The following is a 144,179-nucleotide window of genomic DNA, read 5'->3' as shown; positions in this document are numbered from 1 at the left end:
TGTTAGCTAGATGGCTAATGTTAGCTAGGTTAGGGGTTAAGGTTAGGAGTTTGGTTAAAGGGTTAAGGTTAGGGGAAGGGTTAACTAACATGCTAAGTAGTTACAAAGTAGCTGAAAAGTAATAAGTTGCTAAAGTTGTCAGTGATGAGATTTGAACATGGAAACTTTGGGTTGCTAGACGTTCGCGTTATACACCCACCCTGACCAACCACCCTCCTTTCGTTTTTGCCTTAAGTAACCTTCTGTCTTAATGTAACCATACCAAACATAACATATCATACTAATTTGAGTGTCCCGGATTTACTATGTTAAGTCTAGTCTATGAGACAAGGCTGTCAACACAACTTACTGAGGCTCATGGAATTTATAAAATGAGTGTGTCTTCTGAGTGTGTGTGTATTGTTGTTTGCCTGGCTGCTTCTTGGGTCATGCATTTTTAATGACTCCTGTCCCCCATTTCTCAAACAGGCTGGAGCACGCCAGGCATGAGTGGTGCACACCTGGGCGAGTGGCAGAGGAGGTCCTTTGACATTTCATCTGGCACCTGCGCACCTGAGCAGACGGCAGACGCCTATCGGGCGCACATCCTCGCCATTCAATATGCATGGGCGAGCTCCCAGCTCTCTCAGGCCGGCACGGCCAGCCTGCTCAGGACTTACTCGGAGCGCTATGCCGCAGTGCTGGACTCGGACGACCCTCGCACGGGGCTTAACAACTATGCAGAGAGCGCGCTGCACCTGGCCCGCAGTCAGAGGAACCACAGCGACAAATGGGAGTCGTCCCTGACAACTGCGAGTGTGCTGGAGCTGCCGTGCGTGCAGAAGATGATTCAGGCTGGGACAGGGGGTGGAAAGTCCCTGGTGGCACCTGCAGATGTTAATATCTCTGTTGGACAAGAGAGCAGAGGCAGCTCCCTGCCTGTTGTTCCCTCCACTGGACTCAGAGCTGCAGAGCCTCCATTCAAACCCTCGGGACCCACATCATGGCCCAAGGCTGCGGGCAACAGCACTTTCAGCAATTTACGGAGTGTTACTGCAGAGAGACCAAGAGTCCCTGAGGGAGTCCCCAGCCACCCCCATTCCTCTGCTGGCCTTTCAGCAAGGGCTCAGTCTCTGTTTGGCCAGCACTCCTCAGCTCCACCACAACCAAACCCAGGGCCTGAAGGTAACCAGTCTGTCTTCTTCAACTCTAACCCATCCAAGAGGAAGACATTCTACAACTCCTGTGGAGAGAATGGCAGAGTGGGGGCATCTGGAGGCCAGGCAGGGCAAGATCCACGTGGTGGTGGCACTAACTTCAAAACAGCAAGGGAGCAGTTTATTGTTGATCAGCAGAAAAAGCACTCCCACCAGCCCCAGAGAGCTCAGCAGCCCCCTGGGATGGCGGCTGCCATGGGGAGTGCCACGAAGAAGTCACTGGGGGCCAACAGGCCACGGGGGACATTTTCCAAATTTGTGTCCCCCATGCCAAGGCAGGAGGACGAGGAGGGTGGGGTCGGTAGCAACAATGCCCAGGAGACTCAGCCAGTGGACGAGCGTCTGAAAAACTTTGAGCCCAAGATCATCGAGCTGATCATGAGTGAAATTATGGACCACGGGCCGCCCGTAGCCTGGGACGACATTGCTGGCCTGGAGTTTGCCAAAGCCACCATCAAGGAGATTGTGGTGTGGCCTATGCTCCGGCCTGACATCTTCACTGGCCTCCGTGGTCCACCCAAAGGCATCCTCCTATTTGGGCCCCCGGGGACAGGAAAAACTCTGATTGGGAAGTGCATCGCTTGCCAGTCAGGCGCCACCTTCTTCAGCATCAGCGCCTCATCTCTCACCTCAAAGTGGGTGGGGGAGGGAGAGAAAATGGTGAGAGCACTCTTTGCCATCGCCCGCTGCCACCAGCCAGCAGTCATCTTCATCGACGAGATCGACTCTCTGCTGTCCCAGCGTACGGATGGGGAGCACGACTCATCCCGACGGATAAAGACGGAGTTCCTGGTTCAGTTGGACGGGGCGGCCACCTCAGCCGAAGACCGCATCCTGGTGGTGGGGGCCACCAACCGCCCTCAGGAGATAGATGAGGCAGCCAGGCGCCGCCTTGCCAAGCGCCTCTACATCCCCCTTCCCGAGGCAGCTGCACGACGGCAGATAGTCTCTAACCTCATGGCCTGCGAGAAGAGCCAGCTGGGAGAGAACGAGATGGAGAACGTGGTCACAGGGACGGAGGGCTTTTCCGGGGCCGATATGACAGGGCTGTGCCGGGAGGCAGCGCTAGGCCCCATCCGGAGCATCCAGCTCAGTGACATTGCCACCATCACCCCCGACCAGGTGCGGCCCATCCTCCACTGTGACTTCCAGGAGGCCCTGAGAATCGTGAGGCCCAGCGTCTCAGCCAAAGACCTGAAGCTCTATGAGGAGTGGAACAATACTTTTGGTTGTGGTCGTTGATCAGGGAAGCAGTATGGACTGTTGGGGATATGTTTAGTTTATGTTTAGTAAATAAACTTGCATTTTAGATTTCCCGCAACAGACTCCACCATAAAATGAGACTATTTTACTATTCTGTCTAAATGTTAACTTGATTTTTAATTTACTAATCCATGGCACAGTATATTTATTCCCAAATATAGGCTATTTGTTTTTGATTCACTAAATAAAATGTTGGTGTAAGTAATATGTTCCTAATAACATTGCTAAATGTTTTCTATTGCATTGCACTGCAATATGAAAAAAATAATATGTATGCACTCATTAACTGTAAATCTCTCTGGATAAGAGTGTCTGCTAAATGACTGAAAAATAAATAAATAAATAAACACGTTTTTATTTGTAACTGGAAATGTGGCAAAGTGTTTTTCTGAGGACGGGTTATGGAGAATATTCCCTATTCACTCCATTAGCTAGCTACCTGTTTATCCAAAGCAGATGAAAGCAGGCCTACATCAGCTTTCAGTTACTCATCATCATCATCAACTCATCAAGGTTTGTTAAATGAGGTCTAGTGTCTCCCTGTCATTTGCATATCTTCATCCCTTACAGTTTACATTCAACCTCATTCTCAAACAGAAAATCTAAACTGTTCCTGAAACATTGACTTAAGTCATTGATGTGCCAACCATGGCTGGGAAAGTTGACTAATGCTGAGAGTATCCTGTTCTCATGATAAGGCTTGCCCACAGATCTGCCTTGGATTGCCTCTGCCTGTCACAGTAACCATGCGCTATTAAGCTGGTATGTGACAAAACAGGGAAACTGTAATTTAATCTTTGTGTAAGAATCCATATTTTAATGATCCCAAAACAAGTACTTTTGGTATTCTGCTCATCTCACTAAGCTATACAAGACTGTCTGTCCTCAACTTAAAGCTGAAACTTGCACTCTCTGCCAAGTCTTAGTCCTCCAGATGCACAAGGAGTCAACAGAGATTTTGAATGTAGTTGATCTCCTTTTAAGTTGAATGCCTTTCTGTAAATAGACTGTCGCTAGTCGAGAAGGAGACAATTATAGATTGTGTACACAATTTTCATAAACCGATCTTTGAAAAACTGGAAGACCATGAAAACAGGGTTTCATGTATTTTTCATATTTTTGTCAAGTCGCTGATTAATATTTCAGTGTTCTGGGGTTGGCTGCCGTATTGAAACTTTGTAAAATCAGCCAGCAATGCAAGTAGTGAGCACATGCCAGAGGGGTGGTGGAAGCTTGTCAGAATGGCTCCCCACAGCTGGACTGGGACAGATACACAGAATTCCTCTGGTGCTGGGATGGCAGATCCAGACACTTGACACCCAGAATAATGTCATTTTCTACCATCATGTATCTTTAACAACTTATAAGTCTAGGAATGTTGGGTTGAGTTTTGTCTTTGAATTGAAGTTAAACAGTACTAGGCTGCATTACAAAGGAAAAGGACCCCTGTCAAGATTATTGAAGATTATATAAGTCAGGGGTGCTTGACTACTATTTGAGAAGGTCCGGTCACACAAATGTCCTAGGTGGAAAGGTCCGGTTGGATATTGTCATTTATCAGCGTAGTAAAGGGCCCACCTCACACCCTTCTTGTTGGCGGAGAGCATTTTGCAGTTTTAAAGCTCATTTCCTGCAATTCTACACAATTTGCCATGGGGCGGAGATAAATATTTTGCCTTTTTAAAGCTAATTTCCTGCAATTTTGCCATGTCTTATGTGTGTTCATATGATACCTGAGTGACTCAACAAAATCAGTGGGGGCACCTTTGGGGTCAAGGCCCCTGGACGTGTAATCTGGCCATGATAACTACAAGATTTAGGTAGCTGGTTAGCCTAATTTACTTATCTAGCTAGTAGTCAACTGGACAATTCTGACAGGTTATAAATAGCTCTCTAACGTCTGTCAGTGAATGACATAACTAGAGGAAAACTGCCCATGCGCTACCAAATTTTAAAATTGCACCGTGTGCATTCTACGTTTACAACCCTCAACAGCAGTAAGTTGAAAACCCGACTGAGTTCCTAAAAATAAAACGTATTGACCCCGTTCTGGATCTGGTCTGCCTGTTGAGTATGGCTGATTTAAATAAATGTTTGCTAAGTATTATTTTAGTTGCTGACTGTCAAATAAGCTCATACATCCATCTTTCACAGTATTTTGTCCTTACACTCATCCCAGTTTGCGCTATCACAGCCACCCACGGTCCATGCAGGTAATCTAAACCTGTGAACACCAGTCTAACATTTGCAGTCCATGGATGGACCCCTTTCTGTCCATTTGTAAGATTAACAGATATGACTTGTGGGCATGTTAAACTGATGCTTTTTTTCCTTGATCTTAAAGGTAAAATAGGAGGTGCTTATATTTGTCCTGTTTCACACATTTACAAGTGTGTAACCTGTATAAGTGTGTGGTGTGAAATGGAAATGTGATTTTGGCATATCCCATTCCCCTGAGACACCCTCGGCGAGTGGGGTCACGGCCAGGGATCAGCTATTATTGGCGGTGACCCTGGAGCAATTAGGGTTAAGTGCCTTGCTCAAGGGCAGATCGACAGATTTCACCTAGTCGGCTCGGGGATAGCAACTAGTAACCTTTCGGTTACAGGCCCAATCTGTTACTCTGAACATAATCTGGCATGGTCAAATAGGATCCTCCCTAATGGAATGGTTCACTCTGATTCTTAAGTGGTTGAGTAGGTCTATTTTAGCAAACTGTCCGAAAGTGGAAGTGAGATTTGGGATTCTGGCAGGGGGAGCGTTTGTTGGCCAGATTATCCCTTTTATGCAAATGTCCTCCCTCCCCTGTTAGGTCCCAGTGAAGCGTGGTGGGGGCCTCAGCGCTGGCCACAGCTGCTTCCCGTTTACGCAGAATCACATGGCAGCCATCTGGACGGACGCCGCTGTCGCTGCCTGCCGCTGCACAGCCCTGATGAGCTCCTCTGCCGGGCCTCGCCTCTCTCTCCAGGCAGCTAGGCCTGGTCCTCTGAGCCCTGTCCCCAGCCTCATGTTCCACTGCCTCATCCTCGGTGTCCTAGCTAGCTAGATGTCCACTCTCTTGTTCTGTGTTTTCCTGGCAATTCACTCTTCTAGGTTATCTCTGTGTGCGACATGAAGCATTCACCCACATCTTCTCTGTGGCCTGGCAATCCTCTCTCTGGTCTTCTGTGTGTTAGCATTCACCCACTGTTTTCTGTGTGCGACAGTGGATCTTTGCTGCCTGGTTTTCTTTGTCCTGGCAGTCTGGTTCTTTGTGTGTAAGCACTCTTTTCTCTCAGGTTATCTGTGTTCTGGGGTGTATTCACTAGGAACCAAACAGAACCAAACGGAAGCAAACGAAGTGGAACGGGGAGGGACCTACATGAATTTGCAACGGTTTGAACTAATGATTACAGCCCTGGTCTGGACCTCTGCTGTCCGGTGTTCAGTGCCCTGCGGTTCTTTACCTGAATTATTTGAGCCCTACTGCTCTATTGCTAGATCTTTTAAACTATAGTAAATTGCTTAATCAACTTCTCTGTCCTTTAAGCCATGATGTACCACTGCTTGGTGATCATGTGGTTTCATTATATCATTAATACTTTTATATTTCAATCTCTAAACTACCCTAATATTCCTTTCTGAAAATAACAGGTAGGTTGGGCACATATGCAAATGCTTAGTTGCCTGAACCTGATAGTAAGGACACTTTAGCAAACCCATATTGGAGTTAAAAACCATGAAAAGTATCTGTGTACTTTTAAATACTCTAAGTATTCATTTATTCATCATGAATTAAGTTGGCCGCAATGTTTTTACTTAAAAAATATAGATATATTTTTGTACCAGGAGTATACATGTCAATCATTCACTCTGTTGTTCCTTGACCATTAGCAGCTACATTTTGAATGACTGGAATATTGTGAACTTAACGATTTAGGAAAGCTTGAGAAAGTGCAATTACATTTCTATATTTCTATCAATTTATTTATCTCTTTGGTTATCATGGCAGCATGGTTTGGTAATGAAAGAATTGAGAGGGTTGCTCACTCAAATGTTTCGGTCATGTACTATACTTATAGCTTTGCCTAGGCTATATTCTCGATGGCTGAAATGTACAGAGCAAACACAGTTATCTATTCAATGGGATATTGTCAGTTCATTAACATTAACTTTTAAATGTATTAATGTGCCAGATGGTGCACCCTAATGATTATGAATTGCTTTAAATAACTACAATGGATTGCCATTCAAATATCCAGGGGTAGAAATGGAATAGTGTGAAAAGTTGTCAATTTCCTACGTACATACTGTAGGTCCAGTAGGAAAATACAGTGCAACCTTTGAAATATCCTTGAAAATATTTTACCTCCAACTATGTGTAAACGGATAACAGGTATATGATGTAATCCTGCAGAAGCTTACTATGAAAGAATAACAAATAACAGTATTATTTTTGTGTATGTAAAATATCCTTTATTGATATTTTGCAAGCATGATATATGAGTGAAAATACTTTGAAAGTTTAGTCCAAATTGAGAGTAACATTTTCTCTGCCACCGAGGTAAAAAGCTGGGACAAAACCGAATCCCATCCATACTTTATATCAAACAAAAATCTTTCAGTAAAAACACTCTAGTTCAGTCATTTATTAAACTCAAATTAATGTATCACATTTGATTAATGGTAGGGAATGTGTGAACTAAACAAATCAAACAGGAAACACCAACTGTAATAAATTACCAAAAGAAACACATGCATGTGTACACGGCATAAATAATATATAAAAAGTTCATATAAAAAAAACAAGAAGTTTAAAACAAACTGTTACATTTAAGTACAATAAGGAGCTAAATCTCCTTGGGGGAGATTCAAATAGATTATTATAGTGAAGAATGAAATTGTCATGTTATGACAACTTAAATGTCAAGCAATACCTTGCCATTTAAAAGACAACTTTTTTTTGCATGATTGTATTCTTTAGAATAAAATATACAGATATTCCTGTCCAGGTAGGCTATCAGAAAACAGACATTTATTTAATGTACACAGACATCAAAGGGTAGATCAATGACTTAAAACTATACAGTATGTGACACATGATACTTAGTGCTGAGGCACAATAATTTTTTAAGTTGTTTGTTTTGTTCACTGAACAGTTATTTGAACACCTTTTGTTTTCTAAAAAAGCAGATGGAGGAATAGTTAATTTTTCCTCCTGAACATGTGAAATCAACATAAATTAGACTTGTTCTTCAACATGCAATTTCTTGACAATGTATAAAAATTGTGTGTGTGTGTGTGTGTTAGTACATGTACATGTGTATGTTCTTGAGTAAGTGTGTGTTCAGTTGGCAACTCTGTAGCGATGCTCCCCTCGGGTCATGTGTGACGAAAACTCGTAGCGGTCCTGACTGCGGTGGCCACAGAGATTGCACTCAAAGGGGTCTCTGAAGCCGTGGCAGCCCATGTGGATGGTGTACATCACGTGGTCTAGGAAGAGGATGCGGCAGTGTTCACAGCGATATGCCCTCACCTGCTCCCCCTCTCCACTCAGCACCTTGAACCCCTCCGAGGCAATCTCGATGCTGGCACGCATGGCCTCGTACTGCCGCTGCTGCTCCTCCTTCACCAGGGGCAGCACGCCATTACGTACCCCAGACGTGATGTGGTTGGTCAGGTAGATGAGGCCCGAGGCCCCGACACCTGCCCTCTCTTCATTGTTGCTCTCCGTGTCGGTGGAATCCTGGCCACTGTGGCTGGGGGAGCCGTCCTTCTCGCTGGAGGCTGACTTGGACTTTGCGAGCAGCAACAGATTTTCGGCTGCGCTGTCCTTGGCTGACAGGCCGTGGCCCTCTGGAGGGGGCTTGTGGAGGGGGAACATGGAGCTCATGACCCCCATGTCAGAAGAGGTTGGGGAGGTCTGGATGAGCGGTCGGAGAGACTCTGCACCCAGGTAGCTGATGGCACTGTTGATGGCCTGGTCGATGACATGAGGCTGCATCAGTTCCCCCGGGCCACCCTCGAAGGAGATGTCGGAGAGGCGTTTCTCACCTGAGGGTTAGAAAGGGAAAACAGATGAACACCAATGTTAGCCTACAATTCAAATTTTTTAAAAACTCTGATTCCTGATATCAAACATTACAAGCACTTATGTTTACCTGTAGTTCTAGTGATCAATTTATTGGTCACGTTTGACTTATATTGAAAGGTGATTCTCCTTATTTAGAATATTCCGTTCTTTGCATTTTTCTCATGGCTGATTACTTAGTTTTATTTGTTGTTATTTCTAACATATTTTGTAAATATATTCTTATTGTTAATTTAAGAAAGAGTCATCTTCAAATAAATGTATAATACACCAAGCGTAAGAATCAAGTTGAAATCAATGAAAATATTCTGTTTGCTCAACTTAAATAAAGCTCAAACATTGTTATAAAGATATGCAGATTCCAGGCACAAGGGTGATCATGCTGAATATGTGCTGTTTTATTAAATAGCATATTCTGCTGCGCAAAGGTAGCAAATAAGAATGCATCAAACTGAAATACACAATTCTGACAATTGGAACCTAAGTCCTGTGCTTTACAATTACAGAAATGTTTGTTGGTATACGAAGGAAGAAGACTTTATCCCTTACCTACAAACTTCTGTGGCATAGTGCTCTTACGTTTGGCTACATTATTAGCTAGTCTGTCTAGCACCAAGGCTCTGTTAGATCCCATCTGGCTTAAGTCTTCCCTCTGCTCATTCTGGTTGCTTTCTTCCTTTACTACTGGAAAGCAAGACAGAAAAGTAGGTTTCAGAATCAAAGTAGTAAAATCTGACCTGATAAAATGTATAATTACTGTATAACAGGATCTTGCTACAATTTGCTAAAGCATCCCTCCCTGACAGTAGATACAGGGCACAATGATGATGAGGCCTTTATTGACAGACATGCAGCAGTTGGTATACATTGGCCTTACTGACTAAGCAAAGCAGAGTGGTCAACCTTTCTCGTAATTTCCTCTTCTAATTTCCTCTTCTTAACCTCTGCACTCTCGCCCCACTTCCTAATGTTGTCAGTTCAGTAGGCTACATGTACATCCACCCTCAATGGATCCTTTGTATAAGAGATAGTTTTACGTGAGCAAAAGCCACATTATCTTACTATATTTATTTAACTTTAAGCCATGTTCCACATTCAGTAAATTATTATAAGATTTTAGCAGAACTGTCAATTTATTTTTAACAAAACATGAACTGAAAAGATTGCAGAAAAAGTACGTCATGCTCCTATTTATGGTTCTTTGATTCACAGAATGAAGTAGTAAAACTTGAAGACCTTTTTTACCACATTTCTTTACTGAATAAAGTGTTTTCCCCTTTAGAATAACTGGGTATGAGTCAACAGTAACAGCAAAGAGCACTCCAATACATTATGGAAGCCTTGCATCTGATAGAGAAACAACATTTATTCTGCAGATAAATGTTATAAAATCTAGTCTGACCTGTTGGAGTATTGTTGCAATTTCAACATTGTTGGTGCATTAATGTTGCTACCAGAGAGAGTCCTGAGTGGTGACGAGTAGCCAAGTTCAAAGTAGGTCAACAGTGTGGGTGGAGGTGAGAGACCGACACTAACTAACCTGTATAGATGCTGTTCTGCAGCCCCATGCACTGGAGATAGTTGTGACACCGCTCCTTGTGTTCCTCCAGAGAGCTACGCTGCTTGTAGCTCCGCCCACAGTAGGCGCATTTGTGGGGTTTTCCAACTGCAAGAAGTGACAGCAGTGAGTATTGACAGCAATTAATTGAGAGCAATTTTCAAGCATGTGAGATGTCCATTGTACTGTCCATATTGTGATTGGTGTACATGTATATGTTGTATTTTGAGTTATAATAATGGCATTCTTTTTCATTCTCCAATAGATCCAGTCCCATGTTTCATTGACATGATACATTTATAATGATATATTTGCAGATGACAGATATCCCACTGGGCAAAGAAGTCAATTCAACGTCTATTCCTCGTTGGTTCAACATAATTTCATTGAAATGACGTGGAAACAACGTTGATTCAACCAGTGTGTGCCCAGTGGGATGGTTCCCACTCCACACTAAGACCACAGAGTACAGGGAAGGTGTTCCCTCACAATTCCACTGGGTAAGTACCACCACCTGGAAAGTTAATTAGGCCCTAAACGGGAGACATCGGAATGAAACAGGGAGGGACTACATGGTAAAAAATAAATAAAAATCTGTTGCAAACCCTTTTAAAATGTTGCATGCCCTAATGTCCACAACACACTGACCACTACTCCTATCCTCCTAACTCACCAGAGTGGGTACGTAGGTGACCGCTGAGGGCGTCTCTCCTGCGACAGGCATAGTTGCACAGGTGACACTTGAAGGGCTTCTCTCCTGAGTGGAGCTTGATATGACGCAGCAGGTTGCCTTTCTGGGTGAAAGAAGCGCCACACTGGGTACACTGGAATGGACGTTCTCCTGAGGACCAGAAACACCACACAGCAGGCTGTTAGGGCCATCACACAGGAGCAGCTGCCACTCATCTACAGTATGTATCAACACTTTCAATGTAAGTGGCACATTGCAAATGAGTGTTTGCATATTTTTCACTAACAAGCACACTTTTGTAATCTCTCAAATACATAACTGGAGTATAGGTGTCTTTGAGTTATGTAAATATTATCATGTAGAAAAGAGGAATATTTTCAGCAAAATCTTGTTTTATGAGCTGACACAAAATGACAATAATATACATTACTGTAGATTAGTACTTTATTTGTAAGAGTAGGCCTATATGAATGGAATTATATATGTTTTATATAAACAAGGATTAATGCAAAGTGTTGACAGTGTGTGGTGAATGTATGAACATGCTTTCTCTTTTGTCATCTTACAGTATAAGATGGACCTATTTGTGATTTGTATCAGTTTATCAACCATTCGGAGTTTGTATTTTGCTTTGAGCCACACCAATGTCAGCTCGGCTCAACGAGAACAGCCTCTCTTCAGAGAATAATGAGCCAGGTATAAAACCATTGTCTGAATTTTGCTATGTGGATGCAAGAACTAAACCATCTCCAGCAATAGCGCCACTGTGGATGTGAATGTGGGGTCACAGTACTACAAGACTCCCAAGCACTAGAACACAGTGAATGATGGAGGAACTCTGTGCACAGGCCAATCAACCAGCCTAGGAGGGTTTGAGAACGGAGTGACACTTCATTTCTCCATGCACTCCCTGGCCCTGAACCTCGTAGCCGAATGGCACTTTGATCGAACAAGAGCCTTTCAGACTCATGCTGCCAGTTCTGTAATGCACCAGTGCCTGGGTCAATTTGATCAGAAAATCTCATTTTTTTTTCTCTTCTTCGTCTCTAAAATAAGAGCAGCCCATCACAATGCAAATTCAAGCTCATTTGAATAAAGTGAAGGAAACACTTTGTGTTGAGAGCCAGTCTTCCTGATCAGTGGTTCTGGAATAAACCAATATCTAGCCTCTCTGAGTGTTGTGGCATTCTGTGAGAAGGTTTTAATATGGCTTTTTTTTTTCAAAAGGCCCCATAAAATAAGAGTTACCAGTGAAGCAGCAAAATTATAGAAAAAAAGGAAACTCATTAAAAATGCATTTCAGGAGCAGAGACACCACAGAATATTTTCTATTTAAATAGGAGGCACTTCATTATATATTTTATTATATGTTATTTTGCATTTACATTAGTCTAGTGTTCCTTTCTTCCATTTTGGGTTTCATTAGTTTCTAAAGCTTGACAGTTAAGTGCCTTTTTGAAAAATGTTCCCCGCCACTGGTTTGGGTTCATTACAATAGAATATCAATTCTGAATTTTGAAAAACGTGTAATACTCGGATAATTGCCATTTTGTGGAGATTCCATTTAATTGCTGCAGATATCCTGTTTTTCAACTGTGATATAAGGGCATGTTTAGGGATTATATTGATCATACTTTTTCAATCTTATCACACAACAAATAGATCACGAGCCACTTCTCTCATGTGATAATTTAAAAGAACACTCAGAGAATGAAAATTGTATAGTGGCTTCCTCAGTCACCCATACAGAATATACTGTAGATACTACAAATGACACATGACATACTTGACTAATACGTCAATATTTCAGTCTAAAACATCCCTTTACAGTATTATAGACCAATATATAGACTATAGCACAGCAACTATGGGAAAAGATGCCTCTGAAACTCATTTGACTAATACAAACCAATGAAAGCTCTATATTATCCACATCAAAAACTCAATAGAGTGTTTAATAACACATAATCTACTCCTGTTAAGCTCTGCCGTCATCAATTAACTCCAGTTGTTTAAGTAATAACTTTTGCGAAACAAGTATTCAACTGCTTCATTGCACTTCACTTAATGAGAAATTACATAGTAACAGTTAGCAGCTCCTGGTGCTTATCTCTTAGAATTCAACACAATCGGTGGATGCCTAGCACTGTCGCATGGTAGCCTACTTAGTGGTTAAATATACAAAAACATATTTATTAGGTGATAAGCATGTAATTATCATTTTAGATTTCCAAGTAAATACCATGTAAATGGCCAACTCTAAATATATAGTGTGAAACCCCAATTACTTGTGTTGAAGCCTATAACTCATGCTCTGTAGACAACTTTGGAATAAGACATAAGAACACAGACTAACCCTAACAGTGTTCTGTCTACTGCTCTCAGTGTCTCAAGTGAAGATAAAGACAGAATCAATCTCATCTTCTCCACTCCACATACACATAATCTCTCTGTAAGGCTACCAGTGAGCGTGGGTGCAAAGTAAGGGCGATGAGTATCGCGGATGGCTTACCAGTGTGGCTTCGCTTGTGCACCATCAGCACATTGGGGCCAATGCAAACTATCCCACAGATATCACACTTGAGCTTCCCGTTGGGCAGGCGGATACCCCCAGCCGAGGAGAAGGGGCCCTTGCTGTCGGGGCCGCCTGCATGGGAGCCGTTCACTTTGGCCCCCGAGGCATCGAGCACGCGCAAGTCTTCCGCACACTCCTCCTCCTCCTCGCCATTCATCATCATGTCAATGGCGAGCCCATTCTCCTCGTCACTGCGAGCCTCAACTTTAATGTTACAGGCTGGAAAAGAGGGCAGTGGGCCACTGTTTAGAATAGGAACATGTTTCTGGGGGACTATAGCCTACCTGTGTAGAAATATGAGTACATTACTATATTACTATCTTTGACTTTTTATGGGACAATATGTGACTGTTAGTTTAAAGGCATGTGTTTGTGTCTCCCTCTACATGACTGGTTGTTTTAGTCTATGAAGTCTATGAACATCTGTGAGACCATGCCTCACCTCCAATTAACTTACTTATAGCAATAGTTCATTACGGAGTGAGAGCATTTAAATCAGCACTTTCTGTGCAACAATCCTCAATTCAACTTTATTGGCTGAGTACACTAGGATAAACTTTGAAACAAATTTGCTGAACTCATGCAGTGGGTTCTTGTGATCAGTGTTCCAGATCAAACATAACAGATGGATAATATATACAGTGGGGAAAAAAAGTATTTAGTCAGCCACCAATTGTGCAAGTTCTCCCACTTAAAAAGATGAGAGAGGCCTGTAATTTTCTTCATAGGTACACGTCAACTATGACAGACAAAATGAGAAAATAAAATCCAGAAAATCACATTGTAGGATTTTTTATGAATTTATTTGCAAATTATGGTGGAAAATAAGTATTTGGTCAATAACAAAAGTTTCTCAATACTTTGTTATATACCCTTTGTTGGCAATGACACAGGTCAAACGTTTTCTGTAAGTCTTCACAAGGTTTTCGAACACTGTTGCTGGTATTTTGGCCCGTTCCTCCATGCAGATCTCCTCTAGAGCAGTGTTGTTTTGGGGCTGTCGCTGGGCAACACGGACTTTCAACTCCCTCCAAAGATTTTCTATGGGGTTGAGATCTGGAGACTGGCTAGGCCACTCCAGGACCTTGAAATGCTTCTTACGAAGCCACTCCTTCGTTGCCCGGGCGGTGTGTTTGGGATCATTGTCATGCTGAAAGACCCAGCCACGTTTCATCTTCAATGCCCTTGCTGATGGAAGGAGGTTTTCACTCAAAATCTCACGATACATGGCCCCATTCATTCTTTCCTTTACACGGATCAGTCGTCCTGGTCCCTTTGGAGAAAAACAGCCCCAAAGCATGATGTTTCCACCCCCATGCTTCACAGTAGGAATGGTGTTATTTGGATGCAACTCAGCATTCTTTGTCCTCCAAACACGACGAGTTGAGTTTTTACCAAAAAGTTATATTTTGGTTTCATCTGACCATATGACATTCTCCCAATCCTCTTCTGGATCATCCAAATGCACTCTAGCAAACTTCAGACGGGCCTGGACATGTACTGGCTTAAGCATGGGGACACGTCTGGCACTGCAGGATTTGAGTCCCTGGCGGCGTAGTGTGTTACTGATGGTAGGCTTTGTTAATTTGGTCTCAGCTCTCTGCAGGTCATTCACTAGGTCCCCCGTGTGGTTCTGGGATTTTTGCTCACCGTTCTTGTGATCATTTTGACCCCACGGGGTGAGATCTTGCGTGGAGCCCCAGATCGAGGGAGATTATCAGTGGTCTTGTATGTCTTCCATTTCCTAATAATTGCTCCCACAGTTGATTTATTCAAACCAAGCTGCTTACCTATTGCAGATTCAGTCTTCCCAGCCTGGTGCAGGTCTACAATTTTGTTTCTTGTGTCCTTTGACAGCTCTTTGGTCTTGGCCATAGTGGAGTTTGGAGTGTGACTGTTTGAGGTTGTGGACAGGTGTCTTTTATACTGATAACAAGTTCAAACAGGTGCCATTAATACAGGTAACGAGTGGAGGACAGAGGAGCCTCTTAAAGAAGAAGTTACAGGTCTGTGAGAGCCAGAAATCTTGCTTGTTTGTAGGTGACCAAATACTTATTTTCCACCATAATTTGCAAATAAATTCATAAAAAATCCTACAATGTGATTTTCTGATTTTTTTTCCTCAATTTGTCTGTCATATTTGACGTGTACCTATGATGAAAATTACAGGCCGCTCTCATCTTTTTAAGTGGGAGAACTTGCACAATTGGTGGCTGACTAAATACTTTTTTCCCCCACTGTATTTATTTTAAACCTTTGCTAATGGAGATGGGGAAACTCATACTGCATCTCTCATCATCACTCTTCTGTGAAAATGACAGCAAGATAAACAGGAAACAGAGACACAGGAAGCCGTGTGAAACTAAGGATGGCAACGGTGTCAACCAGACCAACAAACTATGGTAAAAACACAAACACGCATGCACGTACGCGCGCACACACACACACATGCACACACACACGCCCACCAAACAAGTAAGGGATAAAACAATAACTTAAAAACACTATCTGAACACATAGCCCATTAGGCTAAAACTGATTGAATCGACGTTGTTTCTATATCATTTCAACAACAAAAATTCAATGTGAAGATGTTGAATCAACGTGGAAAACTGATTTAATTTTTAAAAAGTCATCAAAGTAAGGGAATTTTGTATTTTTTCACCCAACTTTTAACCTAAATCCAATGACATGGTGAAATGTTTTGTTTATTTCCTGTTGAATTCACTTTAGTTGACAACTCAACCAAATGTAAATCAAAACTAGACGTTGAACTGACGTCTGTGCCCAGTGGTAGGTAGCTCTCCAAAAATTCAAACAATAATACTGATTTCAACTGCCCCCTTAGTCACTTTATCCCGGCGACGGGTCTGCAGAACTGTCATTCTTTTCAATAACTTTGTAACAATCATTTTAATCAACATTTATCATCTCAATAAGCACAATAAGCACAAGTTTTAGTGGGAATAAACACTCCTTGCAAACCCCTCAACCTCATTTGCATGTTATGGTGGCTGATTTCCTCATGTGTCTACCTTGTTTGTACACCCAAAGAGGAAGAAGTGGAAATAATGAATTATAGGAATCTATAGGGGAAAAAGGGGAAGCTTCAGAAACAGGGCCGGCCTAACCAAAATACCAAGTATTATGGAGAAGTGACAGAAAGGGAAGCACAGACAAGGAATTGTAAAACGGTGTAACTGAAACAGTCTTTTTGCAGGACGCTTGTTTTCACTGACACTTTGAGGGAACAAGCTCCCATAATGCATGATTCATCCAGTGAAAGCGGAAAGGCAACTAGTGTGAACACAATGACTTTCTGTTGCTCTCAAATATAACTTCATTATCAACCTAACACCGCCAATCTTGTGATACTGGATAAAATCAGCATTTGGTATACAGTACTATGCTAACTACTCCAATAATAATATTAAACACCACATTGGTGATAGTGGACAGACCAAAGAACAAATGATGTTAGAATTAGTACTGTAAGTCCAGGGCAGCATTGTAAAAAAAAGAAAATGCTCCTCCCTCGTCTTACAACATTTTGTCTGTTGCCCTGTTGTCACGTTGCAAGTGGACACATAACCTACGTCTTTCCACTGAGATGAAGAGAACACAAAGGAAGCTAGCTAGATGAAAGCAGAAAGGCACAAAATACAACAGACGAAGAGAGAGCACCCCGGGCATAGAGGCAATGATAACTGTGAAGAGCATATTCTCACAAACCACAGATGCTGAATTAAGGCCTGCATGTCTCCAAACATGTTAGGCCTACATGTCAGGCAGAACAATAGACGTGAAGATGACTGGGTGGTGGGCTACAATATGAATACAACCATTTTCCAACTTCTACATGATTACAGTAATGAGAGAAAAATATGTTCCTACCCTCTATGGGTTTGTTGTTTGGTTAATGTAATGCAGAAAACTTGTAACATATTTGGGGGCTCGTCCGTGATTTCACTTACAGAAAGTACACTTGTTGTAGTGGTATTACCCTTTTATTTATTTAATTATTATTTATGTATTTGCACCAAAGAAAACAAGTGATAGACAACAATACAGATTTTAAAAATATATTTTAAACAAAACTGTGTGCAGGTGAGGTTGGAAGCCCAAGGGCTTATATGAAAACCACACCACAAAAAACAATATACAATACATAAGTACAAAAATAAAAACGTTTTTTAAAACAGATAACAAAACCTACTAATTATAAATATATCAATGAATTGATCTGTAATAATAACAAAATAAATAAATATGTGTTTTGTTAAAATGTGTGTGTGCATGTAAATATATAAATGAATTGATCTGTAATAACAAAATAAATAAATATGTGTTTTGTTAAAATGTGTGTGTGCATGTGTGTATGTGAATGTGTGTGAGTTAGGCTATATGGAGGAGATTACTGAGTAGTTTGGTTCATCAGGCTGACCCCCAATCTTCGCTTTACCTTATTGAGGGATGATGATGTTTTGTCAATGTGAAGATAAGAATTCCAGAGTATGGTAAAACATACTTAACTATCAACATCTAGTAAAAATGTCAGAGGCAAGATCTTGTTTTTGTGCCCATAGTACTGTATTCTTTAATCATCTGCTAAGTAAATGCAGACATCTTGAGTTTCTCTTGAGTTTAGAATCTCACTGAGCCTTTCTGTTAACCTTTGGTTCTATAGCATTCATAGTGGAATATTTAAGCAATAAGGCTAAGGGGTGTTCTTCTGCACGATGCGAAGTGGAGTGCATGGATGCAGCCCTTAGCCGTGTTAAACTCTGAGGTGCCTTATTGTTATTATTAACTGGTTACCAATGTAAATAGAACGCTAAACAAGTATTTTGCATCATACGCGTGGTATATTGTCTGATATACACAAAGCTGAAATGCTGTTTCAGCCAATCAGCATCGAGATCCCAAACTACCCGGTTTATAATGATTGCTAATTTGACTTAAATGTCTGCCGTTGACATTGAGAGGCAGAGTTATCTCTTTGTTTGTCCTTCCCTGTGTGATTTGACACTTGCTTCCCAAAACAAGTAAATCAGGATGTGTGACCGTGTGACAACCATGATATAAACTAAAAGCCCTTCTTCCCATCCCCAATTTAGTCACAACTTCCCCATACTGGATATCTCTGAGAAGCTGCAACATAGCAGTAGTAGTTCCCTCTTCTTTTCCGGGTTCAGTGCTGTCTACCTCAGCTATGTGATAGTGGGTAAGAGAAGGGCCAGAGCGACAACATGAGGGTTGGTGTAGACCACTGAAGCTCAAGTATCTTTCCAGAGACCTTCCATGGCAAAACCATGGGCTTATTCACTTGACTTGGAAGTTAAAGAACTAAACACATACTTTTCAACACTGTAGGCTATCATATACTTAGTAAGCTTCATTGATTTGATACATTGGTACAAAAGAGACTCTACATTTCTAAGTTCACAAGTTACACTGAACAAAAATATAAATGCAAAGTGTTGGTCCCATGTTTCATAAAGAATCCCAGACATTTTCCATACGCACAAAAAGCGTATTTCTCTGAAATGTTGTGCACAAATTAGTTTACATCACTATTAGTGAGCATTTCTCCTTTGCCAAGATAATCCATCCACCTGACAGGTGGGGCATATCAATAAGCTGATTAAACAGCATGATCATTACACAGGTGCACCTTATGCTGGGGACAATAAAAGGCCTCTTTAAAATGTGCAGTTTTGTCACACAACACAATGCCACAGATGTCTGAAGTTTTGAGGGAGCATGCAATTGGCATGCTGACTGCAGGAATGTCCACCAGAGCTGTTGCCAGAGAATTGAATGTTAATTTATACCGTAAGCTGCCTCCAACGTCGTTTTAGAGAATTTGGCAGTACGTCCAACCGGCCTCACAACCGCAGACCACATGTAACCATGCCAGCCCAGGACCTCCACATCCGGCTTCTTCACCTTCGGGATTGTCTGAGAGGGGTTGGGGGGGTGCTGAGGACTATTTCTGTCTGTAATAAAGCCCTTTTGTGGGGAAAAACTAATTCTGATTGGCTGGGCCTGGCTCCCAAGTGGGTGGGCCTATGCCCTCCCAGGCCCACCCATGGCTGCACCCCTGCCCAGTCATGTGAAATACATAGATTAGGGCCTAATTTATTTATTTAAATTGACTGATTTCCTTTTATGAACTGTAACTCAGTAAAATCTATTTTTGTTCAGTATAGCAAAATAATAGGAAACCCAGGTAACTGATAACAAGCCATTGGTGTTGGTTTAGATATCTAGTGTGGAAGTAAAAATAGCCTGTTGGAGGTTCCTGTAATGGGGCTGCTTTTCTCACTGCCTGATGAAAATAGCCCAGTGTGTGCTAGCTTGACTGTGGAACCAACCACATGCGTGTAAAACCACGTACATGCCATGGAGTGTGACTCCTTTGAGTGTGTCAGTGTTGATTAGGAGCACCAAAAACAAAGTGTACTTTTCTACTAGCCTTGAATTTTCGGGAACTCAAAAGCTTAGCACTCGGGTCTGAAATAGACCCGGTTGTAGCGAAGACTTAATAACCCGAATGATTCATACCGAAAGAGAAATTGTGTCACCAGAAAGACATACTGTGACATGTCATTTTACTGTCTGCGTGACTGTAATGACCAAATATATTTTTTAACAATTGAATTCAATAAGGCAACTTGTAAAGCATACTTCTGTGATGATATGTCTTGTACTCCTCACACAAGGGGAATACTTTTTGTGCTTGTTGAATCATATGGTGAGGCTATGTAGGATGAACCTAGAGAAGCTGTGTAGGACGAACCTATGCTGGCTTTGGAAAGTAAATGGAAAACTGCAAAAAGCAACCTGGCTTTGAGGTCTTGAGCTTCCGTTATACTTTCAGCCTCCCTGTCTTAGTTACACAGTTCTGCGTGCGCTCTGCACTTCAGGCCCATAGCCTCTGTACCACATGATCCTGACAGATAATAATAACTCCCTGATGCATTTGGGGTTTATCAGCGAGCCAGCGATGCACTGCATAGATATAACAGTCACTTCCTCTCACACTGGTGATTAGATCTTCAAGGAGTGCAGAGCACCACATACACAAACACTTACACTCACTCACATTCAAAGACCAACACATACAACAAACACACACACACACACACACACACTATTGGCTATGTTTAGGCCGACCTCTCTCCTGATTCAGGACCTCTTCAAAATACTATAAGGCCAGATATAGAGATGAAGAATCATACAACCCATCCTTAAAAAACAGACTCAACAAAGAACACAATACAGTATCTAATTTTTATCACTGATGACCGTCTCTCATTGTATGTGAATTTACAAAAACATGTTGAAAGTACTGTGGAATAATGTCTGTATCAACATTCCCAAAATTATTGACAAAAATCATTAAATTCACTTAGGAAACGCGTGTAAAAATTATAAACTGTGTGACTGTGATCTCTAAATCATAGTCCCCCTTGTGCATCAGTGAAGATTTGAGTCATTTGAGCTGTTTTTCCTAATATGTAAAATACGGCAAGTGAAATGACTAATCATAGGCTCAGCCACAAAGACAGTCATATGGAGAAAGCCATGCCTGACTGGGGGTGAACCACAGCTGCATATGCCTGGGTTTCCCATGGCCTCCTCTTCCATCTCTAGCTCAACTGCACACTTGCACAGAGCCCCCCAAAAAGGAGCATTTATTACCAAAATATCTGGAAGTATAGGGTCAAGTCCATGTAACGCTTCAGAAATTTAATCAGTTGGTGGATCATGAATAAACCTTGGAATTGCAGCTGCTGGAGGTGAAAGATTCAAAATGTCTTGTGATGATTGCTCCTCAACAAATGCTGACAGACGTTTTCACATTGACCAAGTGAATCTTGATAAAGATACATGTGTACTTCATGGTAAGTATGGCAGTTACAATACATTCCTGGTGCATGACAATGGGTATCCTTCTCGTAAACTATGGCATGCTGGCGAGGGTTGGAGTTCCTTATGTGTGCTGCTGAGTTAAAAGCTTGACAGTTGAAGTGAAAGCGTGAGTGTGTTTGCAGGTGCGTTAGCAGTGCGGTGGTGCGATGCGCTGTGATGTGCAGTGCTGATCTCCGAAACTTGACTCTGCTCCTGAAGACTTTATCTCCTGGAGTGTTGAAACTGCCTGATGGCAAGTTCTTCTTAGGAAACTCTTGCACATCCTATTTCAGTTTCCTCTGCTCTGACATGTTATTTTTGACTAAGTGCCGCCTCAAAGTGCCATGGTAAACTACACCACACAGCTATCTGGAGCTAATATGGAAGGAAGGACATTCCAATTTTACACCACAATTTATAGTAACACTTACTGTGTATTGTAGTTATCACAATGGATCACCGACACATCCCACAAACATACCATAGCTATTGGTTGAATGAGCTACTGTACTTTTAGGCATAAAATATGATATGGTTTCCCTACAGGTAGTGCAGCACTAGGGGGGCTTTTCACAAATGTACTCATGAAGCAACAATTCAAATTCCAAAACTCCATCTGGTAAATGCTGCCTGGTGTCCCCTAATAACCCAGTCATGTCCCGAGTTTAAATAAACATGTACATCAACTAATGCTAATATTATGTCCATGATATTCCCTGGCTTAATTTAGTAACATCCTCATATCAAGGGCACATTAGCCATTCCTTAAGGTTTTGCACATCATGAGACAGATCAAAGAAATGTCCAACCTTTCCTGCCAATGACCTAAATGCATCAATAACTTTTAGATTACATGTTCAAAAGAACTACGTTTGATTAAGTGCCAGATTGCAAGTAATGAGTGGGTCTAAGGGATTTTTGTTACATGTGGTAACCACTTGTTGGGATGCCGTTATGAAATGTTATGTTACTAACAAAATAGTTATGTTACTAACACATTTGTTTTTATGATATGTACAGTGAGCTCCAAAAGTATTGGGACAGTGACAATTTTGTTGTTGTTTTGGCTCTGTACTCCAGCACTTTGGATTTGAAATGATACAATGACTATGAGGTTAAAGTGCAGCTCTTTTGTAGAGTCTGTCAGCTTTATTTCTTGGGTATTTTAATCCATATCAGGTGAACCATTTAGAAATTACAGCACTTTTTGTACATAGTCCCCATTTTAGGGGACCAAAAGTATTCGGACAAATTCACTTACACTGAGTGTACAAAACGTTAGGAACACATTCCTAATATTGAGTTGCACCCACTTTTGCCCTCAGAGCATCTTCAATTTGTCAGGGCATGGACTCTACAAGGTGTCAAAAGCGTTCCACAGGGATGCTGGCCCATGTTGACTCCAATGCTTCCCACAGTTGTGTCAAGTTGGCTGGATGTCCTGATACACAAGGGAAACTGTTGAGTGCAAAAAACCCAGCAGTGTTGCAGTTCTTGACACACTCAAACAGGTGCCCCTGGCACCTACTACCATACCACGTTCAAAGGCACTTAAATCTTTTGTCTTGCCCATTCACCCTCTCCTCCCCTTCATTTACACTGATGAAGTGGATTTCAATAACATTTAAGTCATTTAGCAGACACTCTTATCCAGAGCGACTTACAGGAGCAATTAGGGTTAAGTGCCTTGCTCAAGGGCACATCGACAGATGTTTCACCTAGTCGGCTCGGGGATTAGAACCAGTGACCTTTCGGTTACTGGCACAATGCTCTTAACCACTAAGCTACCTGCCGCCCCACCTGGATTTACCTGGTCAGTCTATGTCATGGAAAGAGTGAGAACGTTACAGAGGCATAAATATCATAACCCGCCCAAAAAATGCTAACCTACCCTGTTTTTGTAATGGTGAGAGGTTAGCATTTTCTGTTTTGGGGAGGGGGAAGGGGGGGTGATATTTACGACTCTGTAACTTTCTCACTTTTCATTGTTCACGATTCATTCAGGATTATCCGTAATCATGGTAGCATCCACATTAATGTAGAAGTGTTAGACACATATTATATTCTTATTTACAATAAAAATGACTCCAAAATGACAGAATACATTATTTACCATTAATTTCTATTGGGTACAAAATTATCTGAAACACAACCAAAACAAAACAGCAAATGCATCCAACAAATGTGTAGAGTCAAAGCTTGATGTAGTCATTGCGTGCTCGGAATATGGGACCAAATACTAAACTTTTGACTACTTTAATACACATATAAGTGAATTTTGTCCCAATACCTTTGGTGCCATAAAATGGGAGGACTGTGTAAAAAAAGTGCTGAAATTTCTATTAAGTGTAGGCGGGTGTAACAAACATGTGTTGTTAATTATTAATGTATTCGTCATGTATTTCACATGATTTTTAAATCATCATTATTTTCATTATTATTAGTAACAACAGTGCTACTACTTTTGTCCTTGTGAGGGTATAAATATTTCTGAAGGTGCTCTGGAAACTGCTAGGTTTTGGGGTGCACAGGTAAAGAGGTTTGATGGCCATACTGGTCTAGGTGTAACAACTTAACTGGTTATAGGCCTACTGATGTGGGAGTGGTGCAATGGGGAAGCACAGTGAAACTTATGTGGCACAGACTTGTATGATCTGTCACTCACCCATGCCTTCTTTGTCACCCCTGTTGTTGTGTTGCAGATTGGAGCTAGCAGACAGGTCCTCTGGGATGGGCATGGCCTCGTCGTTCTCCTCAGACACATCATTGGGAGTGGGGCTGTCCCTGCCTACATGGGGAAGCACCAGCAAACACCCATTAGTCACCAGAACATGGTTCATTATTGCTCATAAGTTAGAACCATAATTATCTATGTATGAAAAAAATTAAATAATTATGCACTCACTAACTGTAAGTCGCTCTGGATAAGAGCGTCTGCTAAATGACTAAAATGTAAATGTAATCTATTATCCATTACATGTGCTATGACTGTGCCACTCAGCTTGGGCTCTGTGCAACTCATGTTGTGCTTCTCTTTTCTACCTAGACATGGCCCTACCAGTTCTGAAAACAGAAGCTCTTACCTGGTATCTGAGACATCTCCTGTGCCTCCTCCGTCTCCATTCGGTGCAGGTACTCTAATGGGATAGAGAGACACAGAGATGTAGATGTGTTTAAATGTAATCAACGGCTCCACAGGGCCGAAAAAACACAACATTATAAAAAGCCACAGCTGACTAAAGGGGTGACCTCTCTCTGTACAACTCTGTCACCCCGGCAAGATCACTCTTGTCACACCGAAAGACACACCACTGTCCCCCACATTACATTACAAAGAATTACAGACATTTTCATTACAAGTCTGACAGAGAGGGCGGGCTGGGAGAGTGGCTTGGCCCCGCATGATGGGCTATGGTGATGGGGGTGCTGGGAAGGGGCTTTCAGACCACATTTGTTATTTATTGTTAATTTCCTGCCACGTAATCATCCACAAATGCAAACTGACTGCCGCAAAATTAAGCAGAAAATTAACTGGCCCTAGGTCACTGAGGATGCGGCTGTTTGCCCGTGCCAAGCTTATCGGCGCTCGTGTTCGCTTTAATTTACAGAGCATGCATCGCTGAGCGCGCCACTACCCGAGCAGAGACATGTGTGAGAGGAGCCACAATCAGAAACAAAGAGAGAGGAGAGAGAGAAAGATAAGAAAGAGAGAGAGAGGAAGAGAGAGAAAGACAGGCCGAGAGAGATGCAGAGAGGGACCCAGAGAAGGAGAGCGAGACGGAGATAGATAGAGAGGGGGAGATACAGAGATAGAGAGGGGAGGGAACCAAGACAGACAGGGAGTGTGCCAGAGAGCGAAAGTGAAGAGAGAGAACCAGGGACAGAGAGATCGATAGAGGAAGGAGAAGGCCGAGGGGCCCCGAAGTAAGTTTCTCTCGCACAAGAGGAGGCAATTTAGTGAAGAAGAGCACATCCCCTGGCCAGAGCCTGCTGCATATCTGAGGAGTCACCAGTGCGCGTGGCCCCATTAATAATGCATCCCCCTCAAGCCTGCAGCAGATGGGCACAACAGCCTCAGCCTCAGCTCCGCCACTTCAAGAAGGCCCTTGGTGGAGCCGCTTGCCCGGACCAGCCAGCCACACAGGGAGAAGTGAAGCTCCCTAAAATAGCGAAGCAAGCCCGAGGGAGAAGGGGAACCTAGGCCTTCCTGTTTTACTGACAGATGGCTCCACACATTTGGAACAAATAGTGGGAAGCCACCAAGCAGCCCCCGCTGCTGTCGCAACGCACAATGTTCAGCGGACAGGCGAGTCGAGGCAGAGGTTCCACAACCCACAGACACCCAGGACCCAAGTGGGGGAGGTGGTGGGGAGGGGATTGGGGAGGGGGTAGGAAGGGCAAGGTCATTAGTGCAGAAGATGTGCTACAGAGAGCGCAGTGAGTGTTGCGTGCTAGTGTGTGTCGATATAGGAGTAGGAGGCCCTGCCTGCGTCATCATTCTTTAGCATCTGGAGTTTGGAGGTCGAGAGGGGGTGGTAATCTCATGTGCCCTTTTTTTCTGGGCAGATGGTGTGAAGGGAAATACTGATGGTGTTGGTGGGGGACTTTGACAGAAGTGAGAAATGCATTCCCATGTTAAACCACAACCCAGTTGTGTAGGCATGTGGAGAGCAAGGTGCATGAGAACATTCAGGAAGTTGTATATTCACCTGAAGTGACACTGTTCTTACTTTTAGTATAACTACTTGAAGCTAGATTCAATAAAAATAAAATTGGGGGGAGCATTTTTCATATCATCATTTCCTGTCTAAGGTCATTTTAAACCACAGGCGTTTGTGACAAAAGACAATTAGTTGGATATCTTGCTATATCATGTTTTTTTTCTTTTCTTGTTGATGATTCTCAATATATGTTGTGTTTTGTGGATGGTTTCATTCAGACAATATTTCAGAATGACACCACCTTCTAAAGTCCAATTTGAAAAAACAAGGCACTAATGGCAATAGCTGCTTTCTGAAAGCGCCTCACAAAGGGCAGGAAGAGTCATGGCAGTGGGTCTGAGTGCGCTCAGTAAGGGGAGGAGAGACAGGAAGAGGGCTGTGGGTTCACAACACCCTCAGTCCTAACTCAAGGGATTGTGTGTGTTGTGTGTGTGTGTGTGTGTGTGTGTTGTGTGTTGTGTGTGTGAGGGGTGGATGGAAGGGTGGGGTGGAAGGGCTGTGCAGAGGAGGGTGCGAACACACGAAAGGGAGCAGGGTGGAGACTGAAACAGCCAAACCGTTAAACAGCCAAAGTGGACTACACCAGCACACTTTGGATACTGGGAGGAGTAAAAACGGACAGACGGGGTTTTATAATGTAAACTATAATCTAGCAACTCATATTAATCCTTAAATGTTGGAATATCAACAAAAAACATATGCAAATAACATGGGGGCTAACACAAATGAATAAATAGTCATATATGAAAATCAATACAATCTACGTGGTGATATAGAACGTCATGCTAAGTTTTTCATATGTTTTTTGTGTTGTTGAAAATTAAAACAAGAAATGTATCATATCAAGTATTCTTCTTGAAATGTTTTTGTTCCCAAACTATTATTAGTATATGCTGCTTCTATCAGAAGTGTGATTCAAGACTGTACTTGAAAATACTAATTTGTTTCTCCAGAAAATTCCTTTTGACATATGGCATACAAAAACCAATCACTCATTTGGAAAATAAATTAAGAAGAGTGGCTTTTGTGGCTAATTTATTCCTAAAATATAATGTTATCAGTTTGATTAATATATTTTGATACTGAGATGGAAAAAATTATATGACTTTTTGAGTACTGAGTCTCACCTCATCCATTGCAGTGTTAAACAAAACAATATTTGTGCCATAATTTGCTCATGCCTTACCAGCGACCCACCTGTGGTTCCCAACCCACCATTTGGGGAACCATGCCCTATTACACTATACCACATAATATAATGAACAGTCATCTTTTAAAATTATAGAGTGATTTCTCATTAGCAATTAAGGAAATGTGAGCTGATGTTTGGGCACCTATTGTAAGGGTTAGATGGTCTACATTATAGGGGTGAAAGGAGTTTCCTTATAGGGTCTTCAATTGAATCTGACACACTTCATTACACTGGTTTTCAGTGAGGATCATTTTAATAACTGCCTTTCATTCGGTTTCCCTATCCTCAGTCTGCTAATAATGAGGAGGTGGATGTGTCCACAAGCATGTATTTGCAGCATTCGGTGTTCCTAATGTTTTGTACACTCAGTGTAAGTGAATTGTAATACTGAATGAAGAAGTAGTCAGTTCAATACCTATTTTTGATTTACATTTGGTTGAGTTGTCAACTAACGTGAATTCAATGTGAAATCAACAAAACATTTGATTTAGGTTAGAAGATGGGTGAAAGAAAATACGAAATTGCATTATGTTGATGACTTTCTGCAAATCCAATCAGTTTTCCACATTGATTCAACATCAACACATACATTTTTGTTGTTGTTGAAATGTGTGGAAACCACGTTGATTCAACCAGTTTTTGCCCCGTGGGAGGCAATGTTAACAAAATGGAAATATTGTTAACAACAAATTAAATCAAGTTAAAACAATATCCACATTGCTTTTGATGCTTTGTGACTACAAACTGGGCAATGCAGCAATGATATACCTTATTATTTTTAACCAAATTAATTTGTAGACTTAAGTTAGATTTTTCATTGTTGAATAGAATAACCTACGAGTTAAAGTTTGTAGAATTATATGTCCCAGCGCACAAAAGTGTGAGGTAAGTTTTGTGAACTTGTTTCCCCAAGTTTTTGTTGAATGTCAGTTTCACAACATGTTAACAGTTACTTGAGTCCTGCCCACCAATACTATCAACACACATGTCAAGTTCGGCTCAGACCAACCAATGATTGCGAACGTCTTGGGCATCTTGAAACGGGATTTCGAAGTGTATTTTTCATGTAACTTTGAGAAAGCAGAGAAACACATTAAATTTTTTATGCTGTAGGCAACGTAGTTAGTTATAGCTAACTAGTTTCAGCGCTTTCATTGAGGAGTGTTAAGATAATGTTTTTGCGTTTATTTTAACTTAGGCCTATTTCGTTTGATTTGTAATAATGGAAAGTGGACTTCTGAAATAAGAACTCCAGCTTGAATGACATTAAGTAAAATAGTTATAATCAGATATTCATTCTGGATGCGCACAGTTGCAACAGGTGCCGATCTGGTACGAAAAGTGAAAGGAGTCTATGTAAAACTTTGAAACAACAAAAACGTATTTTTGTTTTTATGTTAACCATAATTCATATAGGCTTAATCGTCAATGGCAAGAAACATAGTCTAATGCTTCTATATGGTCAAGATAATGGTGAGCAATTCCTGCAATCTCCAAAAAGGAGTATGGGAAAAGAGGAACATTTTTCATTATTCCATTATTTTCCTAAGTGCGTTTGATATTAACTACAACGCGGATCAAAATTGTATAACATTCATTAAACATTACAATTTCCCTTGACTTCTTGGTCAAATCAGTTACGTGCGCCGCTATACAAATACTCGCATCACAGGATTTCAGACGCTCGCGCACCTGCACCAGACTTCAGGACAACGTTTTCCAATCCGCTACATAGTTCATTTTTAAAGAGTAAGGCCCCTTCTTACTATTTAGAAATACGAATAAACGCTTTAAATTAGTTAGAAGTTAACAAGCATCGTAAAAGTTTCTCTACCTGCTATTCCTTGAGTTTGCAATATGAAGTTCTTCCAACTCTCCCCCGCTCCATGTGCAGAAGTTCGAAGCGCCGCGGCAGCCCCATGGAACTCTGCCCTCGGTCCCTCCCCTCTCCACTGTACTTCCTCTTTCCAGCCTAACATTTCAATGTTTCTGTGCTCGACTGAGGCATTTTGCTTGCTTTTATCCAGAGGTCGAGTCTGCTCGGGGAGTGGAGGCAGCAGCCTTTGGCACTTGCTTTGTATCGTGCCAATAAAAGCTGACACCAAGTAGACCATTACTGGCAGCCATGCATGAGATGGGATGAGGCGTACAGGAGACCGGACGATTCATTGTTTATTTATTTATTTCGTAGAGAAGGATGGGGACTCCTCACTTGCATATGGGAAGCTCCCCGTCTGTCACCTGTTCTGGCATGCTATATTAGTCACAGTGCAATTATAACGACAACTGTGTTGGTTTCAGATTATGTTTAAACAAATATTGTGACAGTTATCCCATCTTTTCAGTAGGACAGACCTTTGAGGTGGCAGTGGTTTGCTTGAAAATAGAGACAAATAGATCAGGTGATGCTAACTGAGGTAAATGCTCTGGTCTAGAAGTCTCATTTGAAATAATTTATTCCAAGCAGCTCTGCGATTGGAAAATTTTTAAGAAAAGTAACATGTGAAAACACCTAATAACACTTTAAGAGACTCCTAAAGACAAGCAACCAATTGACTGATTGCTACTCTCATTGATACTGTATATGTCCTGTGTGTCTCAGTTGGTGGAGCATGGCGCTTGTAACGCCAGAGTTGTGGGTTCGATTCCCACGGGGGACAAGTACGAAAATGTATGCACTCACTACTGTAAGTCGCTCTGGATAAGAGCGTCTGCTAAATGTAAAAGTGATTAAATTATACTGATTTTGTATCAGCTGCTTCCTTGTTTAGGAGTACCTCAGCATGTCCCTCCATTGGCAGATTGGGCAGTGTGGATGGATTGCACGAAGAAGTGCTGCCTCTCTTCGCCAAACCCCCCACCTTCTTACTCATGTCACTACTATATAATTGCATTTTTAGCAACATTTCAGCCAACATATTTTAGGGCACTTAACTTTTCTTTATTTTTTTCTCCAGAAAATGCATAGTAGTTTGTAAATGCATATTTAAAAAACGAACTTGTTAAGAATATTGGTCTATTACAGCATTGCATGCACAAATGGGATATTGCCTCAAATTATTCAAAGCGATACAATTTGTGGATTAATATTTATAGAAATAGTCAATAAATAATGAGTAATATACCTCTTATTTTATTCAAACAAATGGGCTCATTTCTCTGCAATGTTTAGTCATTATATCTTAAATGAAGTTTCTGGTACAGTGAATCTTTGCTGCAATATGCTATGAGAAAAGTGACTGTCTTTCCCATTCTCCCATTATTTTCTAACCTTTCTGAGTGGTTTTATCTGTGGAGATGCTGCAAGTTCTAGATAGCTAAATCACCTACTGTACAGTGGAAGGCAGCCCTTATCTCAAAAGTAGCACAACATTCACAGGCAGTTGGTCTGGTCATGGCGCAAAAGAGGAACTTTTCACAGGAGTGTGTTTTTGGTCTGTTGTTTCCACATGCCAGTATGGATTACAACAGTCTCCAAATAGTTATTTTGATCCAGTCTCTGTGAAGGCTAGGTACCTTCAGCTACAGTACAGGTCGGGTAACGAACATACTGTGAGTGCGAGGCCAATATAAAGAGGTGTGTCATAGCGGCATTAAGGGCCCTGTAGCCCAACTCCTGACCCGAGGCCAGACAGAGGGAATCCTGGAGCAGAAGCGTGACTCAGCACAATGCACACTCCAATCATGACCAGCAGAGGAGCATGGTTTTCCCAGCTGTAGAGATACCACCCTATTCCAGTGACACAGCAGATCTTCTCACGTGTGGGGCTACACCAGGACACAGGGACACAGTCTAGTTTAAAGAGAGGTTTAATCCATCAGGCTTACAGTACTTATGTGTCTCTCAGCAGGTGGCACAGCTTTGTTTCTTGAGCACTACTTTTGAAATTTTCAGTAACATTAATAAAGCGTACAGGTATAATGGGTTATGATGAGGTTATAATGCATGGTAAGACTTGTAATGAGCTTGGGTATGTCTTATTATCATCTTATATTGATACTGACTGGATAAAAGCCCTTAGTTAAAAATGTCAGTTAAAAATGTCCTACATTGAGAGACATAATATATTATATTTATAAGCCTTATTATAAGACATGATACATACTCATATATGCTTATAACAAGTTATAAAGCATTATACTTGCAGGCTTTAAGACTTACCAAATGATCCATCGCAATGTTTTATTTCACACAGTGGCTTTCATAAACATACAGTAATTACTTATTACGGAATGATCATCATATAGACCAGACCACATACACCAAACACAATCCTATGCTGCTTTGGGTTCCTCAACATTCTGTAAAGCGTTTTACAGTATTTAAATATCATTACCTGGATTTCCTCATAATAACAGCATCACTATGTAGCCAACAGACTAATTAACAAAATATTCAGCCTGTTTCTTATTTCATGGATCTTTAAGCAGTATTCACAGCTTCAAATCTGGAAGCACGAACAGCATGTACCCCTTAATTGGTTTCAACACCTTAATAAGTCAAAGACGTTCAAGACCGGTAATCACGTTAAATTGTCAAATGTATCTAAAAAGTCAATTGGAAAGTGAAAAACACTTCTTTTGGAATGCATTATGCTGTGGAATGTCAGAGTAAATTAAATTCCCCTCTGCACACTAAAGCATCAATTTCCTTATGGTAATTATCTGCTGGAATGAATGTGTTACTAGAAGGAGTCAGGCATGCTTGACATTTAGCCTCTGTATGGAGAAACGAAGACAGAAAAATAAGATGAGGAAGAGAAATTAATCTACTGGGTAGGCAGGCATTGGAAGATCCTGAAGGATAGTGGGTGATTTAGTCATTGTGTTTGTAAACCCCTGTTTTGAAAAGGGGACCAATAATGAGATTCAGTCCATTGGCGACCTTGTGGGAAAGGGAGGGTGTTTTTAGGGGGAGGTAGCTAAAGCAAAAATATCAATACGCTCCTTGGCAATGAAGAGGCATGATGATAATAAATAAATAAATCTCAGTTTTGGGGGCTTTTATTATCTCAGTAAACAATGTGCACAGCCTCAGAAGCATGCCTGTATATCTGCAGTATGCCTGGGTACCTGAAGTCTTAGGAAAGTTGTAGAGAATCTGCTGCCAAACTACTACTCTGGCAGTTGGTACAAACTACACAGTAAAAAACAGGATGAAAACAGAGTCTAAACTGACTTTTAATTAAAACAAAAATATTGTAGGAGTGAAATTGTGATTGTCAAGCAGTTCTATCAAAGACAAGTAAGAAAGTTTCTGATAACTGTGACATTGAGCTAATAGTCAGAGACGCCTGTTTGTGACAATGACCATAGGAGGTGGCAAGACACAGATCTGGGACTAGGCTAGTCAAAGACGTCTGGTTTCCTCAGTCAGAAACAGGAACAGAGCAGAAACATGCAGATGGATGGTCGTTAGCACATGTCAATCAATGAATGTTGAGCAGAGAGGCCCACACCCACACTCTCAGAATAAAAGGGCAAGGTTAAGGTACAGTATTGTTCCCTGGGGTAAAAAAGATAAAAATACACATAATGTACCTTCAGAGGTACACATATGATCTCACATGGTACTGTTCGGTACCTTTTTGGGTACATGTGCAGATAATCTAGTATAATGGTAAATATTTGCACCAAATATTTTGAATATAAATGTATAATAATTGGCTTTGGTGTGGCTTTAAGTTAGTTATCTTTGGCCACCCGTGAGTGGAACTGTTGTACCAGTTTAAGTGATCTATGGTTATGTTAATTGAAGTTTGAACATGTCCGCTGCCAGTTCTGAAGTCTTTATGAAGGCTTACATAAGAGCATGTGACAATAAAGAGCTGTAATTAATATTGTAGTGACCTTAACCAACACTGAGCGACCTAGTCAGGAGGTACGGTGTTGACTTGATAGTCACTGGACCCAGGTTCGATTCCCAGTCGAGGTTACCCCCTGAATTTTCTACATTGGCGTCAGAAGTGGAATGGCGGAAGATACGTGTACATGTGAAGGACTTGGTGTAGAGAAGAGGTACATTTTTTCCACTTAAAAAAAACAAATGGCTTTGTCACTGTGGTGGTACCTTAAAAGGGCACAGTTTTACCTTTTGGCTATTTTAAAGTACGAACTGCAAGGGTACAATTATGTGCCTATAACTAATGGTACAATGGACGTACCTTACAGGGTACCACTACAGTGACAAGCATTTGTACTCCTTTAAAGTACAATTCATTAGGGAGTGAACGTTATTTCTGAAAAGGGTTAAATGGAGAAAATCGGACCTCTCTGAAATGAAAATGGATGGCCCTCCCTTCAGCAAAATATATTTTACCTAAACCCACCATTTACCCTCACTTCTTGGACAGACCGGAGCCTTAGATATGCAGTTTTAGAAACGGTTCTTCATCCTGCAAGCATAACATGGCAATGCAGACATTTTGATAAGGCACAGGGCTGCAGGCCAAAAGGTTGTGGGTTTGCAGAACACTGTGGACAAAAGTAGGGGTGGAAAGATGTCCTTTATAGTAAAAGTATTGCATGAATCTATCATCGTATTTGCAGATCTGAGAAAAAATATGGCATTTTATAAACATTTCATGCAATTCTACAACATTGTACATATTAGAATAATATTTTTTAATACCACACAAATTACCGAAATTACAGGCTAAGAATGGACAGAGATAAGTTCATCTTATCATATTTCTCCAATGCCAAATCAGTGTGTCTTGTTTGCAACAAAACTATCTGAGAAGTCATTAGGAATCTGAGCATGGTCCTTTCAAAAGTTAGGCCTACCTTTCCACCCCATACAGAGTAGGCCTACCTACACAGAAAAAGGTAAGCTTTAAAAACCTCTTAAATGCAACTAAATGTAATCGAACAAGTATTTTTTTATTATGAGTGAGCCATAAACAATAACTAGTAATGCTGCATACTCCAAGAAAAGGTTAAAATCTCACCCAAGGTGTAGTCACTTTTGAGGACACAAGCTCAAGTACACATTACAAATATGATACAAATATGAAATATTCAACAAAAGGCATTAAATTACTTATATGATTTCAAAATATAATGTAATCAATTTATAAAACGACTAACTATAAGATTTCACCTTTCTTACAACTGTAAAATACATATTTGTATATTTAGTGTTAGAGAACATTTGCATATTTTTGAAAGGTCTCTCTTGATCTAAACGTCTGCCCCCATCGAGAGAAGGTCACAAATGTTTCCCTAAAACCTGTCTGGGTTTAAACATCTTCTATTGTACAGAAAGTTAATAGTTTAATCAATTAACAGTGACAGAATTAGATTACTGTCCAAGCAAAGTAAACATTTTGTCTCCTCGGCTATAGAAGGTTGTAGCTCAGCCTCTGAATGTCCAAGAAACGAAACAATGATATCCCCATATGCATCGGAGTCATGTCTTTCCCGGGTATTTTACAGCTTGGTTCTAGCATAAAGCATTGTGGTCCAAAGCTCTGTTAGCAGCCTAGCCTACAGCCTTCTCATCTTCGTGTTCTCCTTCTCAAACTGAACAGAACATAGGCTATAGGCTAGATAGTGCATTTCTTAGACTAGGCCTAATAAAAAATAATTTTCGGACGAGGCCTTTGACTCTCCTCCTGAACTGCCACCATAGGCCTACACAGCATAGCCATTGGATAGGCAGAACACAAACACTTTTTTGATCAGCAAGAGCAGAGCAGGCCGGGACTCAGGGTTGGAATATCCATTGCAGTGTGTAATGCAGCCTAGTTTTATTTACACCATCCCAGCAGCTCATCCATACTGCTCAGTGCTACTCCGAGCATGCACTTCGTAGCCTATAGCCTATTGGCTATGGATCATTTGATTAGGACCACACTAAATAGCCTATAGGCGGACTTGATATTGCGCGCCCAGCAGATAATCAGAGAAGAGGTGCGGCATCGGGCACACATCGACATATAGCCTAATAAGCAACTAATTCTAAAACACTGAGAAATATTGAAATTTCATCAAGTACAAATTACTTGACCCTCCCCTGGACTAGAAAAATATATATATACTAAACCCTCCCCTTGACTGAAATTGAAAAAGCATGACCCTTCCCCATTTTCTCCAGGTATCCATTATGTACATTTCGATCCATCCCTTACCTTCTGCTTTCGCTGTCTCAGTAATCTCTCATGGACAGACTACGTTAACATTCTGGTACCTTAATTGAACATCTGACCAAATTACACAATATTTTTGTTCTAGGTTAATCAAGATTACTGTCTCAGTAACAAGCCTCCACAAGGAGAAATGGGGAATGCTGACTGAAAAGTCTGTACAGCAAAAAAAGATAAGGTGCCTGAACGGTGTTTTGAGCTGCAGCTGTCCTCGGCACAGATGTGATTCCCGGCCTGTGTGGTATCAAATCCCGTCTTCACACTGAGATAGATAGTGTGTGCATGATATAGACTATAGTTGAAGCCAAATTCATTTAAACTCAGTTTTTCACAATTCCTGACATTTAATCCTAGTAAGGTCAGTTAGGATCACCACTTTATTTTAAGAATGTGACATTTCAGAATAATAGTAGAGAGAATGATTTATTTCAACTTTTATTTTCTTCATCACATTCCCAGTGGGTCAGAAGTTTACATACACTCAATTAGTATTTGGTAGCATTGCTTTTAAATTGTTTAACTTGGGTCAAACATTTCGGGTAGCCTTCTACAAGCTTCCCACAATAAGTTGGGTGTATTTTGGCCCATTCCTCCTGACAGAGCTGGTGTAACTGAGTCAGGTTTGTAAGCCTCCTTGCTCGCACACGCTTTTTCAGTTCTGCCCACACATTTTCAATAGGATTGAGGTCAGGGCTTTGTGATGGCCACTCTAATACCTTGACTTTGTTGTCCTTAAGCCATTTTGCCACAACTTTGGAAGTATGCTTGGGGTCATTGTCCATTTGGAAGACTCATTTGCGAGCAAGCTTTAACTTCCTGACTGATGTCTTGAGATGTTGCTTCAATATATCCACATAATTTTCCTTCCTCGTGATGCCATGTATTTTGTGTAGTGCACCAGTCCCTCCTGCAGCAAAGCACCCCCACAGCATGATGCTGCCACCCCTGTGCTTCACGGTTGGGATGGTGTTCTTCGGCTTGTAAGCACCCCCTTTTTCCTCCAACCATAACGATGGTCATTATGGCCAAACAGTTCTATTTCTGTTTCATCAGACCAGAGGACATTTCTCCAAAAAGTATGATCTTTGTCCCCATGTGCAGTTCTAAACCGTAGTCTGGCTTTTTTATGGCGGTTTTGGAGCAGTGGCTTCTTCCTTGCTGAGCGGCCTTTCAGGTTATGTCGATATAGGACTCGTGTACTGTCGATATAGATACTTTTGTACCTGTTTCCTCCAGCATCTTCACAAGGTCCTTTGCTGTTGTTCTGGGATTGATTTGCACTTTTCGCACCAAAGTACGTTCAGAACGCGTCTCCTTCTTGAGCGGTATGATGGCTGCATGGTCCCATGGTGTTTATACTTGCGTACTATTGTTTGTACAGATGAACGTGGTACCTTCAGACGTTTGGAAATTGCTCCCAAGGATGAACCAGACTTGTGGAGGTCTACAATTTTTTTTCTGAGGTCTTGGCTGATTTCTTTAGATTTTCCCAATGATGTCAAGCAAAGAGGCACTGAGTTTTAAGGTAGGCCTTGAAATATATCCACAGGTACACCTCCAATTGACTCAAACGATCAAAAGCATCTAAAGCTAAATTTTCTGGAATTTTCCAAGCTGTTTAAAGGCACAGTCAACTTAGTGTATGTAAACTTCTGACCCACTGGAATTGTGATACAGTGAATTATAAGTGAAATAATCTGTTTGTAAACAATTGTTGGAAAAATTACTTGTGTCATGCACAAAGAAGATGTCCTAACCAACTTGCCAAAACTATAGTTTGTTAAAAAGACATTTGTGGAGTGGTTGAAAAACGAGTTTTAATGACTCCAACCTAAGTGTATGTAAACTTCCGACTTCAACTGTTTCTCAGTGAGCGTGAACATCTTTCCTGGTTGAGGGTTGAGGAGAAATTGACTACTTGTCTTTTCGAGAAACATTTGTGTGTTGAACATTCCTAACAACCTGTATAATCTATTTGCATACACTTCAAACAGACATACAACCTTTGTACCGGTTCTTGATTATGGTGATACTATTTACCAAAGTGCAGCTGTAACTACTCTTAAACCCCTGGATGCCGTTTATCATAGAGTACTTTGTTTTATTACTCATCACTGCGTTCTTTACCAAAATGGTGGGCTGGACCTCTTTAAAGTCACATAGATCACATCATTACACTCTTTTTGTTTATAAAGCCCTGCTCCATAAGCTTCCGACTTACCTAACATCACTGTTAAGATTTAAAATGACAAGTTAAGAAACCCGTTCACAGGGTTGGTTAACTTTGGAGGCTCCTTTGGTGTCTACAGAGTTAGGTAAATCAGTCTTTAATTTCCTTGCACCCTATGTTTGGAATAATCTCCAAAATACGTTTCGATTGGATGCTTTGAAGTCCCTAGGGCAATTCAGACAGCTGACAGAGGATTTTTATAACGAAAAATGTGTTTGTTTTCATTGACTGCATTTTGTGTCTTAATGTGTATATATTTATCTATATTTATGTTTACGTAATATGTTGTATGTGCTTGTTTTTGTATTGTGCAGGGATCATTTGTAAAATAAACTTTAGTCTCAATATGACTTCTCTGTTGAAATAAAGGTAAATAACACACCCCACCAGACACGCCACTATGGGTTTCTTCACCGTACCCAAACCAAAAACGGATTGAATGTGTTGCTCAGCTATGTTTAGGGCCATGTCATCATGGAATGTTCTGCCACCAGAGGTTCTCAGGCAGATAAAGATAAAATACATAAAAAATGTATTGTATCACAGTGCCTGTCCTCTTTCTAAACATCTAATTTACTGTATATAAGAATATTAATATGTTTATATGAATAGTGTGTAAGAAGTATTTTATTTTGTCTCTTGGTGTCTTGACAATATATGACTCTCATCTTATTTTTTATTGAATGTAAATATTTAATCTCAGTTTGTTCTTGTCTATAATGCTTCTGTACTCTGTCATGTACAGTGCATTCGGAAAGTATTCAGACCCCTTCAATTTTTCCACATTTTGTTACATTACAGCCTTATTCTAAAATGGATTAAATAAAAAAATGTTCCTTCTCAATCTACACATAATACCCCATAATGACAAAGCAAAACATATTTTTAGATTTTTTAGCAAATGTTTTAATAACAAAATAACAGAAATACCATATTTACAGTGGGGGAAAAAAGTATTTAGTCAGCCACCAATTGTGCAAGTTCTCCCACTTAAAAAGATGAGAGAGGCCTGTAATTTTCATCATAGGTACACGTCAACTATGACAGACAAATTGAGAAAAAAATATCCAGAAAATCACATTGTAGGATTTTTAATGAATTTATTTGCAAATTATGGTGGAAAATAAGTATTTGGTCACCTACAAACAAGCAAGAATTCTGGCTCTCACAGACCTGTAACTTCTTCTTTAAGAGGCTCCTCTGTCCTCCACTCGTTACCTGTATTAATGGAACCTGTTTGAACTTGTTATCAGTATAAAAGACACCTGTCCACAACCTCAAACAGTCACACTCCAAACTCCACTATGGCCAAGACCAAAGAGCTGTCAAAGGACACCAGAAACAAAATTGTAGACCTGCACCAGGCTGGGAAGACTGAATCTGCAATAGGTAAGCAGCTTGGTTTAAAGAAATCAACTGTGGGAGCAATTATTAGGAAATGGAAGACATACAAGACCACTGATAATCTCCCTCGATCTGGGGCTCCACGCAAGATCTCACCCCATGGGGTCAAAATGATCACAAGAACGGTGAGCAAAAATCCCAGAACCACACGGGGGGACCTAGTGAATGACCTGCAGAGAGCTGGGACCAAATTAACAAAGCCTACCATCAGTAACACACTACGCCGCCAGGGACTCAAATCCTGCAGTGCCAGACGTGTCCCCCCTGCTTAAGCCAGTACATGTCCAGGCCCGTCTGAAGTTTGCTAGAGTGCATTTGGATGATCCAGAAGAGGATTGGGAGAATGTCATATGGTCAGATGAAACCAAAATAGAACTTTTTGGTAAAAACTCAACTCGTCGTGTTTGGAGGACAAAGAATGCTGAGTTGCATCCAAAGAACACCATACCTACTGTGAAGCATGGGGGTGGAAACATCATGCTTTGGGGCAGTTTTTCTGCAAAGGGACCAGGACGACTGATCCGTGTAAAGGAAAGAATGAATGGGGCCATGTATCGTGAGATTTTGAGTGAAAACCTCCTTCCATCAGCAAGGGCATTGAAGATGAAACGTGGCTGGGTCTTTCAGCATGACAATGATCCCAAACACACCGCCCGGCAACGAAGGAGTGGCTTCGTAAGAAGCATTTCAAGGTCCTGGAGTGGCCTAGCCAGTCTCCAGATCTCAACCCCATAGAAAATCTTTGGAGGGAGTTGAAAGTCTGTGTTGCCCAGCGACAACCCCAAAACATCACTGCTCTAGAGGAGATCTGCATGGAGGAAAGGGCCAAAATACCAGCAACAGTGTGTGAAAACCTTGTGAAGACTTACAGAAAACGTTAGACCTGTGTCATTGCCAACAAAGGGTATATAACAAAGTATTGAGAAACTTTTGTTATTGACCAAATACTTATTTTCCACCATAATTTGCAAATAAATTCATTAAAAATCCTACAATGCGATTTTCTGGATTTCTTTTCTCATTTTGTCTGTCATAGTTGACGTGTACCTATGATGAAAATTACAGGCCTCTCTCATCTTTTTAAGTGGGAGAACTTGCACAATTGGTGGCTGACTAAATACTTTTTTCCCCACTGTACATAAGTATTCAGACCCTTTGCTATGAGACTCGAAATTTGATGTTTTGTTGATAGTGGTAGAAAACGCTGTCTCTGGCGCCGCTCCACAATCTCCCATAAGCATTTAATTGGGTTGAGATCTGGTGACTTATACGGCCATGGCATATAGTGAAACATCAGCAAGTTGAGCAGTCTTCGTCACTGAAGCTCCTGACAAATGTGCCCCAACAATCGCCCCAGTCACTGAGATCTCTTCTTCTAGCCATGGTAGCCAAAATAATGGGCAACTAGGCCTGCCCAGCATTTTTATTCATGACCCTAAGCATGCTTTCATTATACTTTGTATCCCTCATTTCCTCAAGTGTTTCCTTTATTTTGGCAGTTAGCTATAGCTACCAAGATATGTCAAATAACAGTCTAAAAACCACTTGAGGGCAAATAAATTAGATTTGACCATTCAGACACAAGTTGCATGGCCGGTATTCAGATTTGTATCTGATTTCAAACCACCTACGAAGGTGGTTTGAAATGTGGCTTGAAATATCTGATTCAATGTGCTTTTTGCCTGTTCAGACTGAAGGAAAAAGATCAGATTCTAATCGAATATAGAAAAATAGGATTTGAGTCACTTGAAACTGCTAGTGTGAACAAGACCGGTACGTATACTCACTTGGCCCCTACCAGGACCATACAATTACCCAATTGGCAATTGAAGAGTTTATTTCCAAAATGCTATATACACCAATTTTTCACATTTGTGTTTTTTCATCAGAAATGATTGCTTCTGGGTACCTTCATGTGTGTGTAAAATATGACTGTTCTCAGATTTTTTATTCATAGATGTAAGATGTGTTGCTAAATGCTATATATCCATTGTTTAGCTGGAATGGAATGCTCGTATCCTGTATATTTTACTGTGATATGTGGTTGTCTCACCTAGCTATCCTAAGAAGAATGCACTTACTGTATGTCACTCTAGATAAGAACATCTGCTAAATTACCAAAATGTCAAATGTACATGTTTTACATATACAGCGCATTCGGAAAGTATTCAGACCCCTTCACTTTTTCCACATTTTGTTACATTACAGCCTTATTCAAAAATGGATTACATTCATTTTTTCCCTCATCTATCTACACACAATACCCCAAAATGACAAAGCGAAAACAGGTTTTTAGAAATACCTTATTTACATAAGTATTCAGACCCTTTGCTATGAGACTCGATATTGAGCTCAGGTGCATCCTGTTTCCATTGATCATCCTTGATTGGAGTCCACTTGTGGTAAATTCAATTGATTGGACATGATTTGGAAAGGCACACACCTGTCTATATAAGGTCACACAGTTGACAGTGCATGTCAGAGCAAAAACCAACCCATGAGATCGAAGGAATTGTCCGTAGGGCTCCGAGACAGGATTGTGTCGAGGCACAGATCTGGGGAAGGGTACCAAAAAATGTCTGCAGCATTGAAGGTCTCCAAGAACACAGTGGCCTCCATCATTCTTAAATGGAAAAGTTTGTAGCCATCAAGACTCTTCCTAGACCTGGCCGCCGGCCAAACTGAGCAATCGGGGGAGAAAGGCCTTGGTCAGGGAGGTGACCAAGAACCCGATGGTCACTCTGACAGAACTCCAGAGTTCCTCTGTGGAGATGGGAGAACCTTCCAGAAGGACAACCATCTCTGCAGCACTCCACCAATCAGGCCTTTATGGTAGAATGACCAGACGGAAGCCACTCCTCAGTAAAAGGCACATGACAGCCCGCTTGGAGTTGGCCAAAAGGCACCTAAAGGACTCTCAGACCATGAGAAACAAGATTCTCTGATGGTCTGATGAAACCAAGATTGAACTCTTTGGCCTGAAAGCCAAGCGTCACGTTTTGGAGGAAACCTGGCACCATCCCTACGGTGAAGCATGGTGGTGGCAGCATCATGCTGTGGGGATGTTTTTCAGCGGCAGGGACTGGGAGACTAGTCAGGATCAAGGGAAAGATGATCGGAGCAAAGTAAGGAGAGATCCTTGATGAAAACCTGCTCCAGAGCGCTCAGGACCTCAGACTGGGGCGAAGGTTCACCTTCCAACAGGACAACGACCCTAAGTACACAGCCAAGACAATGCAGGAATGGCTTCAGGACAAGTCTCTGAATGTCCTTGAGTGGCTCAGCCAGAGCCCAGACTTCAACCCGATCGAACATCTCTGGAGAGACCTGAAAATAGCTGTGCAGCGACGCTCCCCATCCAACCTGACAGAGCTTGAGAGGATCTGCAGAGAAGAATGGGAGAAACTCCCCAAATACAGGTGTGCCAAGCTTGTAGCGTCATACCCAAGAAGACTCTAGGCTGTAATCGCTGCCAAAGATGCTTCAACAAAGTACTGAGTAAAGGGTCTGAATACTTAATGAAATGTATGTAATACATTTGCAAAAAATTATAAAAACCTGTTTTTCATTATGGGTTTATTGTGTGTAGATTGATGAGGGGAAAAAACAATTTAATCCATTTTAGAATTAGGCTTTAACGTAACAAAGTGTGGAAAAAGTCAAGGGGTCTGAACACTTTACGAATGCACTGTATTTTATGTTTTGTGTGGACTCCATGCTGCGGCATGTGCAGCAGCTAATGGGGATCCTAATAAACTAAACTAAACATTATATGTTCCCTCTATCTGTCTTCTTCATTCCATGTCTATACTAGTCAATAAAACTGGAAAAATACTTAAAATATAAGAAAACAACTAATGATGACCAAGCATATACAGGTAAAGTATATGATAAAAGATTCAAGTATGTAGGATTCCAGGAGCTGTATGACAGCTGCACATAAAGGAAAGCAAACAAAAACTGAAGACACTATTCATATAAGAACCTTTTCAACTACCTCTCTCTGTGGAAGGAGAGGTCCAACAGTGTTTCACACAAAGGTGGTTTGACACCAGAGGTGTCAGCCATCAGGCTGTTGAACCATCAGGGAGCAAACCCCTATTTGTATTATTTCCAGAGGCCATTAGGGCAGTGAAGTCTAATGTGAATTGAAAAGGCCTTAAACCACTAGCTAAACGATTGAGCAAAACGGTTGCTTTTTAACAGTGGACACTGGACAAAATTAATAATAAATAAATAAATGTCAACAAATATATTTTATCCTTGTGAACTGTGTTTGATTATTGAATTGAAATATATTGATTTATAATGGTGCATAACCAGGGGTGGTATTGAAGAGGAACATGTGGGAACTGAGTGTGTTGTTTTTTATGTTAAATTCTAAAGTTTTACATGAGTGAGTTCACAGTGAATTTCTTCCAACCCATTCAACAATTCCTTCCACCCCTGTGTAACATATTACTTTTGGAGAATTGTTACTACTTTGACGTTTTGACAACACATTCGAGTCAATCTCACTAAGCTAAATCCCGGCGAGACAATTTTCAACGCAGAAACATATGTTAGATGATGGAGAAGAGACAGGAAGGCAGCACATCCCAGTTTCCTGTCAACAGATGAACCTGCACCAGCACTCTGTCTTTTATTCACCTTACTGCAGATCTAAGCATGCACTTAAAAAATTACCTGTCTACTTGTAGATTTGTATCACTCAATAAGTGTTATACCTGCATGATATACATACATTAAAATAGATCACTTATGGGGATATTTACATTGACTACACACACATACACATTTCTTATTCATTGCAGCCTTCCGAAAGAACTGGGTCTTGGTTAGTGCTCTCACTGTTTTCTAATTTGGAGTGGCTGCATGGCCGGATTCTCTGGATGCCTCTTCCCGACAGCTAAACAACTGTACCTCCACACACACATGCATGCACGCACACACACACACACACACACACACACACACACACAAACACACACACGCACGCTGGAGAGGACAATGATATCAAAAAGCTCACAGCCCTGAAGTCACAAAACCACTCATCTAAATCAGGGATATTATGCTAATGAGGCCTCTCATTATTCTCCAACTCAGCCAGAATCAGTCATTGACATCACATCATTATAGATCTATTCACACACAGAAATTGGATGGCATAAAATGGACGACTACACCATCCAAAGTTTCTCATACACTTTGTTTAATATTAGTTCTTGAAGAGGCATTAGACAGGAAACACTGGTCGCTTGGAATGTAGGAATGGGTTTTGTGGAGGCACAGTGGTCACCATTCTGGACAGAGGTGCAGTGCGAGCATGAGCGGGAGGATTCCATAGACCCTGATTGGTCCTGTGAAACACATCAACACTGAAGCAGTTAGTTAGAGCATAAATAATATTAAAAGCAGAATTCTAACAAAAACGTCATTAACTGTGACTATAACTCTCTCTGACCATATAAAAAAATCATTTAAAAAAGTGCACAATTAAAGAGATCATCAGTTATGATGAATGGGGAAAAAAACGTTATATGGAGTTCACCTAAACTTACAGTCCGCACTTTACAAACAATGGCCCGGCATTTAACTTACCCACTTTAATTTTGGAAATGTTTCAATGGTAGGGTTGCAAAACTATTTATATACTGTATGTGTCCATATTGTTGTTGAGTTTCCAATGGATAGACCATATGGTTCAAAATAGCCATATTAATGAAAAGACGACAAGGCAGGAGTGGTAAAGGAATGGTAAAGAGGGGCAAAGGCGAGGGAAGGAGGGCAGGGGTCCTTAAACATCCATTAGGTTATATTCCCAGGCCACTCATTGATGGGTTCATCGTATTTGCATTCCCTGTCGCACTTCAGTTTATGTCAGAGAGCAGCCTCGTGGCGAAGACGCACTAGACATGTCTCTCCACCTGTGCGCTCTTCAAACTCCCGCCGATAGAGAGCACTTTGTTTCCACATTGAAAATATTTGATGTTTCCTTCCCAAGTTAAAATGCATATTATCCTACAATAATTGCTAGCATTTCATCATTCCATTTCCTTACCGTTTATTGCAACATTTAAACCTTTCTGTTTCATATTTGGTAGACAAAGATAGGCCCTATAGTTACATTTTCATTTAGGCCTATCATTTCCTCTCCTCTGAGTGGGCATGATGTTTATAGTGCACATGAACATTCGCAAGACTCATGACGAAGATCATTTCATTTTCCGAAAATGTGTTTGTTTGCTGTTAGTTGGGCTCGCTCCCTTCCTTTGAGGATGCTAATATTAATGAGTTTACTGTGATGTAAATTAAATTGTGTTCCATTATGAATGATGATCAAATATTAAGATTAAGTCTGATTTAGACAAATGTACAAATGTAATAAGGGATGTGGAAGTTGCCTTTACATTGTATGGTCCTCTGTAGCTCAGCTGGTAGAGCACGGCGCTTGTAACGCCAGGGTAGTGGGTTCGATCCCCGGGACCACCCATACACAAAAATGTATGCACACATGACTGTAAGTCGCTTTGGATAAAAGCGTCTGCTAAATGGCATATTATATCATATTTATTATTATTATTGTATAACAGTTTATTGGTTGTAATTGAAGAGTTTCATTACAAAATGGTATACTGTATATCCATTTTCAGAAATGTTGGTTAATTAGCTTATATTGTTTAAAGAAATTATGAAAGAGATTTATGTGTTTTTTCACTATCTAATCATGGCATGGGGTTGTTCAATGACAGACATGTATTTGTTTAAAATCTATCACTTGATGGTTTCATTTCAGAGGGACAAATAATCATGTTTTATTCTGCAAAATGGTATATATCCGCCTCATTCTCAGATAAATAAGTAGTACTGCTAGGTTTTACACAGTCAAATGTAACACATAACTACATTTTTAATAAAGAACTGTACAAATGATACATTTGATCAAATAGTTTTTTTGTTCATCAATCCATACACAATTCCCCATAATGACAAAGCAAAAACAGGGTTTTAGTATTTAAGCAAATGTATTTCAAATAAAAAATGGAAATATCACATTTAGATAAGTATTCAGACCCTTTACTCAGTAATTTGTTGAAGCACCTTTGGCAGCGATTACAGCCTCAAGTCTTCTTGGGTATGATGCTACAAGCTTGGCACACCTGTATTTGGGGAGTTTCTCCCATTCTTCTCTGCAGATCCTCTCAAGCTCTGTCAGGTTGGATAGGGAGCGTCGCTGCACAGCGATTTTCAGGTCTCTCTAGAGATGTTCGATCAGGTTCAAGTCCGGGCTCTGGCTGGGCCACTCAATGACATTCAGAGACTTGTCCCGAAGCCACTCCTGCGTTGTCTTGGCTGTGTGCTTAGGGTCGTTGTCCTGTTGGAAGGTGAACCTTCGCCCCAGTCTGAGGTCCTGAGCAGTCTGGAGCAGGTTTTCATCAAGGATCTCTCTGTACTTTGCTCCGTTCATCTTTCCCTCGAACCTGACTAGTCTCCCAGTCCCTGCCGCTGAAAAACATCCCCACAGCATGATGCTGCCACCACCATGCTTCACCGTAGGGATGGTATTGGCCAGGTGATGAGCGGTGCCTGGTTTCTTCCAGACGTGACACTTGGCATTCAGGCCAAAGAGTTCAATCTTGGTTTTTATCAGATCAGATAATCTTGTTTCTCATGGTCTGAGAGTCCTTTAGGTGCCTTTTGGCCAACTCCAATCGGGCTGTCATGTGCCTTTTACTGAGGAGTGGCTTCCGTCTGGCCACTCTACCATAAAGGCCTGATTGGTGGAGTGCTGCAGAGATGGTTGTCCTTCTGGAAGGTTCTCCCATCTCCACAGAGGAACTATGGAGTTCTGTCAGAGTGACCATCGGGTTCTTGATCACCTCCCTGACCAAGGCCCTTCTCCCCCGATTGCTCAGTTTCGCCAGGTGGCCAGCACTAGGAAGAGTCTTGGTGGTTCCAAACTTCTTCCATTTAAGAACAATGGAGGCCACTGTGTTCTTGGGGACCTTCAATGCTGCAGACTTTTTTTGGTACCCTTCCCCACATCTGTGCCTTGAAACAATCCTGTCTCGGAGCTCTACGGACAATCCCTTCGACTTCATGGCTTGGTTTTCTCTCTGACATGCACTGTCAACTGTGGGACCTTATATAGACAGGTGTCTTTCCAAATCATGTCCAATCAATTGAATTTACCACAGGTGGACTCCAATCAAGTTATAGAACCATCTCAAGGATGATCAATGGAAACAGGATGCACCTGAGCTCAATTTCGAGTCTCATATCAAAGGGTCTAAACACTTATGTAAATAAGGTATTTCTAAAAACCTGTTTTCGCTTTGTCATTATAGGGTATTGTATGTAGATTGATGAGGAAAAAAATTAATTTAATCCATTTTTGAATAAGGCTGTAACGTAACAAAATGTGGAAAAAGTGAAGGGGTCTGAATACTGTCCGAATGCACTGTATATGTAAAACATGTACATTTTACATTTGGGTAATTTAGCAGATGCTCTTATCTAGAGTGACAGTAAGTGCATTCTTCTTAAGATAGCTAGGTGAGACAACCACATATCACAGTAAAATATACAGGATACGAACATTCCATTCCAGCTAAACAATGGATATATAGCATTTAGCAACAACAACAAAAACATTTTCATACATCTATGAATAAAAAATCTGAGAACAGTAATATTTTGAACACACATGAAGGTACCCAGAAGCAATCATTTCTGATGAAAAAACACAAATGTGAAAAATTGGTGTATATAGCATTTTGGAAATAAACTCTTCAATTGCCAATTGGGTAATTGTATGGTCCTGGTAGGGGCCAAGTGAGTATACGTACCGGCCTTGTTCACACTAGCAGTTTCAAGTGACTCAAATCCTATGTTTTGTATATCCGATTTGAATCTGATCTTTTTCCTTCAGTCTGAACAGCCAAAAAGCACATGGAATCAGATATTTCAAGCCACATTTCAAACCACCTTCGATACAAATCTGAATACCGGCCATGCGACTTGTGTCTGAATGGTCAAATCTGATTTATTTGCCCTCAAGTGGTTTTTAGTGTCACGGATGCCGCCGAGGCTGCTCCTCCTCCTTGCTCAGGCAGGCTTCGGCGTTCGTCGTCCCCGGAGTACTAGCTGCTACCGCTTGATGTTTTCGATGTTTGTTTTGTCATGTCTAGTGGGTACACCTGTTGCGTATTCTGTATTGATTATGTTCCGTAAGGTTTTGTGTATAACCTAGGACTTCACGTATCGTTTCGTTTGTTGTTTTGGTTCGTGTTTAGTACTGAATAAAGAATGTATGCTTATCACGCTGCGCCTTGGTCCGCATCTGTCAGCGATCGTGACATTTAGACTGTTTTTGACATATCTTAGTAGCTACAGCTAACTGCCAAAATAAAGGAAACACTTGAGTAAATGAGGGATACAAAGTATATTGAAAGCATGCTTAGGGTCATGAATAAAAATGCTGGGCAGGCCTAGTTGCCCATTATTTTGGCTACCATGGCTAGAAGAAGAGATCTCAGTGACTGGGGCGATTGTTGGGGCACATTTGTCAGGAGCTTCAGTGACGAAGACTGCTCAACTTGCTGATGTTTCACTATATGCCATGGCCGTATAAGTCACCAGATCTCAACCCAATTAAATGCTTATGGGAGATTGTGGAGCGGCGCCTGAGACAGCGTTTTCTACCACTATCAACAAAACACCAAATTATGGAATTTCCTGGGAAGAATGGTGTTGCATTTCTCCAACAGCATTCCAGACACTAGAATCTATGCCAATACAATTTGATCACTTGTAACTTGCTGTTTGGACAGTCAGTATTCCAAAACGGATTTGAAAAAACCAAACTGATTTGAGCATTAAGGCCTACAGTGTGAACAAGGCTTTTGAGGTCCTGTTAGGCAGATTCAACTTGGTTTTTCAAGGGGTCTGAGTCAAGACTACACAATCTGCACAGTCTTACCTGCTACCTATGTCTGTGCAGATAGGACAGGTTAAGCCTGATACAGAGGGTATTTCTTTTGGGGTATTGCTTGTGTATATTTAGTAAATCTACTTGTATATTTCTACAGATGTCCTGCCCTTATGACTGCTACAAGGTCCCTATTATAAAAACCTCCTTATGTCCAACAACTTGAACTTGAACTTTAATCATAGCTGCCAATTTGGGAGAGTGAAGGAGAAAGGAGGATTAAGTGATCGTTCCATTAGGTTCCATTAGATTGCTCTTAGGGTTGCAAAGGGAGGGAATATTACCAGTAACTTTAGAAATGTACCAGTAAACTACCGGAACCTTGGAAACTTTCAAGGATTTTATGTGGGAAAGGGGGTTATTATGATTTGTATACAATGTGTCAAGCTCATGCTGTTAACCCGACCCTTTGTGTATGAGCCCAACTCTGGGGTGCATTCAGTTCGATTCAACGTTTGCTATGTTGCATGACAGTTTGTACTAAACGACATGTTTCCCCAAAACGTTGTCCACAATTCTTCAACAGCCTTTGAGGTACGCTTGCTCACGTTTGATGGGTGTGGCGAGGTCTGACCTGATCGATATGGGTGTGACCATCTGAAATCACAAAACTCATGCAGCACACTATATGGTAACTGCACAAAAATAATCCAACTTTTTTTTCAACTGGTCATTCAGTACAGTACCGTTTCCGTTGAATTCAACGTTGCACACCGTTCTGTCGTACTGAACTCAACCCCGGTTTGGTTGCCTCTGATCGCCCTAACGGATGCACCTGCCTGGGTCCCTTTATAATGAGCAATGGACGCACCTTTGTCTCTCTCTCCTCCCACACTTGCCACCAACCCGAGCTCCAGCTTTATGCGCCAACAGTGCCACATCAAAACCGAATGCCACCATGATAGCCACAGCCAGCTGGCCACCAAACACAACAGAACCAGCGACGAAGAAATTGCAAATGAGAAGTAGACGAATAGAAGCAGATGGAGAGAAGCAGACAAGCGGCCACAAACCCTCCACAAGGCGCAACACCACACCCACTGGGAGTTTGACAGGGCCTGGTCAGCTTGTTCCAAAGTTTTTGTGTGTGGTAAACTGTGGAGGTGAACGTAATTGAAGAAGACGAGGAAGTTGTAAATAGCTTATTAGCAGCATGAATTTGTGATTTGCAGGGGGGGTTATTGAGTGAACAATTCTGTGATGGTTGCAGTCTACAAAGATGAAATTGCATTGAATCAAATTAATTAGATTCATTGATTTACCGCGCGTAGGGCGGGGTGCCGCTGCTTATGTTATATTCTCAGTCATTGTAGGGTTCAGAAAGCTTTAGCATGTTAGTGGGTCGTTCCACAAATAGAGTGCATTTTATGTCCTTCAAACATTATGTCTGTACATTTTTATAAAACACTCAATTTAACAGTTGGATCGCATACATCTATGGTCTAAACCATGTTAAAAAATGCCATTAGCATTGTGTTTTATTTCAAATAAATTATTAGTTTTCTCTGTAAATCCCCATTTTGGCATGTCCCACATCATGTCTGTCCAACTTCTAGGCAGATTTTAACCCACATAACCCCAAGTTTTCACCGTCATCGTAGTCCTAGTTATTTTGTTCCTTTGGGAAAGTAATTTCTAAAGATTTTTACTTATTTAATGTGATTTCGATTTATTTACATTTGTCCCTCAGGTTTAAGGTAAACCCTGTTATGTGAACTGAACTCTTGTTTTAATATGGTAAAATAATCAAATCATACTGTAAAAGCAAGTGAGTTGGTTCTACTCTTTAGTTCTACTCTTTACGCTTCATCATATAGTTTTGATTAATGTATTTATGCTTTGAGAAGGGAAATACATTTTGAAAATGCATTTACTGTTTTGCAAATGGCCACGGAGTTCTGTATCTTAAGTACACTGTTTTGAAAATTGACAACATTGTTCCAATAAATGCTTGTACGCGATTGTAAAAATTATTGGAGGGAAAAGGTACATCAGAACGACAGTATAGGCCAGAGTCCAGAGGCCTCTGAATGTTGGCGTTGACAATCAATCAATCCGAGAACTTGTCTTTTGTTTAGTTTTTTGGAAAAAAGATGGGAGGCCAGTTTAATCAGTAGAGGAAACAGATCTCACAGGGTGTTGGGCACCAGGAAAATGGATCTGGGTTGTGAAAAACCACCATGACCACGAGCTCCTTTGGATTCAACCATCTGGAGAGAGCTGCTCCAAAAGCCAGTAAAATTTGCTCAACAGAGGCCCAACTAGGAAACAGGTTTTTACATCCTGGACAACAGACACACAAGACTGCCTGACTTTGGGGGATGGTTTTCCTCTGCTTACAGTGCATTCGAAAGTATTCAGACCCCTTGACTTTTTCCACATTTTGTTACGTTACAGCCTTATTCTAAAATTGATTAAATAGTTTTTTTTCCCCTCATCAATCTACACACAATAATCCATAATGACAAAGCAAAAACAGGTTTTTAGAAATGTTTGTAAATTTATTAAAAACAAAAAACAGAAATATCACATTTACATAAGTATTCACACCCTTTACTCAGTACTTTGTTGATGCACATTTAGCAGCGATTACAGCCTTGAGTCTTCTTGGGTATGACGCTACAAGCTTGGCACACCTGTATTTGGGGAGTTTCTCCCATTCTTCTCTGCAGATCCTCTCAAGCTCTGTCAGGTTGGATGGGGAGCGTCGCTGCACAGCTATTTTCAGGTCTCTCCAGAGATGTTCGATCAGGTTCAAGTCCGGGCCACTCAAGGACATTCAGAGACTTGTCCCGAAGCCACTCCTGCGTTGTCTTGGCTGTGTGCTTAGGGTCGTTGTCCTGTTGGAAGGTGAACTTTAGCCCCAGTCTGAGGTCCTGAGCGCTCTGGAGCAGGTTTTCATCAAGGATCTCTCTGTACTTTGCTCCGTTCATCTTTCCCTCAATCCTGACTAGTCTCCCAGTCCCTGCCGCTGAAAAACATCCACACAGCATGATGCTGCCACCACCATGCTTCACCGTAGGGATGGTGGCAGGTTTCCTCCAGACGTGATGCTTGGCATTCAGGCCAAAGAGTTCAATCTTGGTTTCATCAGACCAGAGAATCTTGTTTCTCATGGGCTGAGAGTCCTTTAGGTGCCTTTTGGCAAACTCCACTGTGTTCTTGGAGACCTTCAATCTGCAGAAATGTTTTGGTACCCTTCCCCAGATCTGTGCCTCGACACAGTCCTGTCTCGGAGCTCTACGGACAATTCCTTCGACCTCATGGCTTGGTTTTTGCTCTGACATGCACTGTCAACTGTGGGACCTTATATAGACAGTTGTGTGCCTTTCCAAATCATGTCCAATCAATTGAATTTACCACAGGTGTACTCCAATCAAGTTGTAGAAACATCTCAAGGATGATCAATGGAAACAGGATGCACCTGAGCTCAATGTTGAGTCTCATAGCAAAGGGTTTGAACAGTTATGTAAATAAGGTATTTCTGTTTTTATTTTTAATACATTTGCTAAAATGTCTAAAAACCTGCTTTTGCTTTGTCATTATGGGGTATTGTGTGTAGATTGATGAGGGAAAAAAAACAATTTAATCAATTTTAAAATAAGGCTGTAACGTAACAAAATGTGGAAAAAGTCAAGGGGTCTGAATACTTTCCGAATGCACTGTATTTGTTATTGTAGCCTATAGTATGCAATACATGTTCCATTTGATACTGCTACATAGATTCCAATCCTAATCATTATTTGTGTTCAGGTCTTCTTCTTTTGTCATTTGAGTACAGTTTAAGCTTATCTATCTGGGTTTCATATTGACTTCAACATACAAAGAAGTAGCAGTGTGTACTGTTTTTGGTCATTATGAAATAAGGATGAAAGTTTGTATAAGTAAGTATGAAAAACACTTAAATGTTTAAAAGACTAAATCGCTTTGGACAAAAGCATCTGCTAAATGGCATATATTATTATTATTATAAGATTGGCAGTATGATGAATGGTTCTTTCTTCCTGATTTTTCTCCCATACTTCCAACTTTTCATAGTGTGATTCTGTGCCAATGTCAATCATTGTTTTCCCTGTGTTACAACTTTAACTGTTAGTCTTTTAGGTGACACTGTCATGTTCTAGCCACCAACCGTTTTTTCCAAAAGCGACACAAAAGCTGACAAGCATTAGGATAATGTAGATCTAACAGAAACATGGGAAACACAACTTCACATGGAGTTCACCTGAAGTTACAGTCCTTACTTCACTAACAATGGACTATGACACACAATATCATTGATAAGCATCAGTCTGTGACGCCTTGACAAAAAGAGATGTATCACGAGTCATGACGCATTTGTCAATACATTGTATTCAATGCAAAAAGATACGTGTCAAGCATATTGATACATCGATATGCATCAAGGTAGTTGACACAAGTCAATACATTGCATTTAAGGCAAACAAGTTGGTGATAAAGTTGCAATGGGTAAATTGGTGAGACTCAGACAGGCAGAGAGAGAGAGAGTAAAGGAAGGAGGGGGGGAGACAGATGACGAGAGGGGGGAGAGAGAAATAGGTTAAAGGAGGGAGGGGGAGAGAGATGAGAGAGAGAGCGAGAGAGAGAGAGAGAGAGGTTAAAGGAGGGAGGGGGAGAGAGATGAGAGAGAGAGAGAGAGAGAGAGAGAGAGAGAGAGAGAGAGAGAGAGAGAGAGAGAGAGAGAGAGGTTAAAGGGGGGAGGGGGAGAGGGCAGTGGTGTAAAGTACTTAAGTACAAATACTTTCAAGTACTACTTAAGTAGTTGTTTTGGGGTATCTGTACTTTACTTTACTATTTTTATTTTTGACAACTTTTACTTTTACTTCACTACATTCCTAAAGAAAATAATGTACCTTTTACTCCATACATTTTCCCTGACACCCAAAAGTATTCATTACATTTTGAATGCTTAGCAGGACAGGAAAATGGTCCAATTCACGCACTTATCAAGAGAACATCCCTGGTCATCCCTACTACCTGATCTGACGGACTCACTAAACACACCTGATCTGACGGACTCACTAAACACACCTGATCTGACGGACTCACTAAACACAAATGCTTTGTTTGTAAGTTATGTGTTGGAGTGTGCCCCTGGCTATCCGTAAATTTAAAAAACAAGAAAATGGGCCGTGTGGTTACAGTTTTTCTCAATTGTTTACACACAAATACTGGTACTTGAGACACAATGACCACAACATGTAACTCATGCACCAACCCCCTGAACCAATTCTGCTAAACTACAAGCACAATTCCTGCTTTACACTCAAATTGCAGTCCTACAACACACTTTTTTCAAAACACTACACACAAATCTTTGCATTTGGCACAATTTTCATGCAGAAAATCTCTTGTTTTCACAATGAACACACTGCCATTCAAATATGCACACTGACTCATCACATGGGCAAACACCCGTCACACAGTTTTACAATTAGCAATCAGAGCTTTAGCATAAAAGGGCAACAGGTGAGCTCTTCTGTTTTGGAGCAATGGATGCCAACATTGGAAACAGAGGCAGAGCCAGAGGAGTGAGAGTAAGAGGAGGAGGACGGGGAGGACAAGGACGAGGACAAGGAAGGCCAAGGACCGTAATCTCTGATGAGATCCGAGCCACTTTGGTTGATCATGTGGTAAACCATGGTCTAACAATGAGGGAGGCTGGGCAAAGAGTACAGCCAAATTTGAGCAGGTACACTGTAGCATCCATCATCCGGACATTCCGAAATGAGAATAGGTAAGAAATCTACTCTCACTAGAAAATTGCAGTACTGCATATCAATACAGTACTCAATGAGTACAGTATTACAGTATTGCCTGTGGACTGTTCTGTAGGACTGTAAAAATAAAGTATGTTTCAAGTATTTGGGAAATGTATTTCTACTTTGTATTTACAGCATTTTACTATTTGTTTGGCAGAACTGAAAGATTACCAACACAAGGTGGTCGGGAATGTGTTCTGTCTCCTGAACAGGAAACTGAAATCATGAACATGGTCCTAGAAAATAACGCCATAACATTACGGCAAATACAAAGAAAAATAATAGAAAACAATGAGATATTTCAAAATATTGATAGGGTAAGCTTATCAACACTGGACCGTGTCTTGCGCAGAAATAATCTCAGGATGAAGCAGGTCTACAGGGTGCCATTTGAACGCAATTCAGAAAGAGTCAAAGAATTGCGATATAACTATGTGCAAGTGAGTCCTATACAATCCCACAATTGATGCATACTCTCAACACTGTATAAAGTATACATATTTCAGTATTGTAATCATAATGATTGTGCTTCACAATAGTGACCACTCCATGTCTATTTCTGATATTGTCATGTGTGTTTCAGAGAGTCCTTGAGCTAGAGGGGGCTGCAGTGGAGCACCAGTTCATCTTCATTGATGAGGTTGGATTCATCCTCACAAAAAGACGAAAGAGGGGAAGGAATATCATCGGCCAGCGTGCCATTGTTCATGTCCCTGGCCAGCGCGGAGGGAACATCACAATGTGTGCAGCGATTACCCACCACGGCGTCATCCATCACCATGCTATCCTTGGCCCCTACAACACCGCCCATCTGATCACATTCCTGGACACCCTACACAACACACTCATTCCACCAGATCAGGTAGATGGCCCAGAGCAGCTCAGGTACGTTGTCATTTGGGACAACGTAAGTTTCCACAGGGCTGCTCTGGTTCGTAACTGGTTCACTGCCCACCCACGCTTTTTAGTTGTTTATCTCCCACCATATTCTCCATTCCTCAATCCTATTGAGGAATATTTTTCTGCCTGGAGATGGAAAGTGTATGACCGAAATCCACAAACGCGTATACCTCTTCTCCAAGCTATGGAAGACGCATGTGGAGATATAGCAGCTGATGCTTTTCATGGCTAGAATCGCCATGCTAGGCAATATTTCCCCCGCTGCTTGGCCAGGGAAAACATTGGTTGTGATGTGGATGAGGTGCTGTGGCCAGACCGCAACAGAACAGAGGATGCAGCATATATATATATATATTTTTTTTTTTACTGTAACTGTATACATTCAATTCTTCTGTTTTGTATGTAGACCACTGTATATGCAACTTTGTGTTGGTTGGGAATGGGATGTACACTGTGTACATTGTTTTTGTGGGAAAAAAGAAATATATTTGTTACCGTGTATTTGTGTGTTCTGAGTATAAAAACAATATTCTCAAATATTTTACAACACACTTATGTATGTACTGTCTGTAGTAATGGCAACACTGAACCAAAAAAAGTCATTATGATGAATGGAGAATAAGTGTTTTCCATTCATCATAGTGTTTTACATTGAGCACATCAGTGTTCAACTGGTTCTTATAAATGTCTATTCATATGATGGTTTGTGTGTGTCATTTGAAAACAAAATACAATTTTGATAAGAAATAACATTGTTTTGAATGTAAAGTTTCATTTTGCTGGAGAATTGAGGGGTTTTGCCCATTGTGTGTGTGTTTTTTGATTTGTGTGTAGAGTTCTGAGAATATGAGGCATGCTTTCAGAAAATGTGTGTAAACAATCGAGAAAAACTGTAATATAAGGAATTTGAAATTATTTATACTTTTACTTTTGATACTTAAGTACATTTTATCAATTACATTTACTTTTGATACTTAAGTATATTTAAAACCAAATACTTTTAGACTTTTACTCAAGTAGGATTTTACTGGGTGACTTTCACTTTTACTTGAGTCATTTCCTATTACAGTTTTTCTCCATTGCTTAAACACAATTTCTGAAACCTTGCTCCATTTCCTGAAAACATTAAACACAAAACCTCATCTTCAAGCACTATTTACAAAACCTCTGACTCCTCTCGCAAAATGAAACATTCGCCTCAAAACAGTTTTACCTGTGTTCAAAATCAAACACTGCTCTCAAATCATAAACAAAGTGATCAAAATGATATACACTCTCAAGCAGTCAGTAAACAATACACCGACATTTTTTAAACACATTGTTCAAAACATACAGTTCTCAGGGAGAAGTACATTTTTAATCTCAAAACAAATATCATATTTTTCCGTCATTGTCTTTTGATGAACGAAAACATGTTCTATCATAGTAGCTCAAAATGGAGCAGAAATTACTACTCTGCTTTGCTCTTTGCAATTTTGTTTTTTGTTCTTCGTCCTCCTTGTACCCCTATTTTTACAGTACTGTGCCCTGCATCTCACAAACGTGTCCTTTGTCTCTGTGATACTGTAATTCTTGTTCTTTGTTGATATGAACCTGCAACCAGTCAAAATCTATTGAGCAGTCAGTACTGTTAACAAATGGAAAGCACAATGTTCAGGGCCATACAATTCGTCCATTGTACAGTATACAGCCTACAATGCACTGTACTACAGTATACAATACTAAAAGGGACAAAAATACAGTAGTATACTGTACCTGTTCTCTTCTCTGAATGTCCTTACTATGGTGGACACAGAAAATCGGCTCAAATTGGGTTGCACTCTAAGTCCTGCTTCCCTCATTGTCAGTCCATGGACAAGAACATGGTCTATGACTGTTGGTCGAATTTCATCAGATATTTCGACTCTTCGTCCTCCTCTTCCTCTTTCTTGCCCTCCTCCTCCTCTTCCTCCTCGTCGCCCACCTCGCATACGCACTCGTCCTCGTCCTCTCACATTGTTTCTTCTATCCATTCTCATACTTTCTCCTTCAACAACCCGTTTGCTCTCTGAACTGACTTATATTGGTTGTGTCGCATCATTTGAAACAGGTTAAATCAATTTTTAGTGGCTGTGTTCAATCAATGACATGTGTTCTCTATTTGTATTTGATTGTTGCCACTTGTGTTTACCAGTATGTATGACATGTGCATTAGAGTGCAGAATGTGTTTTGAGAATGAGAATGTGTTTAGAGTTTTGCTGAAAAGTCTAAGTGAGATCTGCAAATTGTGTTTTACCATGTGAAATGGTTTAAGGTATTGACAACAGACTGCATAATTACCTAGATATCTGTCTGTCTGTCTCTGAGGAACCCACTTTAATTTAGGAAATGTTTCAATCGTAGGGTTGCAAAACTCCCAGCAATTGACCAAAGTTACAGGATTTTTCAGAAACAATGGTAATTAACAGGTTATTATAGAAATCTATGGGAATTTATACTTCAATTATTCGTTTTTTTTAACAGATTCTTTATATACACTGAGTGTACAAAACATTAGGAACACCTTCCTAATATTGAGTTGCACCCCCTTTTGCTTTCAGAACAGCCTCAATTCCTTGGGGCATGGACTCTACAAGGTGTCGAAAGTGTTCCAAAGGGATACTGACCGATGTAGATTCCAATGCTTCCCACAGTTGGCTGGAAGTCCTTTGGGTGGTGGACCATTCTTGATACACACGGGAAATTGTTAGAGCGTTAAAATCCCAGCAGCGTTGCAGTTCTTGACACACTCAAACCGGTGCTCCTGGCACCTACTACCATACTCCGTTCAAAGGCACTTAAATATTTTGTCTTGCCCATTCACCCTCTGAATGGCACACATACACAATCCATGTCTCAATTGTCACAAGGCTTAAAAATCCATCTCTAACCTGTCTTCTCCCCTTCACCTACATTGATTGAAGTGGATTTAACAAGTGACATCAATAAGCGATCATAGTCCATAGTTCATAGTCATAGATCATATTCCCCGCATTTTAAATGGGTGTTGCACAGATACCATGTTTTTACATGGAATTTAGATTTCTTGGTAAAATTAAATGTAACCACATAACTACTTTTAATTTGAAACTACAAGCAGTTCTTTCTTTTCATTTTAACAATAGTTGAATATCTTATCTTCAGCTACTGTGTATAGCAGAGTAATTATATTGCGGTTAATATGGGTACTGTCATACTGCATACAATCATGTAAGAAATATGGTTCCTATGGGTATATTGGGGAGACATTAATAAAAGTCATCCTAAACACATTCTCAAAACATCCAGATTGTGTTCAGGCAACATTCCTGGGAAAGCTATAAAAACAACTTTTATAACTGAAACCCAAACTATTTTCTTGGTGCTAATTGCTATGGTATGACAGGACTTGAAAAGCTTGAGCCAATACGAATTATCCATTTGATAAACAAGTAGTCATGTGGATCAGCTTTAATTCCCGAAACTTTCAAGTGATACGATTGGCAGCTAGCTTGCTGCTTAGATTGTCATCAGAACTCCTTCAAATTTTAAATAAGACAGTATACTCTTTTTGAGCCATCATGTCACAGTTCAAAATAAATATATTTTTATTTGAAGTTTGTTGTTTCTAATTTTGGTTTTTTTTGCAGGATTATTATTGAAATAAAAACATACTTTTCTGCTACCTGCCGTGGTTCTGAACTGATATACATTACATTTCCAAAAGTATGTGCTCGTTGAACATCTCATTCCAAAATCATGGGCATTAATATGGAGTTGGTCCCCCCTTTGCAGCTATAACAGCCTCCACTCTTCTGGGAAGGATTTCCACTAGATGTTGGAACATTGCTGCGGGGACTTGCTTCCATTCAGCCACAAGAGCATTAGTGAGGTTGGGCCCTGATGTTGGGCGATAAGGCCTAGCTCGCAGCCTGCGTTCCAATTCATCCCAAAGGTTTTCGATGGGGTTGAGGTCAGGGCTCTGTGCAGGCCAGTCAAGTTCTTCCACACCGATCTCGACAAACCATTTTTGTATGGACCTCCCTTTGTGCACGGGGGCATTGTCATGCTGAAACAGGAAAGGGCCTTCCCCAAACTGTTGCCACAAAATTGGAAGCACAGAATTGTCTACAATGTCATTGTATGCTGTAGCGTTAGGATTTCCCTTCACTGGAACTAAGGGGCCTAGCCCGAACCATGAAAAACTGCCCCAGACCATTATTCCTCCTCCACCAAACTTTACAGTTGGCACTATGCATTCAGGCAGGTAGCTTTCTCCTGGCATCCGCCAAACCCAGATTCGTCCGTCGGACTGCCAGATGGTGAAGCCAGAGTCCAATGGTGGCGAGCTTTACACCACTCCAGCCGATGCTTGTCATTACGCATGGTGATCTTAGGCTTGTGTGTGGCTACTCGGCCATGGAACCCCATTTCATGAAGCTCCCGACGAACAGTTATTGTGCTGATGTTGCTTCCAGAGGCAGTTTGGAACTAGTGAGTGTTGAAACCAAAGACAGACGCTTCAGCACTCGGCGGTCCCGTTCTGTGAGCTTGTGTGGCCTACCACTTCGCGGTTGTGCCACTGTTGCTCCTAGACATTTCCACTTCACAATAACAGCACTTATAGTTGACCGGGGCAGCTCTCTAGCAGGGCAGAAACTTTACTAACTGACTTGTTGGAAAGGTGGCATCCTATGACTGTGCCCCGTTGAAAGTCACTGAGCTCTTAAGTAAGGCCATTCTACTGCCAATGTTTGTCTATGGAGATTGCATGGCTGTGTGCTCGATTTTATACACCTGTCAGCAACGGGTGTGGCTGAAATAGCCAAATCCACTAATTGGAAGGGGTGTCCACATACTTTTGTATATATAGTGTAGCTCAAGGAGAAAACAGAACATTCCTTTGTGAAATAAAGGTACCATAGGGCCCACACAAGCTGGGTGTACACTACTAAAAAGTTTAATTTTGTTATCAAGGAATTGTCAGCGCAATCACAGGCAAGCCCATGGATGCCTTGGGGTTCACAGCCATAGCAATAGCCTGAGGCAGATGTTGTTAGAGAGTTTAGGATGCCCTCTAATGGATTATAGTGGTAATCCTTGTCCAATGTGAATGGGAAAGAACGCACTTGTTTCACATACTGTATGTCCCACACAGCTGAATGAGGTTGACATATATGTAATATGGTAATGAATCATTGTGTATGACTACATATAGGGTACTAGGGACTCACCCTGGGGCAGAGCTGGGTAGAAGAGGCAGACTGAACCCAGAGGACCGAGCACCATCATAGTGAGCCTTGCCGGTATAGCCAGGGATGGTGGGGCGGCTGGGACAAAAATATTAGAGAATCAAGTTTTATACATTTGCACATTATTCATATATTGCATATAGTCCACAATGGAAAAAATGTTGATGTATATCCAATAGAATACAATTTAATGAATGAAACTATAAACAAACAGATAATACGTTTGAGTGTGATTCCAATCTTACTAGACTCTTCAATGCCACCAATAATGCTTTGTGTATTATTAGTGAAGGTATCTTGTATAAGTGAAGGTGTATGCTTTATATTGGGCAGTGTGGTGTATAATGATCAGTGAAGGTACACTACCGGTCAAAAGTTTTAGAACACCTACTCATTCAAGTGTTTTTCTTTATTTTTACTATTTACTACATTGTAGAATAATAGTGAAGACATCAAAACTATGAAATAACACATATGGAATCATGTAGTAACCAAAAAAGTGTTAAACAAATCAAATGTTATATTTGAGAATCTTCAAATATCAACCCTTTGCCTTGATGACAGCTTTGCACACTCTTGGCATTCTCTCAACCAGCTTCATGAGGTAGTGACCTGTAATGCATTTCAATTAACAGGTATGCATTGTTAAAAGTTAATTTGTGGAATTTATTTCCTTCTTAATGCGTTTGAGCCAATCAGTTGTGTTGTGACAAGGTTGGGGGGGCATACATAAGATAGCCCTTTTTGGTAAAAGACAAAGTCCATATTATGGCAAGAACATGGAGGAGGAGGTGTTATGGTGTGGGGGTGCTTTGCTGGTGACACTGTCTGTGATTTATTTAGAATTCAAGGCACACTTAACCAGCATGGCTACCACAGCATTCTGCAGCGATACGCCATCCCATCTGGTTTGGGCTTAGTGGGACTATCATTTGTTTTTCAACAGGACAATGACCCAACACACCTCCAGGCTGTGTAAGAGCTATTTTACCAAGAAAGAGAGTGATGGAGTGCTGCATCAGATGACCTGGCCTCCACAATCCCCCGACCTCAACCAAATTGAGATGGTTTGGGATGAGGTGGACCGCAGAGTGCTCAGCATATGTGGGAACTCCTTCAAGATTGTTGGAAAAGCATTCAAGGTGAAGCTGGTTGAGAGAATGCCAAGAGTGTGCAAAGCTGTCATCAAGGCAAAGGGTGGCTATTTGAAGAATCTCAAATATAAAATATATTTTGATTTGTTTAACACTTTTTTGGTTACTACATGATTCCATATGTGTTATTTCATAGTTTTGATGTCTTCACTATTATTCTACAATGTAGAAAATAGTAAAAATAAAGAAAAACCCTTGAATGAGTAGGTGTTCTAAAACTTTTGACCCGTAGTGTACATCATGAAGATACATACTGTGCCGTGGGAGTGTATGGGGGCAAAGTGGTCCGCTGCATAGTCAAGGGGTAGAAGTCATGTCCTGTCTTATCTATGTTGTCCATGTTCATGGATCCCACCACACCACTCCAATAACATAAAGAGGACACACAAAAAGCAAGTCCAGTCACACTCCGAGACAGATTTTCACTCTTCCATAGAGGCACTGCTTTAGCCTACACATGAACCTACAAACAAACAAATTGATGTGAAAAAAATAATATATATATATATATATATATTACTAAAAGTTGCCAATAGCACAAACAGAGGCTAGAACTGCTTACCCATACAATGGAATTTGACAGGTGTTTGGGCAGGGACTGGTGCTGTGAAATAAAATGAAACAATCTTAGAACAAAAAAAACAGGCTTATTTTTTCAACGAGACAATCTAGCAAAATCCGTTCTTTTTATTACATCATGAAATAAGGCTAGGCCAAAACACTCACAATGTTATAGGTTTCCGCACTTCATTCCTAGCACGAAGCTGGTGTCTGTTCCAATGGGCTCCAATCGCCTTAGAGAAGAGTTAGAAGCAGCACAATTTTTTACATTATTTGTTAGTTTAGGATGTCCCATTAAAACCAAATTCTATAATTACAATTGGGATGGACAGTATTTAAATTAACTTCAGTGTTGTGTATTTTCTAGACACATGCACTCACCTGCCACAGCTCTGGTTTGTTGTGGTAACACTTCTGGGTAAAATGCTGATTCACAGGGTCTGCCATTTTCTCAAGGGTGGTTGCTGGGGGCTTCAGGCGCCGCGGTAATTTTGTGTCCCAACCGACGTCCTCATAGCCCCTGCAAGTTAATATATTACAAGGCATGGTGACACACTTAGGCCTACACTGTTTGTGTGTTATTCAGAAAACATACACAAATTAGAATATAACTGGATGCTATGGTTGCAAGGTCTCCATCATGCAAAAGGTCAAAGAAACCATATGATACATATCAGAATGGAACACAGTGACTATACTCTGCTGCACAATGTGTTTGAGAGAAAATATGAAGGTCCTGGGTGGCACCTGACCTCTGAGCCACTGAAGTGTAGATATAACGCAGTGCTGCCTTCTCTATCCATTGACTGGAACCAGAGGGTCTGACTTCCTTCAAAATCAAACACATCAACAATCAACAAGATTTCACTTCACTGCTTTGAAACCGTTGAAAATGTATCATTATGTAAACTTATAGGGTTATAACATACCAAGTTCTCTCTTTCAGGGAAAAACCCGAAGAATTTCACTGTACATGGCATTTTGGGAGGCTCTGGTTTGACCTTCGAATGACTTGTCCAACCTTTTGATGACATATTAGGCTAGTAAAGTGTGGGAAACTGCAAGCCTATTTGGCATGGTAGGCTACAGTGAGATGTTGGATTTACTTACATACAGTCTTTATAACAAAATAAGTAAATTTGCCTAAAGAATTGGGTCGGCTTATGTGTATTATGCTATACTGTCAGCCTTATAAGTGTACTTCACATTAGGCTTTATAATTAGTCCTAGGCTACTTTAAACTCTAATTTTACCTCCAAGACTGGCCCGAAGAGCTGCGTCTGGCATTGTCCTTGAGTTCCATGCCTTGTTTTCTGACAGGTCGCATGTCCCGGCTGATGGCCTGACTAGAGGTGTCTGGGGCCTTTCTCTGGAACCGGGGGCGACCCATAATCCAGACGGAATATAAGGAATATCTATAAATTGAGGTCTTCCTTTAGTTGCCAAATCCACCTCAGCCCCCGCACTTAGATGCCCATTGCACGGATCAATCAACAAGACCTCATCTCGTAAAGGCGCCATGGGCGCATTGTCGGCAGGTGGATGGGCCAGTAGGTTGAATTTCGAGAATGCACTCCTCTGTTGTTCTAGTAAGCTGTTAAAGTAATATCTTCCCTCGGGACCTCTCTCGCAGGGCAAGTTCATTTGCCTGTGCATCCATCTTGCACCAACTCGGTTTACATTTGATTGTAGAAGTCTGACCCGGTGCAAATCCGTAGAGGATGGCTCAGATGGAACGCATACTCCAGCCATCGTTTAAAACAGACACCGAGTGACAGACCAAGAGAAAAAATGAATTAGACCCACTATTGCTTGAGTCACAGAGCCTTTGTTGGATAACTATGACGAAGTCAAGGCAGCTATGACTTTTCTGCGTCTCTTGTTGCCTGGAGACTGCAATGTTGGCTGCTGGGTCAAATTACTGATTTGGAAAGAGGAGCACCCTTTCAAGGATTTAAGCAAATCAATCAATTTAATCAGAGAGAGAAAATAAGATTACATGTTTGTAATATAGTTTAGCTATAAAACACTTTATGCGCATTTGTGGTGGTTGTTTGAGTGGTGGTGGAGCAAAAATGATCTAACTCAGGGGAGGATATTTCAAGGAGAATTTGGAGAATGGAGCTCCCCTGTAATTTGGAGGAAATTCAAAATAATAATAAATACATTTACTCACTTCAGTATGCACTGTACAGCGGGCCTTCTCTTTGGTGTTATTTAATGTGCATTATGTTCAGCAATACCTATAAATGATCACTAGATGGAGGCACAGATCCACTATCTATGACAATTCAGTATTCTAATAGTAATTGTCGGCCTACAATTTCGGCCTAGTGGATATGTGAGACTACCAAATAAGTATTCTTGGACAAAAACAGTATGGGGACAATAATATAATACGTTTGAAGTTGTTGCATGTTAACTATCCAGTGTGAAAATTAAAGTTGCACATTGAATATTCAACCAAAGATAGTGCTGACAGTCTGACATGAGACTATAAGAAATAGCTGACTTTTAATTTGAAGAAAGAAAACTACAGTATGTACATTTGATACACAATGATTGTTCATTTGTAAATTACTTGATCTGGTGATATTGTTGTTCTGGCTGCAAAGGGCTGTTTTGTTATGTGCAGTGGAGCAAAAATACATCAAATACAGTCTGCTTCAGTGCCCATATATTAGGAGACGCTTGGGTTCTTAAAATTGCAATTTGAAAAGTAAATGTTTGTGTAAATAAATTGAAACTCTTCCTTATGAAATACTATTTTACAATTATATGGTCATCTCAATCTCCATTGTTCATTGTGGCTAAATTAAGGCCTATTTATGCTCTGATCTTGAGCGATAATTCATTCTAATCTAGGCTGTCATAGTGATGATGGTGACGTCTGTTGATGGATGATCTTTACCCAGGCTGTATTTAGCTAACATAAACATGTACATGTTAAAAGTGCTGGGTTAAAAATAGCCTAATTAGTTATTCTGATAACTGTGTGCTGTGAAAAGCACACTGCTTGTCTCTCACAGTGTGCTTCACTCAAGGGTGTCTCAAATGACACTTGGCTTTTCACAAAACTGAATAGGCCTACCTTATTAATAATACAACCATTTACCAAGTCAATCTACTTATTGTAGTATGTGTCAGGTAGTATGTGTCAGGTACAGTATATTTGCCCTGGCATAGAATAATATTGAAAAGTTCAATGTCCATTACTCCCGAGGTCAAATAATTAATTTCACCCAGGGCCCTATTTATAACTTCTCATTCAAAATGTATTCTACATGATATCCCATCATTTATTTCAATTCATGTGTTTTTTTTATTCCAGTTATGTAGCAGGAAAAGCTATTAAAGAATTGAAACCCTCCCCTTGCCCCAGGATGAAAGTATTTTTGGCAGGGACATGGGTATTTCTGGAGTGAGAAATCATTTCCGTTGAAGCAGTCCTTGTTACAGTATTCTCTGTTATTAGTCAGCTTGTCTGCCTCTTTCTCCTCCTCTGCAGTATCGGAAATGATTTAAATCTCACATCTATCCCATGGTGTCGGGCCTAACACTACTGCGATGCAGCGACTAATCTGAAAAGTTTGCATTCTGTAAGAAAATGCAGCTTTGGAATTTGGAGCTGTTGTGATGCAGAGGGTCATTAAAGCAAAGTCATGATTTTAGTGTTGTTGTCGTAGGCAATGTGTGTGGGGTTGATTCTCCTCCTGGGCAGGGATTATTTTAAGCAATCAGACAACTGGCTGAAGACTGATGGTGACCCAGATCAGGCAATCTTGATGGGAGAAAGAGAGACAGATACTGTGGGGAGGGCATGGATCTGTGGGGTCTTAGGTTCAAGAGTGCATCACAAACCTAGAAATAAAACTGGTCCAGCAATAATTAATTGGATATTGTTTTAATCTTAAATGGAATTCCAAAATCTCAATGTAACACATAAATACATACTGGAGTGGTAAGTTAGCCAGAAAAGCTGATAACCAAAAGGAAAAAAGGAAATAGTGGGGCATTCCAGAAGAAGCTCTTGGGTCTCGTGATGGCCTGTGAGAAATCTGATCTATAGGGGTCCTTATGCATGAGGTATGTGCACTTAAATATAAGCTAGACATAAAGAGAATCAAACACTGTCCATTCATGTTTGTTTTTTTTGTACTGGTTGCTTGGAGTACAGTATATCCATATGTCTATCTAAACTCATTAAAATGTATGGCCATATATTTATAACCTCGTGCTGTAGGTCATGGCACTTGGGATGTACGCATCATACTGTAAAGAGGCAGTGAATTGATCACTGGCCATGCATAAGCGTTGACTCAGGGCAAAGTGGATGGAGTAGATTCTGTCTCATGTTGTACCTCCAACCACTGGAAAAAATTCTAACAGAATGCTGAGATGAAAACTCCCATGAGCACCAGGGGCAGTCATGTCCTCTGAGAGTGGCCAAGGGCTTTATTGTGTTACTGCTTCCCTGCCCTCAGTCGCTCCTGCTCTGTACTTGTCACACTCAGTTAGTTCAATGAAGTCATGAATATGCCTCTGTACATTTTTCATGAAGGAAGTGGGGGGCGAAAAATCTCCACTTTATAATGCTTCTAATGTGGAGCTTTTCACACACATTCTTTCCCCAAACCAGCCTCTAAGGCGCAATCATGACGCTGTATGAGCATGATGGTTAATGTTCACATTCCCCAAAGCTGAATATTATTGAAAATCATCATATACCAATGTCATGCTCAGTGAAGCTGTCAGAGACTAGGAAACATACAGTACATACAGATGAGGAATTAATGAGTAGTTAGAACTCATGAAAGAAAAGTAAGCAACCTACCTACGCAAACAAAGGTCTACCTTGCTGGAGAAAAGTGATGAGTCACCTCATGAAGTTTTCTCCTGTTCATTCCCATCACTAATTCAGCTGTGGAGTCTTCCACTAAACATACTGCTAATTAAAGCTTTTTATGGGTGTTCAACCTAACCTGGATTATGCAACTGAAGCATAGTGCTTCAAAGAATAATGCAAATATACATAAGCACTGTTAAAAATAAATGTATTAGCTGAAAATCCAACCATATTGGTTGATGTTGATGCATTATTTTAGTAATAGAACAGCAATGACTGAATATGTATAACTGTTTAGGTCAATGGTCTATGACTGAAATATGGAATTCAATTTTTGGCAAGCGCCTATGTTTACACCCATTTGTACTTAAATCAAATCTGTTTTTAATATGTAGACCATGACACAGCATTACAAGGCTACAGAACATACAGTATTATGCATCAATTATTCCTCAGAAACAAACTGTATTCAGATGGTTTATCATAGGAAGCAATAGGAAATTGCTCACAGGAAACAATCTACCCAAAGAAATGTCAGACCCATTCCCGGTATATATGTTCTGTGTAGTATATTCCATAGGTGAGGCAGAAGAAAGAGACAACTCTGGATGTGGCTAAGCTCTTTATCTGTGTGCAATAATACATCTCTGATTTTGAATTAAGATAGTAAGAGTTTACATTAGGCAAAGAAACCCTGAGGGTAATGGACTTTCTCTGTTGCTCAGAGAAATGGGCTTGTCTTCAGAGACCTCTGTTTCCATTATTAAACAACCCCACTATTGCCTAGCCAAGCTGTTTTCATTCCCACCGACCAAAGTGGAATTACCTGCTTTTGAAACTTAAATGCAGCAAATGCAGTGCCTCAGTCAGTCACTCTCTAACCCATAATTGCTGTCAGGTATCTGGAGGCTTGATATCCTTTAGGAAAGACTAAATAAAACATGTCAAGAGTTGTTTACGTTTCATTCTGACACAACCGTGTTGTTCACAAACTAGAAACCCGCAGGGAGAATATGGGCAATCGATTATACTGTAGGCCAAGTAATATATGCACTGTGTGCTCTGACAGCGCGTATCAATTGGTAGATGATGAATTACAATACGAGGGCCACAGCAAATGGTGGGTTGCAAATACTAAGTCGAGCAAAGAGAAAGGCTGCTTTCTTTATGATAACACAATCCTGCCTACAATCTGACTGACAGCTAGTTATGCAGATGTGCCTATCAAAACAATGCTCTCCGTTATTGAACCACCTGGAATGCATCCAGTAATCAGGTCACACCAGAGTTAGCTGCCTCTCTCTGGAGGAGATTGTGTTGCAGTGTTGTCCTAGTAGATGTGTAGTCCTTATCTTATCATTCACCCATTTGGATGGAAAACAAGCCATGATGGATAGAGCTAGATTAAATCCCCAATATCCATTAGGCAGGTACATTTGGGAGAAGGGGAGACGTAGACATGATTTTCTCTCTTCACACTGTGTTCATTAGCGATTGATGTTGATATGGAGGTAAAGCGTTGCCTGTTGCTGAGGCTGGTCTCTGATACCACACCTGGACCCTTTTCAATCAAACATGGTGACTGGGATTCTGGGATATAATGCTATGGTATGTTACAGAGATGTTGGCGTTTCACCCCTGTGACTGTGTCAACCACATCTGAATGTAACCCCATCCAGAAATGTGAAATTCCAAATGTGAACGTGTGGCTGAGAGCAACATTTTACATTTACATTTTAGTCATTTATAGTTAGTGAGTGCATACATTTTTCAACAGACGAGACATAATACTGAATCTGAAGCACAATTTCAGGCCAGTCAAGACTCTCTAGAGCTCAGCATTCAATCATGAACAGATTAACTTAAATTGATCAAGGAGTACCAGGTCACATGGGAATGTTACTGTACGTGTTCTGTGATTGTTCTGTGGAATTTCTAGAGCTGAATTTAATGGATTTAAACGGATCTGGTTGGCTATCAGTTCAGAAGGAGATAGAAGCAAATGGAATTATCAAAGCTGTTTACTAGCATTAGGCTGCTGTCTGGTGTAATTAATGTACAGTGTGCTGTACTGCAGAATTCTTAAGAAATAAAGTGAAGAATATGACTGAAAAACACAGACAGAATATTTTCTCTATCTATACATAAAGCAGGACTGACTGAATTACAGCAACTTTAGTCTTGAAGTCTGTGTTTATAAAATATCTTAATGAATCAGTGTTGATAATAACAGGTTCACATGACAGAAAACAGCACACCTCAATTCACTCACAAGCAACACACATTCCTAATATTCGGAATGAAATACACTTCTCAAAAAAATAAAGGGAACACTAAAATAACACATCCTAGATCTGAATGAATTAAATAATCTATTAAATACTTTTTTCTTTACATAGTTGAATGTGCTGACAACAAAATCACACAAAAATTATCAATGGAAATCAAATGTATCAACCCATGGAGGTCTGGATTTGGAGTCACCCTCAAAATTAAAGTGGAAAACCACACTACAGGCTGATCCAACTTTGATGTAATGTCCTTAAAACAAGTCAAAATGAGGCTCAGTAGTGTGTGTGGCCTCCACGTGCCTGTATGACCTCCCTACAACGCCTGGGCATGCTCCTGATGAGGTGGCAGATGGTCTCCTGAGGGATCTCCTCCCAGACCTGGACTAAAGCATCCACCAACTCCTGGACAGTCTGTGGTGCAACGTGGCGTTGGTGGATGGAGCGAGACATGATGTCCCAGATGTGCTCAATTGGATTCAGGTCTGGGGAACGGGCGGGCCAGTCCATAGCATCAATGCCTTCCTCTTGCAGGAACTGCTGACACACTCCAGCCACATGAGGTCTAGCATTGTCTTGCATTAGGAGGAACCCAGGGCCAACCGCACCAGCATATGTTCTCACAAGGGGTCTGAGGATCTCATCTCGGTACCTAATGGCAGTCAGGCTACCTCCGGCGAGCACATGGAGGGCTCTGCGGCCCCCCAAAGAAATGCCACCCCACACCATGACTGACCCACCGCCAAACCGGTCATGCTGGAGGATGTTGCAGGCAGCAGAACGTTCTCCACGGCGTCTCCAGACTCTGTCACGTCTGTCACGTGCTCAGTGTGAACCTGCTTTCATCTGTGAAGAGCACAGGGCGCCAGTGGCGAATTTGCCAATCTTGGTGTTCTCTGGCAAATGCCAAACGTCCTGCACGGTGTTGGGCTGTAAGCACAACCCCTACCTGTGGACATCGGGCCCTCATACCACCCTCATGGAGTCTGTTTCTGACCGTTTGAGCAGACACATGCACATTTGTGGCCTGCTGGAGGTCATTTTGCAGGGCTCTGGCAGTGCTCCCCCTGCTCCTCCTTGCACAAAGGCGGAGGTAGCAGTCCTGCTGCTGGGTTGTTGCCCTCCTACGGCCTCCTCCACGTCTCCTGATGTACTGGCCTGTCTCCTGGTAGCGCCTCCATGCTCTGGACACTACGCTGACAGACACAGCAAACCTTCTTGCCACAGCTCGCATTGATGTGCCATCCTGGATGAGCTGCACTACCTGAGCCACTTGTGTGGGTTGTAGACTCCGTCTCATGCTACTACTAGAGTGAAAGCACCGCCAGCATTCAAAAGTGAACAAAACATCAGCCAGGAAGCATAGGAACTGAGAAGTGGTCTGTGGTCACCACCTGCAAAACCAGTCCTTTATTGGGGGTGTCTTGCTAATTGCCTATAATTTCCACCTGTTGTCTATTCCATTTGCACAACAGCATGTGAAATGTATTGTCAATCAGTGTTGCTTCCTAAGTGGACAGTTTGATTTCACAGAAGTGTGATTGACTTGGAGTTAAATTGTGTTGTTTAAGTGTTCCCTTTTTTGAGCAGTGTAGATTTGTTTGTGGATGTGAACTCTGCCAGAAGCAGAAATCCTTTTAAATGGCTGGCCTCTACATAACAAAATGGAAGCATGGCCTTCAGCTCCTATTAAAGGTACAGGTCATGAGGGAATAAAGATGTAAAATGGTAAACAATATTCCTTTCAATGTCATAAGTAGATAGAATGGAGACTCAGAATTACTCACATCTCCTAAACTGAAACAGTAAAAAACGTATTTCAGCACAAGCATTTGTTACAGATATTTCCTACGGGCACATTCAGAATGCAGTAATGTTGCATCCTATATTCTGAGAACTGACAAGCTGCAAGGGATGCACTCCCAACAGATTAGTCAACAAAATGCCTAAACTCTTCTTGGCACACACAGGCAGTAGCAGAGACATGCACTAGCCTAGGTCTGGGCTGTTTCCAAACCTCCAGTACAGTACGCTTAACTCAGACTTGTGTCTATAAACAAATTATCTCTGGCTATGCCTACTTTTGATATCATACATAATTAGAATCCACCGTATTTATGACGCAGATAGACCCTTTTCATGTTCTGTCTGAGGTGTCTCTGGAACCTTTGAGGAGCTCAAATGCAGTGATCTGTAGCACTTTGAATGCTGACATATATTGATATGTACAGTATGTATAGATTAGCTACATTGGCATCTACATGTAAATGGTATTTATTACAACTTGTTTATTCCACAGCCATATGGATATTGTAAGTCATTTAGGTAGATGTTGCTAACACATTAATATCCCTTAAGAGATAGCTCAGCAATGTAATTCTAACAAAATGTAATTCCTGTCAGATTCTAGTCTCAAATACTGGTATACTGTCTCAGATACTGGTATACTGATTGTGCCTTCATAATATGAACACTTTACTACGCAAATGGTCCTTCAACTCTTGCAGGCACTTTTTTCATTTTACTGACGTCCATGGCTGGTTGCCATTAATGAATAATGAATTTCGTAATTTAATAGGAGCAAAGGCATGCAGGCTCACTGATTTGAGCATTGTCCAGAACGATAGGGATTCATTGTGAGGTGACTGTGTCGAGAGGACCAGGATAATCTCTTGTGTTTTTCCTAGACATATGTCTCCAGTTAATGCACACTCTTTGAAGGAAGACTTGGCAGTCCTGAAGCACGATACTTTGGGAATTTCATTTCAAATTAGACAACTCATTTAGTCTCTCTTGGAGTATGTAGACATTAGAGACGGTTTGAATCATGCTTTTCAATCTTAAACTTCATGTCTGACACAACTTTGAATAGATAACTGTTGAATAAATGGCTGAATCCCAAAACCAATATTTCGTTAATAATGGATCCATGATCATCAGAGATAGAAAATAAAGTCCCTGCACACATTCATTACTTTTGGAGCGGATACACAGCTGGCCTCTCTTCTGTTTTGAGAATTAGTATTTTGGGAGCGAATCTTATATTTTCTTTCATTGCTAACTTAGAGAGAGGAGAGACAGGAGAGAGAGAGAGAGAGAGAGAGAGAGAGAGAGAGAGAGAGAGAGAGAGAGAGAGAGAGAGAGAGAGAGAGAGAGAGAGAGAGAGATGAAGGGAGGGGAGAGAGAGAGGGAGGGAGACAGATGAAGGAAGGGGAAAGAGAAGCTGTAGATAGTCAGTTGAGCATCTACAGATGGACTATCCAAATAAAGTAAAGAGATCTAAATCAAATGTAGACTGGAGTATGCACAGTGCACACCAGTAAGTTTAACCTATTGTATACGGGCAAAGTGGGAAAGAAGAGCATTCATTTCACATAAGCACATTCCCAATCCATATATCTTGAGAGTGAATTGAGATTTGATTGGAAGGGAGCGGAAGCGTATGAGAATAGGGGTAGATGAGGAGAGACAGAAATGGATGTGTGGCATTGCTCCCCTGCTGCTTGAGCAGAGCTTGTAATGTAAATGCACACATTTGGGCTTATTTACCTCTATCCTGCAGGCTGGCTCACAGGCACGTCTCACTGCTGGAGGCACACTACCGTTGTCTGGCAACCCTGGATTAAAGAGCGATGCTGTGTAGCTTGTTCATTAGGGACCGGGGCACCGAGAGCCAAGCTGAAGAGTAGACAGAGACCCTCTCCAACAAAACATTACCACATCTGTACCTTTGCCTCCTTTTCATCATGCACTGTTCTGTGCGGTTACTTTGTAAAACCATAATGGGATTAGGTTACATTTCTTCATCAGTATTAAGAAGGGTATTTGTCCAAAAGTAGTCTGTAGTAGAGCCAGATATAGATATATAAACATCTGGTACTACTACAACAGATCACACTGTGAGTGAAAATGGCTCAACACAAAAATACAGCTGGACACTAAATCCACCATTACAGATTGTGTCTCCAACCCTGGAGCTGGTTTTAGTACCCCATTATAGAGTGCATTCGGGAAATTATTCAGACCCCTAGACTTTTTCCAAATTTTTTTACGTTACTTTTTTCGTTAATAATGGATCCATGATCATCAGAGATAGAAAATAAAGTCGAAGAAAACAAGATTCTGGGCGTACTGCCAAATTGCAAATACTGATAGTGAGGATTCCTCCCAGGCACGTTCAATCAGTCACTTGCATGAACACAGAAATTGGTTATTAGAAAAGCACAAACATAACATTTTCTATCACAGCACCTTTGGCAGCGATTACAGCCTTGAGTCTTCTTGGGTATGACGCTACAAGCTTTGCACACCTATATTTGGGGAGTTTCTCCTATTCTTCTCTGCAGATCCTCTCAAGCTCTATCAGGTTGGATGGGGAGCGTCGCTGCACAGCTATTTTCAGGTGTCTCCAGAGATGTTCGATGGGGTTCATGTCCGGGCTCTGGCTGGGCCACTCAAGGACATTCAGAGACTTGTCCCGAAGCCACTCCTGTGTTGTCTTGGCTGTGTGCTTAGGGTCGTTGTCCTGTTGGAAGGTGAACCTTTGCCCCAGTCTGAGGTCCTGAGCGCTCTGGAGCAGGTTTTCATCAGGGATCTCTCTGTACTTTTCTCTGTTAATCTTTCCCTCGATCCTGACTAGTCTCCCAGTCCCTGCCGCTGAAAAACATCCCCACAGCATGATGCTGCCACCACCATGCTTCACCGTAGGGATGGTGCCAGGTTTCCTCCAGACATGACGCTTGGCATTCAGCCAAATAGTTCAATCTTGTTTATAATTTTCTGAGAGTCCTTTAGGTGCCTTTTGGCAAACTCCAAGCGGGCTGTCATGTGCCTTTTACTGAGGAGTGGCTTCCGTCTGGCCACTCTACCATAAAGGCCTAATTGGTGGAGTGATGCAGAGATGGTTGTCCTTCTGGAAGGTTCTCCCATCTCCACAGAGGAACACTGGAACTCTGTCAGAGTGAGCATCGGGTTCTTGGTCACCTCCCTGACCAAGGCCCTTCTCCCCGGATTGTTCAGTTTTGCAGGGCGGCCAGCTCTAGGAAGAGTCTTGGTGGTTCCAAACTTCTTCCATTTAAAAATGATGGAGGCCACTGTGTTCTTGGGGACCTTCAATGCTGCAGAAATGTGTTGGTACCCTTCCCCAGATCTGTGCCTCGACACAATCCTGTCTTGGAGCTCTACGGACAATTCCTTCGACTTCATGGCTTGGTTTTCTCTCTGACATGCACTGTCAACTGTGGGACCTTATATCGACAGGTGTCTTTCCAAATCATGTCCAATCAATTGAATTTACCACAGGTGGGCTCCAATCAAGTTGTAGAAACATCTCAAGGATGATCAATGGAAACAGGATGCACCTGAGCTCAATTTCGTGTCTCAAAGCAAAGGGTCTGAATACTTATGTAAATAAGGTATTTCAGTTTTTAATTTTTGCAAGAAATTCAAACAATTAATTTTAGAATAAGGCTGTAATGTAACAAAATGTGGGAAAAGGGAAGGGGTCTGAATACTTTTCCGAATGCACTGTATCATGCCATTGTACTGTCTCTTCATCCTTAGCCTACCTGTATGATTAAAGACAACCTTTTCTCTTTCCTAAATATTACTTCCGACTGACATATTCCCAGTCAGCAAACCTTTTACAGCTGGGAAACGAGCAGAAAATGGGGATCAACGTAATTAGAGCCCAGTCCTCCTTATTAATTCAGAAAAGAATAACACGATTCCAGCTTTTTTCCTTAGGCAGATTTTATGGAAATTCAGGATTTTCGGTTACCATTGGACCTCTACTGTAATGCAGATAGCTGTTGCATATTAATTGGCACAATTGTTTAATAATTTAATCTATGTACTCTTGACAGTCTATGAAATATTAACTATCAGCTCTTGCATCAAGCATCTGAAAACGGTCTCATGAACCAACAGTTGCAAAAATAAAATATCTAAATCTACATTAATCAATAGGATGTGTGCTGCGACATCTAAAAACTGTATTTGGTTCAAGGAATTGATTGGTATTACCATACAAGCACCTACAGTGCACAGGTTGCTGTTTATTTCAAACATGAATACATAATAGAGAACTTCTTACAAAATGCACATAAAATCAAAACACATTGAAATAGCAAAAAAAGGGAGCTAAATCATTAAACAGTCAAGTCATTTCTTACATTTCTTCACTAAGTTATTTTCAAAATGGTGTAAAGTTGTCATATTGAAACCTTACCAATTGGTTAACTTCAGGTAATGACACCGCCTGTGTGTTTTCTACCTCTATAAAACACAGACAGCTATACAGTAAGGATTCTATACATTCCATGATGTTTATTTGACCTCTAACCCAATACATAGCAGCTTAATAAAATACAGTGCCTATAAAAAATATATATTTGGCTAGTTCCATAAATCATTCAGTACATAGATAAATAGATAGTCTGTATGTGGATTACAAATCTTCATACAAAGCTTGATTTAATAATCCATGTGATTATAAATGCAGAAATCATACGGTCTGGAGGGTGACCCTGAAGTCAGGTTTAGACTCAGTGAAGGCTGCGTTGAGTTAGCCTGGTCAAACCAGAATGAACGGTGCGCTCATCATTGTTTGTGCTCACCAGCGTTCAATCTGGTTTAGTCAGGCTAGCATTGAGTTGCGTACTTACTGGCATGGACACGGTGGGAGCACCCATGGACCCCATGCCCAATTCCAGGGCCAGTCTCTAGCTCTGCTAGCATTCATTCTTGCTGCAGGTGGCCTGGCGCTCAATCTGCCACGTGCCCTCCTCATACGTGCAGTAACAGATTGTACAGTCATCAATCTTCACCTCGCGTCCAGCTGGGATCACTTGTGTGTCTGCATAACAGTTTGGACCTGGCAAAAGAGGAATCGAATAAACTGTTAAATTGGTCTCAGTCAATCTCATGATCTTGTATACAGTCAATCCAAGACCTGAAAAATAGTTTAGTGGGATTGTGGTTGGAGTGGATGGAATGGCAAACACAGTAAGGCCATTCCACTCACTCCAACAACGATCCAACTGAGCTGTTTTTCATTTGGTTAAAGGGAAGACATGCCCTAATTCGTTGCTCTTCATTGGATTGTCTCTCTGATGAAAAATAATGTTACTGATGCACAAATGACCATTAACCAAAAATGTTTACTAATAGTTGAGGGATTATCCAAACAAAAACCAACATCATGAGTATATCATACAACATACCATACAACATACTGTACAACTTTGTAAAACACAGTTATTCAATGGATACTACAGGAAAAGGAGGGCCGAACAGGCCCCCATTAACATCGATGGGGCAGCAGTGGAGCGGGTCGAGAGTTTCAAGTTCCTTGGTGTCCACATCACCAACAAACTATCATGGTCCAAACACACCAAGACAGTCGTGAAGAGGGCACGACAACACCTATTCCCCCTCAGGAGGCTGTAAAGATTTGGCATAGTTCCCCAGATCCTCAAAAGGTTCTAAAGCTGCACCATCGAGAGCATCCTGACCGGTTGCATCACCGCCTGGTATGGCAACTGCTCGGCATCTGACCGTAAGGCGCTACAGAGGGTAGTGCGTATGGCCCAGTGCATCACTGAGGCCAAGCTTCCTGCCATCCAGGACCTATATACTAGGCAGTGTCAGAGGAAGGCCCAAACAATTGTCAAAGACTCCAGTCACGCAAGTCATAGACTGTTCTCTCTGCTACCACACGGCAAGCGGTACCGGAGCGCCAAGTCTAGGTCAAAAAGGCTCCTTAACAGCTTCTACCCCCAAGCCATAAGACTGCTGAACAATTAATCAAATGCCCAACCGGACTATTTACATTTTTTACACTGCTGCTACTCGCTGTTTATTATCTATGCATAGTCACTTTACCCCTACCTACATGTACAAATTACCTCGACAAATCTGTACCCCCGCACATTGACTCGGTTCCGGTGCCCCCTGTATATAGCCTCGTTATTGTTACTTTTTATTTTATTTTTTACTTTAGTTTATTTAGTAAATATTTTCATAACTCTATTTCTTGAATTGCATTGTTGGTTAAGGGCTTGTTAGTAAGCATTTCACGGTAAGGTCTACACCTGTTGCGTTCAGCGCATGTGACAAATAAATGTTTTATTTTATTTTATTTGATAAATGATGCAGTTGCAATGAAAAGTACAATCTCTGTTCATCAATCTTCAGTTACATGTAACCTACATTTTAACCTACTTAGCTCTGGTTCCCATTGTGAAACATTGGCCATTGTCTCAAGAAACCCCATATGTCTTCCCCAACTGGCGAAAAAGATATTCACATAAATCACCCCTTCAAGCAGCATGGACCCAAATACCCACTCCTGGAGCTGCAGCCACAACATGGCATACAGCTGCAGGGAATGGTTTCTCCTTTTAAAAAACATGGGCTTGAGCAACACTATTCTGGTATTAAGATGCTGCTGCCACTGATAAATTGCGAGTCTTTCAGCTGAAGCAAAGGAATCTTCACTGGACAGAAACACTAAGAAAAAGCATGCTGGCGCATCAATCAATAATGAACAGTTTGTTGAGGCTGTAAAAATGTCAGCACTCACACATTTATAACTCTTCAGATGAAAACTGAAGAAACCCTCCCTGAACAACAACTCACCACATGTCCCCTTCTGCTGTCGCAATTGATCCATTAATAATATTAAGCAAAATATTGCCTCAAGAATAGTCTATCAAAATTATTGAGACACACTAATGAATGAACAAACTGGCATATAATCATATGTTTGACACTATAAAGAGGTAGACTTCACCCCAATACAAATCAGGAGAAATTGTATTATGAAGCCAAGACTTGAGCGACAGCCTGTCATCAATTTGTGCACAGAATGACTAGCATGACACTAATTCCTATTAATTTATGCACCCATTCTGTGCCTCGCTGTGCGTACCCATTTCTGTCACCCTTTCTTTCTGCTTAGCACTTGAACACCCACCTTTTAGTCACAGTGGCCTCATTAACACATCTCTCTTCTCTCTGACAGTAGATAGTCTTTTTATCCGAACACATTAAATGGGCCTCAAAAGAGCATTATCCACCATTAATAACCTCCAGCATCAGACTGTATCAGAAAACACAAATGGACAGTCCAAAATGTGCTTGTGTAATATGCAGGTACTGAACACTTGTCCCAAAATGGCACTAAGCAGGTGGACTGAGTGTGAAAGAAACAGCCATTAGCACCTTTTGGCTCAACACTAGTGATGGTAGATGAGAGATCAGGGACACCTTAATGCTCCACTTTTCTTTTCTGTCTCTGAGAGCTGAGGTAAGGGAAATAGCAGAATAGAGAAAAATCACTTCCCCGTAATGCAGTTCTTTAGTACAAATGCATTATGAATGCAGCAAAATGCCTTGGCTTTGTGAAAATGGTAAGTGAAAGTGTTTGGAAAGGAGAAGCCTTTGGAGCAGTGATTTTTCTATGGTATGAATAATTTACTTCCCAACATGTTGCAATAGAATGAGTGTGTTGTCTTGAATATGTGCTGCCACACGTTAATGTCATCTTTTTATTATGGTCTAGTAAAAGGCATAAGCTGACACAACCCAAAAAAGTTTGTTTTGTAGAGGTGCTGACTAACGGAGAGTAAACTATACGCATAATTAGAGTGTGTGACTTTGTTTCTTTCTTTTGATATTTTTATTCCCGGAACAATGGTGTAAAACAGTGGCAGGTTTCACCTTGTGAAGCGACAGTGTATATTAGGTTTTAGAGTTTATCTAGAGGTAGAGCATTTTCCATTCTTGTTTATCTCACAAGCTGTCACTGGCTAGGTTTCCATCCAATTGGCTGCAGATTTTCATGTGAATATTCTAAAATCCATATGAAAACAGTGGTGGAAAAAGTACCCAAATGTCATACTTGAGTAAAAGTAAAAATACCTTAATAGAAAATGACTCAAGTAAAAGTGTCACCCAGTAAAATTCTACCTGAGTAATAGTATTTGGTTTAAAATATACTTAAGTATCAAAAGTAAAAGTACAATTATAAATCATTTCAAATTCCTTATATTAAGCAAACCAGACGGCACCATTTTCTAGTTTTTTTAATTTACGGATAGCCAGGGGCACACTCCAACATTCAGATATCATTTACAAACTAAGCATGTGTGTTTAGTGAGTCCGCCAGATCGGAGGCAGTAGGGATGACCAGGGATGTTCTGTTGATAAGTGCGTGAATTGGACAATTTTCTTGTCCTGCTAAGCATTCAAAATGTAACGAGTACTTTTGGGTGTCAAGGAAAATGTATGGAGTAAAAAGTACAATATTTCCTTAAGGAATGTACTGAAGTAAAAGTAAAAGTAGTCAAAAACATAAATAGTAAAGTAAAGTACAGATACCCCAATAAACTACTTAAGTAGTACTTTAAAGTATTTTTACTGAGGTACTTTACAACAGTACATAAAAACAATATGCGCATTTACCCACCAGAGATGTGTTTCCATCAAATTGACTGTGTGTGATGAAATAGTGCACATACATACAAATACAAATAAATCGGTTAAATTCCCATGTAAAAAAAATAAAAAAATAAAGTTCAATGGGTTTTCAACTTTACTGATGGTTTTGTCATAAAAGACAAAACCATCAATGCTGAGCGATTATTAGTGCTGAGCGATTAGTGCTTTTTGAGGTTGGTTTGGTTTCTGTTCTATTATTTTTAAAATGATCACGGTTTTCGGTTTTAATTTTTTTTATGAAATGCACTTTCTTATGTGGGTTGAATGCTGTAACCAGACAGAATAAAACAATTCATCAAAGTCTCATGATGGTAGTGACTGCGCATTACTTTTAACTTATCAACCATCATTTATTCACATGACTTTTCTTTAATAAAATATTTCAATTGTTGCATATGCTGTCTGACAAAATCACTATTTTAGTAGTTCTTCAAAGTAAATAAGGCATACTTTTATGAATGCTGAATACCAACTATCAATCACTTAGATCATGTATTTTCAGGTAGAGATACCTCGTGAAGCAACTGCTCTCTATCCCTCTTGATCGCGCATTCCTCTGTCACTTCTCTCTGTGTCTGCCCCACACTAACCTAACATAGCAGGCATAAAATGGGTGGCCGGTTAGTGGTTAAGAGCGTTGTGCCAGTAACCGAAAGGTCGCTGGTTCTAATCCCCGAGCCGACTAGGTGAAAAATCTGTCGATGTGCCCTTGAGCAAGGCACTTAATCCTAATTGCTCCTGTAAGTCGCTCTGGATAAGAGCGTCTGCTAAATGACTAAAATGTAATGTAAAAAATAAAAGAAACACACAGACCGAACAAGTAGTCGCGCAATGGATTATGGTCATTGTAGTTAATTACCATGTTTTCTGTGCTAAACTACAGTGGGGAGAACAAGTATTTGATACACTGCCGATTTTGCAGGTTTTCCTACTTACAAAGCATGTAGAGGTCTGTAATTCTTATCATAGGTACTCTTCAACTGTGAGAGACGGAATCTAAAACAAAAATCCAGAAAATCACATTGTATGATTTTTATGTATTTAATTTAGCATTTTATTGCATGACATAAGTATTTGATCACCTACCAACCAGTAAGAATTCCGGCTCTCACAGACCTGTTAGTTTTACTTTAAGAAGCCCTCCTGTTCTCCACTCATTACCTGTATTAACTGCACCTGTTTGAACTCGTTACCTGTATAAAAGACACCTGTCCACATACTCAATCAAACAGACTCCAACCTCTCCACATTGGCTATTATTAGAAAATGGAAGAAGTTCAAGATGACGGTCAATCACCCTCGGTCTGGGGCTCCATGCAAGATCTCACCTCGTGGGGCATCAATGATCATGAGGAAGGTGAGGGATCAGCCAAGAACTACACGGCAGGACCTGGTCAATGACCTGAAGAGAGCTGGGACCACAGTCTCAAAGAAAACCATTAGTAACACACTATGCCGTCATGGATTAAAATCCTGCAGCGCACGCAAGGTCCCCCTGCTAAAGCCAGCGCATGTCCAGGCCCGTCTGAAGTTTGCCAATGACCATCTGGATGATCCAGAGGAGGAATGGGAGAAGGTCATGTGGTCTGATGAGACAAAAATAGAGCTTTTGGTCTAAACTCCACTCGCCGTGTTTGGAGGAAGAAGAAGGATGAGTACAACCCCAAGAACACCATCCCAACCGTGAAGCATGGAGGTGGAAACATCATTCTTTGGGGATGCTTTTCTGCAAAGGGGACAGGACGACTGCACCGTATTGAGGGGAGGATGGATGGGGCCATGTATCGCGAGATCTTGGCCAACAACCTCCTTCCCTCAGTAAGAGCATTGAAGATGGGTCGTGGCTGGGTCTTCCAGCATGACAACAACCCGAAACACACAGCCAGGGCAACTAAGGAGTGGCTCCGTAAGAAGCATCTCAAGGTCCTGGAGTGGCCTAGCCAGTCTCCAGACCTGAACCCAATAGAAAATCTTTGGAGGGAGCTGAAAGTCCGTATTGCCCAGCGACAGCCACGAAACCTGAAGGATCTGGAGAAGGTCTGTATGGAGGAGTGGGCCAAAATCCCTTCTGCAGTGTGTGCAAACCTGGTCAAGACCTACAGGAAACGTATGATCTCTGTAATTGCAAACAAAGGTTTCTGTACCAAATATTAAGTTATGCTTTTCTGATGTATCAAATACTTATGTCATGCAATAAAATGCAAATTAAGTACTTAAAAATCATACAATGTGATTTTCTGGATTTTTGTTTTAGATTCCGTCTCTCACAGTTGAAGTGTACCTATGATAAAAATTACAGACCTCTACATGCTTTGTAAGTAGGAAAACCTGCAAAATCGGCAGTGTATCAAATACTTGTTCTCCCCATAGAATATTTGCTGTTTGGAAACTAGAACTCCATACTACATCGCACAGCTCGGGCATGATCTGATTTATCGCTAGAGAAACTGTGCAATGTGCGTATCGAGCGCACAGAAAAAAACTCAATGAAATGGAATTCAAATAATTGAACCGATATCAGTCAATTAGTTGTTAAAAAAAACAAAATCACTCAGCGCTATGTGTTATATAGCGAGTGTGCCCACTCTGGACTTAGCACATGCACTCTAGCCAACAGCTCACAGATACATTACAGGTATAGCCTACATGATGAGACTATTACAGTGGGGGAAAAAAGTATTTAGTCAGCCACCAATTGTGCAAGTTCTCCCACATAAAAAGATGAGAGAGGCCTGTAATTTTCATCATAGGTACACGTCAACTATGACAGACATATTGAGAAGAAAAAAATTCCAGAAAATCACATTGTAGGATTTTTAATGAATTTATTTGCAAATTATGGTGGAAAATAAGTATTTGGTCACCTACAAACAAGCAAGATTTCTGGCTCTCACAGACCTGTAACTTCTTCTTTAAGAGGCTCCTCTGTCCTCCACTCGTTACCTGTATTAATGGCACCTGTTTGAACTTGTTATCAGTATAAAAGACACCTGTCCACAACCTCAAACAGTCACACTCCAAACTCCACTATGGCCAAGACCAAAGAGCTGTCAAAGGACACCAGAAACAAAATTGTAGACCTGCACCAGGCTGGGAAGACTGAATCTGCAATAGGTAAGCAGCTTGGTTTGAAGAAATCAACTGTGGGAGCAATTATTAGGAAATGGTAGACATACAAGACCACTGATAATCTCCCTCAATCTGGGGCTCCACGCAAAATCTCACCCCGTGGGGTCAAAATGATCACAAGAACGGTGAGCAAAAATCCCAGAACCACACGGGGGACCTAGTGAATGACCTGCAGAGAGCTGGGACCAAAGTAACAAAGCCTACCATCAGTAACACACTACGCCGCCAGGGACTCAAATCCTGCAGTGCCAGACCTGTCCCCCTGCTTAAGACAGTACATGTCCAGGCCCGTCTGAAGTTTGCTAGAGTGCATTTGGATGATCCAGAAGAGGATTGGGAGAATGTCATATGGTCAGATGAAACCAAAATAGAACTTTTTGGTAAAAACTCAACTCGTCGCGTTTGGAGGACAAAGAATGCTGAGTTGCATCCAAAGAACACCATACCTACTGTGAAGCATGGGGGTGGAAACATCATGCTTTGGGGCTGTTTTTCTGCAAAGGGTTCAGGACGACTGATCTGTGTAAAGGAAAGAATGATTGGGGCCATGTATCGTGAGATTTTGAGTGAAAACCTCCTTCCATCAGCAAGGGCATTGAAGATGAAACGTGGCTGGATCTTTCAGCATGACAATGATCCCAAACACACCGCCCGGGCAACGAAGGAGTGGCTTCGTAAGAAGCATTTCAAGGTCCTGGAGTGGCCTAGCCAGTCTCCAGATCTCAACCCCATAGAAAATATTTGGAGGGAGTTGAAAGTCCGTGTTGCCCAGCGACAGCCCCAAAACATCACTGCTCTAGAGGAGATCTGCATGGAGGAATGGGCCAAAATACCAGCAACAGTGTGTGAAAACCTTGTGAAGACTTACAGAAAACGTTTGACCTGTGTCATTGCCAACAAAGGGTATATAACAAAGTATTGAGAAACTTTTGTTATTGACCAAATACTTATTTTCCACCATAATTTGCAAATAAATTAATTACAAATACTACAATGTGATTTTCAGGAAAAAAAAATCTAATTTTGTCTGTCATAGTTGACGTGTACCTATGATGAAAATTACAGGCCTCTCTCATCTTTTTAAGTGGGAGAACTTGCACAATTGGTGGCTGACTAAATTCTTTTTTTCCCCACTGTATGGACTCTTTTTTTTTGGGGGTTAAAATGGCAGCCAAGCATTGATCGTCATGTCACCAGATTAAGACACTCAATATTTATTGGAAAGGAGCATTAAGATTAAGAACCTCAATATTTATTGGAGAGGAGCATCAAGCTCATCACTGTGCACTTTCACCAACCTGTGAAGTTCATCATCACTTATTTCATCTGTAGCCTAATAAACTGCATACTTTCCCGAGTCATAGCAGGAGGACCAAACATGTCATTGCGTGTCTCCAAGTTTACTTCGATATGATGGTTATTATATCAATATTTGCGCATAAAGGCATTTCGCCATTTCTTGCATTATTAATTTTACAAATGTACAGACAAATTTGGAAAATGTACAGACAAATTTGCTGTTTCCATCAGGCTTGTATTGAAATTTTTCATCTGACATGTACTTTACTCGCATAAAAAGGTTGGATGGAAATCTGGTTACTAGCTAGGTTGCCATCCATTTGGCGACAGATTTACATGTGAATTTTCAAAAATCTGCATAAAAACAATATGCAAATCTTTTCACCAGAGGGGTGTTTCCATCCAACTGACTTGTTGGGGATAAAAGGCTGTGCATAATGATGTAATGCACATAAAAATTACACTACTGATGGTTTTGTCTGTAAAAAATGTTGCGTTATATAGTGAATGTGCTCACTTTGGTCTTGGCAAGTGCACGCTAGCTAAATCAAAAGTGCTTGAAATAAACATAAAAATATTTCCATCATAATAGGTCTTGCAAGTGAACTGATTTGTGCACACTGTAGACTTGCCCTAATAAAGTCTGTTTACACAGTTACACAGAAATTGTTTTGATACTTTAGGATGATTTGGACATCATTTGGAGCAAAAACGAAGAGGGACCTTACATCAAAACCTCATCATAGTGAGGATATTAATAGTGAGATGTGCAATGCCATTTTGTTTCAACAATTTATTTATTTAGTGCTGAGAGAGATGGTGCCAGAGAAGATGGCCGCCGTTTTACGGGTTCATACCATATTGTGCTATTTTGTGTGTTTTTTCGCATTGTTTGTAACTTATTTTGTACATAATGTTTCTGCTACCGTCTCTTATGACCGAAAAGAGCTTCTGGATATCAGAACAGTGATGACTCACCTCGAACTGGACGAAGATTTTTTCTTGAATGAGTCTGACGCGAAGGATAAACTGCTGCTCCCGGACCAGGACCAAATGCCCGTTATTTGCATGCTGACGGAGATACAGGGGCCGCAGCTCAGGGGGCCTTGTGAGAATTCGTCGGCGAGCGGGTAACCCTCCTCTACCATCCGATTGGCAAATGTGCAATCACTGGAGAATAAACTGGATGAGCACCGTTTGAGACTATCCTACCAACGGGACATTAAAAACTGTAATATCTTTTGTTTCACTGAGTCGTGGCTGAACGACAACATGGATAACATACAGTTGGCTGGGTTTTCCGTGCATCAGCAAGACAGAACAGCTACCTCCGGTAAGGCGGGGGTGGTGGTCTGTGTCTATTTGTCAATAACAGCTCGTGAGTGATCTCTAATATTAAGGAAGTCTCCAGGTTTTGCTCGCCTGAGGTAGAGTACCTCATGATAAGCTGTAGACCACACTATCTACCAAGAGAGTTTTCATCTATATTTTTCGTAGCTGTCTATTTACCACCACAAACCGATGCTGGCACTAAGACCACACTCAACGAGCTGTGTAAGGCCATAAGCAAACAAGAAAATGCTCATCAAGTAGAGGCGCACCAAAGCGCTCCCTCACCCTCCATTTGGCAAATCTGACCATAATTATATCCTCTTGATTCCTGTTTACAAGCAAAAACTAAAGCAGGAAGTACCAGTGACTCGCTCAATACGGAAGTGGTCAGATGACGCGGATGCTAAACTACAGCACTGTTTTGCTAGCACAGACTGGAATATGTTCCGGCATTTATCTGATGACATTGAGGAGTATACCTCCTCAGTCACCGGCTTCATCAATAAGTGCATCGACGACGTCGTCCCCACAGTGACCATACGTACATCTCCCAACGAGAAGCCATGGATTACAGGCAACATCCGCACCGAGCTAAAGGCTAGAGCTGCCGCTTTAAAGGAGCGGGACACTACTCCGCTTACAGTGCCTTGCAAGTATTCATCCCCCTTGGCGTTTTTTCTATTTTGTTGCATTACAACCTGTAATTTAAATGGATTTTCATTTGGATTTCATGTAATGGACATCCACAAAATAGTCCAAATTGGTGAAGTGAAATGAAAAAAATAACTTGTTTCAATAAATTCTAAAAAATAAATAACGGAAAAGTGGTGTGTGCATATTGTCACACCCTGGCTCGGGGACTCAATATGTTGAGCCAGGGTGTGTTCATTCTATGTTTTCTGTTTCTTTGGTGGGTGTTCTAGGTTGTCTATTTTCTATGTTTGCCGGTGTGACTCCCAATCAGAGGCAAACGAGTGTCAGCTGTCGGCTGTTTGTCTCTGATTGGGAGCCATATTTAATCTGTCTGTTTTTCTTTCGGGTTGTGGGATTTTGTTGGTGTGGTTTCGTGTTGTACCATTAGACGTCACGCATTCGTTGTTTATTGTTTTGTATTTTGAGTGTTGTGCTTTAACTATTAAAGTAAATATGTTCGCTCGCAACGCTGCGCCTTGGTCTCCCTCATTAGACGATCGTGACAGAAAATCCCACCTTAACCAGATCAAGCAGCGTGACGAGGAGAGAGGATGGACGTGGGAGGAGATGATTGCGAGTCTGGCAAGAGGCAGCAGGAGGCCGCTATGGAGCGGTCCAGCGGGGTTGCAGAGGAGGCCGCCAGGTTACGGGGGCCACTGGTAGAAGAGGGGATGGAAGGAGTAGAGGCACGGCGAGAGGTACTGGCGGGTGTTGCCAGTCCGGTCCGGCCCGTTCCAGATCCCGGTGTAGAGCCAGTGGTGTGTGTCCCCAGTACGGTCCGGTCTATTCCTGCTCCCCGCACCAAACCTACGGTGTGCGTCGACAGCCCAGCCCGGCCGGTTCCTGCTCCACGCACAAAGCCTACGGTGTGCGTCGCCAGCCCAGCCCGGCCGGTTCCTGCTCCACGCACAAAGCCTACGGTGTGCGTCGCCAGCCCGACCCGGCCTGTTCCTGCTCCACGCACAAAGCCTACGGGGTGCGTTGCCAGCCCAGCCCGGCCTGTCCCTGCTCCACGCACAAAGCCTACGGTGTGCGTCGCCAGCCCGACCCGGCCTGTTCCTGCTACTCGCACCAAGCCAGGGGTGCGAGTCGTCAGCCTGGTTCAGCCCGTTCCTGCTACTCGCACCAAGCCAGGGGTGCGAGTCGTCAGCCTGGTTCAGCCCGTTCCTGCTACTCGCACCAAGCCAGGGGTACGAGTCGTCAGCCTGGTCCAGCCCGTTCCTGCTCTCCGCACCAAGTCTGTGGTGCGCGTCGCCAGCCCATTCCGGTCCATTCCTGCTCCACGCACCAAGCCAGGGGTGTGTATCGTCAGCCCGGTCCGGTCCGTTCCTGTTCCACGCACCAGGCCAGGGGCGCGTGTCGTCAGTCCGGCTCCGGCCAGCGGGGCTAGACAGGACCAGGGGTACTTTGAGGGGTTGGAGAGGAAGTGGGGATCTAGCCCGGAGCCGGAGCCACCGCCGAGGAATGCCCACCCAGCCCTCCCCTGTTTTTGCTCGTATTTAGGCGCGGTCGCAGTCCGCGCCTTTAGGGGGGGGTACTGTCACACCCTGGCTCGGGGACTCAATATGTTGAGCCAGGGTGTGTTCATTCTATGTTTTCTGTTTCTTTGGTGGGTGTTCTAGGTTGTCTATTTTCTATGTTTGCCGGTGTGACTCCCAATCAGAGGCAAACGAGTGTCAGCTGTCGGCTGTTTGTCTCTGATTGGGAGCCATATTTAATCTGTCTGTTTTTCTTTCGGGTTGTGGGATTTTGTTGGTGTGGTTTCGTGTTGTACCATTAGACGTCACGCATTCGTTGTTTATTGTTTTGTATTTTGAGTGTTGTGCTTTAACTATTAAAGTAAATATGTTCGCTCGCAACGCTGCGCCTTGGTCTCCCTCATTAGACGATCGTGACACATATGTATTTACCCCCTTTACTATGAAGCCCCTAAATAAAATCTGGTGCAACCAATTACCTTCAGAAGTCACATAATTAGTTAAATAAAGTCCACCTGTGTGCAATCTAAGTGTCACATGATCTCAGTATATATACACCTGTTCTGAAAGGCCCCAGAGTCTGCAACACCACTAAGAAGGGGCACCACCAAGCAAGCGGCACCATGAAGACCAAGGAGCTATCCAAACAGGTCAGGGACAAAGTTGTGGAGAAGTACAGATCAGGGTTGGGTTATAAAAAAATATCAGAAACTTCGAACATCCACAGAGCACCATTAAATCCATTATTTAAAAATGAAAATAATATGGCACCACAACAAACCTGCCAAGAGAGGGCCACCCACCAAAACTCAATGACCAGGCAAGGAGGGCATTAATCAGAGAGTCAACAAAGAGACCAAAGATAACCCTGAAGGAGCTGCAAAGCTCCACAGCGGAGATTGGAGTATCTGTCCATAGGACCACTTTAAGCCGTACACTCCACAGAGCTGGGGTTTACAGAAGAGTGGCCAGAACAAAGCCATTGCTTAAAGAATAAAATAAGCAAACACGTCATGTGGGAGACTCCCCAAACATATGGAAGAAGGTACTCTGGTCAGATGAGACTAAAATTGAGCTTTTTGGCCATCAAGGAAAACGCTATGTCTGGCGCAAACCCAACACCTCTCATCACCCCGAGAACACCATCCCCACAGTGAAGCATGGTGGTGGCAGCATCATGCTGTGGGTATGTTTTTCATCGGCAGGGACTGGGAAACTGGTCAGAATTGAAGGAATGATGGATGGCGCTAAATACAGGACTACAAAGGGTAACCCAGCCGCGAGCTGCCCAGTGACACGAGCCTACCAGACGGGCTAAATGCCTTTTATGCTCGCTTCGAGGCAAGCAACACTGAAGCATGCATGAGAGCACCAGCTGTTCCGGACGACTATGTGATCACACTCTCCGTAGCCGATGTGAGTAAGACATTTAAACAGGTCAACATTCAGATGGATTACCAGGACGTGTACTCAGAGCATGCGCGGAACAACTGGCAAGTGTCTTCACTTACTTTTTCAACCTGTCCCTGACCGAGTCTGTAATACCTACATGTTTCAAGCAGACCACCATTGTCCCTGTGACCAAGAAAGACAAGGTAACCTGCCTAAATGACTATCTCCCCGTAGCACTCACGTCTGTAGCCATGAAGTGCTTTGAAAGGCTGTTCATGGGTCACATCAACACCATCGTCCCGTAAACCCTAGACCCACTCTAATTTGCATACCGCCCCAACAGATCCACATATGACACAATCTCAATTGCACTCCACACTGCCCTTTCCCACCTGGACAAAAGGAACACCTATGTGAGAATGCTGTTCATTGACTACAGATCAGCGTTCAACACCATAGTGCCCACAAAGCTCATCACTAAGCTAAGGACCCTGGGACTAAACACCTCCCTCTGCAACTGGATCCTGGACTTCCTGACGGACCGCCCCCAGGTGGTAAGGGTAGGCAACAACACATCTGCCACGCTGATCCTGGACTACAGGGAAAGGAGGGCCGAACATGCCCCCATTCACATCGACGGGACTGTAGTGGAGCAGGTTGAGAGCTTCAAGTTCCTTGGTGTCCACATCACCAACAAACTATCATCGTCCAAACACACCAAGACAGTCGTGAAGAGGGCACGACAATGCCTATTCCCCCTCAGGAGACTGAAAAGATTTGACATGGGTCCCCAGATCCTCAAAAAGTTCTACAACTGCACCACCACCTGGCATGGCAACTGCTCGGCATCCGACCGTAAGGTGCTACAGACGGTAGGGCGTACGGCCCAGTACATCACTGGGGCCAGGCTTCCTGCCATCCAGGACCTCTATACTAGGCAGTGTCAGAGGAAGGCCCAAAAAATTGTCAAAGACTCCAGCCACCCAAGTCATAGACCTTTCTCTATGCTACCGCACGGCAAGTGGTACCAGAGCACCAAGTCTAGGTCAAAAAGGTGCCTTAACAACTTCTACCCCCAAGCCATAAGACTGCTGAACAATTAATGAAATGGCTACCTGGACTATTTTCATTGACCCCCCTCGACTAACCTGTACTCCCGCACATTGACTCTGTACCGGTACCCCCTGTTTATAGCCTCGTTATTGTTATTTTATTGTGTTACTTTTTTTGAAACTTTAGTTTATTTAGTAAATATTTTCTTAACTCTTATTTTCTTAAAACTGCATTGTTGGTTAAGGGCTTGTACTGTAAGTAAGCATTTTATGGTAAGGCTACACCTGTTGTATTCGGCACATGTCACAAATCAAATCTGATTAAATAAGATAAGATACAGTACCTAGACTTTAGCTTTTAAGAGTCAATTACTCAAAAATGTCCAAATAAAATGTATGAAATCGATTTTAACACTAATCTTCGGGGGCCAAGATACCCCATGCTGCCCTTTTATAAAAACAACATTTCATTAAATAACTAAAAAGGTGTAAACTATAGCCACTTAATTCCATTCATAGTTTGTTTGTCTAAGCATGACCATCATCCACATACCACATTTTTTACCAAACTCTTTTGTGTCAGCCCTGCCGTTTTATAAATGCTCTTGAATATATTTTCGCAAAACCTATCCAATGAATATATTTACCTCATTTTAAATGAGAGAGTTCCTGTTCCCCCTGACGACCAAGCTTCTTCCTCGTGTTTCGCTGTTTGAAGTGGTTTTGGCTTTGGTTCAGTTTATTTCAGTAAAAAAAACATGAACTACTTTTTAAAAGTAACTTTAGTTAAGTAAACTATATTTTTCTTAAGGGTAGCTTAACTTCCTCCAGTGGGAAGTAATTGGTAGCTTGGTAAATATATTTTCTAAATGTAAATGTAGCTTCCCCAACACTGATTGAGAGTTAGTCAAGTCAACTACTGGATTGCCTTTTTTTGTGTCTTTTTATAAATATATTTATTTAGTTAGTTAGTTTTTATGTATTTTTTGTAGCATTTTTTTAAATGTATTATTATTTTTTATATTAAACAGTAACATGCAAAACACAAAAAACAGAACAGACAGAGGGATTACACAAAGAAATAAGGAAGAGAAAAATAAAAAGTATTATCATAATACAAATCCACATTATATCAAATACAAATACAGACATGTAGCAAGTACATTTGTTAGACATTTTGTTTTGCATACGTTTTAATGATTCCAAATAGTTTTCCAAATCAGATTTTAAAAAAATAAAAAAAGGGGCTTTATCTTCATAAATGTTGATTTGTGTATGACATTTTTTCCTAATAAAATAAAGAGATTAATGACATACTGACGTTCAATTGTGGAATCAGTGTAGTAAAATAATTTGTCAAATTTAGATATTTCAATCGTTGTATGCATTTTGTTGCGAAGATATAGTTTTACATCAGTCCAGAACACCTCACTATGTAAACAATTACAAAATAAGTGTTCAATAGATTCAGTTTCTAGTTCACAAAAACTGCATTCACTGGTAACATCAGGTATATATTTAGAAATCAAGCTATTACACAGGTAGAATCTATGGATAATCTTAGTAAACGACACACTTCTTGTACTCCCGTCTCCTGCCTGGGGATATTCTCAACAACACAAATATTACAGTGACGATGAGATGATCAAACTTCATAAACGGACATTGCTTGAAGGGAAGAATGTCGCGTGAGTAATGAAACTCAAAAATATGATGGCAATGGCAATCGTCAGTTTTTACCACCAGTAGAAGACTGCTATAAAGCTAGCTAAGCATTGCTAGCTAGCACATTGTTTGGGAGCTGCTAACAGTGAGCCTATTGGAGTCCAGAAAATCGACACTGCCCTCTGGTGGTCAAAGTAAGAACTGTCATTGAACCCATTACAAAAAGGGTGATCTCAGTGGAGAATATTTATTCTGATTAAGGGGGAAATATGTTTGACTGAAAAATAGGCATACTGAGACAAAATAAACGTAAAACACAGTATGTGCATGATTACAAATGGGTGCAGAGAATGAATTTGCAGAAACTTCTGAAAGTGAAGAAGGTGAAGAATTAGATGAAAATTCAGAAAATTAAGGAATACAAGTGAATGTAGAAACGGAACAAATAACTATGCAATTGGCAACCACTGGTCGAGTACCAGAGTGAGGCTACAAAAGAGGATTTTGATTACTATTTAGAGTGCTTTAAGCGTTGGCTGGCTGCAAATGAAATCAAAAATGAAAAGAAAGCAGATGTGCTTCTTAGTGTTTTGGAGTAAGAATTAAACGCAGACAATGTGTGAGTTTCTCCAGGTATCTCGGATTCAAGATCGATGCACAAGGATTGCACCCAACCGACAGCACCAGCAACCACGAATGTATCAGAGCTTGTAGTGTATTTGAGGTTTAAAAAGGCTTCTGAAGTTTGACATTTCCACTTTTAAATTTCAGACTAGATTTTTCCTTACGGAAAATGTGTTATCCCCTACAAAAACCTATCCACACTGTTGCATCCGCTTCACCAACTGCTGCAGGCCAACTGAAAGTGGAAATGGTTTTCACAATTCGAAGAAGCATTCAAGACTTGCAAACAGCGTCTTCTAAAGAGCAAGTGACTTGCCCATCTTCATATGGAGTAGGAGCCATCATCTCACATATTTTACCATCAGGTGAAGAACACCCCATCGCATTTGCATCACAGACTCAGTTACCAAGTGAGAAAAATTATGCTCAAATTGAGAAGGAAGCCCTGAGCATAATATTTGGAGTGAAGAACTTTCACAAATACCTCTACGGAATGAAGTTCCAACTGCTGACAGATCACAAACCTCTGTTGGCCATCCTTGGACCAAAATCAGCCATACCAACCATGGCTGCACTTCGAATGCAACGTTGGGCTCTGATACGGCTAGCCTACGACCACGAGATCGAGTACAGATATCCAATGATCACGCAAATGCCGATGCACTATCAAGACTACCATGCAAAACTGACACCGCCGTTCTCTCATCGACGAACTGTATATATCTGCTTCAGACATAGCAGAGGAAATAAGGAAAGACCCAGTGCTTTCAAAAGTCTTGGACTTAACATTGGTGGGCAGGCCAACCTTTGTAAGCGACAATAGCCTTTGTCCATTCAACAATTACAAATCCCAGTTATCTACAAATCAAGGTTGTGTTCTGTGGGGATCAAGGGTGGTGTTACCTCCCAAGTTCTGGAGGAGACTGCTATCTGACCTGCATGAGGGACTTCCAGAGGTCACTTGAATTAAAGCACTCGCCCGCAGTTATCTGTGGTTGCCTGGACACGATCAGGACATTCAGCAGCATGTAGGCCACTGCTCACCCTGTGAAGCTGTTCGCAGCAAGCCTGCTATTTCACCTATTCATCCATGGTCCTGGGCTGCTACACCATGGGAAAGCATCCATGTGGATTACGCCGAGCTCGACAAACAACACTTCTTAGTTGTCGTTGATGTCCATTCAAAGTGGATGGAAGTGTTCCCTACTCAACTGACCACAGCTGAGAAGACCGTCAATCTTCTCAGACACCTGTTCGCATCCTTCGAAATAGTTAAGGAGCTCGTCTCGGACAATGGCCCTCCTTTCACGTCGAACCACTTCTAAATGTTTCTCAAGAACAATGGCGTAAAGCACATCCTCATACCACCTTACCATCCGGCATCAAAAGGACCAGCGAAGAGAGCAGTGCAAACCTTTAAGAAAGACTCTAGGTTCAGTCTGTGCCCACCCACCAAAGGCTTGCCCACTTGCCCACTTGCTGGCACTTGCTGGGGGGGGTAGATCAACATTTTACATTTTAGTCATTTAGCAGACGCTCTTATCCAGAGCGACTTACAGTTAGTGAGTGCATACATTTTTCATACTGGCCCCCCGTGGGAAACGAACGCACAACCCTGGCGTTGCAAGCGCCATGCTCTACCAACTGAGCCTGTAACATAACAACATTTGGAAACCTGGCACCATCCCTACGGTGAAGCATGGGAGTGGCAGTGTCATGCTGTGGGGATGTTATTCAGTTGCAGGGACTGGGAGACTAGTCAGTATCGAGGGAAAGATGAACGGAGCAAAGTACAAAGAGATCCTTGATGAAACCCTGCTCCAGAGCGCTCAGGACCTCAGACTGGGGCGAAGGTTCACCTTCCAACAGGACAACGACCCTAAGCACACAGCCAAGACAACGCAGGAGTGGCTTCGGGACAAGTCTCTGAATGTCCTTGAGTGGCCCAGCCAGAGCCCGGACTTGAACCTGATCGAACATCTCTGGAGAGACCTGAAAATAGCTGTGGACCGACTGTTCACTCATTCTAGGTCCTGCAGCCTAATTACCTAAAATCACCAGTGGCCAGACATTTTCATGAGGCTAATCATGCTGTGACTGATCTTAAGTTCTGTGGCATTGACCATGTTCTCTCAAGCCGCAGATGCCGCAATATGGATGAGCGCCTTCTCCAGTGCGAAGCCCTATGGATCTACACCCCCAAGGGTTTAATGAGGAATTGGACCTTATATGTTTCCTGTAGTGTTGTCAACACACACTAGCAGTCCCCAAAAAATAGAACAAAAATAGAACTGTTTGGCCATAATGACCGTCTTTATGTTTGGAGGAAAAAGGGGGGACTTGCAAGCCGAAGAACACCATCCCAACCGTGAAGCACTGTGTAACGATCCCGGCAGTCTGAGTCGGGTCCTGTCTGTGGACTAGTTTTTCTGCTCGGGATCTCCAGTTTCCCGAGGGTTCTGGAACGCTCCGGGGAGCTCTCTTGATTTCCGCACCTGCATCCCATCAGCAATCTGCACACCTGGTCCTGATCATCACCCTTCTTAGGCTCTGGCCTAACATCCATTCCCTGCCGGATCGTTAGCCATGAACAGTAGGTTTATCAGAGTATCAGTCTTAGAGCGTCTAGCGTTAGTTTTGTTGTTTTGCACCTTGTTGGTTTGTTGTTTACTTACCTCCGTTTTGTTCCATCTGCAGTCACTCGTCCGGAACCTTCATCCAACCTCTGCCTGGTGGTCGGCGGCTGCCGAGCCATGATTGGATCAACCACTGCACCCCCCAACAACTAATCAACGCCGCCCGCTCTGTTCCCTGGATTATTCAGCATCACTCTTGAATTTGTAAATAAACACTCACCTTCGTTTCAACTTACCTTGTCCTGGTCTGCTTCTGGGTTCTGGCTTTGTAACTCGTGACAGAACGATCCGGCCAGTAATGAACCCAGCGGACCTGGACTCTGTTCGCCATGCCATTTCCCATCAGGAGAAGATGTTGGGACAACATAGCACGGCACTACAGGAGATAGCGTTGTCAGTTCGGAACCTTTCTACCGGGTCTGACGGAGGTCCAGAACCAGCGCAAGTTTCCGGTGGAGGATCCACTACCGGTTTCACCCATCTCGCCTGCCGCGTCTGAAGCTGTGTCCTTCCGTGAGCCCAAGGTTCCGACGCCGGATAAATATGAGGGGGAGCTGGGAAGATGCCGTTCTTTCCTTATGCAGTGTGGGTTAGTGTTCGATCTACAGCCCTACTCTTATGCCACAGACAAGGCTAGGATAGCCTTTGTGATTGAGTTGCTGCGTGGTCGAGCGCTGGAGTGGGCTTCAGCCATTTGGGAACGACAAGACCCCTGCATGGCTTCATACCAGGGGTTCACGGCCGAGATGAGGAAGCTCTTCGACCATTCCGTCCGAGGGAGGGACGCAGCTAGGCGCCTGTTTTCGCTTCACCAAGGAACTCGCAGCGTGGCCGACTTCGTGATCGAGTTCAAGACGTTGGCTGTGGAGAGTGGGTGGAATGAGGAGTCTCTGCAAGCGGCCTTTACCAGGGTCTGTCGGAGCAGCTCAAGGATGAGTTGATCTCCTATCCGGAGCCTAGTGACCTGGACAGCTTGGTAGCCTTGTCTATTCGGGTGGATAATCGAGTCCGAGAGCGAAGGAGGGAGAAGCAATGGGGTCCGTCCAATCGATCAGCTTCTCAGTTCCCAGTCGGGTCGGGTGGTGGACCAGAACACGTCGATCATTCTCCACCACAAAGGATTAGTGGAGAGGTCCTCTCTCCCGATTCTGAACCCATGCAAGTGGGGCGGCATGGGTTAACCAAGGAGGAGCGTCAACATAGACGTAAGACCAACTGCTGCCTCTACTGTGGTAGCTCGGGACATTACATCTCCACTTGTTCCCGGCGGTCGTCAAACTGCCCGGCTCGCTAAAGTTGGGAGGACTTTTAGCGAGCCAGTTTCAACCTCTCAGTACCTCTGTCAGACCCCGTTTCCCGGCTACCCTTGTGAACAGGAATCAGAGCTTAGCGATTAACGCTTTTATCGATTCAGGTGCCGATGGAAGCTTTCTTGATGCCGAGTTGGTGGAACAGCTGGGGCTTTCCAAGGAGCAATTGCCGGAAGCCATTGAAGCGACCACTCTGAACGGCAGTAGTCTGGCACGTATCACGATGAGGACTGAACCGGTTAAGATGCTGTTGTCGGGGAATCATTCGGAGATGATTTCATTCTTCATTCTGCCGTCTTCCCATGTTCCTCTGGTCCTTGGATACCCCTGGCTGAAGGAACACAATCCCACGTTCGATTGGGTGACGGGCAAGGTAACGAGTTGGAGCCTTGATTGTCATGCTAACTGTCTCAGGACTGCCTGTCCCCATTCGGTTCCCAGCCAGGTGATTGAGGCTAAACCCCCAGATTTGTCCCTGGTTCCCGAGACATATCACGATTTGGGGGAAGTGTTCAGTAAGCAGAAGGCTCTGTCACTCCCTCCCCACCGACCATATGATTGTGCCATCAACCTGTTCCCTGGAGCGGTCTACCCCAAGGGAAGGTTATACAGTATCTCCCGCCCCTGAACGTGAGGCTTTGGAGACCTACATCAAGGAGTCCCTAGCTGCTGGTCTCGTTCGTCCCTCGTCATCACCCCTGGGGGCAGGATTCTTCTTTGTGGGTAAGAAGGATGGCTCTCTTCGACCGTGTATTGATTATCGGGGGTTGAATGACATCACGGTCAAGAACAAGTATCCCCTGCCCTTGATGAGTTCTGCCTTCGACTCCTTACAGGGTGCTACGGTGTTCACCAAGCTAGACCCTACGCAATGCGTATCACATGGTCCGGATCAGAGAGGGAGACGAGTGGTTGACGGGTTTCAATACACCGATGGGTCACTTGAGTATCAGGTGATGCCGTTTGGACTGACCAATGCTCCAGCGGTATTCCAGAGTATGGTGAACGACGTCCTGAGAGATATGATCGGTCTCTTTGTGTTTGTTTACCTGGATGACATTCTGATCTTCTCGAAGGAACCTTCCGACCACGTCCAGCATGTCCGGCAGGTTCTGCAGCGGTTGTTGGAGAATCGCCTGTTCGTGAAGGCCGAGAAGTGCGAGTTTCACGCCCACACGACATCCTTTCTCGGGTACATCATCTCCAGGGGAGAGATTAGGATGGACCAGGAGAAGGTTAGAGCGGTTCTGGAATGGGCCCAGCCCGGTACGAGATTGCAGCTCCAGAGATTTTTGGGGTTTGCGAATTTCTACCGCAGATTCATCCGGGATTACAGCCGTGTGGCCGCTCCGTTAACGGCCTTGACTTCCAGTATCAGGAGCTTCAAGTGGAATCCGGAGGCGGATCGAGCGTTTCTGGATTTGAAGAGGCGATTCACCAACGCACCGATTCTCTCTCAACCGGACACGGCCCGTCAGTTCGCCGTTGAAGTGGACGCGCGTCTGATGTGGGAGTTGGCGCCATCCTGTCGCAGCGATGCTCCACGGACAGTAAACTCCATCCCTGCGCCTACTACTCGTCGCCTTTCGCCTGCGGAGAGGAATTACGATGTGGGTAACCGGGAGCTTCTCGCGGTGAAACTTGCCTTGGAGGAGTGGCGCCACTGGTTGGAGGGGGCGGAGCAGCCGTTTATTGTCTGGACTGACCACAAGAATCTTGCTTACGTGCAATCGGCTAGACGTCTCAACTCCCGTCAGGCCAGGTGGTCGTTGTTTTTTCGGACGATTCAATTTTTTCCCTGACGTTCCGACCTGGATCTAAGAACGGCAAGGCGGACGCCTTGTCTCGGATGTTCTCCAAGACGGAGGAGAGTGGGTCCAAGACCGAGACAATTCTCCCCCGGAACTGCGTCGTGGGAGCTGTTAGGTGGAAGATTGAGGAGGAGGTGATGGCGGCTCTTCGGACGCAGCCCGGTCCCGGTAACGGTCCACCCGGTCGGTTGTTTGTGCCTGAGTCGGTTCGTCCGCGGTCCTCAAATGGTCCCACGCCAGCAAGATGGCTTGTCACCCTGGCGTGGCTCGGACGATGGCGTTTCTTCGCAGACGCTTTTTGGTGGCCTGCCATGGCCGAGGATACTCGGGTTATGTTGCTGCCTGTCCAGTGTGTGCGCAGAATAAGAGTACCAATCGCCCCAGCTCTGGACTACTTCACCCCCCTTCCTATTCCCCGGCGACCATGGTCGCATCTGGCCCTGGACTTTGTCACTGGGTTGCCCGCTTCTGAGGGGAACACGGGCGTTCTGACTATCGTGGACAGATTCAGCAAGTTCGCCCACTTTGTGCCAATTGCCAAGCTTCCCTCTGCCTCGGAGACGTCCGAGATCCTGGTTAGGGAGGTTTTCAGGGTCCACGGGTTGCCCAGTGATATCGTTTCCGACCGTGGCCCTCAGTTTACCTCTGCTGTCTGGAAGTCCTTCTGTTTGGCCATTGGAGCTACAGTCAGTCTCACATCTGGTTTTCACCCCCAATCTAATGGTCAGGCGGAGAGAGCCAACCAGAAGATGGAATCCACGCTACGCTGCCTGGCCTCTTCCAACCCCACCTCCTGGGTCTCTCAGTTGCCTTGGGTTGAGTATGCCCACAATACTCTCCCCTACATCTGCCACTGGGATGTCTCCCTTCCAGTGCCTGTATGGCTACCAACCTCCCTTGTTCCCTTCTCAGGAGAAGGAGCTCTCAGTGCCTTCTGTTCAGGCCCATATTCGTCGTTGCCACCGGACCTGGCATCGGGCCAGAAAGGCACTCCTTAGAGTTTCGGACCGGTATCAGCTCCAGGCGAATCGTCGCCGGATCCCCGCTCCCACCTACACCATCGGAGATAGGGTCTGGTTGGCCACACGGGATCTTCCTTTACGGACTGAGTCTAGGAAGTTGTTACCAAGTTCATTGGTCCGTTTGTGGTGGAGAAGGTGATCAATCCGGTGGCAGTTCGACTCAAACTCCCGAGGACGCTCAGAGTCCATCCCACCTTTCATGTCTCCTGCCTCAAGCCTGTTCTCCTCAGTCCTCTGTTGCCTCCTCCGCCTCCTCCTCCTCCTCCTCGGATGATCGGAGGTGGTCCTGCCTACACGGTGCGACGCATCATGGATTCCAGACGGCGGGGCCGGGGTTTCCAGTATCTCGTGGACTGGGAGGGGTATGGTCCTGAAGAGAGGAGTTGGATTCCGCGGCGACAGATCCTAGATGCTGACCTCATCCGTGACTTCTACCGCCTCCATCCTGGCGCTCCGGGGAGTCCGCCCGGTGGCGTTCGTCGGAGGGGGGTACTGTAACGATCCCGGCAGTCTGAGTCGGGTCCTGTCTGTGGACTAGTTTTTCTGCTCGGGATCTCCAGTTTCCCGAGGGTTCTGGAACGCTCCGGGGAGCTCTCTTGATTTCCGCACCTGCATCCCATCAGCAATCTGCACACCTGGTCCTGATCATCACCCTTCTTAGGCTCTGGCCTAACATCCATTCCCTGCCGGATCGTTAGCCATGAACAGTAGGTTTATCAGAGTATCAGTCTTAGAGCGTCTAGCGTTAGTTTTGTTGTTTTGCACCTTGTTGGTTTGTTGTTTACTTACCTCCGTTTTGTTCCATCTGCAGTCACTCGTCCGGAACCTTCATCCAACCTCTGCCTGGTGGTCGGCGGCTGCCGAGCCATGATTGGATCAACCACTGCACCCCCAACAACTAATCAACGCCGCCCGCTCTGTTCCCTGGATTATTCAGCATCACTCTTGAATTTGTAAATAAACACTCACCTTCGTTTCAACTTACCTTGTCCTGGTCTGCTTCTGGGTTCTGGCTTTGTAACTCGTGACACACTGGGGTGGCAGCATCATGCTGTGGGGGTGCTTTGCTGCAGGAGGGACTGGTGCACTTCACAAAATAGATGGCATCATGAGGAAGGAAAATTATGTGGATATATTGAAGCAACATCTCAAGACATCAGTCAGGAAGTTAAAGCTTGGTCGCAAATGGGTCTTCCAAATGGACAATGACCCCAAGCATACTTGCAAAATGGCTTAAGGACAACAAAGTCAAGGTATTGGAGTGGCCATCACAAAGCCCTGACCTCAATCCTATAGAAAATGTGTGGGCAGAACTGAAAAAGTGTGTGCGAGCAAGGAGGCCTACAAACCTGACTCAGTTACACCAGCTCTGTCAGGAGGAATGGGCTAAACTTCACCCAACTTATTGTGGGAAAGCTTGTGGAAGGCTACCCGAAACGTTTGACCCAAGTTAAACAATTTAAGGGCAATGCTACCAAATACTAATTGAGTGTATGTAAACTTCTGACCCACTGGGAATGTGATGAAAGAAATAAAAGCTGAAATAAATCATTATTCTGACATTTCACATTCTTAAAATAAAGTGGTGATCCTAAATTTGTACTAGGATTAAATGACAGGAATTGTGAAAAACAGAGATTAAATGTATTTGGCTAAGGTGTATGTAAACTTCAGACTTCAACTGTAACTTCACTGATTTGAATAATTTTAGGTTTGTATGACGTAGTGAATGGGTGTGACTGGACGCACCACATTGTTCAGCATAGTCCTTTAAAGAAGCTGGAGGCGCAACATTAAAGAGACGAATGAGAAAAAGGTTAACTTCTCAGCTTGATTCAGATACAAGTGGCCTTTATTACAGCTCAAAGTCGTCCTCTTACAGACTCTAGAAGATGAGGAAAATGTTTCATTGTTACAAGACAGTAAAAATGTAGCCTTAACCTATGAAACACAATGAAACAATGAAGACACCCAGACCCATGTGGATACCCATGTAATTATCTACTGGCCCAAGTACTTCTCAATAGAGCCACGACAAAATTTGCATTAAATGTAGAGTCAAGTACCACTTGACAATTTTACCGTGCTATTCTGAAACGGGGGAAATGGTAATCTTATGGTAATAGAGGGACTGACACTGGCCTTGATTCGTCTTAAAACCATAAAATCACAAAGCTCTTATTGCTTGAATGAGCACATGGATTTGTTTAGATCTTTGAATATACATGGAATTCAGTATGACATATTTCTCCTAGTGCAGGCCCTTGTGCCTCTTCTTAACTCTGAAAATGGAACCCACTAAATCCTGACTGGGGCAAACATTGAGTACTGTCTAAATCTCTGCATCAGGGAACTTGCAGTAACTATAGTACCCCCAAAAAATCTTTAGAGAGACAGTACTACTGCTGAAGAGACCAAATGCACATGTATGCAAAAATAGCTATTGCAAAAATTGCAATTTAAAACAATACAGTCCTTAGAAATATATCAAATAATAAAAAAATATTAAACGATTGTATTTCTCAAGTGAAGTTGACAAAGGTCAGGTGAAGTTGACAAGGTTCATAGTGACCTTTTAACTTCACTTGAAATGCCACACCAACACTGGTTATTTGATGTGTATCAATAAATACACAAAAATATATCATATTTGTTTTTACCACTTTTCTTTGAATGTTTGCTGCAATAGGGTAAATAATATCAAGATACAGTGCATTCGTAAAGTATTCAGACCCCTTGACTTTTTCCACATTTTGTTACGTTGCAGCCTTATTCTAAAATTGATTAAATAGTTTTTTTCCCGTATCAATCTATACACAATACCCCATAATGACAAAGCAGGTTTTTAGAAATGTTTGCAAATGTATAAAATAAAATACATGGAAAAATCATTTTTACATAAGTATTTAGACTCAGTACTTTGTTGAAGCACCTTTGGCAGCGATTACAGCCTCGAGTCTTCTTGGGTATGACGCTACAAGCTTGGCACACCTGTATTTGAGGAGTTTCTCCCATTCTTCTCTGCAGATCCTCTCAAGCTCTGTCAGGTTGGATGGGGAGCGTCGCTGCACAGCTATTTTCAGGTCCCTCCAGAGATTTTCGATCGGGTTCAAGTCCGGGCTCTGGCTGGGCCACTCAAGGACATTCAGAGACTTGTCCCGAAGCCACTCCTGCGTTGTCTTGGGGTTGTTGTGTGCTTAGGGTTGTTGTCCTGTTGGAAGGTGAACCTTCGCCCCAGTCTGAGGTCCTGAGCGCTCTGGAGCAGGTTCTCATCAAGGATCTTTCTGTACTTTGCTTCATTCATCTTTCGCTCGATCCTGACTAGTCTCCCAGTCCCTGCCGCTGAAAAACATGGGATGGTAACAGATTTCCTCAAGACGTGACGCTTGGCATTCATGCCAAAGAGTCTAATCTTGGTTTCATCAGACCAGATAATCTTGTTTCTCATGGTCTGAGAGTCCTTTAGGTGCCTTTTGGCAAACTCCAAGTGGGCTGTCATGTGCTTTTTACTGAGGAGTGGCTTCTGCCTGGCCACTACCATAAAGGCCTGATTGGTGGAGTGCTGCAGAGATGGTTGTCCTTCTGGAAGGTTATCCCATCTCCACAGAGGAACTCTGGAGCTCTGTCAGAGTGACCATTGGTTTCTTGGACAAGGACATTCAGAGACTTGTCCCGAAGCCACTCCTGCATTGTCTTGGCTGTGTGCTTAGAGTCATTGTCTTGTTGGAAGGTGAACCTTCACCCCAGTCTGAGGTCCTGGGCGCTCTGGAGCAGGTTTTCATCAAGGAACTCTCTGTACTTTGCTCCGTTCATCTTTCCCTTGATCCTGACTAGTCTCCCAGTCCCTGCCGCTGAAAAACATCCCCACAGCATTATGCTACCACCACCATGCTTCACCGTAGGGATGGTGCCAGGTTTCCTCCAGACGTGACGCTTGGCATTCAGGCCAAAGAGTTCAATCTTGGTTTCATCAGACCAGAGAATCTTGTTTCTCATGGTGTGAGAGTCCTTTAGGTTCCTTTTGGCTGTCATGTGCCTTTTACTGAGGAGTGGCTTCCGTCTGGCCACTCTACCATAAAGGCCTAATTGGTGGAGTGCTGCAGAGATGGTTGTCCTTCTGGAAGGTTCTCCCATCTCCACAAAGGAACTCTGGAGCTCTGTCAGAGTGAGCATCGGGTTCTTGGTGATCTCCCTGACCAAGGCCCTTCTCCCCCGATTGCTCAGTTTGGCCGGGTGGCTAGCTCTAGGAAGAGTCTTGGTGGTTCCAAACCTCTTCCATTTAAGAATGATGGAGGCGACTGTGTTCTTGGGGACCTTCAATGCTGCAGACATTTTTTGGTACCCTTTCCCAGATCTGTGCCTCAACAAATTCCTGTCTTGGAGCTCTACGGACAATTCCTTCAACCTCATGGCTTGGTTTTTGCTCTGACATGCACTGTCAACTGTGGGACCTTATATAGACAGGTGTGTGCCTTTCCAAATCATGTCGAATCACTTGAATTTATCACAGGTGGACTCCAATCAAGTTGTAGAAACATCTCAAGGATGATCAATGGAAACAGGATGCACCTGAGCTCAATTTCGAGTCTCATATCAACGGTACTGAATACTTATGTAAATAAGGCATTTCTGTTTTAGTTTTTTTAAATATGCAAACATTTCTAAAAAACAGTTTTCTCTTTGTCATTATGGGGTATTGTGTGTAGATTGATGAGGGAATTTTTTTAATTTAATCAATTTTTGAATATGGCTGTAATGTAACAAAATGTGGAAAAAGTCAAGGGTTCGGAATACTTTCTGAATGCACTGTATTTAATTTCATGTTGATAGCGTTTCCCTTGTTTGTGGTTAACAGCATCACTTTAAGAGGCCACGTCCGAGATACATATCGCCAGTCATCATTCATTTTGCTGAAGGAAGCAACGTTGCTGACATTGCCATGTTGCATTAGAGTCACGCCAAGAAAAACAAGGGAACACAATCTAGGACATGCTGTCTAAAATCATCTGAAACAATTTCAGAAAATCCAGTGAGCCAGAGAAGCGCTCCTATAAGACAGTGTAATGCTTTCAAATCAGAGCGCTCTCACACACTAACCCAGGATGCTCAAACCCTGACTCGCCTTTTATTCACACCAGCATATTGTGGCACCGAACCAGGAATATCTGTTCACGTTGGAAACGAACATGGCTGGCTAATAGAGAGTCATACATTATCACACAATCATATTCATAAATCTAGCACTGAAACCAACTATTGGCAATAATGTTTCTGGCCAATCATGTATGTTTTCTCAAAGACATACAATCAAATCCAAATGGTAAATGAAATGGCTCAATGCTGCATGGGTGCATGTGTTCCGTATTAAGGTACCATACATGTTGAGACAATTAGGATCTCTCACCGTTCTTACAGATGGGGCAGCACTGATCAGGCTCATACTCTGGGTCCACACACTCTGTTTTAGGGCAAGCTGACACAGAGCACAACACCTCTCCACTCCCCTCACAGCGACACTTCTCACACGGAGACACCTGGGGGCAGAGGGAAAAAGACTACTTGTTTAAAAATCTCTCTCTCTCATGCAAGCACTCACTCACTCGCACACACACACAGACACACACCTGTCTGGTCCACTAGCCAATATAAGGACATTGAACATCAAACATTCAGCCACAGAGCTTAGAAAACAGGGAGGTCCCATCTTACAGGACTTCATTGGAAATAAATACTTCACTTGAAGGAGACACGAGCCGAGAAATGAACTTCAGTGCACAATCAACCGAAAATAGGGAAATCAATGTGCTGATTGTGTGCTCAGTTGGAAACAGAAGATAGAAGCTTCAAATGTGTTGCTTTGTGAACAAGAGAGAACAGTTTGATTAATGGAGCATTCCATGTCTGAAAGTATTGGAGAAAAACAAGGGCCCAAGACCGTATCGTGTCGACAATATGTCTTCAACCAAGTCACCCCCCTTGACTGGAGATGTAGGCTTTAGTCTGAAGCCACTCGTGGCCATGTGAGCATTTCCTTTTAATCAGAGAACATAGGTTAATCCTAACAGCATGGATCAAGTCGATTGCAGAGCGGCTCGAGCTTCTGCCCGGCACTCCAATGTGAAAAACGGCAAGAGAGAGATGCCACTTACTGTACCGCCGCAGAACACAGCAATCAAATCAAATCACATGCGCAGAATACAACAGGTGTAGGTGGACCTTACCGTGAAATGCTTACTTACAAGCCCTTAACCAACAATGCAGTTAAAGAAATAGAGGGGGCGGGGGACGACAATGAAAATAGTCCGGGTGGCCATTTATTAATTGTTCAGCAGTCTTATAGCTTGGGGGTAGAAGCTGGCGCTCCGGTACCGCTTGCCGTGCAGTAGTAGAGAGAATAGTCTATGACTTGGGTGACTGGAGTCTTTGACAATTGTTTGGGCCTTCCTCTGACACCGCCTATACAGTGGGGAAAAAAAAGTAGCCACCAATTGTGCAAGTTCTCCCACTTAAAAAGATGAGAGAGGCCTGTAATTTTCATCATAGGTACACGTCAACTATGACAGACAAAATGAGGAAAAAAAATCCTGAAAATCACATTGTAGGATTTTTAATGAATTTATTTGCAAATTATGGTGGAAAATAAGTATTTGGTCACTAACAAAAGTTTCTCAATACTTTGTTATATACACTTTGTTGGCAATGACACAGGTCAAACGTTTTCTGTAAGTCTTCACAAGGTTTTCACACACTGTTGCTGGTATTTTGGCCCATTCCTCCATGCAGATCTCCTCTAGAGCAGTGATGTTTTGGGGCTGTCGCTGGGCAACACGGACTTTCAACTCCCTTCAAAGATTTTCTATGGGGTTGAGATCTGGAGACTGGCTAGGCCACTCCAGGACCTTGAAATGCTTCTAACGAAGCCACTCCTTCGTTGCCCGGGCGGTGTGTTTGGGATCATTGTCATGCTGAAAGACCCAGCCACGTTTCATCTTCAATGCCCTTGCTGATGGAAGGAGGTTTTCACTCAAAATCTCACGATACATGGCCCCATTCATTCTTTCCTTTACACGGATCAGTCGTCCTGGTCCCTTTGCAGAAAAACAGCCCCAAAGCATGATGTTTCCACCCCCATGCTTCACAGTAGGTATGGTGTTCTTTGGATGCAACTCAGCATTATTTGTCCTCCAAACACGACGAGTTGAGTTTTTACCAAAAAGTCATCTGACCATATAACATTCTCCCAATCCTCTTCTGGATCATCCAAATGCACTCTAGCAAACTTCAGACGGGCCTGGACATGTACTGGCTTAAGCAGGGGGACACGTCTGGCACTGCATGATTTGAGTCCCTGGCGGCGTAGTGTGTTACTGATGGTAGGCTTTGTTACTTTGGTCCCAGCTCTCTGCAGGTCATTCACTAGGTCCCCCCGTGTGTTTCTGGGATTTTTGCTCACCGTTCTTGTGATCATTTTGACCCCACGGGGTGAGATCTTGTATGGAGCCCCAGATCGAGGGAGATTATCAGTGGTCTTGTATGTCTTCCATTTCCTAATAATTGCTCCCACAGTTGATTTCTTCAAACCAAGCTGCTTACCTATTGCAGATTCAGTCTTCCCAGCCTGGTGCAGGTCTACAATTTTGTTTCTTGTGTCCTTTGACAGCTCTTTGGTCTTGGCCATAGTGGAGTTTGGAGTGTGACTGTTTGAGGTTGTGGACAGGTGTCTTTTATACTGATAACAAGTTCAAACAGGTGCCATTAATACAGGTAACGAGTGGATGACAGAGGAGCCTCTTAAAGAAGAAGTTACAGGTCTGTGAGAGTTAGAAATCTTGCTTGTTTGTAGGTGACCAAATACTTATTTTCCACCATAATTTGCAAATAAATTCATTAAAAATCCTACAATGTGATTTTCTGGAGAAAAAAAATCTCAAATTGTCTGTCATAGTTGACGTGTACCTATGATGAAAATTACAGGCCTCTCTCATCTTTTTAAGTGGGAGAACTTGCACAATTGGTGGCTGACTAAATACTTTTTTTCCCCACTGTATACAGCTCTGGAAAAAATTAAGAGACCACTGCAAATGTTTCTTAAATCAGCATCTCTACATAATAATAATAATAATAATAATAAATAATAATAATATGCCATTTAGCAGACGCTTTTATCCAAAGCGACTTACAGTCGTGCGTGCATACATTTTTGTGTATACATATATGACAGCCATTCCATTCCAGTGTCTGTTGAATTCCAGCACAGGCACACCTCATTCTACTGAATTAGCTACTGATTAGGTGATCACATGAACCAAATCTTATTTAACGAGGAAAAGTATAAAAACCACTGCTGTGGTCATCACTATCCTCTTGCAATAGGACCAGCTGGATGGCAAAAACAGTGCTAATAGTACCTCTAAAGTAATATTAATCAAAAAATTACTATTGACCATGTCAAAAGAGTTGAAAAGGAAAGTTTTGAGTGAGGAAAAGAAAGGTTCAATTCTGGCTTTACTGGCAGAGGGATACAGTGAGCGTCAGGTTGCTTCCATCCTTAACATTTCAAAGACGGCGGTTCATAAGAACAAGGTCAAGCAGCAGACATTGGGGACAACAAAGCTACTGACCGGGATGACCGCCAACTCATTCGAATGTCACTCAACAACCGTAGGATGACATCAAGTGACCTACAAAAAGATTGGCAAACGGCAGCTGGGGTGAAGTGCACTGCGAGGACGGTTCGAAACAGGCTCCTAGGGGCAGGGCTAAAGTCGTGCAAAGCTAGAAAAAAGCCCTTCATCAATGAGAAGCAAAGAAGAGCCAGGCTGAGGTTTGCAAAATACCATAAGGATTGGACTGTAGAGGACTGGAGTAAGGTCATCTTCTCTGATGAGTCCAATTTTCAGCTTTGCCCAACACCTGGTCATCTAATGGTTAGACGGAGACCTGGAGAGGCCTACAAGCCACAGTGTCTCGCACCCACTGTGAAATTTGGTGGAGGATCGGTGATGATCTGGGGGTGCTTCAGCAAGACTGGAATCGGGCAGATTTGTCTTTGTGAAGGACGCATGAATCAAGCCACGTACAAGGTTGTCCTGGAAGAAAACTTGCTTCCTTTTGCTCTGACATTGTTCCCCAACTCTGAGGATTGTTTTTTTCAGCAGGACAATGCGCCATGCCACACAGCTAGGCCAATCAAGGTGTGGTTGGAGGACCACCAGATCAAGACCCTGTCATGGCCAGCCCAATCTCCAGACCTGAACCCCATTGAAATTTCTGGAATGTGATCAAGAGGAAGATGGATGGTCACAAACCATCAAACAAAGCCGAGCTGCTTGAATTTTTGCACCAGGAGTGGCATAAAGTCACCCAACATCAATGTGAAAGACTGGTGGAGAGCATGCCAAGACGCATGAAAGCTGTGATTGAAAATCAGGGTTATTCCACCAAATATTGATTTCTGAACTCTTCCTAAGTTAAAACATTACTATTGTGTTGTTTAAAAATGAACATGAACTTATTGTCTTTGCATTATTCGAGGTCTGACAACACTGCATATTTTTTGTTATTTTGACCAGTTGTCATTTTCTGCAAATACATGCTCTAAATGACAATATTTGTATTTGGAATTTGGGAGAAATGTTGTCAGTAGTTTATAGAATAAAACAAAAATGTAATTTTTACCCAAACACATACCTATAAATAGTAAAACCAGAGAAACTGATAATTTTGCAGTGGTCTCTTAATTTTTCCCGCAGCTGTATATGGGTCCTGGATGGCAGGAAGCTTAGCCCCAGTGATGTATTGGGCCATACGTACTACCCTCTGTAGCGCCGTACGGTCAGATGCTGAGTATTTGCTATACCAGGCGGTGATGCAACCGGTCAGGATGCTCTCGGTGGTGCAGCTGTATAACTTTTTGAGGATGTGGGGACCCATGCAAAATCTTTTCAGTCTCCTGAGGGAGAAAAGGTGTTGTCGTGCCCTATTCACGACTGTCTTGGTGTGTTTGGACCATGATAGTTTGTTGGTGATGTGGACACCAAGGAACTTGAAACTCTCGACACACTCCACTACAGCCCCGTCGATGTTAATGGGGGCTTGTTCGGCCCTCCTTTTCCTGTAGTCCATGATCATCTCCTTTGTCTTGCTCACATTGAGGGAGAGGTTGTTGTCCTGGCACCACACTGCCAGGTCTCTGACCTCCTCCCTATAGGCTGTCTCATCGTTGTCAGTGATCAGGCCTACCACTGTTGTGTCATCAGCAAACTTAATGATGGTGTTGGAGTTGTGCAATGCCACGCAGTCATGGGTGAACAGGGAGTACAGGAAGGGACTAAGCATGCACCCCTGAGGGGCCCCCGTGTTGAGGATCAGCGTGGCAGATGTGTTGTTGCCTACCCTTACCACCTGGGGGCGACCTGTCAAGAAGTCCAGAATCCAATTGCAGAGGGAAGTGTTTAGTCCCAGGGTCCTTAGCTTAGTGATGAGCTTTGTGGGCACTATGGTGTTGAACGCTGAGCTGTAGTCAACGAACACCATTCTCACATAGGTGTTCCTTTTGTCCAGGTGGGAAAGGGCAGTGTGGAGTTCGATTGAGATTGCATCATCTGTGGATCTGTTGGGGCGGTATACAAATTGTAGTGGGTCTAGGGTTTCCAGGATGATGGTGTTGATGTGTGCCATGACCAGCTTTTCAAAGCACTTCATGGCTACCGACGTGAGTGCTACGGGGCGGTAGTCATTTAGGCAGGTTATCGTCACATTCTTGGGCACAGGGACTATGGTGGTCTGCTTGAAACATGTGGGTATTATAGACTCGGTCAGGGAGAGGTTGAAAATGTCAGTGAAGACACTTGCCAGTTGGTCCACGCATGCTCTGAGTACACGCCCTGGTAATCCATCTGGCCCCGCGGCCTTGTGAATGTTGACCTGTTTAAAGGTCTTGCTCACATTGGCTACAGAGAGCGTGATCACACAGTCGTCCGGAACAGCTGGTGCTCTCATGCATGCTTCAGTGTTGCTTGCCTTGAAGCGTGCATAAAATGCATTTAGCTCATCTGGTAGGCTCGCGTCACTGGGAAGCTCGCGACTGGGTTTCCCTTTGTAGTCCATAATCGTTTGCCAGCCCTGCCACATCCGATGAGCGTCAGAGCCGGTGTAGTAGGATTCAATCTTAGTCCTGTATTTACGCTTTGCCTGTTTGATAGTTCGTCTGAGGGCATAGCGGGACTTCTTATCCAGTGGGGGAAAAAAGTATTTAGTCAGCCACCAATTGTGCAAGTTCTCCCACTTAAAAAGATGAGAGAGGCCTGTAATTTTCATCATAGGTACACGTCAACTATGACAGACAAATTGAGATTTTTTTTCTCCAGAAAATCACATTGTAGGATTTTTAATGAATTTATTTGCAAATTATGGTGGAAAATAAGTATTTGGTCACCTAAAACAAGCAAGAATTCTGGCTCTCACAGACCTGTAACTTCTTCTTTAAGTGGCTCCTCTGTCCTCCACTCGTTACCTGTATTAATGGCACCTGTTTGAACTTGTTATCAGTATAAAAGACACCTGTCCACAACCTCAAACAGTCACACTCCAAACTCCACTATGGCCAAGACCAAAGAGCTGTCAAAGGACACCAGAAACAAAATTGTAGACCTGCACCAGGCTGGGAAGACTGAATCTGCAATAGGTAAGCAGCTTGGTTTGAAGAAATCAACTGTGGGAGCAATTATTAGGAAATGGAAGACATACAAGACCACTGATAATCTCCCTCGATCTGGAGCTCCACGCAAGATCTCACCCCGTGGGGTCAAAATGATCACAAGAACGGTGAGCAAAAATCCCAGAACTACACGGGGGGACCTAGTGAATGACCTGCAGAGAGCTGGGACCAAAGTAACAAAGCCTACCATCAGTAACACACTAAGCCGCCAGGGACTCAAATCCTGCAGTGCAGACATGTCCCCCTGCTTAAGCCAGTACATGTCCAGGCCCATCTGAAGTTTGCTAGAGTGCATTTGGATGATCCAGAAGAGGATTGGGAGAATGTCATATGGTCAGATGAAACCAAAATAGAACTTTTTGGTAAAAACTCAACTCGTCGTGTTTGGAGGGCAAAGAATGCTGAGTTGCATCCAAAGAACACCATACCTACTGTGAAGCATGGGGGTGGAAACATCATGCTTTGGGGCTGTTTTTCTGCAAAGGGACCAGGACGACTGATCCGTGTAAAGGAAAGAATGAATGGGGCCATGTATCGTGAGATTTTGAGTGAAAACCTCCTTCCATCAGCAAGGGCATTGAAGATGAAACGTGGCTGGGTCTTTCAGCATGACAATGATCCCAAACACACCGCCCGGCCAACAAAGGAGTGGCTTCGTAAAAAGCATTTCAAGGTCCTGGAGTGGCCTAGCCAGTCTCCAGATCTCAACCCCATAGAAAATCTTTGGAGGGAGTTGAAAGTCCGTGTTGCCCAGCGACAGCCCCAAAACATCACTGCTCTAGAGGAGATCTGCATGGAGGAATGGGCCAAAATACCAGCAACAGTGTGTGAAAACCTTGTGAAGACTTACAGAAAACGTGTGACCTGTGTCATTGCCAACAAAGGGTATATAACAAAGTATTGAGAAACTTTTGTTATTGACCAAATACTTATTTTCCACCATAATTTGCAAATAAATTCATTAAAAATCCTACAATGTGATTTTCTGGATTTTTTTTTCCTCATTTTGTCTGTCATAGTTGACGTGTACCTATGATGAAAATTACATGCCTCTCTCATCTTTTTAAGTGGGAGAACTTGCACAATTGGTGGCTGACTAAATACTTTTTTCCCCCACTGTAAGCGTCCGGATTAGTGTCCTGCTCCTTGAAAGCAGCAGCTCTAGCCTTTAGCTCGGTGCTGATGTTGCCTGTAATCCATGGCTTCTGGTTGGGATATGTACGTACGGTCACTGTGGGGACGACGTCGTCAATGCACTTATTGATGAAGCCGGTGAGTGAGGTGGTATACTCCTCAATGCCATTAGTTAAATCACAGAACATATTCCAATATATACTAGCAAAATAGTCCTGTAGCATAGCATCTGCGTCATCTGACCACTTCAGTATTGAGCGAGTCACTGGTACAACCACAAGGCTCTGCCTGTTGCTTTGTTTCTAATCCCCTAGGCAGGCATCCACAGAGGATAGGAGCCATTTACTTTAGTGGAAGTGGGTTTCTCTCTCTTTCCATTCTCTCTTGCTGATCTCTCTCTCTCTCTCTCTCTCTCTCTCTCTCTCGCTCTCTTCACAGAGCTCCTTGTATCACCCTGCATTAACGGAAATAAGTCCCATATTAGACCTAACCTCCTGGTGTGACCGTCCAGTGCTAGCACAAAGGGACGCATTAAACAGTCACATATAATACCATTTTTTAAATCAAAGATAGAATAGAAGGCTGATGGAATAGTTGTGGAGGGAGCTTCTAAGAGAAATCAAGGAATAAGCCCTTTTGAGGTCTCCTGGGCTTGGCTTAAAATAGATAACTCCACCAAGACTACAATATATCAAGATAAGAATATTAACAAAATGACTCTTAAGCTTAAACATACTATTCAATTTAGCAGCCCCAAGTAATATCCAAACTTTGTGTGAATAAAATAAATGCTGGCTTTTGCCATTATAAATGTGCTTCGCTGCTTGTTTGCTTGATGCACTGAAAAGTATATTGGTATAGTATTCACGGTAAACACAATATACAACTGGCAATCTATCAACAGTTTCCCCGATGGAAGGTCTACTGAGACCGAAACGTTGGTAACAAGATCCATTAAAACTGTGGAGCATCTAGATTACCAGCCGACTAAAGTCCACGATTTACGATGGAGTTGAGCGGCGACTTATATGGGTGGACTGGAGCTCCGACGTCATTTCAGCATTCAAAGAATAGCTCGCAATTACACAGAACAATGTTGTGTGCAGAGGTGTAAAGTACTTAAGTAAAAATACTTTATAGTAGTTTTTTGGGTTATCTGTACTCTACTTTACTATTTATAATATTTTTGACAGCTTTAACTTTTACTCATACACCCTGACATCCAAAAGTAATTGTTACATTTTGAATGCTTAGCAGGAAAGAAAAATGGTCCAATTCACACACTTATCAAGGGAACATCCCTGGTCATCCCTACTGCCTCTGATCTGGCAGACTCACTGAACACACATGCTTCATTTGTAAATGATGTCTGAGTGTTGGCGTGTGCCCCTTGCTATCCGTAAAAAAAAGAAAAGAAAAAGAAAAAGGTGCCGTCTGGGTTGCTTAATATGAGGAATTTGAAATGATTTATACTTTTACTTTTGATACTTAAGTATATTTAGCAATTACATGTACTTTTTATACTTAAGTATATTTAAAACCAAATACTGTTAGACTTTTACTAAACTAGTATTTTACTGGATGACTTTCACTTTTACTTGAGTCATTTTCTATTAAGGTATCTTTACTTTTACTCAAGTATGATAATTGGGTACTTTTTCAACCACTGGTCGTGTGTAATTCATTTTATGTGACGTCGGAGCTCCAGTCTGCCCACACAAGTTGCCGCTCAACTCCATCCTAAATCCTACAGTTTAATCGGCTACTAGATCATCAGTGTGCTGGAGTTTCTTTTCAATTCAGAGGTCGATCTCTTGAAGCACAGACTGTCACAAGAACACTGTCACAAGAAAACATATTTAAATTAAATAGCACTATGAAAGAGGCTGCCTAAGGATGTCATCATCACCTGGGTTGTATTCATGTAGAAAAACGTTTTGCAACGGATGACAAACACAAGCGTTTCTTATTGGACACGTTCAGGTAATCCATTCTCGTTTTGGCTCGTTTGCTTATGTTTGGTTCCTAGAGAATAAGACCCTGTGAACCTTTAAAGATATCATTTCCAGACTCACCTTAAACTCTTGTAGCATTGTGTAGACCTTTCCCCTGAACTCACAGTAGTTCTTCTTCTCCTTGCACTCTGGACAGCACTGGCTGGTGTCCACCCGGATGCAGCGAGGGTGAACTTTGGGACATTCAGGCTTGGCACACAGGGGTCCCTCGTCCGTGCAGAGGCAAGGGCATGTGGAGGGCCCTGGGGTAAACGTCTCCCCAATGGCAAACACAAAGCCACTCTCATCCATGCAGCCCTTCCCCCTGTAATCTGGATATGCGTACTCATCGTTAGCGTCAAGAGAGAGATTTGTTTCACTCGTGGGACCCTCGTCTACTCGGCTCAGGCCCCCCTCTTGCTCTTCCCACAACTCCTGTGATGCCTTCCCACCCTTGGATCCAGCAAGTTTCTGGGAGATGGAGTTTGGCCTGGATCTGTTGACAGAGGTTATATTGCTTGCCCCTCTGTTGGCCTCCAGGCCCATGAAGCTGATCTCCTCCAGCCGCTGTTGGGTGCTGTAGCTGAGCGCCCCCACTGAGGCCTGCTGCTTGTCCTGCTTGTCCTCTCTGGCCTGGGTCAGGACACGCTCCAAGCGTTCCCGGCTCACTGACAAGTCTGCCACGGGATTACACTGAGTACAGGTCAGAAACAACATAACAAAGAGGACTTCCACTGTCATGGCAACAGAATGCAGCATCTCTCCCCACCACCTGCAAGGTGGGATGACACCTTGGCTTCACATAACACACTTCATATCTCTGGTGTGAGCCAGTCCATCTGGAAAAAGAGAATGAAACTGGAATTAAGTATTTGACAGTATGTAGTCTAGACATTGATATTGTCTCTTAGCCTGGTCCAAACTCTGTGCTTTATAGCAAACTCCTCTTGTCGTTATCATGGCCAAACAATGACCAAGGCAATGACCATAGAAGTTGGCTATACAGCATAAACATATCTGACTAATTATAATATAATAATATGCCATTTAGCAGACGCTTTTATCCAAAGCGACTTACAGTCATGTGTGCATACATTTTTACGTATGGGTGGTCCCGGGGATCGAACCCACTACCCTGGCGTTACAAGCGCCATGCTCTACCAACTGAGCTACAGAGGACCACTAATTGTCTTCATGTTAGCCCCAATAATGGTAAGGATTCTGTTTTTTCATTGCAATGTCTGATCCTATCAAAGAAACACCTCACATGACCTGAAGAAAAGCTCAGCGACTTGGGCTGTCAGAACGGAGTGTATTCATATGGCCTGTGTCAGGAAATCAATAGGCTTTCTTACACTAACACTTCCTTGCATCAAATGCTTCCAGCAGGGATAGACTGTGGAGAAAATTGCCAAAAAAGAACCTGAATCTAGCACTCTCACTCCCAACTCGGAACAAAGGAAAAATAATAAATGGATTCCGGTTCAAATAAATCAGACAACTGCACAGGGAGAAATTGACTAGAAAAGAGATCATGATTCTCTTCAGGAATAATGAATTTACTGTAGCTAGACGACATTTCCAGACCAACTTAGATCAGCGAACAGTGTAAAAAGTGTATATTTTTCATAATTTATTTCTTTACATTTTGGGGGGATTTGTGTGCATTGTTTTGTGTTTGTTAGGTATTACTGCACTGTTGGCGCTAGAAACATAAGCATTTCGCTGCACCTGTGATAACATCTGCTAAATATGTGTATGCGACCAAAATAAATTGATTTGAAAAAAAGAACAATAAAATTAATGGTTCCATTAAATGTTCTATATCTATGGCTCTGGTTTTGTACATTTGTGGTGGTCTCACACTCCAGGCCTGGGACCACCAAACTGCAGCGTATGGAGCTGACGTGGCACGCAGGCCAGGAGTTTGAGACCACTAATGTAACGGGAATCAATATTTGTTTCATTATTTACAGTGCTTTTGGAAAGTATTCAGACCCCTTAACTTTTTCCACAGTGTTATTCTAAAATGGATTAAATAAATAAAAATCCTCAGCAAGCTACACACAATAACCCCATAATGACAAAGTGAAAACAGGTTTTAATACATTTTTGCAAATTTATTAAAAATACAAAACAGAAATACCATATTTACATAGGTATTCAGCCCCTTTGCTATGAGACTCGAAATTGAGCTCAGGTGCATCCTGTTTCCATTGATCATCCTTGAGATGTTTCTACAACTTGATTGGAGTCAACCTGTGGTAAATTCAATTGATTGGACATGATTTGGAAAGGCACACACCTGTCTATATAAGGTCCCACAGTTTACAGTGCATGTCAGAGCAAAAACAAAGCCATGAGGTCGAAGGAATTGTCCGTAGAGCTCAGAGACAGGATTGTGTCGAGGCACAGATCTGGGGAAGGGTACCAAAACATTTCTGCAGCATTGAAGGTCCCTAAGAACACAGTGGCCTCCATCATTCTTAAATGAAAGAAGTTTGGAACCACCAAGACTCTTCCTAGAGCTGGCCACTCGGTCAAACTGAGCAATCGGGGGAGAAGGGCCTTGGTCAGGGAGGTGACCAAGAACCTGATGGTCACTCTGACAGAGCTCTAGAGTTCCTCTGTGGAGATGGAAGAAACTTCCAGAAGGACAATCATCTCTGCAGCACTCCACCAATCAGGCCTTTATGGTAGAGTGGCCAGATGGAAGCCACTCCTCAGTAAAAATGCACATGACAGCCCGCTTGTAGTTTGCCAAAAGTCACCTAAAGACTCTCAGACCATGAGAAACAAGATTTTCTGGTCTGATGAAACCAAGATTGAACTCTTTGGCCTGAATGCCAAGCGTCACGTCTGGAGGAAACCTGGCACCATCCCTACGGTGAAGCATGGTGGTGGCAGCATCATGCTTTGGGGATGTTTTTCAGCGGCAGGGACTGGGAGACTAGTCAGGATCGAGGGAAAAATGTACGGAGCAAAGTACAGAGAGATCCTTGATGAAAACCTGCTCTAGAACGCTCAGGACCTCAACAGGACAACGACCCTAAGCACACAGCCAAGACAACGCAGGAGTGGCTTCGGGACAAGTCTCTGAATGTCCTTGAGTGGCCCAGCCAGAGCTCGGACTTGAACCCGATCTAACATCTCTGGAGAGACCTAAAAGTAGCTGTGCAACCAACCTGACAGAGCTTGAGAGGATCTGCAGAGATAAATGGGAGAAACTCCCCAAATACAGGTTTGCCAAGCTTGTAGCATCATACCCAAGAAGACTCGATGCTGTATTCACTACCAAAGGTGCTTCAACAAAGTACTGAGTAAAGGGTCTGAATATTTATGTAAATGTGATTGTAGTGTCTGAAGGTCTATGATTTTGCTGACATTTGCAAATGGTGTAATAGATGAACTCTACTCTGCTTTGCTGAAACATCTGGAAAGCATTACTACATAGGCTTCTTGGAATAGAGGACACTTGGACATATATGGAGGCCAGGGATTGGTCTGTCAAAAAACCACCCATCTTATGTTACATAGGATAAATACCATGTTTTGAACAAAGGACGGAGAGAAATAACATATTAGGGATTGGGTCCGGTTATTCTCCAGATATCTGCAGATGTCTGTAAATTGACGCTGGAATCCTTTGATACAATAAACCTTTATAATCAAAGTACAGCGTCAGCGGAATTCTTATCATCACAGCATAATCAGCATCGTTGTCCTGGACACCACAGAATGGCGACAAGGATTTGGGACGTATTGCGTCTTTTCTCAGCATTCCATTCATGGGCTGCGAAGTGACTCCCGCTCAAGACTCCGGCAGGAAAGGTGAGATTTCTCACAGCTTTGGGCGCTGGTCGGTTCGTGTGCTTGTGTATGTGTGTGCGTTCAGATGTACCGTCAAAGGACTTGTGTGTGCGCTTTGCTGTTATTTGCTGTGTGATGAGAATCCGTTCTAAATTTCTAAATTAGTTTGCGTTGGGAACAACGCAAACAGGGGTGAGTGTCTATAGGAATTATTAATACTGGGCACACCGATATTTGGCTTGAATAAAATTAAAAGGAGTGTCCAGGAAAAGCATGAAGGAATAAGGCCAGGAAATAAGGAAAAAGTATACTTTTAGGACGTTGCTGATTTTAAGGAAGCCCTCAAACGAGGCGATCATTAAGATGGGCCATAAATCCTAGGAGAGTCATTAGATTGACTTTCGGGTCAGTTCTGGGAACTGTGAATTTGTGGAAGATACATTCAATTGCACGTTACCTCTCGGAATATAGTTGACGAAGTATATGTTCGAAGTAACCTCTCATTGAATAATCTGCAACTCGAGGTAGCACAAATTTAGGAAGGAACAATGAGAAATAAGGAGCGACGGTAGCATGCTTAGTGCATTGTATGAACGGATGCATTCTTGTTTAAACTGTGTATGTGTGTGTGTGTGTGGGAGAGAGAAAAATAATAAAATAAAGACGTCTCTGTTGTGTTTAATCTGTGTGTCGACTCATGTTAGGATAAGATTTATGTTAGAGATATATACATACAGTGGGGAGAACAAGTAATTGATACACTGCCGATTTTGCAGTTTTTCCTACTTACAAAGCATGTAGAGGTCTGTAATTTTTATCATAGGTACACTTCAACTGTGAGAGACGGAATCTAAAACAAAAATCCAGAAAATCACATTGTATGATTTTTAAGTAATTAATTTGCATTTTATTGCATGACATAAGTATTTGATCACCTACCAACCAGTAAGAATTCCGGCTCTCACAGACCTGTTAGTTTTTCTTTAAGAAGCCCTCCTGTTCTCCACTCATTACCTGTATTAACTGCACCTGTTTGAACTCGTTACCTGTATAAAAGACACCTGTCCACACACTCAATCAAACAGACTCCAACCTCTCTGTCACACCCTGGCTCTGGGACTCTATATGTTGAGCCAGGGTGTGTTCATTCTATGTGGTTTATTTCTATGTTGGGGGTTCTGGTTTGTTGTTTTCTATGTTTGCCTTAGTGACTCCCAATCAGAGGCAATGAGTGTCAGCTGTTGGCTGGTTGTCTCTGATTGGGAGCCATATTTAACTGTCTGTTTTTCACTTTGTGTTTGTGGGTTTTTGTTCCGTGTTCGGTCATTGTCACCGTGGACGTTACGAGTCGTTTGTTGTTTTGTTCGTGCTTTAATTTAATAAAGTAAACATGTTCATTCATCACGCTGCGCATTGGTCTCTCCCTGACGATCGTGACACTCTCCACAATGGCCATGACCAGAGAGCTGTGTAAGGACATCAGGGATAAAATTGTAGACCTGCACAAGGCTGGGATGGGCTACAGGACAATAGGCAAGCAGCTTGGTGAGAAGGCAACAACTATTGGCGCAATTATTAGAAAATGGAAGAAGTTCAAAATGACGGTCAATCACCCTCGGTCTGGGGCTCCATGCAAGATCTCACCTCGTGAGGCATCAATGATCATGAGGAAGGTGAGGGATCAGCCCAGAACTACACGGCAGGACCTGGTCAATGACCTGAAGAGAGCTGGGACCACAGACTGAAAAAAAAAAACATTAGTAACACACTACGCCGTCATGGATTAAAATCCTGCAGCGCACGCAAGGTCCCCCTGCTCAAGCCAGCGCAATTTCCAGGCCCGTCTGAAGTTTGCCAATGACCATCTGGATGATCCAGAGGAGGAATGGGAGAAGGTCATGTGGTCTGATGAGACAAAAATTGAGCTTTTTGTTCTAAACTCCACTCGCCGTGTTTGGAGGAAGAAGAAGGATGAGTACAACCCCAAGAACACCATCCCAACCGTGAAGCATGGAGGTGGATACATCATTCTTTGGGGATGCTTTTCTGCAAAGGGGACAGGACGACTGCACCGTATTGAGGGGAGGATGGATGGGGCCATGTATCGCGTGATCTTGGCCAACAACCTCCTTCCCTCAGTAAGAGCATTGAAGATGGGTCGTGGCTGGGTCTTCCAGCATGACAACGACCTGAAACACACAGCCAGGGCAACTAAGGAGTGGCTCCGTAAGAAGCATCTCAAGGTCCTAGAGTGGCCTAGCCAGTCTCCAGACCTGAACCCAATAGAACATCTTTGGAGGGAGCTGAAAGTCCGTATTGCCCAGCGACAGCCCCGAAACCTGAAGGATCTGGAGAAGGTCTGTATGGAGGAGTGGACCAAAATCCCTGCTGCAGTGTGTGCAAACCTGGTCAAGACCTACACGAAACGTATGATCTCTGTAATTGAAAACAAAGGTTTCTGTACCAAATATTAAGTTCTGCTTTTCTGATGTATCAAATACTTATGTCATGCAATAAAATGCAAATTAATTACTTAAAAATCATACAATGTGATTTTCTGGATTTTTGTTTTAGATTCCGCCTCTCACAATTGAAGTGTACCTATGATAAAAATTACAGACCTCTACATGCTTTGTAAGTAGGAAAACCTGCAAAATCGGCAGTGTATCAAATACTTGTTCTCCCCACTGTATATATGTTTTGGTTGAGAACAGGGGTTTTTGTTTTCATAAGGAAATATGTAAGTTAAGGTAAAAAAATCTTATGAGTCTCCGTTGGTGAGAACGTTAATAATTGTTAACTATAAATGAGCCCCCTAAAAGGACGTTAAGGTTAAAAATCTTATGAGTCTCTATAAAAAGAGAACGTTTACTAACTATTAGAATATCATGAGCCTACAGGGCGGACTTTTTAAGAGTGTATAGAGATGTTTTGTAATGGATAAGAAAATAACTATAAATCTGCAGATTACAATAAGTGAAGATAAGAAAATTCGAAGTAGGATATGTGTTCTATGTTCTGTGTTGGTTTGTGAGTTTTGTTAAGTGTTACTGTTTGTATATGGGGGGACGGAACGGAGGTACAGCTGGTCTGTCTACTTTCTGTTGTCTAGCTGGGAGAGAGCTGCTTGAGAGCTCCTTCCACTCTGAAATCGCACTGGTGAATGAACTACGCATGCGTGGGATTTTATAAGTTTAGAGTTACGTAGAGCAAATATGCCACTCCCCTGCCTGCACTGAGTTGCTGGGAGATGCAGACTCAGAGCAGACAGAGAGGGCGGGTGTCAAGGCGTGCTGAAGGTGGGTGTGGTGTATGAATCATGCGCAGGACGCAGAGGCTCAGTCCAAAGGCTTTAGTGCAATATATATAAAAGACAGAAGCACAATAAGCCCGAAGGCGAATACACGGCGCACACAGGCGACAAAACAAACGGCGCACAAACATGTGCAAGATAACCTCTCCAAAACACTGGAGGGAAAATGTAGCTCCAAATACGAAACAGAAGCGCAATCACACACAACGACAAGCACACACAACGAGAACTAAATAGGACACTAACGAGGACTAACAAGACACAGGTGTACAACATCCAGACAAAACCAAACGAACATGAAACATAGATCGGTGGCAGCTAGTACTCCGGCGACGACGACCGCCGAAGCCTGCCCGAACCAGGAGGAGGAGCAGCCTCGGCCGAAACCGTGACAGCGGGGGAGACTTACATACGATTAAAGTATTCTGTTTGTTAAATCGGCTGTTGTTTAACTATGAAACTATTTGATTGAGATCTATTGAATTGATAAATGAGAGATATGTTGACGGATTAAAAAAATAATTTAAAAAATAAATTAAATAAAATGTTATTGCGCTATTTATAATATTCCTGAGTTAAGCTGTTTGCTTATTTCTTAGCGCCTATGTGAACATAGGTATGCATAAAATACTAAATTATTGTCTGTTCTTTGTTCTTCTGTGATATGAGAGATGAGAAGGAGGAGACAGAGAGAGAGAGAGGAGGTGCTGACGAGTACATCAAGCGACAGGGTGTGCTGCAACGGATCAAGTCAAATTAAGGCCAGTACTGTTCTATCCACAAAACCTACTTTCCCTTACAGGATATAATAGATACATTGTGTATGCATAGAATATTTCATGTTGTGACCATTTCACAGGAACTTGGCAACAGACTGATGAATTGATGTAATTGATATTTCCACATTAGGGTTTTTGTGAATGAGTTGTTTTGATTAGAGTTGTGTTGGAAATCCAGCACTGACATTATTCTGTAAAATTAAGGTAATTGGGTGATTATTAAGCAATTGGTTTGTGAGTGCTGTAGTGTTGCAGGATTACAGGTCTTTCTTTTTTGGATTGCTCTGAAGTTGACTACTTTCCTTTACTTTTCCTGACCGGATGTGGTAAGATTGCCACTAATCAATAATTTGGTAAAATAAAATAAATGGATATATTGGTTAATTAATTAGTTGATTAATTAATTGATTGATTAATTGATTCATTAATTATTTTTAATCTAAAATAGATATATATATATTTTTTTTAAATATAAAATATAAAATAAATTAAACAAAAAAATAATAAAAAATAAAGGAGAGATACATATAAAAGAGTCGTTACAATGGGGAAAAAGGACATAAAAACTACAAAAGTAATTACTCCTGTTGATGTAGTACAAAATAGTAATCCTCTAGTTAATGGTATTGCAAGGTTATCTGGAAAATGGAATAAACGTTGGCCTGACATTGAACAACCATGGCCAGTGGAAGGGACTCTTAACCCAGACGTCATCAAGATAATGCAAGTGCTTGTATCCACGTATAAGGCAGATCAAAAGAAGGGAAAAAAAGGGGAACAACATAAAGAAAAGAGACAAAGAGAGCTGGGTGTTCTTAAGCTGTTTGAAAATGAAGGACAAAAACTGATAAAAGATAGAAAAGATAAAAGAGACAGAGGTATAGAGAAAATGGCAAAAGAGGTGAAGGTAACAGAAAAACGAATGGCAGAAGTCAATACACCTTTCTCACATATGGATTCAGCAAAAAGACCCCCACCTTACGAGGAAGAAGTAGAGTTTAAGGACGTCTATCCTCAGCTTCCAATGATCATTCAGGAGGGTGATAATTGCATCAGAGATGAAGATGAACGAATAATAGAGAGAGGACAAGCAGAAACGACTATAAAGATGAATCCAAACTCCAAAAGTAAGAAGAAAACGAGATGTCTGGAAACTAAGGGTGGAGTGAGGTTCAGGAGGATGGAACTTGAAGATGATGATGATGATGATGATGATCAGAGTGATTCAGAGGAGATCATGGGTGGATATGACCCTGTGATCAGACAGAGGTTGGCCAGAGCGGAAAGAAGGGGTGATGGAAGTTGGAAGAAGAAGAATACAAGAGATTCGAGTTCTGATGAAAGTGAAGATGGAGACAGCGATGAAGACTTGGAGATTAAAGGTGCTTCATATTCAAGAGGATTTTATCCTACAATGACTAGCACAGAAGAAATAGAAAAATATATAGATCGATGCATATCATGCCTGGATAAGGCCAATAATTTAGAAGAAGTAAGAGAACTGGAAGAACAACTCAAGAAGCTGAAGATACAGAAGAAAAAACTGCTGAAAAAAGGATCCCAAGAATTGGAGAAGAAGTATACATTGAGGCCAAGACAAGGGAGCACAAGTAAGAAGATGATGCCAGTGATAATTCGAGGACAGAACCTGGAGTATAAGCCTTTGCAGAATACCGATATGTCAGATATACTTGAGAAGCTGCCTACTCTTCAAGATGGAGCAAATCCTTGGATTTCAAAGTTGGAAGAAATTACGGTGGGAACACAGTCTGCCATAGGAGACATTAAGAGACTTTTGACTAATCTCCTTGGGATTCCAGGTATAGAAGACATTTTTCAGAGAGCTGGACTTCATAGATATGTGGGGACTGCAGTGAATGACCCTGAATTGTTAGCTGCAAGTAGAAATCGGCTGTGGAGAGCACTGAAAGATACGTTTCCAACAAATGTGCATCCTGACAACATTCTGATTGACCCACTAGGACAACAAGAAAATCTGAGAGCCTATGTGTCAAGAGTTCATCAAGTGTGGAGAAATATTACCGGAAATGATCCAGATATGAGTCAAATTGAGCAGTCAATTTTGAGAGCTAAACTACAGATGGGACTGCCCTCACCAGTAAGGAGCAAACTGGCAGAAGTGGTTGGACTTGGAAGCATGACAAAAGGTGTCTATACAGATCATATAGCCCATCAAGTGGATCTGTACCGGAAAAAGGAACACAACCTGAAAGAACAGGACCAAGAAACTCTCAGAAAACTCAATCAAATACAACTGGTGGAGAATAAGAAGGAGAAGAAACAAGCTTTGGTTATGCAGAATCAGTGTGCACCAAATCAACAATCACTGCCACAGCTTCAACCGAACCAGTTCCAACCGCAATTGTACCAGCCACCAATAGCGGTACCAGTTGTTTCATATCCACAGCCAGTTTCTGGACAGAGACAGAATTGGAGAGGAAGAGGACGAGAAGGCTTAGGAAGAGGAAGAGGAGGAAAATTTAAGCCATACTTCCAGCAATCTTCAGAAGTGTGTTATAATTGTGGACAGGTTGTTCACTTTGCCCGTGAGTGTAATGGGCCAGGAGGAAACACCAGAGGGAATTTCAGAGGAAGATACAGGGGCCAGTCAAGATCATCTGGAGGACCGGTGAACCCTTATAGGGGCCCGGAGCAAGGATTCTAGGGGTGCCCAGAAGATCCGAAAGGGGGGTGTCAGCTGGTAGCATGAGGACCGGAAAAAGATCCAACAATTGAGGTGAAAATAAACAACCGACCATGGGAAGTGATGGTGGATAGCAGAACTGCTTTTATCTGTGTTCAGCATGAAGAGGTTACACATCTCACTATGTCAAATCAACTAATTAGGACAGGGATTTGAGGGAGTGAAACAGCTGATTCCTCTTACGGAACCAATTGAGCTCTGCTATGAAAATCAGACAATTACAATACCCATACTGGTATCAGAACATACACCTATTGCATTGTTGAGAAGAGATGCATTGTGTAAATTGAACTGTACAATAAAATGTACACCAGACAGCTGTCTGGTAGAAGTGCCAAAGGAAAAGGTTTACCAATTGTTGATGACGACAGAGATGGATTCTTCTTCAGTATTCAGGATTGGAAATCTCAGTGAAGATTTTTTGAAGCAGGCTAAGATATGGGAGAAATTCATTGTGACAAACATGCCAGATGCGAGGCTTCCGGAATATCCTTTTCATTGTACGCTCAAGTTTTTCAAGAATGCTGCCCAATCGGACTTAGAGGAATGGTTGAGTCATCAACCAAAGAAAGTTCAACTCAGCTCATGTAGCATACTTTTAGGACCACAAGGAGCAGCTATGAAGAAAAACACAGACGATTATCTGGATAAAGAATTTGAGATTGAGAAGAGTGTGCCACATGTGACCTTGTTGGTTTCTGAAGGCTATGAGCAGAAGCAAATAGGAGAAATGATGACAGAAGCAGAGAAAGCTGTTTTCGTACCGATTAAAGAGAATTTGGGGATTTGGAGGAGTGAAGATCAGCGATTTCTCAAAATAATGATTTCGGCTCAAGGACAAGGAGAGCCACAAGCTGTATGGATGACACATGCATCTATGGATTAATACTCTATGAAAAAGGAGATGTTGCAAAAAAGTTTAAGAATGTTTGTGGTATCAACACAGTACTGATATTGGACTTGTGAAATCAGCCCAACCGGTGAAAGTTGAACTTCAACCAGGAGCCAGACCTCCTTGGAAGAATCAGTATCCATTGAAAGATGAAGCAATCCAAGGGATTGAACCACAAATTGAAGGACTTTCGAAAGCAAGTGTTTGAAGAAAATGAAAAAATCCTTAGAGTAGCAATCAATTGTTGTTTTGGGAGAAACCATGAGGGGTTGATAGTAGCGCCTCTAGACCTATTAGGTCTGATGATTTAGGAAGCTATGGGTTAGCTAATGTTGCAAGGGGGGAGGTTAGGAGAAAGATCACAAAGGAGTATGGTTTTTGGGAACCATATTTGCTTTAACAGGTTGACTATGTCATAGGCAGGTGCACAATCTGTCTGAAAAATAATGTTTGCAGGGGTGTGACTGTTATTCTTGGTTACATTCCTACACCAAGAGGTGCATAAGATGTCCAGCTAAGCTAAAAGATGCTCAGTCGGTTGCAAAGTTCTTGTGTAAAGAAGTCATAAGCAGGTGGGAATTTCCCGATTTAATATCCTCAGAAAATGGGAAAGAATTTGTGGATAAATCCGTGAAATGGTTTTTGAAAAAATTGAAAAAAATAGAAAAAGTCAGACTAAAAAGTTATGAAAACTAGGGTTGAAGTAACTCTAGGAAATTTTCAATATCTGATTGTGTGATAATTTTCGCATGTCTTTACATATTATTGTGATATTTAGTATTTTCTTATGAATCAAAGGAGGGAAATGGAATGTGATTCATCTTATATATCATTTTATATATCATTCTTATATTATTGTTGATATTGATGTTTTAATTTGCATGTGTTGTTTTGCAAAAGATACTGGTTGGTGTTTTCTTTTCTTCCAGAAGTATATGGGGATGTGGAGAGTGGGATTCAAATACTCAAACATGGACAATATGAATGGACTGGAGGAAGTGGAACAAGGAAAGTGTGGAAATGTTCAGATTCCATCATCGACGTTGCATTGAAAGTCGACACTGTGGAGGAGCTGCAGTGTAGTGGACTACATTCCAGTGTTATATTCTTTCTGTATTAATTTTTGAAGAATTATGTTTTCTGTTGTTGGGTACATGTGGGGACCTCAGATGTTTTTGTTTATTTCGTTGAAGCTTAGGGATATTGGGTCTAGGCAGGGACAGAGAGAATCCACAGGAGGGTCCAATGGGTCGACCAGCCTGAATGTGGACATTTTTGATTGTATTTTGTTTTCTGAGGTTTTCATCTGTATTGAATTGCATCATAGTTTAAAATGCATTGATAAAGATTTATGAATTGATCTGGAGTACTTAGGTGGTCGCCTGGGGCAGAGGGGCCGTGAGATAATTTTCCTGTCTTGATTGATTGATGGATATTTGGAATGAAATCTGCCAGACAGGTTTTTCGCTCTTACACTCCATAACAATTTATTTACACTCCATAACACTTTATTTACACTCCATACAAAAATGTGTCTATATTAACATGTGTTTACTCTCCATACATTTTTGTTTATTGCTGAAGTTACTCAAGAACAAAAATTGTTATTTGTCATAATCCTATTATTTTTGTTTTCGAGACTTAATTAGTCTCGAAGGGGGGAAATATGTAGTGTCTGAAGGTCTATGATTTTGCTGACATTTGCAAATGGTGTAATAGATGAACTCTACTCTGCTTTGCTGAAACATCTGGAAAGCATTACTACATAGGCTTCTTGGAATAGAGGACATTTGGACATATGTGGAGGCCAGGGATTGGTCTGTCAAAAAACCACCCATCTTATGTTACATAGGATAAATACCATGTTTTGAACAAAGGACGGAGAGAAAAAACATATTAGGGATTGGGTCCGGTTATTCTCCAGATATCTGCAGATTGACGCTAGAATCCTTTGATACAATAAACCTTTATAATCAAAGTACAGCGTCAGCGGAATTCTTATCATCACAGCATAATCAGCATCGTTGTCCCGGACACCACATGATATTGTGTGTATATTGATGAGGAATAAAAACAATTTAAGCAATTTTAGAATAAGGTTGTAACGTAACAAAATGTGGAAAAAGTCAAGGGGTCTGAATACTTTCCGAAGGCATTGGTCAAACAATGGCCTTCTCCTCCCCTTTTTTTGTTTCAATGAAATGTATTGAATTCAGTAATCAAACAATGGTTGTTTTATGACATAAACATGTTGTCATAAACAGACATCAACTGTCATGACTATTTATTACATTGGCTATGATATTATCATGCGAGGCTTGGTTTGTGCGAGCCGGAAGAGCTCATAGGAGCAGGAGCCTCTCCAGTTTCTGTAGCGTGAGGCAGCTTGATGTACAAGTACACCCCCTTTGACAGGACGCTAGTCTATCGCAGGGCTTACCCTATGGGTCTGCATCGGGTTCCATTTTTACTGTCTTTGGTATGTATAGAGAATTCATCTGTGTGTGTGTGTAAATAAAGTCTCCCTGTGTGTGTAACTTTTGTGAGGCTGCCTTATTCCCCTCTGACCGGGGGCATAGTCACAGACCAGCAAAAGCAGAGAATCGCTCTCTTATAGTATGACTCGGCCGTGGATCGAACTCCCGACCTTTCAATCTCAGGGTGGACACTAACCGCAATGCCACTAAGTTGGTCCTAGGTACAGTAAGTAGGACATACGACAATGAATGCATTATATTGATGAGTTCATGTTGATGACACCCTTATGCAACGAGATGAAGTCATCTTTTGTTTCATTACTAAATCAAATTATTTGATTTACCAAACTATCTTGACATGTAAATGATTTGTGTTTTAATGCCTTAATGTGTTTTGTTTCGACTTTCAATCATGTTCTTAGAGTAGTATGTTCAGTACATTGTTTTGCTCCATTAAAACACTGCAGTGGAATTAATAGGTGAGATTCAGCTGTATTGACTTTGACCTGACAATTAGCTGTAGATGTGTGTCTAGACTCATTTAAGAATAGTCCATTCAGTATTTATTAATATGTTAACTCCACTGGCACTGAATTCATTTTCAATAGAGTAGGTGCAACTGCTGTTTCCGAATTAGAATTCTCAAGAAAGAACAGAAGGTATATAAATACTTGAAGCTTTCCCTGAGTCAGCCTTGTTAAAAATGCTGTACAGTAATATAAAGGGAATGAAAAACGTATGTATGTTATCAGTAAGAATAAAAACATTATATTTCTTTGGAAATACTACAATTTAATAAATGGATGCGCCTGACATGTAAAATATTGTCCTGGCACCTCAGGGAAGTGTATTTTGAGGGCTGTGGTGAATCTCAATTCAAGCTCAATTCTAGACAACTCTAAACATAAATTGAAAGTCACTTCATGTGTAGTCTCGAACACCACACCCCCAGACTTCCAGCCTGGGGATGCAGTTACTTCAAAATATGCATTTAAAATAATGACTATTTTGCAATGCCCGAAAATCTGTCCAATCTATTCACAGAACAGAACAGACATGACTTGAAAATGAATGGACTCTACCCAGCTGGTATGCCAGTGGTGTTTGGTATTTGTGAGGTGATTCTGTTGTTATATTGTTGTGTATAAGCCAAGAGGCAAAATCCAAGGAGCAAGGCTAAGACTGGGCCGAACGAGGTAGCAGGACGAGATAGTGATAGTGCCATACAGATAGTGCCGCAGCAGACAGAGCCAATAGTTCATTAGTAAAAGTACATAATTTGGCTCCGTTCTCCGTAACCTCACTACCTTAACAGCTGCTAGTGCCTGGCTGTCACAGTCCCACTGCTACTGCTGCTGCCTGCTAGCTGTCCTCTTCCCCTCCTACTGGACTCTGGATGGCCCTCATATGGCCCCAATAATGGTAAGGACATCATTTACAAATGAAGCATTTGTGTTCAGTGAGTCCGCCAGATCAGAGGCAGTATGGATGACCAGGGATGTTCCCTTGATAAGTGTGTGAATTGGACCATTTTTCTTTCCTGCTAAGCATTCAAAATGTAACAATTACTTTTGGATGTCAGGGTGTATGAGTAAAAGTTAAAGCTGTCAAAAATATTATAAATAGTAAAGTAGAGTACAGATAACCCAAAAAACTACTATAAAGTATTTTTACTTAAATACTTTACACCTCTGCACACAACATTGTTCTGTGTAATTGCGATCGAACCCACTACCCTGGCGTTACAAGAGCCATGCTCTACCAACTGAGCTACAGAGGACCACTAATTGTCTTCATGTTAGCCCCAATAATGGTAAGGATTCTGTTTTTTCATTGCAATGTCTGATCCTATCAAAGAAACACCTCACATGACCTGAAGAAAAGCTTAGCGACTTGGGCTGTCAGAACGGAGTGTATTCATATGGCCTGTGTCAGGAAATCAATAGGCATTCTTACACTAACATCAAATGCTTCCAGCAGGGATAGACTGTGGAGAAAATTGCCAAAAAAGAACCTGAATCTAACACTCTCACTCCCAACTCGGAACAAAGGAAAAATAATAAATGGATTCCGGTTCAAATAACTCGGACAACTGCACAGGGAGAAATTGATTAGAAAAGAGATCATGATTCTCTTCAGTAATAATGAATTTACTGTAGCTAGACGACATTTCCAGACCAACTTAGATCAGTGAACAGTGTAAAAAGTGTATATTTTTCATAATTTATTTATTTACATTTTGGGGGGATTTGTGTGCATTGTTTTGTGTTTGTTAGGTATTACTGCACTGTTGGCGCTATAAACATAAGCATTTCGCTGCACCTGTGATAACATCTGCTAAATGTGTGTATGCGACCCAAAGAAATTGATTTGAAAAAAAGAACAATAATATTAATGGTTCCATTAAATGTTCTATATACCTATGGCTCTGGTTTTGTACATTTGTGGTGGTCTCACACTCCAGGCCTGAGGCCACCAAACTGCAGCGTATGGAGCTGACGTGGCACGCAGGCCAGGAGTTTGAGACCACTAATGTAACGGGAATCAATATTTGTTTCATTATTTACAGTGCTTTTGGAAAGTATTCAGACCCCTTAACTTTTTCCACAGTGTTATTCTAAAATGGATTAAATAAATAAAAATCCTCAGCAAGCTACACACAATAACCCCATAATGACAAAGTGAAAACAGGTTTTAATACATTTTTGCAAATTTATTAAAAATACAAAACAGAAATACCATATTTACATAGGTATTCAGCCCCTTTGCTATGAGACTCGAAATTGAGCTCAGGTGCATCCTGTTTCCATTGATCATCCTTGAGATGTTTCTACAACTTGATTGGAGTCAACCTGTGGTAAATTCAATTGATTGGACATGATTTGGAAAGGCACACACCTGTCTATATAAGGTCCCACAGTTTACAGTGCATGTCAGAGCAAAATACAAGCCATGAGGTCGAAGGAATTGTCCGTAGAGCTCCGAGACAAGATTGTGTCGAGGCACAGATCTGGGGAAGGGTACCAAAACATTTCTGCAGCATTGAAGGTCCCTAAGAACACAGTGGCCTCCATCATTCTTAAATGAAAGAAGTTTGGAACCACCAAGACTCCTCCTAGAGCTGGCCACTCGGCCAAACTGAGCAATCGGGGGAGAAGGGCCTTGGTCAGGGAGGTGACCAAGAACCTGATGGTCACTCTGACAGAGCTCTAGAGTTCCTCTGTGGAGATGGAAGAAACTTCCAGAAGGACAATCATCTCTGCAGCACTCCACCAATCAGGCCTTTATGGTAGAGTGGCCAGATGGAAGCCACTCCTCAGTAAAAATGCACATGACAGCCCGCTTGTAGTTTGCCAAAAGTCACCTAAAGACTCTCAGACCATGAGAAACAAGATTTTCTGGTCTGATGAAACCAAGATTGAACTCTTTGGCCTGAATGCCAAGCGTCACGTCTGGAGGAAACCTGGCACCATCCCTACGGTGAAGCATGGTGGTGGCAGCATCATGCTTTGGGGATGTTTTTCAGCGGCAGGGACTGGGAGACTAGTCAGGATCGAGGGAAATATGTACGGAGCAAAGTACAGAGAGATCCTTGATGAAAACCTGCTCCAGAATGCTCAGGACCTCAACAGGACAACGACCCTAAGCACACAGCCAAGACAACGCAGGAGTGGCTTCGGGACAAGTCTCTGAATGTCCTTGAGTGGCCCAGCCAGAGCCCGGACTTGAACCCGATCGAACATCTCTGGAGAGACCTAAAGGTAGCTGTGCAACCAACCTGACAGAGCTTGAGAGGATCTGCAGAGATAAATGGGAGAAACTCCCGAAATACAGGTTTGCCAAGCTTGTAGCACCATACCCAAGAAGACTCGATGCTGTATTCGCTACCCAAGGTGCTTCAACAAAGTACTGAGTAAAGGGTCTGAATACTTATGTAAATGTGATATTGTGTGTATATTGTTGAGGAATAAAAACAATTTAAGCAATTTTAGAATAAGGTTGTAACGTAACAAAATGTGGAAAAAGTCAAGGGGTCTGAATACTTTCCGAAGGCATTGGTCAAACAATGGCCTTCTCCTCCCCTTTTTTTGTTTCAATGAAATGTATTGAATTCAGTAATCAAACAATGGTTGTTTATGACATAAACATGTTGTCATAAACAGACATCAACTGTCATGACTATTTATTACATTGGCTATGATATTATCATGCAAGGCTTGGTTTGTGCGAGCCGGAAGAGCTCATAGGAGCAGGAGCCTCTCCAGTTTCTGTAGCGTGAGGCAGCTTGATGTACAAGTACACCCCCTTTGACAGAACGCTAGTCTATCGCAGGGCTTACCCTATGGGTCTGCATCGGGTTCCATTTTTACTGTCTTTGGTATGTATAGAGAATTCATCTGTGTGTGTGTGTGTGTAAGTAAAGTTTCCATGTGTGTGTAACTTTTGTGAGACTGCCTTATTCCCCTCTGACCGGGGGCGGAGTCACAGACCAGCAAAAGCAGAGAATCGCTCTCTTATAGTATGTCTCGGCCGTGGATCGAACTCCCAACCTTTCAATCTCAGGGTGGACTCTAACCGCAATGCCACTAAGTTGGTCCTAGGTACAGTAAGTAGGACATACGACAATGAATGCATTAAATTGATGAGTTCATGTTGATGACACCCTTATGCAACGAGATGAAGTCATCTTTTGTTTCATTACTAAATCAAATTATTTGATTTACCAAACTATCTTGACATGTAAATGATTTGTGTTTTAATGCCTTAATGTGTTTTGTTTCGACTTTCAATCATGTTCTTAGAGTAGTATGTTCAGTACATTGTTTTGCTCCATTAAAACACTGCAGTGGAATTAATAGGTGAGATTCAGCTGTATTGACTTTGACCTGACAATTAGCTGTAGATGTGTGTCTAGACTCATTTAAGAATAGTCCATTCAGTATTTATTAATATGTTAACTCCACTGGCACTGAATTCATTTTCAATAGAGTAGGTGCAACTGCTGTTTCCGAATTAGAATTCTCAAGAAAGAACAGAAGGTATATAAATACTTGAAGCTTTCCCTGAGTCAGCCTTGTTAAAAATGCTGTACAGTAATATAAAGGGAATGAAAAACTTATGTATGTTATCAGTAAGAATAAAAACATTGTATTTCTTTGGAAATACTACAATTTAATAAATGGATGCGCCTGACACGTAAAGTCTTGTCCTGGCACCTCAGGGAAGTGTATTTTGAGGGCTGTGGTGAATCTCAATTCAAGCTCAATTCTAGACAACTCTAAACATAAATTGAAAGTCACTTCATGTGTAGTCTCGAACACCACACCCCCAGACTTCCAGCCTGGGGATGCAGTTACTTCAAAATATGCATTTAAAATAATGACTATTTTGCAATGCCCGAAAATCTGTCCAATCTATTCACAGAACAGAACAGACATGACTTGAAAATGAATGGACTCTACCCAGCTGGTATGCCAGTGGTGTTTGGTATTTGTGAGGTGATTCTGTTCTGTTATATTGTTGTGTATAAGCCAAGAGGCAAAATCCAAGGAGCAAGGCTAAGACTGGGCCGAACGAGGTAGCAGGACGAGATAGTGATAGTGCCATACAGATAGTGCCGCAGCAGACAGAGCCAATAGTTCATTAGTAAAAGTACATAATTTGGCTCCGTTCTCCGTAACCTCACTACCTTAACAGCTGCTAGTGCCTGGCTGTCACAGTCCCACTGCTACTGCTGCTGCCTGCTAGCTGTCCTCTTCCCCTCCTACTGGACTCTGGATGGCCCTCAGGCTAACCATCAACCATCATCTCCTTGGTTCCTAGTGGCCCTAGTCAGCTGCATGTTCATCTTTGTTTTGCTCATATCATTTTTTACTTATTGCCTTTTATCTGTTAGCGCATGTTAAAGGAAAATGTATATGTGGAAATAATCCCAATGGTTATCAAACAGTGGTTATTAGCTATTTCTGTATAGCACAGAACAAGCATAGTGGTTTTATCAGCACAGAATGAATGGTTCCTCTCTGGCGGACAGAAGGCTATCAATGTTTCCAGTGACATTTAAAGGCGTGTAGCATTACTGCTCTACTGCTTCAGAATGAATAAACATGTTTTGTGTTAATTGTTGAGGAGAGAAGGTTAAGTCATTACTGTTGACATAGTTGTAATTCAAGTGCGTATCTGACAGTGCAATGTTTCAGCCACATTTAATCGGGCTAAGATATTGAAAAGTGTGAGACTGCCAGGTTCAATAACACTCACTGAGACATTGAAATTGTGACATATGTTATATTATAGTCTTATTCTGCAAGACTGTAGTAGGAAGTTGGTGGCATCTAAACTCTATGAGGGAGTCCCTCTTCCGTTCTACTCAAATCCCATCAAACAGGAAATGGACATTCCTGATGAACCAGAGCAGCTGATGGTGATAGTGGCCTGTGGTCCCTACACCCCTCTGACGGCCTGACCTTTGACCCCCGGTGGACCTCATTAACGTCATCGTCAGGGACCGCCCCGACGTCTGCATACTGCTTGCCGCCTTTGTGGACGCCAAGCATGAGCAGATAAAGAAATCTCAGGTGACTGAGACGTTTGATGCCATCTTCTCCTGCTGGTGAACTATGAGAAATTCCAGAGCCATATCGCCATGTTACATTGCTTGTTTACAGAAGACAGACGGAAGACATAGGCGGCCACCTGTGCTAATTAGCTATCTAGCGTGCTCCGAACACCTGTGTGTAAGCGTAACTAGGGAGGAAGTGTAGTTGGTCAACTGGAGGCACACACAGTAAGTGCATATTTTTTATTTTAAAGATTCTTTCTCACTGATTAGTTGATAGAGCATGACGCTTGCAACGCCAGGGTTGTGGGTTCGATTCCCACGGGGGACCAGTACGAAAAAGTATGAAAATGTATGCACTCACTACTGTAAGTCGCTCTGGATAAGAGCGTCTGCCAAATGACTAAAATGTCAAATGTTATTCATCAGCCAGCCTGGCAAGGGAGGCTACATCATAACTTAACTATACTGTATGTCATAGTGATGATGGCCGCTATAATAAAATGACAGCTTTACATTGAGTGAAGACTGCATAGTTGTTGCTTCATAGACAAATGTATCATATTTCAATTAGATTGGTTTGGCGAGAGCTGGCCAATACAAATGATTTAGATTTAGAGGATGATTGTTCAAATTAGCACTTTAGGGGACCTGATCTTCCTCCTGATCTTCCTCCGCATCAATGTTGTTTCCACGTCATTTCAACAACCAAAAATGTATCTGATGACGTTGAATCAACGGATTTGGATTTGCAAAAAGTCATCAACGTAATGGAATTTTGTCTTTTTTTTCACCCAACTTTGAACCTAAATCCAATGACATGGGGACATTTTTTGTTGATTTCACATTGAATTCACGTTAGTTGACATCTCAAACAAATATAAATCAAAACTAGACGTTGAAATGACGTCTGTGCCCAGTGGGTTCCTTCTTTGTTGGGAGCCTAGGGTTGTTCCATGGCTGATTGCTCTAATGCTCTTGTTGGTCCAACACACATCTATGAAGGGGCAATCTCTTATTCTTGAGTGGAGTTCTCACTTCATGCCAAAATCTTCTGGGGGCAATTAGCAAATAATTACCACACTTGTTTATTCATGATTATCATCTCTACACTATGTTGTTCAGCCTCCTTTGTCAGGGAGTGTCTACTAAAAAATGTAGTCTTATGCAAATAGGTATGAGGTGGAGTGTGCCCTTACCTCCGAGGTAGGATATTATCAGCAGTGTATAATAACAGACTATGGCTGGGAAGAGGATAACTGGCTAAAGCATTTCCTCTTTTGTGGCCGTGTACACACTCATGTTGTACAACTGATGTACAAAGCATTTGCCAGAATGGTTGTGATACAGCTGATATTTTTGTGAGTCAACAGAGAGCTTGACTGCACAAAAATGTTTACACAACCACTGTGTGGTGACTCCAAAATGCATGTGTATTTATTTTTGTGCAGAAAAACTCTCTGTTGTATCACTACCATATGTATCAGTTGTACAGGGCCATTGCCTCTTACATCAGGTAGCATCTGTGTGCTGGAGGTCACCTATCACATCAGCAATGAAGCCCCATTCACACCACAAATCTCCAGAGTAGTTCAACTCCATCATGTAGTCTACAACCAAAATTCCCCAATGAAAGCTAAGCTGCAGTTAAAGGAAAAGGCAGTGTTCTCCTAAGTCTTATAATAAGCACTATTCCAACTATAACAAAGACACACAATTTTCTAAATGGATTGTGTGAGAGATGCTTACTAAGCACACTGACCTATTGGTTGTCCATGAGCATATGAGGATTCTATTACTCATATTTCTGTTCTGCATACACAGTGCCTTTAGAAAGTACTCATTCCCCTTGATTTATTCCACATTTTGCTGTGTTACAGCCTGAATTCAAAATTGATTACATATTATTTTTTTCTCACCCATACCCCATAATGACAAAGTGAAAACATGTTTTTAGACTTTTTAGCAAATTTATTGAAAATGAAATACAGAGTCAATACATATTATAATCACTTTTGGCAGCGATTACAGCTGTGAGTGTTTCTAGGTAAGTCTCTAATTTCTTTGCACACCTGGATTGTACAATATTTGCACATCATTCTTAAAAAGAAAATTCAAGCTCTGTCAAGTTGGTTGTTGATCATTGCTTGACAACCAAGTCTTTCCATTGATTTTCAAGCAGATTTACGTCAAAACTGTAACTAGGCCACTCAGGAACATTCAATGTCATCTTGGTAAGCAACTCCAGCGTATATTTAGCCTTGTGTTTTAGGTTATTGTCCTGCTGAAAGGTGAATTTGTCTCCCAGTGTCTGTTGGAAAGCAGACTGAACCAGGCTTTCCTCTAGGACTTTGCCTGTGCTTAGCTCTATTCTGTTTGTTTTTTATCCCAAGAAACTCCCTAGTCCTTGCTGATGACAAGCATTCCCATAACATGATGCAGCCACCACCATGCTTGAAAATATGAAGAGTGGTACTCAGTAATATGTTGTGTTGGATTTGCCCCAAACAAAAGGCTTTGTATTCAGGACATACAGTGCATTCGGAAAGTATTCAGACCCCTTGACTTTTTCCACATTTTGTTACGTTACAGCTTTATTTTAAAATGAATTAAATTGTTTTTTCCCATCATCAACCTACACACAATACCCCATAATGACAAAGCAAAAATATTATGAAAATAAAGCAAATATAACATTTATATTTACATTCAGACCCTTTACTCAGTACTTTGTTGAAGCACCTTTGGCAGTGATTACAGCCTTGTGTCTTCTTCGGTATGACACTACAAGCTTGGCACACCTGTATTTGCGGAGTTTTTTCCATTCTTCTCTGCAGATCCTCTCAAGCTCTGTCAGGTTGGATGGGGAGCGTTGCTGCACAGATACTTTCAGGTCTCTCCAGAGATGTTCCATCGGGTTCAAGTCCGGGCTCTGGCTGGGCCACTCAAGGACATTCAGAGACTTGTCCCGAAGCCACTCCTGCATTGTCTTGGCTGTGTGCTTAGAGTCATTGTCTTGTTGGAAGGTGAACCTTCACCCCAGTCTGAGGTCCTGAGCGCTCTGGAGCAGGTTTTCATCAAGGAACTCTCTGTACTTTGCTCCGTTCATCTTTCCCTTGATCCTGACTAGTCTCCCAGTCCCTGCCGCTGAAAAACATCCCCACAGCATTATGCTACCACCACCATGCTTCACCGTAGGGATGGTGCCAGGTTTCCTCCAGACGTGACGCTTGGCATTCAGGCCAAAGAGTTCAATCTTGGTTTCATCAGACCAGAGAATCTTGTTTCTCATGGTCTGAGAGTCCTTTAGGTTCCTTTTGGCTGTCATGTGCCTTTTACTGAGGAGTGGCTGGGCGGCCAGCTCTAGGAACAGTCTTGGTGGTTCCAAACTACTTCCATTTAAGAATAATGGAGGCCACTGTGTTCTTGGGGACCTTCAATGCTGCAGACATTTTTTGGTACCTTTCCCCAGATCTGTTCCTCGATACAATCCCGTCTCGGAGCTCTACGGACAATTCCTTCAACCTCATAGCTTAGTTTTTGTCAACTGTCAACTGTGGGACCTTATATAAACAGGTGTGTGCCTTTCCAAATCATGTCCAATCAATTCAATTTACCACAGGTGGACTCCAATCAAGTTGTAGAAACATCTCAAGGATGATCAATGGAAACAGGACGCACCTCAGCTCAATTTCGAGTCTCATAGCAAAGGGTCTGAATACTTATGTAAATAAGGTATTTCTGTAGTTAAATTTTTTTATAAACTTGCTAAATGTCTAAAAATCTGTCTTCGCCTTGTCATTATGGGGTATTGTTTGTAGATTGATGAGGAAAAAAAGTATTTCATCAATTTTAGAATAAGACTGTAACGTAACAAAATGTGGAAAAAGTCAAGGGGTCTGAATACTTTCCGAATGCACTGTAAAGTTCAAAGTTCAGTTTTACTTTAGTGCCTTATTGCAAAGAGGATGCATGTTTTGGAATATTTGTATTCTGTATAGGCTTCCTTCTTTCCACTCTGTCATTTAGGTTAGTATTGTGGAGTAACTACAATGTTGTTGATCCATTCTCAGTTTTCGCCTATCACAGCCATTAAACTCTGTAACAGTTTTTAAGTCAGCATTGGCCTCATGGTGAAATCCCAATGTCTGCTTTTTTTTTACTCATATACCAATAAGTGCCCTTCTTAGCGAGGCATTGGAAAACCGCCCTGGTCTTTGTGGTTGAATCTGTGTTTGAAATGAACTGCTCGAATGAGGGAACTTACAGATAACTGTATGTCTGGGGTACAGAGATGAGGTACCCATTCAAAAATCATGTTATGTTATTATGTGACTTGTTAAGCACATTTTTACTCCTGAACTTTATGCTTGCCATAACAAAGGGGTTGAACACTCATTGACTCAAGACACTTCAGCTTTTCATTTTTAATTAATTTGTAAAAATGTCTAAAAACATAATTCCAATTTGACATTATGGTTATTGTGTGTAGGCCAACGTCAAAGGGTGTGAATACTTTCTGAAGGCACTGTATGCATAGATGATATATGCATATTCTGCAAAGATGACATATGCAGCTCAAGCATTTGCTTTGAGATCGGCTTAATTTTGTGACAATGTAGATCAAGTGAGATGAAATGGAAAGTGTTCCGACAGTGGTGGCTAGTGGGCTGAGAGTTGACAGTGTTGGGATGGCATTGAATAGATTTTCCTTAACTTGAAAAGCTTCCATTTGTTTATGTGAATAAATGGTGTGAAATTATGAAATCTAATTAAAGCAATGAGAGTGACCGAGGCAGAATCCAATACTTTTATAATGTTGTCTGCCAGTGTTCCATTGAATTGCATCCTTTGACTGTGATATTTATTACTGACCCAAATCCCAAATCCCCAAAAACAAGCCTAAACATGCAATAACAATCCTTAATTTAAAATAATTACCCCCAAATGTAATTTATGAATATAATTGTGTATGCCCAAATACTTTAAGCCTGTTGAAGGTTGTAACTGGAAATAACAACACTGGATCCTCAATATTGATCCTCAAGCTTAATGGCCAGTTAATAAGGCTGATATGCTAAATGTGCCAAGGTCATGTCTGCTGGGGTTTATGTGTTAACTATGTGGGCTATCTGAGATGTGTATGATTATTCAGACAAGTTGTGTGAGGTTGCAAAATCTTTGATCCAGTAATCCAGATGAAACTGATCCCCTCACCACCACCACCCTGGTCTCTCTTTGCTTTTGGGTGGAACTTCAAATCAAATTTGAACCAAATATCTGATGATACTGCATCTTGTGCAACAGCAAAGATCATGTTTTATTAATGATCCCATGCTATGTAATTGAAATATTGCATTTCAACCAAATTTTGCCTTTGGATGAAATATTGCCAATCCTATGGGTGAACAGAATCTTAGACAAAGCATGATCAATTTTGATTAAAACAAATTGGCCCCTGGAGTGCATGCGTGTCTGGAATCCTGCAAATGGTTAATGTATGGGTCCACAAGAAAAATGGGATTTGCTGGTCATTCAACACAATGCATGCATACATATCTTTCAATATGATTTAACTTGATGACAAATTATGCATGTGATAGGAGAATAAAATGTTTCATATTGCAATTGCTCATTCCAAGTCATGCATTTGCAGTATAATGCATTGTTCGATAAAATAGATGATGCTTAGTCTTGACATCCCCACCTCAACGTTTTTACTCAGTTTCCAGCACCTGTTACAGCCCTAGCCTAGGCTACTGCATGCACTTCAGACATTGCAAAACAGGAGGCACTATCAAACATTAAATAAATACAAATTGGCAGCGAATCCACATGGTAGTCCACTTCAAAATTACAATAAAACCTTTCATTATTCTGAATATAGCGGCATACACAATGAGAGTTCATTAGATTGGTCGGCAAAATAGAGCACCACAGTCTTCGCAGGTAGACTGTCTTCGAATGGTGCTTTTATTACTACCTCACTGGTTTCCATGCTGTTCAGATATGCATAGAAATTGCATGAGCATTTGCATTTACTACCTTTAAATCCATTCCAGATAGGCTACTATAGATGTCAGGGGCATAATGCTATGAATCTTCAGAAATGTACACAACTATCTCCTATTGCAACAAAGTCAGTTGGTATGAATGTACATTATTTCATATTGGATGAATTGGTGGGTTATTCACCTGTTAAGTTGCGAAACAATTGAAAGAGTGGCAGATAATATAAATGCATACCTGTAAGCTTCTGCATGTGTCCTTATCTGTTGGGTGACCGTTGGGTTGAGGTAGAAGTCGAAGCTTTTTTATTGCAGGCTATAAGCTGCTCACGGTAACAACATATCACTATAGAGGCGTAAAATATAGCCTACAACAAACCAATAATACAAACACTATCGCAAAAACGGTTCTAGTAGTTCCCAATAAGGATGCTTGATTGTCTCTAGATGCGTCTTGCGCAACTTGCGGTCCTCCTTCATTCAAAACACTGCAAGGCGAGTGGCGCCAATGCTTCCTTCGACTACATTGGCACTTTTTTTGGTATGGGTGACAAAAAAAAAACATTAGGGTCCTTACGTCACATATTCATGGTTCAGCGGAATGGGAGCGTCGACTTGACCACTAGGAGGGGTATGGCTTCTCTTTAGAGAATTAATGAGTGAAGTCTGTGAAGACGCTCAGTTTAACCAATTCAGATATTGATTTTAGCATCCTGTTTAATCTTTAAGGGTCTCTGTGTAATATTTTACGACTGTAATTTAATTGAGCTGATATTAGAAATACATGGTGAACTGAGAGTGTGTCCAGATGGATCAAACCTATAGTCTAAGAGCACCCACGCACACATCCCTCGTAAACTTCATGACTACTTACCCATTGCCACAAGAAAATAATATAATTCACAAAGCTTTCCAGCACCATAATTAAGCCATTTGGTCAATGTCTTACTCCATGCTCATTATCTGAAAATCTAGGCAACTAACTGAGTGAGTATGGTAATATGTACTGTCATAGAGTAGCACTGCAGAGTTATTATGCCCATAAAATGCTTTTCATTCTCGATACTGTGTGTACTGCATTAATATAATTGATTAGTTAGAGTAATTCAGTGTCCCTTCCCTTTTCCCTGTGACAGGGTGATAGGGGAAATCATTAATATAGCATTAAGCAAGAATCTGTGAACTCCTAACTGCCCAGGGCACACAGCACAGCACACTGTTGGCAGTTGGCTGCTGCAGTTACACTTCCCCTAAGGTTGAAATGGCTTCACTCACTGTCATTACATTTCCATCCCCTATTAACTATTGATTATCACCAACAGCATTTTAGACCTGAATGGAAACACACTAGTTGGACATGGAAGACCATGGTATGCCTGCCTTGTGCTCTTAGGGGTTTGGATTGTGAGAAAAATGAAATTATAAATCTTTCAAGTTATAAAAAATAATGGGTCATTCTTGAGAGGAAGAGGGCAGAGAAACAGTTAGACTACAGTATACCTGGCCATTAGAAAGCAGCATGCTTGAATAGGCAACAAGTGGAAGAAAAGCTGTTTCTGCAGCACCTAAGAGGAAAAGTGTTGAATATTGATTTGATGTTTTGGGTTAAGCCAAGTTCATCTAAATGTTTTATTATTTAAAACAGTTTTCCCACTGTTTGTAGCTTAAAGGTACATTGTATCATTTGACAGAAAGCAATATTATTTCATGACAAAAGATTTATGTTCGCAACACCTTTTGACTAGGGTATTGACAGACAGAAGATTTGTGATGTGATTTGTGATTTGTGACCAACCACAAAAACAAGATTGAACAACTGATGCAATACATAGTACACAACAGTCAGACAAAGATATCGATCAACAGAGATTTCACCAGTGAGACTACAGAGTACTCTATGAAATGTTTGCATATCTAAACATGCTCTAACCTGAACTATAACTATATTAGACATTGTTTATAGTATGTTCAGGAAAATTATTATGACAAACTCTAGCCACGGTGTAAAAGTCTTGTAACTCCATTTCCTGAATACTGTCATGCAACTCTGTACAATTTCCCCCATAGGAAGACTAGATATAAATAGGGTTAGTTCCTAGGGCAAGGTTATTTTGACAAAAATAACTTTAGTGTACAATAAATTATTGAAAAAGAATCTAGCAAAGTGGGAAGGTATTTGTGGACTCAATTACCATACCATATCTGAATTCTGGCTCTCTCTTAATGTACAGTGGGCATCATAGGTATTCCACTCCCTTGGATTTCTTCACATTTTATTGTGTTACAAAGTGGGATTAAAATGGGTTTAATTGTCATTTTCTTGGTCAACGATCTACACAAAATACTCTGTAATGTCAAAGTGGGAAGAAAATCAAAAATTTTTACAAACATAATGAAAAATGAAACACTAATATATCTTCATTAGATAAGTATTCACCCCCCTGAGTCAATACATGTTAGAAACACCTGTGGTATACCGGGAGGTCTACCCCGGGGGTTGGTGATAGAGGGGAGGTACGTGCCGCGACGTTGGCTCCCTCTGCTGGAGGCACGGAGCCGAATCTGAGAAGAAGGACAGAGCCAACCTAAGTTATTTTGTTGTTATGTTTATTTTGTTGCCTAATAAAGTCGCGTTTTCTGATTAGAACCTCCCGTCTCTGTGTTCATCTCTGCACGCTCAACCCAACACCCCACGGTTTACCACACACCTTTTGGCAGCGATTACAGCTGTGAGTCTTCTTGGGTTAATCTCTAAGACTTTGCACACCTGGATTTTGCAATATTTTCCCATTGTTCTTAAAATAATTATTTAATCTGTTGGGGGTCATGGCTAGACAACAATTTTCAAGATTTGCCATATATTTACAAGCAGATTTATGTCAGAACTGTAACTTGGCCAATCAGGATCATTCACTGTCTTCTTGGTAAGCAACTCCAGTCTAGATTTGGACTTGTGTTTTAGGTTATTGTCCTGCTGAAAGGTGAATTCCTCTCCCAGTGTCTGGTGTAAAGCAGACTGAAGCAGGTTTTCCTCTAGGATTTTGCCTCAATCCAATTTCTTTTTATCCTGAAAAACTCCCGTCTTT

At 42.0% G+C, this 144,179-nt stretch overlaps 4 protein-coding genes across 8 annotated transcripts in view; 1 reads left to right on the top strand and 3 right to left on the bottom strand.

Moving 5' to 3' along the window:
* The window catches only part of fignl1 (fidgetin-like 1), a 19,176-nt gene extending 16,402 nt beyond the window's left edge, over positions 1-2,774 (top strand). The window contains exon 2 of the mRNA XM_041879671.1: positions 469-2,774. Coding sequence (XP_041735605.1) covers positions 486-2,438 — 1,953 coding nt within the window. The 5' untranslated portion in view covers positions 469-485 and the 3' untranslated portion in view covers positions 2,439-2,774. The remainder of the gene's footprint in view (positions 1-468) is intronic.
* A 4,114-nt stretch (positions 2,775-6,888) lies between these two features.
* ikzf1 (IKAROS family zinc finger 1 (Ikaros)) lies at positions 6,889-29,250 on the bottom strand. 5 transcript variants are annotated; one of them, XM_041879641.2, is made up of 8 exons: positions 29,018-29,250; positions 24,354-24,407; positions 23,936-24,058; positions 13,291-13,572; positions 10,761-10,928; positions 10,070-10,195; positions 9,079-9,213; positions 6,889-8,492 (listed from the first exon to the last, which is right to left on the bottom strand). In XM_041879641.2, the coding sequence occupies exons 1-8, from the start codon at positions 29,160-29,162 to the stop codon at positions 7,786-7,788; spliced, it is 1,740 nt and encodes a 579-aa protein (XP_041735575.1). In that variant the 5' UTR covers positions 29,163-29,250; the 3' UTR covers positions 6,889-7,785. The 5 variants fall into 5 exon arrangements, with proteins under 5 accessions (XP_041735575.1, XP_041735556.1, XP_041735566.1 ...); XM_041879622.2 differs by having other exon boundaries at positions 9,079-9,210; positions 29,018-29,232; XM_041879632.2 differs by lacking the exon at positions 9,079-9,213 and having other exon boundaries at positions 29,018-29,230.
* A 14,906-nt stretch (positions 29,251-44,156) lies between these two features.
* Positions 44,157-64,422, bottom strand: LOC121582668 (spermatogenesis-associated protein 48). The gene is made up of 9 exons (XM_041898651.1): positions 63,857-64,422; positions 63,533-63,624; positions 63,356-63,432; positions 62,985-63,123; positions 62,769-62,836; positions 62,605-62,646; positions 62,297-62,404; positions 60,871-60,966; positions 44,157-44,324 (listed from the first exon to the last, which is right to left on the bottom strand). The coding sequence occupies exons 1-9, from the start codon at positions 64,353-64,355 to the stop codon at positions 44,201-44,203; spliced, it is 1,245 nt and encodes a 414-aa protein (XP_041754585.1). The 5' UTR covers positions 64,356-64,422; the 3' UTR covers positions 44,157-44,200.
* An 11,335-nt stretch (positions 64,423-75,757) lies between these two features.
* Positions 75,758-141,617, bottom strand: LOC121582661 (brorin-like). The gene is made up of 4 exons (XM_041898640.1): positions 141,332-141,617; positions 114,612-115,369; positions 105,088-105,217; positions 75,758-76,611 (listed from the first exon to the last, which is right to left on the bottom strand). The coding sequence occupies exons 2-4, from the start codon at positions 115,287-115,289 to the stop codon at positions 76,469-76,471; spliced, it is 951 nt and encodes a 316-aa protein (XP_041754574.1). The 5' UTR covers positions 115,290-115,369; positions 141,332-141,617; the 3' UTR covers positions 75,758-76,468.
* Positions 141,618-144,179: the final 2,562 nt, after the last annotated feature.

The sequence above is a fragment of the Coregonus clupeaformis genome, chromosome 1, assembly GCF_020615455.1.
Source record: "Coregonus clupeaformis isolate EN_2021a chromosome 1, ASM2061545v1, whole genome shotgun sequence".
NCBI lineage: Eukaryota > Metazoa > Chordata > Actinopteri > Salmoniformes > Salmonidae > Coregonus > Coregonus clupeaformis.
Note: the sequence above shows the minus strand (reverse complement) of the source record. Positions and strands in the feature narration are given on the sequence as shown.

What these genes read in the sequence shown, in the direction of transcription:
- ikzf1 (XM_041879641.2), bottom strand. Translation starts at nt 29,162, where the DNA reads ATGTTAGGCTGGAAAGAGGAAGTACAGTGGAGAGGGGAGGGACCGAGG. An exon ending in GGGTGACAAAGAAGGCATGG is followed by an intron (nt 13,573 to 23,935) that starts GTGAGTGACAGA and finishes CCTCTTTTCCAG; the next exon opens with CCTGTAACATTAAAGTTGAG. An exon ending in GCACAAGCGAAGCCACACTG is followed by an intron (nt 10,929 to 13,290) that starts GTAAGCCATCCG and finishes TCTGGTCCTCAG; the next exon opens with GAGAACGTCCATTCCAGTGT.
- LOC121582661 (XM_041898640.1), bottom strand. Translation starts at nt 115,289, where the DNA reads ATGCTGCATTCTGTTGCCATGACAGTGGAAGTCCTCTTTGTTATGTTG. An exon ending in CAATGCTACAAGAGTTTAAG is followed by an intron (nt 105,218 to 114,611) that starts GTGAGTCTGGAA and finishes CTCTGCCCCCAG; the next exon opens with GTGTCTCCGTGTGAGAAGTG. An exon ending in CTGCCCCATCTGTAAGAACG is followed by an intron (nt 76,612 to 105,087) that starts GTGAGAGATCCT and finishes CTCTTTTGCCAG; the next exon opens with GTCCAAACTGTTATGCAGAC.
- LOC121582668 (XM_041898651.1), bottom strand. Translation starts at nt 64,355, where the DNA reads ATGGCTGGAGTATGCGTTCCATCTGAGCCATCCTCTACGGATTTGCAC. An exon ending in ACAAACCAGAGCTGTGGCAG is followed by an intron (nt 62,837 to 62,984) that starts GTGAGTGCATGT and finishes CTCTTCTCTAAG; the next exon opens with GCGATTGGAGCCCATTGGAA. An exon ending in CCATACACTCCCACGGCACA is followed by an intron (nt 60,967 to 62,296) that starts GTATGTATCTTC and finishes TTTTTGTCCCAG; the next exon opens with CCGCCCCACCATCCCTGGCT.